This window comes from Ptychodera flava, chromosome 14 (genome assembly GCF_041260155.1).
Source record: "Ptychodera flava strain L36383 chromosome 14, AS_Pfla_20210202, whole genome shotgun sequence".
Classification (NCBI taxonomy): domain Eukaryota; kingdom Metazoa; phylum Hemichordata; class Enteropneusta; family Ptychoderidae; genus Ptychodera; species Ptychodera flava.
In genome coordinates, this window is record NC_091941.1 from 21,349,036 (window position 1) to 21,471,525 (window position 122,490).

The 122,490-nt window shown below is 37.1% G+C and overlaps 3 protein-coding genes across 17 annotated transcripts; 1 reads left to right on the top strand and 2 right to left on the bottom strand.

The window, feature by feature from the left end:
- Positions 1 to 2,209: 2,209 nt before the first annotated feature.
- On the bottom strand, positions 2,210 to 79,631 carry LOC139149727 (synaptosomal-associated protein 25-like). 14 transcript variants are annotated; one of them, XM_070721673.1, is made up of 9 exons: positions 79,580 to 79,616; positions 79,219 to 79,400; positions 55,208 to 55,385; positions 22,895 to 22,936; positions 19,391 to 19,439; positions 15,546 to 15,663; positions 13,126 to 13,263; positions 12,533 to 12,677; positions 2,210 to 5,783 (listed from the first exon to the last, which is right to left on the bottom strand). In XM_070721673.1, exons 3-9 carry the CDS (start codon positions 55,274 to 55,276, stop codon positions 5,715 to 5,717), a joined length of 630 nt encoding a protein of 209 aa, XP_070577774.1. In that variant the 5' UTR covers positions 55,277 to 55,385; positions 79,219 to 79,400; positions 79,580 to 79,616; the 3' UTR covers positions 2,210 to 5,714. The 14 variants fall into 14 exon arrangements, with proteins under 14 accessions (XP_070577774.1, XP_070577775.1, XP_070577777.1 ...); XM_070721680.1 differs by lacking the exons at positions 2,210 to 5,783; positions 19,391 to 19,439 and adding exons at positions 6,801 to 10,438; positions 19,060 to 19,108 and having other exon boundaries at positions 79,580 to 79,631; XM_070721674.1 differs by lacking the exon at positions 79,580 to 79,616 and having other exon boundaries at positions 79,219 to 79,551.
- A 20-nt stretch (positions 79,632 to 79,651) lies between these two features.
- On the top strand, positions 79,652 to 116,732 carry LOC139149722 (zinc finger protein 106-like). Of its 2 annotated transcripts, XM_070721657.1 has the most exons (17): positions 79,652 to 79,797; positions 81,275 to 81,469; positions 82,033 to 82,191; positions 83,248 to 85,435; positions 86,508 to 86,777; positions 87,167 to 87,218; positions 87,874 to 90,166; positions 91,149 to 91,614; positions 92,824 to 92,961; positions 93,632 to 93,742; positions 95,732 to 95,929; positions 97,535 to 97,597; positions 100,027 to 100,155; positions 101,993 to 102,076; positions 111,698 to 111,769; positions 112,585 to 112,746; positions 113,368 to 116,732. In XM_070721657.1, the coding sequence occupies exons 2-17, from the start codon at positions 81,297 to 81,299 to the stop codon at positions 113,407 to 113,409; spliced, it is 6,600 nt and encodes a 2,199-aa protein (XP_070577758.1). In that variant the 5' UTR covers positions 79,652 to 79,797; positions 81,275 to 81,296; the 3' UTR covers positions 113,410 to 116,732. The 2 variants fall into 2 exon arrangements, with proteins under 2 accessions (XP_070577758.1, XP_070577759.1); XM_070721658.1 differs by lacking the exon at positions 97,535 to 97,597.
- Positions 101,736 to 105,837, bottom strand: LOC139149730 (cellular retinoic acid-binding protein 1-like). Its single transcript, XM_070721682.1, has one exon. The coding sequence runs from the start codon at positions 103,006 to 103,008 to the stop codon at positions 102,589 to 102,591; it is 420 nt and encodes a 139-aa protein (XP_070577783.1). The 5' UTR covers positions 103,009 to 105,837; the 3' UTR covers positions 101,736 to 102,588.
- Positions 116,733 to 122,490: the final 5,758 nt, after the last annotated feature.

Consider the following 122,490-nt stretch of genomic DNA (forward strand, 5'->3'; position numbering starts at 1 on the left):
TTTTCGGCGCGCCCTTCGGGCGCGTAACTTTAATAATCAGTCATATTTTTCAGCACGCCCAACTTTAACATATCAAGCATACATACATCAGAGATATCTGTATGTTCAATATTTTTCAGCGTGCTCTTCAAGCTCATTACTTTAATATATCATACATCTTTCAGCATGCCCTTCAGGTGCATGACTTTAATATACAAGGCATATATATCAGAGATATCAGATGTTTCATATTTTTTGGCGCGCCCTTCGGGCGCCATACTTTCAGAGATATCTTGATGTTTGGTAAGTGAAAGTGTACCATTATGAAATCTGCATTTCATATGAAAAGGATGACAAATTCCTGATACTTTTCTGTTCTCTCTGTGAGAATTCAGTATGAGAAAGCAACATGCACAAATATTTCACAACATATATTTGATACAGTGACTTATTTTAGAGATAGAAAAATGACAAGATATCTTTCCTTCTCATTGATGCAATTATTTTCCTTTGTTTCATAGGTTTTCTGTAGAAAGATGCTTTTTTATGAACAAAATAACAGTTAAAAAAGGCAGTTTTTGTCATTATTAGCTGTGCTTTTATGGCTTCAATGTTACACAAGAAAAGGTCCTCTCAGACACTGTACACATCAGATTTGGCTAAAAAAGCTCTCTATGGCTCCTCAGTAGATTTAATTGGATGGTTGGCAAGTCTTAACACCCATCAAAGTTTTTGATTCACTGCTTTTTCCTCTTTGATATTAATGATTGACATCCATTTCTGTACAACAGTTCAGGACATCTGGTTAAGCAGAGAAAGTGTGAAATACATTCACAGCTCATTCAAAATACAGCTCATTCAAAATGTACTGTATTTAAACTTTAAGATTGACACTTTGAAATTCCTATCTTACAACTGACATGTCAACAATTTCACTAAAACATAGAATGACTATTTAAAATATAAATATATGTAAAATGTAAAATATTAATATATATATATATATATATATATATATATATATATATATAATTTATGTTCATCTTTTGTTTTACCTTTGTCGCGCCCGGGGGGGGGGGGGGGGGGGGTCACCCTGTTTAGAAATTTGGAATAGGGGGGGGTCACCCTGTTTTCAAAATTTGGAATAGGGGGGGTCAGCCACTTTTTGACGTCGGCAAAAAATAATCCACCGGCCCCCCCCAGGCTGAAGAAACTGACCAGTCCCTTACTAGATATTGAAGAAATTTGAAGATTTTTGAACTGACAGTCTGACAAAATTGAACTGGATTTTGAATATATATGCTTCTGAGACTGATCTTTTCACAAGAGAATATTTTGTTTTGAATTGAGCAAAAAAGCACATCAAGTGACGGTATACCACGAGATTTTGACCAGTTCAAGACATATATGCACGAGTGATAGCGAGTGCATATATGAAGTGAACTGGTCAAAATCGAGTGATATACCTTCGCTGGGTGTGGTTTATTGCTAGTATATTATAATAGTATATTGAAATTCTGGCGTGGAACGTCAAAAATGAATTTTTGCTCTTGCCAAGAGCGCGTGAGTGTGCCAACGGTGGTATATCGCGAATATACCACAGTTCTTTTCACGTGTCGACCAATCACAGATCGCTGTATTTGTGCCATCAATACACTGGTATATAATTCACATTATATCATACCAGTATATTGATGGTGCAAATGCAGTGATCTCATTGGTCGAGAGGCGAAAAGAACCATGGTATTTTCGTGATATACCATGGCTGGCACACACACGAGCTCTCAGCAAGAGTCAAAATCCTTTTTTTGACGTGCCATGCCAGAATTTCAATATACTTTTATGATATAATAGCAACAAATCACACCCAGCGAAGGTATATCACTCGATTTTGACTAGTTCACCTCATATATGAACTCGTTATCGCTCGTGTATAGATGTCATGAACTTGTCAAAATCTCGTGGTATACCGTCTCTGGGTGTGCTTTTTGCTTAATTATTCCATCTTTATTACATATTCCATTGAATTATTCTGGAACAATATATTTTGTGTCAGTTTTCTCCTTCCTGTTGTAATGCCTACACTTCAACTTTGTTTTTTCCACTTCATCAACGCAGAATTTTCCACTGGCTGAGTGACTGCCCAGCCATACGATTGAACACTCACCCAAGTACACTCACCACGCAGCAAGGACGGGTCAACACAGCAAGACAATAACACACACAAGTATTGCTTCCTGCACCAATTCTTTATTTTTTAAAGCAACTGAACGAGAAATTGACTCACATTTAATAATAGTTATAGTGTTATTGTAGAGAGCCGTGTAAAACTTTGAATTGTCAACAGCTAGAACACTACTGGAGGAGAGAAAGAGAGAGAAAAAAAGCAACCACTGAACGCTAAAATCTCAACGTCAACATCTTCATTATGATGCATTAAACAAACTATGTTACAATATCATCATTCTATTTACAATGCTTATTATGTAAAGTAAAGATTGTAAACTTCTAGGTCGCTGCCACATCCGCCAAGGTCATTGTCATCAAACTTTCTTCTTCTTCTGGCACTTAGGTTTGCAACTCACAAAGTTGGTGTAATGTAGATACAAACAAACAAACTTAAATCGCAGTTATTGCAAAATAGTACATTGCTGAACTCAAAAAATTAGCTTTTTGAAATGTTTGGAAGAGGTTTAGTTAGGACATTGGACAAGTAGTTTTTTTTTTGTCTTGGAGAGAGTCAATTCAAACGATCTGCTGCAGTATTTGCCCTGTAATTTTCTGTTTATAGAGGGATTTTTTACACAGTCCCTCCATCCATTGTGACTATGTGACTTTGACATAACATCTCAAATGGCTTATTGCACTGGTACAGCAAAACTCAACTGGTACATCTGATAGTAGCTGAACAAACACAACAAAATGCCACTTTTTCTGTTTTTTCATAGAAATCTTGACTTTTTTTGCCGCATGTAAAGAGGTAGCTTCTACTGCAATGTACCCTGACTGACAAAGGTTGAATAAAAAGACCAGCTGAACTTTGCCTTATAAATATTGATGGATATGCTTTATCAACTGAAGGAATGACTTTGATAAATCTTGTGACATTGTTACATATTTTGCTTCAAAACGGCTTAAAAAAAAATTAAGTACCTCTATTTGATCTCTCTATAGCTTTCTTAAGCAACTACAGAATCCACGGTATGCCAGTTATTTTTTATCATTTGTTGCTCAATAAACGTGTCTCGATATTACTTTAATTACAAACACAGATGACTATGGTAATATCTATTAATATTATAGGGCTAGTAATGTACCATTTAAGACTCTATGTTATCTGAATGCCCAATGGGCAACTATCATGAGTGTTATATCTAAGTTTCAAATGAGTTGTTTCACGAACAGAAAGAGTCGACACCAATGTGAAGAACACATCTCAGATGTGGAAATGGAAATAAAAGTAGCAAGATCTTTTTTTTATGTTCTTGAACTTAAAAAAAGAGTATGAATTTAACAAATTCATCCCACAGATAAGAAAGAAAAATGCCTGATTTCTACTCTACTTCTAGTCTGATCATCTGTGCATAGATCTGGTTATTCCAAAGTCGACAGAACGGTGACTCATAATCAAATAAACATAGAGACAGAATGAGATAGAGACCACGACAGAATCTGCACAGGCGGTTTTGGTAAAATAGTATATTGCACTTGGAAGGAGACGCGTGGCAGTTGCTGATTGACCTGCTCCGAATGCAGTCCTTTTTTTTGTTCAAGCTATTGATTAAAGGGCTCCGCTAGAAAAAAAGGACAAAAAAAACACAGAAGGAAAGAAGTTGGCCTCAACTATTGACTAGGAATTATTTCTTTAATAACAACTCCACATTATGACTGCATTATCATAACGTTTTAAATAACTCATGAAAATTTCACAACTTACTGGCAGCTACCAGATGATAATTTTGTTCTAATGCCAGCTACCTCTGTATCTCAAAACTTTTAAAATATGACAATTTGCAACTGACAGAGAACTTACTTGTACAGCAACATTAAATTCATTTCAGCGTTAGAAAAAAGCTACTATCCAAATTATTTGTGATGTAACTGTCATTACAAAATTAAATAACGAACCTTATACAATCTACCTTTATAATCAAGAATAGCATAAATACATGTTTTAATCCGTAACAAAAACACAAAGTACTATTGGCATTTCATACTGTCATCGATGAAATAAAAATACAAACTTAGGCACTGGAAGGCAAGGATGATTGGTACAGATGGAACGACTTCAGGTTTGGATTGCTTGGTCCGTCAAAGATGAGGCGGCCCATAGGTGCCTCGTACCGGTACATGGCTGGGGTCGTATCACTTCTTTGCTTAAAAAAACAGCATCTGCATCAATGTACATTGTAACTGCTAACTTTCCACTAACATGTAGGAGCTCAGCTCCTGGTACAACACAGAGAAATGCACAAAGAGAATTCCTTTCTTTTTTTTTTTAACTTTTCCTTTTCAATGTCTGACACCGTGAATACACGGACTCTAAATGCTTTGTGAAAGGGAAAGAGACAAAACACACAAATCATGATAGAACTTCTGAAATACTAGCAACTCAGAAAGTGAAAAAAGAACAACGTCATTGAAAACATTTTTATGAAATTGGCAAAAATTCTTAAGTACAAGATCAAACTACGCAAGTCTTTACTCCTACAATAGTTTATTGGTCGTTGTCCTATGATACTGTGTGATGTATCTAATTATATTAAACCTCCTGTAATATGACACACATTAAATTGATCTGTTGGTGACATGCATGCACAGTCTTTAAAGCTATCGAAGTAGAATGGAATGAACTTGACATTCAAGTTAAATATCTTACGTCAAAGGAAAAAAGCCAGACACAGACAATACAATATGCTCTGTCAATCTGCACACAAAGCGTTATCAAGTCAAACGTACATTTGTTTAAACTTGCTCCCTCTTCCCCCCATGTACATTGCTTTGGTGACTTCAAAACAAGATTTGAAAGTCAGAATACAGTCTGAAATATCAGGAAATCGCCTTCAACTTAGCTAGATCAACCTTTACACAGTATATATGTACATAAAAGAATCTTTACATAGTCCTCACTTTGGAAAGGATGTATGACAATCTTGGAGCGGGAAAAATACAAAACTCACCAGGAAAGAATTCAAGGAGTAAAAACTGCCCTGATGGGAGCTGCAACTCTCAGTTCCTTATCTCTAGTACATGCAAATTTGCAAAAAAAAAAAATTCTCTGCTGAAAGTTTTGGCTATACACAGGGTAAACTACAAAACACTGCTCTTGTAAATCTTAAATCGTTTTCTACATGTTTAAAAACCCTTCAGGCAAAAAAAATTTTTTTTGATCAGTCAGTCTAGATTTATGGGTGTCTATTACGAGATTAAAACGTAACTTTTTCTATTTCACCTGTTTGATCCCTATTCCCTGTGGTATGGCCAGTAGGGACCATACAGCAAATCATTCGGAAACATCGGATACATCAGAAAGGAATTCAAATCATTCCGAAACATCAGATATATCAGAAAGGAATTCTAAGGGTGGGATAGGACTAATAGGTCAAACGCTGCCTGCAAGTACCTGGGAAATTGGAGCTCGTCTGCTTCATGAATTATGTAAATATAAACAATACTGACAAATCTCATATTTTTTGGGGGGGATATTTAGTCTATGATCAAACGGTGCACTTCCTCTACTGTTTTCTGAGGATGTTCTTTGCTCGTTTGTCAGCCGCCTGGATACGGTTGTCAAGGGACTCAGCCTACAGCAAGGAGAGGAGGAGAGGAGGGGGAAAAAATAAATAAATTACCACCGAAGGATTGACAACAAAAATAAAATTGACATAGTACCTGGGGTGTGTGCATAAAATAGTGGGAGGTATTGCTTAAAAGAAATTATGTACCTTGTAACAATTGACACTGAGTTTTGTTTGAGTGGATCTGTCCCTTACAACTGATAGAGATTGATTCAAACCACCTGCGATGGATGGATGGTGGGAAGGTAATACAGAGTACTGATGACAGGAGAGACTTCATCGTGAAATAAAGCCTATTTTTCCAGTATGCCCTCAACAAATACACAGAAAAAACAGGTTTCATGGACTCAACAGTGTGAATGTTTCCGCAGTGAGCACTGTATATATAATGATGAACAAAGGATATAAGAATAAACAAAATTTTTGAGTTGAGACAAGTTCTTCTGCGGGCCAGAGTAGAGAGTGTTCTTTGATGTCAGTGGTAAGCTACAATGGCCTGGACAGTATAGCGCGACTTTCATTTTTTCTCTGGTGTACATGCATACAACGTCTTTTACTGCATGATGGCTGGTTTTTAATAGTATCTCATTTGCAAGGGACAAAATCACTCAGGTAACAAAAAGCAGACATGTTGCATATTAAAACCATATAACACAGGTCTTCACATCATGCATTGATCAGAAATACAAACACATGTACAGTATACCTGGTACGTGAAAATAAAAACAGAACAGACACAACAACAGTTGTGACAAATAATATGAAACACTGGGACCGACTGAAAGAAAAAAAGTATCAAAAGCAAATCTATACAATAAAATAAAACACAGGAGTGTGGCAGCTTTGCCTGGCAACCTAGAAAACTGACACAAAACATTACACACATAAAAAAAGATTAATTTAATTAAAAATAGGTAATTTAATCAATCACCCCTTCAAATGGAATGACCGGGGTGGGATGATTGGCTAGAGGAAAGGAAATGTGGATGACAAATGTGCTTATGGATAGGCTGAGAGACTTACCAACTCAGAAAGTTTTTTAGAGTTGTTGATAGAAAAATGTAGAGTTTTTGTGATGAGCTTGTTCCACTCACAGGTGAAATTTTGAGGCAATGTGATTTGTCAGAGGAGAAAGAGAGAAACATAAAGGTGCTTAGAATATCGGTGTATGATTTGAATGATGAAAGTTAACGTTACATGTCACTTCTAGAGATGAGTTTCATGTCAGTATTTCATAAAGACAGGGCCAAGTAAATTTTTTTTCAGGTTCAAGTTCCCAGGCTCATGCAGCAGCTTATTCCTTAAGCAGCTGTTGGGTCCGTTTGGTGGCTAAACCAATTCGGTCCACATTCAACCGGCTCTGAGTAACGGGTAAAAAAAACCGTATAAGCAGGTGCCGAGTTGGCGATTTTATCAAAACAGGTAGCCACGAAAGGAACAGACAAACACAAAGAAAGAAAAAAAAAAGAAGAGAAAATCTTATTACTACGGGTAGCTTATTGGTGTTTTTTTTGGATAGAATAGTTATATGTCATCGTAGGGAAGTATCACTAAGTTTGCAGATTTTGTTTGGATCTTGTATGTTTCTTTGTTTTTTCCGCGGGGGGATTTGAGATGTGATTCCTGATTATCTGTATGAGGTATGAGGGATGGTTTCCCCTTCTGTCCTGGTCTCTACATTTCCCCTCTTAGTGATACTTTCTTTGTTGATTTCAAAATGAATCAGGAACTTTAACATGTGATGGGTGTGAATACGGGAGATGAAAAGTATGTAAAAGATGGGGGGGGGGAATCAAACAAGGAAATGAACAAAAAAGGAAAACTATTAAAGAAGCTGAAAATGTATCTCTGGCAGAGCCTATTAAACGTGAGAATGACGGTTTAACATGGTCTGGGAATGCAAGGAAGGGGAAAACACAGATAGAGTGCTTGTTGAGAAATGTAACTGTGAATGGTTAAACCAGGAAAATCTGAAACGATACCACACCAATAACCAGTGGGTAAAACCTCTAGTGTTTGTTCTTGTATTATATGTATGGGTACATTAATTTGTATATGTATGTAATGCTATGTGATTTTTCGTTTAAAGTTATCTTACAGAGTGAAATAGTAAATAATACATTGACAGAGTGCTGATCCAGTTCAAAAGTAACCAAAGAACTGCCCATGAGGGGTTAGTGAGACAACATTCAACTACAGTGATGGCAAGGACTAATTCACTGGTGACTATTTGGAAAGCAGATTGGGGAAAGAGAGAAAAAAAAGTAAATCTGAAGGGAAAAAACACTAGCAATGTAGACTAGATGTCAGTAAGTAGATTTAAAATGTGCTGTGTCATCGGCTTCATGCATTGTGATAAATTTTTTTTTTATTCCCCAGCCTCATGCAGCAACTCGGATCCTTTTTAGCTTTGGGTCAGGATCTTGGTGGCCCGGGTGTTGGCCTGACCGATGCGGGCTGCATTCAACCGGCTCTGAGTAGATGTAACACAAACCGTACGGTAGGTGAAAAAATAAAATATCATACAGGAAACAACATGGACCAGCAATATATGCACACAGGCACACACAAGGGGGGGGGAATGAACGGAAAAAATGTTGTCAAAATAATAGGTACCACCAGACAGATACACAGACATGAAGGAGAAAGAAAAAAAACTGTATTACCATATGCAAACTAAGTATTAGTGAGAACTGGAAAAAACCTTGTGTGTACTACAATAGGCATACAATATCTAAAGCACACAGCTTTGCAAAAATTCAAGGAGAAAAGTAAAAAAAAAATAATATACACACAAATTATTTTTTCTGGTTTGTTAGCCGCAGATCAAAAACCAAAAAAAACCAAAATTCATGATCCGATAAACCATGGGGGTAGGGAAGCAGGAGCTGCTGTGCTTACATATTGCATACACTTTTTTTTCCACAAATTTTTAGTAAAGCTTCTAGAATCACACACGTGGTATTTGAAAAAAAAAAATCTCTAATGAAGGAAAGTTAACGAGAGGAGCGTAAAAAAACGAATGAAGAACAGAAAGGACTGCCTGAAAAGTGAAGTCATTGGTAGAGTGGTTTAATGCCCTATCTGAAGTGATTAATAAAATCTAGAAAACAGAAATTGGGGGGTAAAAAATGTTACACTTTGAGATCAAATGCTGAAGAAGGACAATGTAAATACACTCAAGTAAAAATCCTCAGCAGATACACAGGTTGTTATGTAACATGCATACTTAATAGTAATATCAAAAACTGAGATTTTATTAATTGCATAAATGTTAAATACTTGAAGAAAAGAGTGGTGACCATGACGATGATGATGACTATGATAATAATAATTATAATAATAATAACGATGATGGTGATGATGATGGTGATGCCTGTACAACTTCGCCCATCAACCCCCGTTTCTCCATACATCGGTCCCACTTCACCATTGGTCCGCAATGGGGAAGGGACCAAAAAAAAGTATGGTGGGGAAGAGGTGGGAAAAAAAAAAAACTAAAAATGAGATGTGCCAGCACATAATGTAGATATACTGTTAGTGAGCTGAAACCCTCTGGAGAAGAATGGACTTGACATGTGGCCATGCACACATTTTGTTCTACACCGCACTATGGCTTCGGCTTATCTTTATGAAGGATTTGACTTGCTCGTGTGTTAGCTTTCTCAATTCGTAAGACATTTGAAGAAGCCTGATAGAAGTAGAAAAGAAGAAGCACAGAAGGAAAGAGAGAGAGAGAAGTTGCAGATCATGCTCTGTTTTCAAAGTTAGTCCGGAAAAAAAAGACAAAAAAATACACTACAAAAATCACACGGACAACTAGACGACAAGTTTGAACGATCTGCATGTGTCTATTTGTTCGGAAACTATAGACCAGACAGGCTATACAATACGGGCAGTTCTTTGTGCATACAACATATCCACTTGAAAAAGATCACCACACAAGTTATCAACCACATGTATGTACACAGCATCAAAAAGTGCTTAGTGCAATCTGAATTTCATAGTCTTGGGGGGGGGGGGAGCGGAGGTATGGAGGCTGAGAGGGGAAGGAGGGGGCATGAATTAATAGTATTTTGGGGATTGATGACTGTTCTATGACGGTTCAGGGTTGGAATCAGGGAGAGAACAGGGATTGACTGTGATAAATGATGAAAAGCTGATAATTTTTATCAAAGAGAAAAGATTTGTCAAGCCACATCAAAAAAGATGAAATGAGAGATTTGAAAGCACTAAAAAGGAACACAAGGAGCAGTTTTGAACGTCTTAAAAAGAGGTTGCTCTCATTCTAAGTTACACTATGCCGGAGAAAAAGATTAAAAGCTACTTTCTACGCTGTTAGAGTGTGAGTTTTTGCTATATGGTTGTTCTTTCTTAAATTTGAAGAGAAAAAAAAAATCGGCCAAAAATCTTGTTGAAGATCGATGGCACATGTACGCCCTTTTTTTATTTTGAATACCACTCTTTCTGTCTCTCTGGCTTGCTTGTGTGGAAAAGTGTGAATGTACACAGTCTTGTCTTCATGCAGCTGCGAGTGAGCTTTCGATAAAAAATCCATGCTTGCCCGAGTGTGCACACACATAGAGCACATATGTCTAGTCTTTGAGTAGTTTTGCTGCACGAGTGTTTGCAACTGAGAGACGTTGGACATTGGACTCGGCCTGAACCATGGTTGGTGTACGTGAACAAAATTTCACGTAAAAAATAGATATAAAAATTCCAAAAATCATATGAAACAAAGAGTGCAAATCAAAGTTTGGTAAAAAAAGAGAAAGTGATAAAAAAGACAATTTGTAAGTAGAAATTCACTTGAACTACATATCATATTTTAATGTATAAAAATGTTTAAAAAATTAGCAAAGTACTGCTGCTATAGAATTGTTTAAATTATTGATTTGTAAAATCCTAGTTGACACTAGAAGAAAAATGTTTTAATTTTAAGATTTGAAGAGAAGTTAGGTAGCGGAGGAGATGAAAAAAAATGGAGAGGTGAGATGATCGAAAGAGAATGGAGATGGAACAAGTATATGGCCCCGTACAGGCATGGCAGGTGCATCAGTGTTGTTTACTAGACAAGACACACAGCGAGACACATCTTGAGTGAAAAAAATGCCAAGTTTTGCACATCGATAGGAGGGGATATGTTCTACCAGTCAAGAGTAACAGCACTGGGGTTCATATTACTAAGTATATGAGTGCCACTTCAGGAGGCTACTACACACTCACAGCTTGCTTGCAAGTCAACCACTGAAAAAAAACATGACCTATTTGCCATGGTCACTGGAGACAAAAAGAATTTCTTCTTTGATGGATCATACTTGTTATATTACCGTATAGGGAAAAAATTGACTAAGTTCTGGAACATCAAATTTGTTATATTTTCTGATCGAAAGGTTTGGCTTGAATAAATCCACCGCGTTGCGGTTTTTCCATGTGACCAGCACAGGTGAAGTTCATGTTCAACATCAGAGACTGACCATAGCACATGCTGTAACATTGTACCGGTAGGTGTTAGTCACAGTGGTACAGATTTTGGCTCAAGGTTACATACGCGCACTACTTGCTTCTGAAATCTATTAACACTGCGGGACAGGCTTGATTGTTAGGTTAGAAAAGGCTGTACAGAAGTAATGCAGGCTACACTGCTGCTATGCACCATATGAGGTACACAGGGGACAGACTGGTAACACACACAGGCACTGCTCTTAGAAAATGTAAACTGGATGATGACCATGTTTGCATAGAATCTAGAAGCAAGGTTCAATGATTATACAGAAAATTCAGGGGGAATGAGGAGAATATCAATGCTTTTACAAGATTACAGAGGGAGTTCAGCAAACACCAACTACTGGAAAGAGAAAGTGAGTGAGAAAAATCGAAGTGTTATAAATTGGTGAAATATTCTCTCACTTGAATGAAAGTCCCCGAGGTAAATTTATTGTTCTGAACTCTCAGTTCTTTCAGTGCAAATTTACGGCAAGAGTTTGGACTTGTCAAAGGTATGTGACAGACATATTTCACCAAAGTAGTTCTTTACTGCTGGCTGATCTGCTGGATGCCAAGTCCGACACAGTGTTAAATAGTCAAGGTTTCAGGGAAAGTATCTACAAAACAGGCAAAAACTCTCTCCTTCTACGGTACTGTAATAGAACACTATAACAAGCATATAAATTCTATGACAACACACCAATCCCTAGTAGAGAGAGAGAGTGGAGGGAAAGAGACAGTTAAACACTGAACTACGGTACATCCGTGCAGTCACTGATATCAACGGAGGGAATTCACTGTGCTGTTTCTCAATACCTAAGGGTCAGTCAAAAAATAGGTAGGATTACACAAAGAGAAGTAGGATATATATGCCTTCAGACATTCTTAATCTAAAGCTGCAGAGTATATATTTTCTTTTCCTTTGCATTTCTTTGTATTATAGCATTTCTTGTTAAAAATCAAGAGGGTATACAAGTGGGTTTACCAGAGCAATCTTTAAAGAAGAATGCCTGAATTCACAAACAGGAGGAGACCAATGTCACTATTTTCTCAATGTTTTATGAATTTCTATATTTATTTTTTACAAAAAATCAAGGTCAATTTTGTATATTCAGAATCCTGACAACCACGGTATCACCCTGGTACAGTTGAAGCCAGTTAGAAATCCACCAGCACACGATGAAAATAGCAACAATAGCCTCTCTCACATACAGAGGAAAAGAAGTATCTAAGGAGAGGCTGGCCGGGTGACAGAAGGCAACACCTACCTTGTCATTGATACGGTCAACCTGTCTGTTCTGTGCTTCGATTTCATTGCCCATGTCCAGAGCCATATGCCTCAGGTTGCCCACTATCCCACTGACTTGTCCCAGATTCTCGTCCATCTCATCTTCTCTGGCGTCATTGGTTATCCTGTGGTGATCACAAAACACATCAGATACTGGATGTTGTGGCTATACAATTGTTAGGTGCAATGTATTTTCAATTTTTTTTTTTCACCACACACACATCACCTGATACATGAGTGTTGACATGACATGCTACAACAATATGTGTTGCAATATAAAACTGCAACTTCATTTGTTCAAAAAATATCTCTGTCAGATACACTTTTCGCAGTTTCTTAATGTATTTGACATAACTGCATATTATGTAAGAAACATATTCTGTAAAAGGTTTTAATTCGGCAAACGACTGCATAATTAGTGTGAATAAGGTTTGCTTTGTTGACAAGCTACATCACGATATGAAATAGCTACTGATGATTTCAACACAGAGAAAATGTCTTCAATACCCATATATTGTATCACATGTGATGTAAATAATTATTCTATTGATGGTTCTGATTATTATCATGCACCTTGTAACATAAGATGTGGTTCCGCCCAACGCATTCCTATCATCAGAGACCCTGGCTGGTTGACTTGACACCACTTTGCCATCCTCCGATGATTTCCACGTCTTCTTGTAGTCGTCACCCTTTTCAAAGTTTCCAAAGCTGGAAAAAAAGGGGAGAGAACACAGACAACCAAAATTCATTGATGAAACTGACTTTCATTGGCCAATTTCAAAAAAATATGGTAATATGCAGAATTATTCACAATTTGGATTTTTGTACATCTGAAAGTGACAATGAAACAAAACGAGAGCGTCTTGAGAAAAGTTAGCTTGCTGCCAACCTACATGTTGACAACTTCTAGTTTAATAAAGTGCGAAGTGCTCTCGACTTAACAATCTTCTGATATTCATGTCTGACTCAATATTCTTTCCAATTGATTGTTCTGATCAGGACAATGATCGATGAAACTACGCTATATATAAAATAAAGCTGCATCTAGAAAACTATTGAATTGAAAAGTTATATGATTTATTAAGATCTTCAGATTGTGGTCAGTTTTGGCAAACTTATGACAATCTTTAATTAGCACAGTATCAAGCTACAATAGCCTAATATTTGCTTATCAAAAAATGGCAAAAACTACTGTCTCCGTTAGCTTTCACCCTGATACAAGAGGCTAACACATCTGTTTGTTTCTCGGCCAAATATCCTAACAATGTCCTTGGAAGTGTGTTTTTGCCGGATGAAATGCAACTTCGTCACCGCTGTTACTGGATAGCAATTAACACACTTTTTCCCTTGTACAGTGTAATATAATCATGAAGTTGAATGAACTTAATTGGAAATGATAGATTGATGAGAGCTGTTCATACATTTTATCACACTAGAGTATTTAATTAATCTGCCAACATGTATACAGCCAACATTTTAATTGGAAAATACAATTTAGTTGACCTGACGTTGCGTCTAGCCTTCTCTTTCAATTGACAGTACTGTCAGTTGAAGCATGCTGATTTTGTCTGCCTGTTCTAACATTTGACGAATTATCTCCATTTCTAAGGCAATGTACTCTCCCAACAGAAAATGGCAAACAACTTTAATGGTTGATGGTGAGTGCAGGAAGGAAAAACAAGTACAATATTACAGCCCCGTGTATCAGGGAAATGATCTACTAATCAGACAGCACAAGCTTTGAACCAAAAGGCACAAAAAAATCTAGTCACAAAACATTAGCTTAACTATGCAGCTGGAGCTCAGACCCAATTCTGAAATGACAGAGTAGCCATTTCCCGCAAAGTCCATTACGAACATCCTTGTCAAGCTGGGGTGACTCTAATAGCAGCATGTGCCCTGACCATTATGTTGTAGAGTCCAATAGACGACTCCTGGTCTATATATAGCTCAGTGTGCGATTCATCCATGGCAAAACGCAAGTAAAATACATTATTCCAGCTAGTAGGTATAATCTTTCCAATATTCAAGCATTCGCAATCCAAGTAAATTGGTTGTAATTTAACGTTGACTGTACCATATATGAATAGACTTTAAAAGTCAAATAATACCTTAAACTTAACCAACTAATTCCATAATTTATCTTTCTGCTACTGCGGGATAAAGAACACTGATTCTTAATTATGTGAGCTTGTCAGGAAACAATAAATTCAAGATTTTTTCCTGTACCTGCCTATACCTGTCAGTAGGGTTATGCAGTAAAGAAGTTGTCCGAGTACCAAAAGTGATGTTAAGAAAGAGGTACCTCTCATTGCATGGCAGGTTCACTATTAGCGAGGCACATCTTGACATATACATGAGGTAAAGTCTAACACATTGTTTGAGTATTTTCTGTGTCACATCACAAAATCATCTTTTTTTTCCTTTTTCTACACTATAACAACATGATAGTATACAGCAAATTGTGCCTAAATGTTCTACCATACTTTGTACAACAGCTGCTATTGTTGATACAGACATTAATTTTGCTACTGTCTTGGTAACTGTTGTATACTTGATTATGATAATATGATACATACATGTACATATATACAATGGACCCATGCTAAGCTAAAGTACAAAGTGCCACAGTCAATTTTTGTTGCCATTATAAATATAACCCAAAATAATTTTTTTCATTTTTTCAGATTTTTCCCAAACGTTTGATCAAAAACTGTACTCAATGAAAAGTGATGCCCATTTGCTCCAAAGCTATTTAACAATGACAGAAAAATTCCTAAAAATTGGTAAAATATTGCACTAAAAAATCTGGTGGGAAAAAATACAGCACTCAAAGGGTTAATACTATTCTAGAGGGTATGTGTATATTTATTCATAATGGATGGTACCCTTAGACAAGCACTGATTAATACCATGAGAAAGAGGGTCCCAGTGTGGTTCAGGTGTGCCCAGAAGCTGGATGTCCAAAAAAAGAAATACTGTTGACTTACTTCTTACACGGGCAAACACAGATACCACAGCATTTCTCCAGACCAGTCAGATTCTTCTCAGCCTCTCTCATATCAGTGTTGATTTGGTCCATGCCTTCCTCAATTCGATCCAGTTGCTCTGGATAATGCAAACAAGACCCCAAACACAACATCAAGTTCTCGTCTGTTAACAACTAGAATTTGCACCAACATCATTTCCAATAAAACACAGCTACTGAATACAAGGTGACCATTGAGGATTAAAACTTCACACACTTACTTTATTTGCTAGTCTATATTATTTTTGAGTTCACAGCAAACTATTATCCAACTTTATCATCTACAAGGGATTAGGTAGGGGGGCAAACAGTCCTACATTTACAGTCTATAGACAGTTCTCATAAACAGTGAATGTTTTTTAAATTAATACTATAGAACTACAGCTAATAAATGCACCAACATTTCTTTGTACATCCCAGCTGTTTTGCTACTTTCAAAAGGGAAAACAGTGTTCTAAAAAAGGCAAATTTTATGCTTTAAGGACTACTACGGGATTATTTAGCTTTCAGAACATGTACATCATCATGTTTCATACAGTTATCATACAGTTACAGTAACCACAGGCACAAACACACTGTCAGCTAGATTCACTGCTCTCTCTCAGATTGGTGGCAACTGGCCATAGAAGAGACACGTACATAGCACAATATGTGCATCATATCAACAAGCCTGATTTCAATACCAAAGATTTTTATTAAGTTTTGATCATCTAGGTCCTAATTTCTGATAGGCCTACCAAATTAATTACTGGAAGTTTCAAATTCAGAAAGATTTTCAAACTGCAAAAAAAAGGCAAAACCAACAATCTGTGATGATTGAGATGAATTGTCCCATAATGCAAAATGTTCCTACCATTGAATTTTTCAATAGATGGAGGAAAAATCTTTGACCATATTTTTCTGTTGTTCTTACTCTGTTGTTAACAGTGTGTATTCCAACATTTGCCATAATACATAGAGGATGAAACTGCCAACTCGTGTATGACTAAACATTTTTCGAATTTGGAATATTACAATAAACTGAACTTAGTACATGGTACCTCCATTTGTGCGATTTTAAAATTTGTCTGAAAAATTGGCAGATACGACTAAAAATAACTTTGTCAGTCTAAGTGTGTTGATACTGTGTGAGAGTTTGAGTTTTGTGGGGGCTGATGTTTTCACTAATAATTTATTTCCATTTCACCAAGCAATTTTTATTTCAAAAAATACAATTAAACAATCCTAGACATCAGAAAATAAGAAGACAGAGTTTGTCACTTTTCTAGATGGACCTTGCAGAGGCAAAAAACTGAACAGAGCCACAAGGTGAACGGAAACAGCATGCGACATGATGGCATTTTGGCATCCCTGGGGCACACAGCTCATATTGACAGAACGTTTCCTTTGATATTACAAAGCAAGGTTTCAGTTACATTTTGTTGAAGTTATAATACACCAGATTTTGGTAATCTCATCGGCGAGCTACTGCAATGGACAGGGTTACTAGAAACATCATGTGTAAAAAACAACAAAGGTTGTGTGATAAGGAAGGATTTCATACGGATGGATGATACTACAGATCCTGTTATTGTACACCGTGACGTGTAATACCAGTCTAGCTTTACATGAGCCATAGGTATTGTTGTGCCTTTTGAAGATGATTGAGTGGTGTACAGTTGCTGCCGGTGCAATGCGTCTTGATGCTGCATGACAAGGTGAGTTCAAAGTTTTGGCGAAGGCGGTACCATCTGTGAGTTTAACATGGAACAATGACACCCAGTTTTCCGGAAGAAACATTTGTTGGTCCCAAGTATGCAAGTCTATCACCTAAAGCCCCACACTATAAGAATTACAATTATACAGGTTGCGTCATTGAAATGAAACATTCATGAGGATGGCGTGATGGTTTCATGCACCCGGTGATCGATCAGCGGTCTGCTTTCGTCGAAGTCTCTGCAGACCGATACGCATGCATTTCAGTCAAAGATGGAATGGAATGATTCATGCTACTGTATATATACAGCTCACAAATGATACGTCACTGAACAACATGGTGAAAACTTCATGCTTCTCTATGCATGCAGCACTTAAAAACGAGTGTTTCAATGTTGCCACAAATGAATGCACTACAGAAAAGGTGTAATATGATTCGTCGTCCTATTCTTTGACTTTTTCTTCTTTTTCAGAATAAGTCATTGTAGTTATTGAACAGTAGCCGTTCCTCGAAGGAAGCAACCGAATTGAAATATTATGTGATGGATGTGAAAGGAAGATATGCAATGTGTGCGCAGTGCTCTGTGCTGAATTTTTCAAAAGATGTGGTCAAGGCTATATCCAATCTCATCACATTGTATCACACAAGACTGTAAAGCATGTATTGTCAAGATGGCATCTAATGTATATAGTACTTGAAAAGACTTTTAAACACAGTGTTTGTATTAGACTCTGAAACAAATTAGTTGAAATACATGTACTTTTGAAGGAATTGGGACATGGTCAACTGATAAAAATTGCCTGTTGGCGGCCTATTGGGACTATTAATTGCATTTCCATGATTGCATTAATTTATATATATACTCTTACCAACTTCAAAGCACATCTCTACTCAGACACGTGTGAGTTAAATACTATCACATGGATAATTTCACATAAAATGGGCGACAAACAGCCATACTGGCTCGTGTCATAAAACAAATTCGGTCAACACGTGTTCCATTGAATATTATGCTCATATTACCAGTAGATTTCACAAAACGAGTTACAGAATTTCTGAGATGCAAAGCTGAATTGAAAGTTCGATGGACTGAGACTTAAAGTTCATGATAAATCTGCCATCTGAGTAATAACAATACTTTTTGACCAGATAACAAGATGCCATTGTTTTCACCTTAAAGAGAGACCTAGCATACAGAGAATAAGAAACTCATACAAAGGTATATAAAGAGATGGTTGACATGATATTTTGCAAATACAGATATAAATACATGGAATAAGAGGCAGCATGCACATTGCTGAAAAGGCATTGGAGAGATATTTTCCATGCATTAAATATTAGTAAATCATTGGACAATTAGCACATCATAGGATATTTTATTATTGGGGATAATTTGCACTAGTTAATAAATATACTATTTTGTTCACCAGCAAATTTGCAAGTTTCTTTACTTTTAGTATCTTTTCGTTAACTATTTTATTTCTTTTTTTTGTATTAACATTTAAAACTAGTTCCAGCATTGTCTTAAATTAGACACTGACACGGCAACTGAAAAAGGCAGACACAAGACCTATACATATGAAGGGTTGAGCAAAGTCTACATCCATATCACTAAAAGAGGGGATGGTAGTGTCAAAATTATAAGGGAACATCATCATCTAAGTAACAAACACATTTTTCACCACCAGCCTACTTGCTAGGGGAGGAAAAAAATGCAAAAACAGAACACTTTGTAACATTACTAAAAAAACCAAAAAACAAAAAGACTTTGATCTGTCACCTCCTTGCTCATCCAACATTACAAGAGTGTTGATGCCAGCTTCTTTGCTCTGACGGAGAAAAGTAGAGCGGCAAAATGCAAGAGAGAAAGAAGATATCAGGAAAAAAAAGAGAGAGAGAGAGAGAAATGGAGATTTAGGATTATGATAAACAAAAGAGAGAATGACCGTTTTCTCAGAGTAGTTACTGCACCAACAATGCATTCAACCTTGCCTGGGGTGGACCTCTTTTTTAGCTCCAGGGTTGGTGTTTTTTGGCATATAACGTTAGTGCAATAACTACAGTCTGGCTGTCGACGCACGATGTACGTCACAAGATATCCAATGTCTTACCTCCTTGTTCATCCAACATAACAATTGTCTTGATACCAAGATCCTGACTCTATACATACAGAATTCATACAAAAATAAAAAAAATACATAACAAGGCAGCAAAGAACCAAGTACAAAACAAACATGAGCAAAAAGGGACACAACAGGAACAGTAGAAAAAAACACATAGACGAGAAAAAAACAAGGTTAGGAGTAGGGCATGGTAAAAGCATAAAAGCTTCAAGGATTTGTGGGTGGGAAGGAATGTTTTAAAAGGAGCTAAACATATTGGCAAGTATCAAATCATAGTAATTGCTTTTAACAGTTTTGGTGGTTCTTGAAAAATCAAGGTGTAATATTGAGGCAGGTAAGAACTGCTAAGTTCTGACATCCAATATGCACAAAAATGATTACATAAATGAGTAAGCTTGAATAATATATAAATTGCAGGAGGTTGACGTAACCGTGACAACTATAAAATCTTGATCCTTGTGCTTTTAATACATGTACTAAGCATAATTTTTTTCGGAATCACATCAAGGTTTGTGTTTTTCCAAGAATTTAATGGTTTTTGTCACTCAATAATGGACATATGTCATTGCTTTGAAAGCACGCATATGTTGGAAGAATCGTCTCTTCTATTTTATTAAAGCTGATCACAAGTTCTTTGGTTGCTTGTTTTGAAAGTTAAAAAATATATTCAGCCATATAACAATCTCCCCAAAGTTCTGGGAAATAACACACAAATACATACATGTACATACATATGGTGTCGAGATACTGTCACTGCATGCAAACATATGGCAAACAGAGTCATTAGGAAAATAATTCAGACAAACCCTAATTATATCTCTGAACATTCAAACAAGAAATAGAAAAGCAGCAATACTGACAGTTCTGACTGGGCCATATGGAATTTTATTTTTTGTAAGGATTAGCTAATGCATGTTTTGAGTTTTTCTGTTTTGGTATGCATTCTATTGATTGCCACTCCATAATATTGAAGCTTTCATGTACTTTTAAAATTCATGTCGTGTTCTCCCGAGTGGCTTCAGTGATGGGCTTCGGTGATGCTTTTTAATGTTTGTCTGCTGAGGAGTACACAACTCTAACTCAAATGTAGGGGTTTTTTTTTTTGGATTTGACATTTCTGGTTTGTGTATAACATGGGATTCGTGACAGTAAACAAGTACAGTTGTGCATTCAGTTTCAAACAGCAGCCGATATATTGATCCAAAAAACAATTGAACTGATGTCATGATAATATAATTTTAAGCGTTCTTGACTGAATTTTAAACAAGTCGTTGATTCAGTCTCTCTTTATCATTTAACAAATTTGGGACGGCAAAAGTTATATGTATTAAATACAACAAAAAAAACACAATTGAAAAAGGATGTATGGGGGATTTCAGCGTACTTCGTGGCATAGAAGTGCACAGACAGCTCTTTGTTTAATTCTTAGGTCTGTCAGTCCTCAGCAGTCAAAAATCAATACACTATTCTGGGCACAGCTTTCAGCTTGTATCAATGAGCTTAGCCAGGTAAATACAAATTGATACATCTTGTAAATCCATTTCACGTCAGCAATGTCAAGTCAGGTGATGGAGTTCCCCTACATTACCGATTTATTAATGGCAGCTATACTGTATTTGAGACGTCTGCACCATTTGGGAGAGGGGAATGTTTTCCTTTTCAAATATTGATGATGGTTGTTAATTTTTGCATCCGCAACGGAAGTGAACTTCCTTGATTAGAAACGCGCTAGAAATGCACAGTGCTGTGGTGTTGAGAGAATCGTGGATCGCTATACTGTATTTGAGAAGTCTGCATCATTGGGAGAGGGAATGTTTTCCTTTTTAAATATTGATGATGGTTGTTAATTTTTGCATTGGCAACGGAAGTGAACTTCCTTGATTAGAAACGCACTAAAAACGCACAGTGCTGTAGTGTTGAGACAATCGCGGATCGCTATACTGTATTTGAGACGTCTGCACCATTTGGGACAGGGGAATGTTTTCCTTTTTAAACATTGATGATGGTTGTTAATTTTTGCATTGGCAACGGAAGTTAACTTCCTTGATTAGAAACGTGCTAAAAACGCACAGTGCTGTGGTGTTGAGAGAATCGCGGATCGCTTTAAATGCTGATTGTGGCACCCGGTAAACATTTCATTCATTGATGGAAAGTGCAAAGGTAATTGAGATTTGACAAGGTCATTGAAGGTACAAGTGTCAACTTAGAAGTGGCAAACTGAAGTGAATTTGATTAACCAGATCATTTTTGTATGGACTACCGGTATATCATCTAGTTCTGTGAATTTCAGCCTTCACCAATTAGATTTCTAGACGCAGTGATGTAGCATGCAAATTTGATGTGTGGCACTCAATTTTTTCTCAGTCAGGAAGGCAATATTTCCATCTATCAACGTCTGTTCATGTAGATTCATACGTTTGAAATCCTCATGTCTTTCATGTCTCATTTTATTTTATTTTGGAATTTTGCAGTCTTATTTGCACTCTCTGATCTTCCACATGCAGTGTATAAAACAAACTTTTGCCCAACAAAGACAGAACTGATACTATACAATAAACCAGTACCTTGAATTTGCATGCCACTACTTTCGGCAATTTTAGCCCTTTGTGTAATTTGGTAATCTTAATTTTCAAATCTCAGGAACCCTGAGATATAGGTGAAAACTATATAATGTATTTTCACTTCACTACCGTTTGGCCTTGACTTCTGATTTCAAAATCTTAATTTTGGAAGTGTAAGATCTAAATCAAGGCAAAATTGCCCCTTTGAGAATATTTATCTCACTCGAATGCCACAGTGATTTTTACCTTATCAGATTTAGATACATCTATTATACAGTGGTTTATGACAATAATAAAACTATGAATAATTCATCAGCATGCACGTCTGACCACTTTAAATTCTGGTCTTGTTCTCAATACATATATTTTTGAATTTCGTTTCATCAAAAATACTTGTATTTTAAAACTGAAATTCAGCCATTTCCATTACTACATGAACATACATATGAACTCTAGTCTTCCATTTTGTGCCTATAGAACCATCACAGCAATTTTTTTACCAGTTTTCATCATATATTCAGCAAAGGAAACAACAGGTAACTAAAAATGATGGTCTCTCCAGGCTACTGTACTTCTGGAGTGGTTTGATGTTCTGTTTTCCAATCTTCAGCACCAGTTTGTTTGATGATGATGCTTGCATGCAACATCAATTTTTACGACGCCTGCATCAGTTCCATACAAGGCCACACCATTGGAAGAAACCCAGTGGAAGGACATTGATATCATCAGGAACAAAAGCGCATTTCTGAACCAAAACTCCAAATTAAAGTTAATTAAAAAAGGGAAAGCTGCACAAGAATAGAAACTGGAAGGTTAGCAAAACTGCACACAAAATGAAATGACAAAAGGTCAACATTCAAAGTACCCACAGATCACTTGATCCGAGATAAAAAGAAAATGAATATTTTTGTGTAAATTATGTTTAACCAACCTCTTCTGCCATCTGCAGCATACGTCGTGTACTCTCCAGGGACTACAGAAAAAAAGAAAGACAAAGAAATTTGTGAGTGGTCGAGTTTGTGATTTGTTCTGTCAAAGTTGACAGTTCATGATGAATACCGTTGTTCAGCGGCTAATTCACTGGCATTCTGGCATCTTAACAGGCAACCTTGCAGGCCTATGTGAGATCTTGTATCACTCTACTGTACCAGTATGTGTACGTTCAACTTATTGGCAGGAAAGTGTTGTTGAACAATGGAAGAGCATTAACTACTACATAATCTCCGACATAGATTTGCAAGTTGATCATTTTATAGATCCCATAGAAATTGAGAATGAAACTTTTGATAGTCACGGAATTACCAATACTGACTGATGATTTTCATATTTTCACTACACCATGCATGCTATAGGGTCCTGGGGTTCTCCAAGCTGACAGAACAGCAACCCTCAATGCCTTCTAGTCTTCATGTTGTATTGAAAATCATAAAATCATCAACCTTATGAACCATATCATCTGCAATCATATTTCTCACACAAGGGTGCCACTTCATAATAGTCATGCTCTGAATTTATTTGGAATTTGTCCGAAGGGAAATCAGTGACAATGAGAGAACTGGTAGATGCATATTGAGAACTGGTTTTGTTGCACGTGAGGTATGCCTTGCTGAATTCTCAGTCTGGTGATAATACCGTACGCTAGTCTTTGCTTTGCTTTCAGGACATTTGAGATAAATCTGTCATCATAACACTGAGATATCGTATGACTTGATATGAACCACCGACCCAAATGTCAAACATGCGATATTGCTGTTACCGAAATTAGATAGCCGTTTTGAACAAAATCATCACTATATCTACGGTATAAACATAACATGCAGCCCGTTGACAATACTTTGACAATACAATATTGGCGATTTCAAATTATAGAAAGATAATATAGATATCATGTCATAGATAAAATCAATTTCAAATATTTTACAAAAAGAAGACAATAGATAACACCTTTGACATGGATACAAAAACAGACGGGAGCTCATAGATAACACTTTGTGAAGGCAATTTCCAATGTATATACTTTAGGACAGTCTGGGCAGGAGCCTTTTAAAACCTTTTCCACGTTTGCTATCAATTTTGAAAGGTATATCAGTTTCAAACGGATCAAGTCTTTTCAAAATTGACAGGTTTTAATAGTTGCTTAGCCCTGGACAATATTTGTGGAGGTTTCAAATAGGTGAAGATGATAAAATGATTTGAAATGGAACTGTGAACAGTTGACAATCATTGGATATGCAATCTCCAGTCTGTGACAGAAAGTACTGCTATAGATAACGTAGGAGTTATGAAACATCTGATGAACAGGCAACCGTAGAGATAGCATTATTGAACAAAAATTGGTTTGAAATGATGGTAGCAGCCTACAAACAACACCTTTGGCAGTTTTATATTTGTGGAATAGTAACAAAGATTATTTCACATTGCAGATGACGGAGTTAGTTAACTTAGTTCCCAATATTGGACGGATGATAGTATCCTCTGGGTAACATTGTTAACAACTCCATTATAAGACAGGTTTGGGAAGTATTTCTGATAGCAGTAAATACGGTATACCACATCTAGATTGCATAGTCAACGATTTACACACATCTTTCTTAAATTTCACTGTGTTAATTTATTTAAGAATTAAGATCTGTTCCTTTGGTCTATAACAAAAATATTTTTGCCTGAAAGAAGTTATCATTAAAAGAATTTGACACCATGAAGAGAAACTTATGGACATCTTTGTAAAAAAAGTTCCAGTATGTAAATATACCACCTTTTTTGAAAAAGTTCTGTTAATTGCTTGAAACCGACAACAAAACCTCATCACACATTTCATTGGGTTAATTCAAAGCATTTGCTCAGGTTTTTCCCTGCATTCAACAGAGGAAGGTATGGAGATGTTGAATTACATGAAGATACTTGACTTGGGTAACTATTTAGATAATAGGACCCTCCTTCTTGATGTGTTGACGTTTTCACGCACTCATTTTTACCCCTCCTTCTCCCAAATGGTTTAAGATCACAACTGCCACGTACAATTTCCATTGCCGGTAAGCGCAATGCCTAGCAAAGCTATGGTCTACTGTCTTTCACAGAGTTCCATCTTTCTTGATGAATTATCTATTAAATGCCAATTATCTCCCACTCTGTACATTGATGGTAATCTTTGATATATTAAAAGCAATATAAAAATGATTTAGCTTTAAGTTACAATACTATGCTTAATTATTCAAAGCAGCATGACAGATATTCAACGAGTGAGTTTGGCTAAATTTCATATCATGTTTTTTTTTTTTTGCTGTCTATGATATACGTAACAGACAGGTGTGAAGTTCGGCTATGCCAGTATAAGCATGATACCGGTATATTGAAATTCTTTAATTGGGGAAAAAAAAGGATCTATAATGAAGAATTCAATGCTCTTTTTAACTTTACATCCGCGCAATAATCAGGCCATTTTATTCATACAATATTTCTGAATACATGTAGAACTACGATCAAGTCTAAATAATGTCTAAATTGACTCCATCTCATGGGGGAATATACCATTCACACTGATAGAAAGGGAGCGCCGACAGGACAAAGTAGTTTACTTTCTACCCTGGGGACTGTAACATTAGATTATCTCAGTTCATTGTGCATTCAGTATTGATACCTGGCTTCCGGTAATTAAATCATTTAAATCAAGGCTGAATATGATTCATGGCAGCCGGTTTGTTTGCTTACACTTTTTTCAAAGCGTGCGTCGACTAGTACCATAATCAGTGACTTTTCTCGGGAAACGATTTTGTGTTCAAAGGGTACGGCTTCTGGGAACAACTAGAGTATCAGACTGACATGCAACTGACTCGGATCTTGTTCTCCGAGCCGCCTGCTATCGTTTTTCTTTCCTCACAACTTTGATTTGTGAATGTGAAACCCTTGGAATTGTCTAATAGTTTGAGGAAGCAGCCGGCCTGTTTTATCACACTCCTCTATCTCCTGCACTCACTTGGCAGGCAGCAGATTTCAATGAGCTGCTCACAGAAGTGTGACAAAGGTGTGTCAGCTGGGTTTTTTTAATTGAGGGAAATGAAAATTGACACATACAAGGCCAGACGTTGCTCTGACAAATATCTCCCGTTTTCTTGCTTTTGTGTTTGTGTGGAAACGTGCCTCCTTAAAGTGAACCCTTCAAAATCCAACCTTTATCACTTTGCAAAGCGATAGTTAAAAGTGTGCGATAAGCTGAATGGGCAGCTACACTAATGCGAAAAAAGTACTGCTGTGGGCAAGAGTGTCTGGTTGGGAGTTGACACACTCTACGTGGGTCTTCTCACACGTACACTTTCTCAAAGGACTGTGAATTGCCGATGCATTAGCGCACAGATGATTGAATGTCCAACCTGCAGACGCTATTAATGATGAGAACAGTTCTACCATAGTCTCTGTGCCTGGAGATGCATTTTTTGAATTGGCAGTCTGCTGCAAATTAATGGTACTTTTTCACTTTAATTATCCAACGATCATCATTTCTTCACTTTTGTTGCAAATAAAGCTGGCAGAACATTCTTTGAAACTAATTGAAGACTTACAAAATACGTATCAGCACTGAAAACTGGCAATATATTTAGATGAAATTATAAAAATAATGCAATTTTTTTTCGCAATAATTCTGTTTAAAGGTATTTACCACAAAAATTAAGAATTAAAACTCAGTATTGCAATTTGTTTTTTCCTCTTGATTTTCTTCAGCAATTTGCAGCTGGAAACCAATATGGTGCAAAAAAGAGATTCATCATATTAAGCATCTCTTAAATTATTTGTACCGGTAGTCTTAATATTCATGAGAAACTAAAAAATTCATTCAAGCCAAATCGGCCTTTTTTTGTGAAATGCATAAAAGTTTTGGTAAATCATTAACTTGGATTATGATCATAATTGTGCCTTTTCTATCAAAATTACCATTTTCTAAATTTTTTTGATTAAAAGCTGGCAAGATGATTGTTGATTGAATATTGCCCATTTTCACATCATTCAATTTTATACCACTGTGAAATATCATTCCTTACCAAGACGGACCCAAATGTAGAAGGAAAAGGAACAAAATTCACCAGGCGGCTTTGTCAGGGATTTTATGACAAATAAAAAGTGCCGAGTTCAGAAGTCTGTCACAAGCTGAAAACCGACTTATATAGGCATGCATTTAAAACGGATATGTAATTTAAAATCTATGACTATCACATCAATATTAATATGTAATTACTACCGAAGTAAGTAGTGACACGCACGTGTGCGGACGTGTTTTGCAGTCGCTCTTGAGGAAACTTCGAACTATCTCCTCTAAACCCTAGACGTAGCAAAATTTTCCACCGAACGGAACTACCATACCTGTATTACACAATTGCCAAGTATGGCCAGCAGAAATATTGAGAAAAGACAGACTCGCGCTCGGTCAAACAGTCAAGACACCGCTGATGGAAGAAATGACACCCGCCATGACACCGTTCATGAGCAAGACATTACTCTGGCTGACCTGAGTGCCCAGATTCAACGTGTACAAACAAACCTGACACAAAAAATGAAATCTTCTGAAGCAAAGGTTACGAAGTCTATCGATACTGCTATAAGAGAGATCCGAGATGAAATTACGATGGAAGTATCAAAGCTGAGAGGTGACTTTGAACGACTTGTGAAACGAGTTGACAGCCTTGAAAATCCTACAGGCAGTGGTGAGAATACCAACAGGTGCGTGATTGTAGTCCGTGGCTTAGAACAACGTGTCGACGAAAATATCGCTGAGAAAGTGAAAGCCTTATTTCGAGACGGATTGAAACTACAGGAAACTGATACCAACTGCCTTAATGTTACTCGTAAGAAATCATACGGTAAGAATCCAGGGGTTGTGTTGGTAACTTTGGAGTCCATGGAACAGAAACGAGCTATTTTCCAAGCCAAGCGATCCTTACGTAAGTCCATTGACTACAAATCCGTGTATATTGAGAATGACGTTTCTCGAGATACCCGTCAAATCCATGCAAATTTCCGCAGTATATTACGAGCCATTGGTGACGACCATAAATTAAAATGGAAATACGGCAGAGTGGTACACGACGATAGAAAAGAGACAGAATAGCAGATAGATCAGTCGAGTATCAATATTGGTTGTTGGAATGTAAACGGGTGGTCGAAGTCTGACGTTTCTTCCGAATATCGAGAACGTGTGCTGAAGAAGATGAACTTAGATATTATTTGTGTTTGTGAGACATTTCTGCGGGACGATGAAACTCTCAAAATGAATGATTACACCTTTTTTCGTCAGAATAGGAAATTTATTTCAAGGCGAGCCATACGCGGCTCTGGTGGAGTGGGTATATTTATTCATAGTCGTCTTCTCAGAATGTACAAAGTGTCCATACTAGACAACAACATGGAAGGTATTCTTTGGTTAACGTTAAAAGATAAATATTCTGATCGTTCGTTCACAATATGTTGCTGTTATCTGCAACCTCAGCATTCTCCAAGAGGAGATGTTGGCAACGATTTTTTCGATTACCTATCCCAACAATTAATTATGCATGAAAATGAACGCTTTCATTACCATATTCTGTGTGGTGATTTCAACGCCAGGTGTGGTCAGCTGCAAGATTACATACCAGAGTTACATGATATTCCACCGAGGGTAGTAATCGACAATGTGAAAAATACCTTTGGAGAGCTGCTTATTGATTTTTGTAAAGACAATAATATGTGTATGTTAAATGGGCGTAATGCTGACCACAACAATGATGGGTTCACATCAGTTTCAATTAGAGGTTCAGCAGTAGTTGATTATTGTTTAGTACCCGCCGATGAACTGAACACCTTTAAAAACTTCCAGATTTGGTCAAATGCTCGTATCTGTAATGAACTTGGTATTTTTCCCACTGGAAGTATCCCTGATCATTGCTTACTGACTTGGAGTGTTCATAATGCATTTATTGATGACTTCCATGTACGTTCACGTGATCTCCAAACGACGAACTCGACTACTAAACGTCGGATGTATCAATTAAAATACATCCCACCTGGTTTATGTGCAGTTCAGATACTCGAAGTAAATTCAGACGTTTACTGAAAATCTAGAAAAAGCCAACTTACAACAAGAGACATCGATTCTACTTATGATGAAATATGTAAGCTTTTCAAAGACGAAATGGATGTTCATTTAGAGTTCAGGATGTTTCACTACGTACAACAAAAAAGCATAAAAGGAACAAGCCATTGTGGTCACCGTTACTCACTGATCTCTGGAAATTAACATGTCAAAAAGAAAAGCTGTGGAACAAGTGCAAAGGTCCATCCAGATTGAAATCGAGACTAAAAGATTCTTTTGTGGAAGCAAGGCGCACATTTGATTCTGAAATAAGGAAAGCTAAACGTTGGTATGGTAAAATGCAACAACAAAAACTATTAGACATAGACAACGGGGGACGTGATTTCTGGAAAGATTTCAATAATATTTTCTGCGCACATACGCCTAAGGAGCCAATACCTATTGAAATTATAGATGGCGATAAAGCGCATACAGAATTGGATATTGTATTAAACAGGTGGAGAAAAGACTTTGCAAGTCTTTTTAGTACTACTGACCCTGTATCTGCTGATAATGCCGAGGAATTTCGTTTTGACGAGAGCCATCTGCACACGATTATGAACAAATTGAAAGAATTCGATGCTGAAGTTGATCAGTTATCTCCTCCAGACATGCCTACACTAGACCAGACAGAGTTAAATCAACCAATCACGGTTACTGAGACTGAAAAAGCCATTATGAAAACTAAATCTGGCAAGGCGTGTGGGTTGGATAAAATACATTATGAAATTCTGAAGAACAAAGTTTCCATCGAATTGATGCATCGTCTACTTGTGACGTGTTTTGATACTGGTTTAGTACCGACAAGTTGGCGTCAAGGTCTTATCTGCCCAATACCGAAGAGTGGAAACAAAGATAGACGTGTTCCGTTGAATTACAGAGGTATTACTCTGATATCGTGTATATGTAAAGTTTTCACATCGATTCTCAATAACCGTCTGCTTAATTGGTTAGAGAAATACGGCAAGCTAGTTGACGAGCAGAATGGTTTCAGAAAACTTCGTTCTTGTTTAGACCATATATTTGTTCTGTATTCTATTATTGAAAACAGAATTAGTAAGAACCAGCCTACATTTGCTTGCTTTGTTGACATGCGAAAGGCATTTGATCGTGTTGAGAGGAATTGTCTATGGTACAAATTATATGAAAGTGGAGTAAATGGCAAATTTCTCAATGTGCTGCGTTCCTTGTACACTAACGTAATGTGCAAGGTCCAAGTAAATCAGTTTACCACTGAAAGTTTTCCTGTTGATATTGGTGTCAAACAAGGCGACAGCCTTTCTCCTACTCTATTTGCACTATATATTAATGACCTGGCAACAGAAATAAAACAGTCCGGTATAGGTGTTAAAGTTGCGGAAGATACCATTAGCATACTATTATACGCTGATGATATTGTTTTGCTGGCCGATTCCGAAGAAAATTTACAAAGCTTGCTTGATATAGTACACATGTACTGTAAAAAGTGGAGACTGAGATTGAGCCAAGACAAAACTTTGGTGGTACACTTCAAAAATCACTCTTTTCCACGTACACAAGCTCAATTTCACTGTGGGCCTATGTCAATTGATGTTACAGAAAAATACAAATATTTGGGAGTATATTTTAGTGAACATCTTGATGTGAATGTTATGACACAGAGCCTTGCTGAATCTGCCTCAAGAGCTACTGGAATTATTATTGCCAAATGTAAAATGTATGGTGGAATGTCTTATCAGATGTACACAAAGCTTTTTGATTCGCTAGTAGCTCCAATTCTTGATTACGCTTCGGCAGTGTGGCATAGAAATTCAATCACTTGTATTGACAAGATCCAACACCGTGCAATGCGATCATATCTCGGAGTAGGAGCTTCAAGTCCTACCGCTTCAGTATACGGTGATATGGGATGGATGTCTAGTGAATATAGGCGTAAAGTTGAGGTCATAAGGCTGTGGTCTAGACTACAGAGACTACCCATCACTAGACTGACCAAACGTGTATTTTTAAGCGACCAATTGTGGACGAAACGAGCGAAGGCTGTATTTAAAGAGGCTGGACTGTTACATATTTTTGAGTCTAGAAATGAACAAAATATTAGTACTAATGTTATTCTTGACAAAGCAAAACAGAAGTTAAAAGTAAATGAATCTGTAAACTGGAGAATTAACTGTTTAATGAAACCGAAATTGAGAACGTATTGTACATTCAAACACAATTACAATGTTGAACCTTATGTATTACTTAATATCCCGTATAAATACCGCTCAGTTATGGCAAGATTACGTAACGGGACATTACCTTTGAGGATTGAAACTGGTCGGTATTCTAACTTGCAAATTGATCAGAGAATAGTTTACTCTGTAACTGTAATATTGTTGAGGACGAATTTCATTTTATATTTGATTGCGAACAGTACGACGATATTCGCACCTCGATTACAGATGTTCTTCATGATTTGCCATCAAATGAAAAACTTGTTCAACTTTTCTCACACAGTTATGTCAGAAACTTTGCTAAGTGTATTCACCAAATGTATATCATAAGGAGAAATGTAATTTCAAATGCTTAATATACTTTCTTTATGAATTATGTTATACTGTAAAATATGTTATCTAGACGCACGCACAGTGTGGTTAGTCTAATTTATAGGAACCAGTGACTCATAAGCTGACAACTCGGCTGGGGTTTCAAACAAATTTCTGGTACTTTTTCAAAATAAGAATCTTGTGTTGAATATGAAACCGTGTCACTATAATAAAATATTATCTATCTAATTTCTACTAATGAGAATAAGATTCCTGCAGCAGTTGGCTTTCATATTATACAACAAGCTAATTTTGCTGGAAGCCTACTTGAAATGTGCAAACCCTATTACTGCGTCTGCATTCATCAAGGCAGACAATTTTAATACTGTAGAACTATTTTAATCACTTCATTGTGCTGCTCAAAGACGTTAATGCTCTACTGGATAATTCCATCAAATTTTTTTCACACAGAAAGTACTGTATTGAAGAATCTGCCCTATTCTCCTATCCAAGAGTTAGGGGGTCAAGCTCCATAAACAGGTTGGAGTGAGGCAGATGAGGAGGACATTTCGGGACAGCAATCCAACTTAGTATTTTATAATATATACATGTTTCCAGTATATGACTCAGGTGGCATACACATAGGATTTGGCATCATTGACATTTAGTGGTGCTGCATCTCAGCTCAAGTGTAACACTTATGATGACCACAAAACGCCGGTCGGCGTCGCCGTTCAAGTTTCCGGACTCAATTTACCAATGGCGCACGCATAATAAAAACCGACTGTAAGCTGCAATTAAGGTGAACTCGCATCATTATCTGGGCACATCACCACAAACAGTCACTCTACTATTAGTTCCTGTTTTATACTGTATCTCTCTCAGCCTACACCTACGCATCTTGTCTGAATATGTTGACTCTCACTGAGAAATTGCTCTGAGCCGCATGTCTTCTCCTGACGTGAAGTTGTTATAGATTTATCGCCTTTGCGTACTAAGCACTAGCTGACTCTCACGCAATCAGTCTAGTTCCCAAAGTATCCACCCTATTCACAGTACACAGGTCAGTGTTATTTAAAAATAAAATGGTATTTTCATGCATGTTTGATAGAAAAAGAAGAATTACCAAGGAAATATTTATATGTATATCCAGGTATGCATACACAAACATACGAACATTTTAATTTGATGATATTTAACTTATACCAACGCCACTCCCTTGTCATAAACAGAATTGATTTATTATAGGAGCAGGCATATCATTTTTCCACAATACACCGTGAAAGCTTTCTCTGTTGCAAACGAAAGTTCTACTTGGTTTCCACTTATGGCAAATTCCGATGCCAATTTAAATTAGAAGTCTTCAAACTTGGCAAATCTACGCCAGATTTCAGGCAAGGATCAGAAATGGTACTCAATCAGAGAGTGTATAACGCATGCAATGATCACGCAGATTGCTAAATTGGTTCTCATTCCTAGAATCTGGAAATCAATGTCAGTTCAATTACCTTTTCATTTTTTCCCATTAACTCCAGCGACAATTTTTGATGGCGTATGTACAGTGGCCAACCTTGAATAACTTTAATACAGCTTTGTCCTAGAAGAATTTCAATTACAGCTGAAGTGAATTTATGAAATTTATGAAATTTCAGTAACTATGTCATGATCCTATTAGTACATGTATAACACAACTTTTAATTTCCATAGAATACTGTCTATGCACTGGTCAAAAAATTTAAATCTGCAATTTGCATTTTATCATCATTAGTTTTAACAGCTTTATAATCTCTGTCATTCTGAGCAGTACATGAAGAAGGTCAAAACCATGTCCACTGCCTGTTGAAGAATATTCCAGGGAAAAATTTCCTATCCTGACTTTAACCATTTCAAAATCAAAACCTATTTAAATACAAAGGGCTCCATACATAGTAAGATCCATGTTATTTACAAATTGGAGCACTAGGATATCGTAAAGGTAAAATGTTATGTTTGCCTGCATTTCGAGGCTGCGTACTGTGTCTCTGCAATGTACACACGTTGCAGTATAACCTACCAGGTCTCCCAATTTTCTCGTAAAATTCTTATGTGATATGTACTAATGGTGGTGGAATATAAACACTCCGTTTGATTTATTTGGCATTCAAACATTTATATGACACACTACCACGGATATTACGATGAGAGCAAAAATAATAAAAAGACACTATTTATGTATTTATCAGAAAAGTAAAATAACTTCACCTTCCACCTGCTCATTGACTTCATTGCGAATCCACTCAGATTGAAAGTCGTGTGATTGTTTTTGAACACCTTTGAGTCGGTGCAGTTTATCACAGACTCTGTCTATATATAACATTGAAAAACACTTGTCATTTTCATAGACCTACAAGAATCTAGCAAATGCACTTCTTTTGACACTCAAAATTTAAATTCTGTCTCTCCTTTACTTTAACAATTTCTGCACAATACTCATGAATAAAAGAGAACTGTAGGGCATCGAAGGTGCTAACAATGGTTCTGAGGGTACGGTGCTGCAAACGCACTGTTGTCAAAATAGCTGTTGAATTATTTCTAATGCAAGTGTGATTATTAATTTAAAAACTTGTACATATTTGTATCTAAGCAATGACATACCGTATGTATGTACCAAAGTCCTTTATGGTAGTATTGCGCCTCTAAAGTGAAAGATTAACATTTTCACAAACTTTCCACAATGAAACTTGCAACTATTCTGTTACCAAATCAAGAATGAAAATCGGAGTCTGGTGCAAAGTTTGGCGCTAGAAAAACAAATTACCTAATATTGACCAATATTTGAAATTCAAAATGGCTGCCACACCTGTGTTAACCTATGAAGAAAAATACAATTTTCGGTTCTCGAAAATCTGAGCTGGTAAAAATTTTTTTTTACTCCAAGAGCTTTAAAATGAGCCCCCACAAGTGGTAGATCAGAAAAGAATTGTAAAAATTTGAGAGTCTGAATATCTGTCCAGGAAGCACATTCTACCTTAAAAACCTTTCACCCCCAGTTCCCTGTATACAGGTCCAACTTTACCATAGAAAACAATGGATTTGGGACAAACCATGGTGGTGAAAGGGTTAAAACAAACCTAGTTTGCAAGGGACTGCACGGCTTGATCCATTCATGTCAAAGTCCAGGTTGTGTTATGTTCTAAAATTACAGGTTAACGTATAACATTTAACATTTTGTATTTGGATGGACAAATATTAGCTTTTGATACGATGCAAGTGTGGTCAACTATTCATTTAAGGCAACAATATTGCATTCTGAAATGGTTCTGATCTATCTCAGTAAAGATTATCTTTGCAAAGTCAACATGTACGACAGCTAGTGCATCACACTTTTGGCAGATCGTCCATGTAGCCGACACGAACACGAAGTGTGTGTTACCGGCTACCAAAAAGTATGAAAAATAGTAAAGAATGAGCTACAAAATCACTATCAGTTTTAAGTTGCAGGTAGAATAAGTCTGTGCCTTTGTAAAAAATAATATAAAAATAGTAGAAAGTGAAGAACCAGCTGAAAGTTAGTTGAGGAGACCTTGACCGCATATCATTTGCATCTCATTGTCGGCTACATGGACTGTGTGCATCACACTTTTGATACACACTACTGGGAACACATTACCTCCATTCCTTTTTGTAATATGAATATTTCATCATTGAGCACTATGAAACCACCTACCTCTGTACACACTGAACATAAAATATGAAAGCTCCATTCCTTGAACTACCAACATTTTTACAACGTAATCGCATTTTAACAAATGCATTTACAATGTTCAACAGAGTGTAGCACTACAACTACTTGAGCACACAATGTGTGAATCTATTTGCGCCATAACCAAAGATGTTTTTGATATTGCAAGAAAATATAAAAAAAATATTTTTGAAATTTTGAGAATTGGCGAGCGGAGATATGATACATTGTGAAAGCATGTTTTTTGCCTTATTACCAGACAATTTATCTGACAAAGCAGTCAACAGAGGCATTGATTCTGCCAAATGCGATACAAGTGACCTTTTCGAAACAATCGAAGATTCCTTGCAGCCAAGGCCTGAGGCAATTGATTTTCAAAAACGTTTCTCCTCTCTCTCATGTGGTTGGCATGACATTCAGTAACTTAGTGCAATTTTTATCAAATTACCATGGTAACAGGGCCTGTTCTCATTCTCAATACATCTCATTTTTTGACCATTCTGCATTTGAGTAAAGACGTACAATCGTAATCGTACAAAAAGCACGTTTATGAACTAAAAAGTTTGCGAGAATAACGATAGCAGGAGCGAATAACAAGACTTGCACATTTTTCATCAGACACAGCTAAGAAGCAGACTTCATTTTAAAATTCTTTGTAGACTTCTATTTACATCGCAATATTTCAAATATAACCATCTTTGTACATATCATTATTTTCCTACGCAGGTAATAAGAGTATCTGAATTACAGGAACCGAACTTCAAGAGATCGTTTCTTCGACAAAACCCTAACTGACCTCCAACAATGAATCAATTGTCAAAATTGGTTAAAGTAAGTCCCACCGCAACATGCCCTTCTCAGTTTAATGAGATGTCCTTAGGCAGCCAAATATCCTCATCAATCAATAGACTCAATATCCTTCATTCTGATTAACTTTTCATGTAAATCTACCAAAATGTGTCATGTCGAACGTGTTCATGTACTTTCAGCGCGCAGAATTAAGCAACTTTCACTTGTGAGCATGCATCAGATCTCTATCATTTTTAATACCTTCCCAAATTATATTGTACGGCCTTTCATGATGTGCTGTGAGGATGCCAACACGAGGCTGTACATGGGGAACTTTGATGCTGTCTTTTCAATAACAGAACACTGGAGCTTAGAAATTGTATCATATTATTTGTATTTATATTGTCTGTCATGATATTATCAATGCTAAATGCTGGGTGTGGTGCAGTTTGATGGAATCCTTTAATCATGGGCATGAAAAAAGAGTGCTAGCAGCTATACAATCATTTGGATACTGAATAGCTTTGCTGAAACAGCTGGGGAGCTTTGAAGAACTCTGTGCCATGTGTTAGAGGAATTAAATAAATCAAACTTTGTAACTACTAGCTACCAGGGTGAAAATTCTAACTTGGCCAATCAAAGTGAGAATTACATGCGACAAATACAATTTAGAACTTTAACTATTTCAAAATATACAATGGTACAGACTTTGCGGGCATTGTGCATGACAAGGTAAATCAGATATGGAAAAAGTAATTGATGATAGTAATTGGGAATCTTGATTCCGAGGACGATGGGGTGATGTAGGATTCAGATAATTCACACAGGATCTAAGGATTGTCGATTTGGATGGCCTTGTTTAATTAATCAAGCATACGTTCTCTGACCAAATGGCACGATTTTGATAATGGACATGAATAATGCATGATGATGCAGCAGTAAACTACATGTACGCAACGGTGGCTGCACTCGACGACAGAGAGAGAAACACTGATGCTTGTCTACATGTCTGATATTTTTATAAACTGTTATATTACTGCTGGCCCCATTTCCTGTTCAAGACCAGTGGACGATATTAAATACGGAACACTTGTCGATATAGTCAAGCGCACTTCTCAGTGACGTCATTTTTTGCTGTCAATTTTTTGGAATGTGTATAAACACCCCCATCTATTAGTTTCCTTGTCAAACAGTCCCAATCTGAAAATTGGATCAGACACACTAGTTTGGTGTGAAGTACAAGTGCCCTACGGAGGTTAATTGACAAAGTGTCGGTGATAAGGCAAAGCTTCTTGTTGGTGGGGGGGGGGGGCAGATCTTTGCCAACATTATGAATCAGAACAAGTGAGGCAATTAGGTTGTATCCCACCCACTTTTCAATTCAGTGTGCACAAACTAGCGAAGACTGAATCAAATCTGGTCTCTGAGAATGCCTTCCACGTTGGCATATACAGAATCTTAGCATTTACAGCAGCAGAAGAATTATTATAGGATAAAAGTATTGTTTGTGCAGATGGTGGCATATTCTACTTTCAGTTTCTCTGTTCAGGATGATATTTAGACCTTTAGAATACTGTCATTATTATGGTTACCATATGTTTCGTGAAAATTTCTAGGCGAGGAACATCATTTATACTATGTAACAGAATTTCCCTACGAACACATTACAAAACATCAAATATTAACACATGCACACACATTGGCCAATGGACCACTACTTTGAGAAACATTTTGATATTTCCAGTAATGATGACTGAATTAATTTTATTTGGTATGTTATCAGATAAAGACAAGCCTCACAAATGTTACTTGGCATGTCTTCAAGGATAATACCTAAAATAAGGCCCCTGCCACAAACAAAATTTTTTTCATCAAGTTTCTTATTAATTCCTCCGGGAATGTCAAATGTAGATTAAAATGACTGCCCTGTAATTATAAGACTCCTTGTGGACACACAGGTGCATCTTCTGAGGAACAATTATATATAGATTCAGTCTCTTTATCTTGGGCATGGTGTTGCAATGCGCAAATTCATGGGGAAAAAAATCCTTCACCGCCGAGTCGTTATGAAATTCAGGATGACTGCATCATCTGTGGCCGTACTGTACGCTGTTTATTAGACTTGTATGAGGAGGATGTGCCTTTCCTATGAAAAATGCAAAATGCCACCTGTACCATTCCATGTTGGCACAATGCTTTCATCCAAAACTCATTCCATAGAAAGATTGCCTCCCATTGTGTGGCGGAAAACCAGTGCTTAGAAAGTACTTTTTTTTCAATATGTAACACACATTGCAAAAAAAAAAATTCAGATGTTCGTCTTTCAACGGTGTTACGCTATAATCCACAAACATGTTCATGTGAAATAGTATTGAGGATTTTCCACTCAAAGTGCCGCGCACCTTTTCTCTTTCATGTTGAAAACGCCATCACTTTTCCGGTAGATACGTGTGAATGAATCTTTTGTGATATTTAACAAATGCCTTATGACAATTAGCGCTGTGCCATTTGTGTGCTAACATTCAGGGCCTAAAGTAGCTCCCTCACTTCAAAACAAATTGCGATCAATAATCTATAACCCTATAACCGCTGACTCAGACCAGATGAACAGCACTGGCTGAAAGGTCAAAACAGTATCGGTGACATGTTTGAATTTACACACAGCAGCAAATGGCTGGGGGAAAACATGCATATCAATATAAAAAGCAAACCATTTCCAGGTGATATGTCACATGATATCCATGACAACAAAATCAAAACTTATTATTGAACTGATCATTATTATTTTGACCTGGTTGACACAATTATATATTCCTAGTCATTACACTACAGATATGTTTCTATTCCTGAATTTTAATTTTATCTATGGTGGTTTCAGAGAGTTTTCTGATTCATAATTGGTGTGATTGAGATGTTGAAAGAAACAAAGTTGAGGAAAGGGAGATGAGAACATGTTTACCATAGGCATGACTGGAGCCGGGAACAAAAACAATTGAAGCCGTTACCTCCAATATTTTGATATCCCCTGGTCCGAGAGGCACTTCTTGTTTCTGAGCTTGTTCAGAGTCTGGGGTATCATGGTTCTCAGATGCAGCAGGCATGACTTCGACAATAAAGTATTTTACCCTCAGCTATGTACAAAAATACTACCACACAAATAACGTGGTAGTAGCTTCTCCTTATACACAATATATAATATTATATTTCTATATATATACAGCTCACGAAATTCCCAGAAGGATGAGTCCCATGTCCTCCGGAAACTGAATGCAAAATTAAATACTCCTCAATCTGAGAACATCTTCATATTCAGACCATCGTAATGAAGTGTTCCAAGTTGTGTTTTTTGTAGGAGGGAGAAATATCAACAAATTATGCAATGATGATGCAGCCTATTATAATTCCACAGATTAATTGATCCGCCAGCAGGTACTTTTTTCCATGGATAAATCACCAGTCATTGAAATATTTCTCCTGATCGCCAGTCAGTTGCTGAAATATCTCTTTGAAACTATCAACAACCGAGGAATATAATGATGACTTTCAGCATAGAACTTCACATGCCGCATGGTTTGGGTTACTTTTTGTCTTTGGGGTTTTTAGCCTCCTAATTTTTCAGCTGATGCTGACAGTCAATCCACCTGCCACAGTATCTGCCGTGCTCCGTCTTCTCCTACCAGGCCCATGGACTGGGAATTCTCCAAATTTGCAGACGAGGCAAGCCGAGAGAAGTCCGAGACTGCACAACGGTGAAAACATGAGTGAACTTCTCCAGTGAAATGGTCAGGAGCACATCAGCAGCACTTGTGATGCATGTCCACACAATAATAGGACTCTTGATTAGTAGCAGTGCTCGCCACGGTGGATATGACATTAATGTGCGTGGTGTTTTTTTTACCTCATTAGAATACGGTGGGCATATCCAATAAGACGTGCCTATACAGACCTGGCATTTGATAGTTGCTGGAGTCGTGCGTCAATGGTAAAACGAACGTTTACAGCTGGCTACCCGGACAGCCCATAATGCCAATCAATCACACGTGACATGACAGCCAGGCTGATCAATAAAGGATCATCACAATGAGGAAGAGAGCCATGGTCTCCATGGGCGCTTGCAAGAAAAACACCAAGAGAACCAGACACAGAGCCGTCTTCAGCATCCAATGCATTGGCTTCTGAGGAATAAGTGCTGCCCTACACTTCCATCAGACTCTGCCCGCTTGTTAACACCCACAAGAGGCAGCAGCATGAATATTTAGTGAGCGACACAAAAGGAGCTCCCATGTAATAAGACAGTAGGATTACTGAGAGTGAAATGTACGCCTAGAACACAACTACTGCATTTTGTTGCCATGGAAACATCAATAAACCTTTTGTATTGGCTGCCATTTATTTTAGTCGGCCGGGGTCATCAACTAGACAGACTGCCTCCGTAACGTGCGACTGTAAAGCAATCCATCTTGATATTTGCATATGCTGATGTCTACTCAACAACCCTCATGAATATTCATGGTATCAAATAATAGCAATATTATCATTCATGCGAAGCACTTCACTTACAGGCGTATATCCATCACGGCTGAGCAAAAAATTGAATGTGGTGCTATTTCATTTTGCAGATGATGATGATGACGCAGAGGAAAACTGAAAGGAAACGGCCCAGATATGCTCTGCATATTGCACACCGTTTTCAGTGCTACAGGCAGCTACTTTACACTTCGATAATGGCAGGAGGGCATGAATAATTGATGACATGATCTTTCCTTGGGCAATAACTTGTTTTCAGTGTTTCTAATGAAGCCTTAATAAAATTTTCTATTTGGTTTAGCACACCGTACCGTTTAACAGGTCATGGGTTGGGCAGATTTGCACTTAACAGACCATTTTACGTGGAACCAGACATTCCATTAAAATAAGTAAAGCACGCAGAAATACGACGTCGTGACGGACTCAAAACAGCCTGGCTGCTTTGAGAAAAGACCCACCTGTATGTGTAATATGGGTTTATTGATACGTCTTCCTGGGACATTAATTTCAAGTTTCTAAATTTGCATTTTATTTATTTATGGGATATTCCTTTGTACCGCTCTCCACAAATTGCGATTAAATGCAGATTTCAACTATCACACACACAGCCAACCGTCACTGGTAAGCCTCTTCGAGAGGATGATGTCACCATCATCCTAATGGAGGATGGAGCGTGTTGTTACGAATGAAAAAAACAATTTCATTCACATTTTACAGGTATACAGTTTCTTCACCACTATTATACTGAATGACAAACAAGGAATTATTATTATAGCTGTTACTCGTGAAATATCTGTTAATTGGCAGTTAATTAAGGAGGGTAAACAGAAAGTCATTGATCTTCATGTAAACCGACAGGCACACATCTGTGCCGGTATCAGTGCAGTGACTTTTGTAAACAAGGTATTGCCCAAGGAAAGAGCTGAATTCTGATCACAAATATTTGTCCCAAATATTGTCATAATGGATGAGAAAAGTGGACAGTGTGTAAGTTCAATAATCTCACTAGGACAATGTTGGTAACAGCTTTGCCATATAGGAATTTTTTACTGTCGTGATCACATCTGTGATGCTTCTGACTCAGTATACCCAGACCTTGAAATCACAGGACAAGAGGGTCTACCCAACAAATCTGACAGAGTTGAACTTGTCCAAAAGCTATGTCTGAACACGTAGATCATTGCAATCCATATCAGCTTGTACAAGCAAGGCTGTTGCCATCATGGAGATTAGAGAAGTGAGCAATGCATAAGAAGGGGAATACCATTCCGCTATGTTTTTGATTCGGCAGATGTCAATAACAACCGAAAGGCAAAAAAAATGGACTTGCACTTTAATGGATGGTACACTTTTTGTCTGAAGAAAAGCCTGTTTGTTTGGATATTTCAACCATTTTTTTATGATGATAGAAGTCTATCAGTCATGCTGAAAATATGGGTTATGTTAACAGTCTAATTACGAGCTGATACATGTAAGTTATACGTTCCCAAAAGTCAATATATCTGCATTTCATAATTCAATACAAATTTAAATATAGACACATCTACTCTCGATTATTGTGGAGTCCCATTACTATTAGGCAGAGATATTGATTTTTCTGCTATAATTTCTGCTTTTACCACTGTAAACATGGAATGGACTTTTTGTTTGCCCGATAGTAGACTCGCCTAAATATTGGCTGAAAGTACAGGTACTCAAAGCCTGTAAAATCTGGCTCCGACATGTTTGGGACAAATGCCGCTTTACAACGCACTCAGTGATAAATGACAAAAGCATCAGAATTTATTAAATTTTGAATAACTGGTAACGAGTGCGGAAAGGGATGACACCAGCTATGTGTGAAGATGGTGACTGTACCAGATAATGGTTTGTAATCACAACATCTACAGATTTTCACAAAAACATCAAAATACTAGTCTTTTTTATAAATATGCATCAATAAAATGCCAGTTTTCATAATTCACATTTGGATATTGGCCAAAAAAAAAATACGAAGGAGAAAATTGACTTTTGCTTTACTCTTCAAATTTTCAGACTTCATTTGTGGTACTTAGCAACTACTCAAATACTATAGGCAAGGTATTAGAGACTGTAGATTTACAGGTAATATTTGATAACTACAACTGTACTTTTTTATATCACAAATTCCTGAATGAAAAGTAGGGACGCTTGACTGTTTTACCAACAGCATTTAGATTTGGACATTAGTATTCAAGGGGCAGGAAGGACACTTTAAAATCTTTTATCAAAATGACATTTGTGGTAAGAAAGTCCATTTTTAGCCGACCATTAATCAAATTTTTATTAGCAGATATGAAAAATCGTTCAGCAATTTTGGAAAGAAAGATTAGTTATTTCATCTCGAGATTCTCACGAGGTCGTAAACATCCCATCAAATGGATTATTGTTAAGTCCCAATTGAAGTACGTATAGAAGGAAAAGCCATTTGAAATGAGAAATGACCCTCCACGATATTAAAAACAGTGTGAGGACATTCAGACCTAGATGTGCGACAGTAAAGTTTACAATTTCTTTTCATAAACAAAACATGTGTGTCAAAGCGCCTTTTATCAAATTTAATTCGATTTTTTTTTTCCAGAGTCATACATTTGCGCATCAAATGTGTCAACTCAGTAGGACGAGAACTGCGTTAATCTCACAAATTAACACATGTAAAAAAAATGATGAGAATAATAGAGTCAATTAACTTAATTGATCAAGGGAGACTCCTTCTCCTACCAAGCTTTGACAGCGTCAATTAAGCCTTGTCAAATTTTATAATTTCATTCAACAATGCTAATTGGCTTTATCGACATCCCCCTTCAATTTTTGTTGTCTATCAACGCAATACAAAAAACAGCAGTTCCCCGTATGTGAAAAGGTTTATATCTATAGCTTCTCTCCCCGGCAGAATCAGTGAGAAAGCTTTGAATACTACAAAAAGCCTTAATTTTCATACGTCTGTACAGGCAAAACTCAATTGGATTCAGTTACTGTGCATGGCAATTGAAGAGCAAGATACTCTATATGGGGTAATTCACAGTTTGCATATAACAGTACTATGATCACTCTACATGAATAAAAACTGCCTTCGGGGGATATCACAATACACGTGTCGAACAGATTTGAGTTCACTGTATCAGTACGCTGTGATTTTGCTGAACGTCCGAATGTTTAAGGTAGGCTGTAAGTTCTCATTCAGCAGATTATATCACATCCTTTGTTTCGACTCGATACTTTCAGCTATACTTGGAGAAGCTCCGTCAGCTATTCAGACAAAATGGGTTGCTGACCGACTCCACCATTGATTGAGTAGTGGCCATTTAAATGGAAAGGTATGGTTTTGCATCTATTATTTAAATTAACTCATTCATTTCTGCCTCCTCTCATTTGGCAAGATTGGCATGTCGCTCCAAGGAAATTGCATCATACCGATACTTCATGACATTACACATACATTAGCAGTGTGTTCGTCAGAGTTCCCAGAGTGGCAATTTAGTTCAATTTCAACTGAAAATCAGACATAAAAACTGCACATGATATTAACGTTTATTTTTTTTTCTCAATTCAATGTTCAGAACAGACTCAGCACCAGATATTCATGATGAACATAAAATGCATTTTGCATTACATGCGGGAGAAAAAACCCTAGCAAATATATTATGCACTATTCATGAACTTTCCCACCTTGCCAAATACTCCGTACATGATTTATGCAGTAGTGTGGAAAATTTCATTAAACATCCATTAGTATGTTACTGTTATTTGTACATATTTGAAAATATTCAACCACAGTCCCGTAACAATACAGATACTAGCCTATTAGCTGTATAATCTTTGCTATTTGTTTACTTTTGTTGAGACATTTGCTGTCTTTCTCTGATTTTGCTCCTTACATTTTAGTTTTCGATTAAACTAAAAAAACCACATTTCAACATGTTTATCACGTAAAAACACTTCACATGTGACTGTTTTGCAATTAAAATATCACTGACAAAAGGAGTGTGGACTATTATAATTAGTTTAATGCTTAGCGGCATATTTGGAAAATATATTACTGACCATAGACCCAGAGAGTATAGGTGACGGATAACTGCACTATGGCACTCCTTGACATAACCAACGGAAGGACACAAATGAAAAATTACCAATAGACAAAAGAAAAATTAAACGACAACTTTAAAAAATAACAACAGGGGTTTATTAAAGTAAAACGGTACCCCTATATTATTGTTGACATTTTTTTATAAATTAACCTGGTATACTGACAACAATATTAAAACACTGAAAAATGCACTGATATTTGTTGCCATTTCACAAACAGTGTTTGACATTTAGGTTTCCATATCCTTCAAAATTAATGTCTTCTGCCGGACTGGCTTCAGCTGGCTTCTACAGATTTGGGGGGAAAAAAAAGATGAAATTGCAACTCACAGATGGCTGGAACTATCTGCAATAAATGTTAAGAGTCACACTTGAATGATATCTGAATCCCTGAGATTACTAAAAATAAAATATTAATGAGCATCCAGAAGGCAAAATTCATCGGACGCGTATATTCATCCAGATATGTTGCGTTTTCCAAATCTCGTCATAATGCACTGCTTCAGCTTCACAAAGTGTCTGTAGCCCTTGGGAATTGAAATTTTAACTTTCCATTCTGTGCATCATTCTCCCGGCTTTCAAAATGTCACGCACGCACACACTGGAGATAGGAAATCCCGAGTCTTCATGGTGCTGTCTGTCAGCTGAATCTTTCTCTCTGTTCAGCAGGAATTCCAGGGCAGAAACTGAAAAAACTTCCTGCAACTTGGGTTGGAACTTTGGGCTGACGATGGTGTATGCTCAACGCCCGTCCGCGTACGTCAGCAATTGACATTATGTAAAACATCATCGTTCAAATTGGTTTAAAGGCAATGAAAGCAGAAAATTTCAGTGTATCCAGACAACCACCATGAATACAACAAATGCACTCCATGAGAAGACTTTCAATTCCGTTAAACATGATAGTGACTTCAATTCTGCACTGCATTCATCTACCAACCATTTATGAAATGCATACAATTACACTGCTGAGCAAAGTTCTTCTGCAGTCAAAGTCAAGAGCAAGTTTTTTCCTCTTCTTTGAGAATTCAAGACTAGTTCAAGTTGGAGGAAATATTACCTAACATTTATCTTGCAAATCTTTCATTGAAATTCACTTTCCTGGAACCCACAGGTGCTCACAGAAAGTGCTCTGTAGTGGGCTGAAACAGGGTAACAACTGTTCAACTCTGTATGGGTCACACATATTCACTGAAAATATTGTGCTTGTGCGTACCCTCTTAAGGATCACAAAATAACTTTGCAAACATATCCAAGAATCAACACAAGCACTATTTCAGTCCACGGTAAAAACATCATCAACAGCTAAGTAAGTTCTACATTGTCGTTCACTCAAACATAATTTTTGTTTAAGAACAAGACCATTTCTGAGTCAATAAATGAACTGTGTACAGCTATTAGTTCATGCTAACATGTGTACGCATTTTCCGGCAACTTATTCCAAGCAAAACTTTAGATAACCTTAGAGTTTAAATTGTTAAAACAGTCACTGACATAAAGATTTTGTACAGAATGCCACCATCTTTTACTTCATAAACTTAAAATGCAATGTATTACAATACACTAATTTATGGTAAAAATCATGACTATGACCTTTACATCGACAAAACCTGTTGTAGCAGTTAATCCTTCAATTCTTTTCGAGATATGAATGTATCCAGACATGAATATATAACATAAATATCTAATGCAATGTGTGCCAATATTATTTATGCAACGTCGCATAATTTATTGAAAAGCCACCAATGATACAAACTTCAAACTACATTGGAACTGCGTTTTTCTCCTGCATCTTTCATATGATATGGAATGTACTGACTAAATTATTTAACAAATCATCACTGCAAATCTTTCAGCGATTCTTTTTCTCACACTAGTAAGTAGGGTTTATTCCCTGTCGTACACCTATATTCCCTGTCTTACATCTGAGGACCTGATAACATATCTCACAGGGTTGTTGAATGTCTACATAAGTGGATAGCGCCAGTTTTAATTCAGAGATAACCCAATTTTGGAATAGCTTTGTAATACTCAATTGAAGTGAACTGTAAAAAAGTTCACAGCATAAGGCAGTGATAGGTAAGACTCGACCTTGTTTTACGTAAACAGGTTATCAGGTCTATTGCAACTTTTGAATCAAATGCAGGCACACATCGGCAAAACTGCTTTATTGATCACATTTTACTGTTATCCACACTGCTATGACCTGTCTCCATCCACAGCCCTGTTGAGGGTGCAGATTTAGCTTTAAGATAGTACATACCTAGAAAGTGAAAAACTTCAACTTTTGCTCAAACTTTCCTCAATGAAACTTTCGACCATTCTCTTACCAAAAGATCAGGGGTACCATGCAAAATTTGGTACAAGAGAGATAAATTATCTATGATTTCCCAATATTTGAAATTCAAAATGGCCGCCATCCCTGTGTTAACTCTATGGAAAAAAAAAATCCATTTTCAAAAAAACTAAGACAGTGAAAACTTTTCTTACACTGAGAGCTTTAAAATAAGCCCCAACAAATAGTAGATCAGAAGACAATTCATAAAGTTTGAAAGCCCAAATATCTGTCCCTGAGGTGCATTCTACCTGAATAAATGATGTCATCATAAGATGGTCAGGAGATGAGAAGACGAATGTGGTAAAACTGATTCTTCTTTTGGGTGTCTAGCCCTATGTTCACAGAGACATGCCACGTTGACTTTTCCTCAGAGAAAAACACAAACTAGTTGATATGATACCTGATGTCAATGAATGCTTAATAAAGTGTGCATACATGTGTTTAATCTCTTGATGGCATACATATTTATCAGGATGAAGATTAATGTTCTTTTAGTATTTAATGATCATTTATTGATTGGTTTTTACCACATAAAGTTCATGTACATCTGGATCGCATCTGCTTTTATAATCAGACATGACCCAGATGTTTCATAAAAAAAATTAACCCTCCCCTGCTGTAAACCTCAACCGCCCTCTTTACTACCTCTCACCTTTTAGCCAGTAATCAGCACGTACAATAGAAAAATTTATTTTTATTTTAAATACATATGGTGTGATTTTCTGTACGCAATCTGAGAAACCTTTCTGAACTGTAAATGCACATACTTAATTTCCTTAGGGACTTGAACTGATCTATATGTAAAATATAGAAGAAAGATAAACTGCTTTCCAGCTGGGCAACGCGTGCCATTTCCATAAACTGAAGCGTCTTTAATTGCAACGGCTAGGAAAACTGTCTCGAGTCAAAATCGACAGAAATCACTAACAGCAATAGTTAACGGAAAAGATAAGTTTGTAGCAGTGACGTCAATTCCACATCTTCTGACACAAGTTCACAACCTCAGTGCAAGATTTGGACAAATGTAATGATTATAACTTGAGTTTGATTTGACAAGTATCTATTATGGATAATAATTTCTTTCAAAAACAAAAATCACTTAAGATTTCGCACTGAAATTTACATCTTAAGTGCCTTTTCACTTTGCAGTTACTAAATGAGGCTGGCCATGTAGATATGTTCAGTTGAGAGTGTAAAATATCCATAAATTGGAGAGTCCACATTTCATAAAGCTTCTACATTAATTTGCCTATTGATACAAATATATTTACTCATGTTTATAGATGTTCTGTATTGTCTTGTCGAGACTGATTTTTTTATGTGTGTTTATACTTTTTTATTGATCTTGTCATTGTTGGTTTTTTTAAATCGAGTTTTTACAAATCTATGTGCTGGTTCTCGAAATAAAGTAAAATAAAGTTAAATAAATATTACCAAGGACCTGTGAATAAGTACCTCTTCAAGCGAAACTGGATTTTCCCTCTTAATCACTATCAGCAAAGACAAAGCATCCAAAAACTGCTGTGTCTCAGGAATTAGACTGTGCCAGAAGTTTAGGATGACTACAAATAACCAGTACAGTATTAGACGCTGATAGAGGGCTTCCTTTACAAATACATCACCGCAGCACAGCTCTCTAGAGGGCTCCCTACACTTATCTTCAGAGACAGTAGCCAATAATTGCCAACTTGCATAAGATTACTATGCGAGGCAATATACACACTGGCGACCTCTTCATTGTAGCGACTGACACATTTACATATATTTATACTCTGAATAGATTGATGGAATTCAATTGTGTAACAGTGTAAATCAATGTTGCCTGGCTGGGGCCTAGCGTGGGGTTTGTAGACACGCTCTGATGATGTACAGGTATTTCTGATTGTATCTTTTTTTTTCAGTTTGCAACATGATGACACTGATTCAATGTCATCTCAGTTCTTTGCACTAAAAAATCTGTAACTTAATAAAAGGAGATTAAATGAAGAAACGAGAAAAACTTCCACATTGTCAAGGCCTTAATAATAAAAATAAAACAAACAAAGAAATCCGTTTATAAAAAAAGGCAGTATTGATTACTCCTAAAAACACACGTCTGAACAACAACATGATTACATCTACCACCAACATACTACCATTTAAAAAAAACAGCATTTTTGTTTTTCTCATTTTATTTATGTCAAATCAGATTTTACCGAATAACCAAATTTATTCATATTGATGTGCCTATTTAATTTAGTTATCAATCAGGCCAAGAAGATATATCTATATTTTTCGTTTTATCATTTCATTATTCTTTCATCAACACATCTGAGATGACAAATCAGATGTAAAAATATTTTACTCCGGATAAAGCAGCTTGCCATCAGCCTGGAAGGCATTATAGCTTTGAATAGTGTGATACTGGTAATATTCTATTGAAGATAACCATGAGCGACTGAGTAGTCAAACATGCATTCGACGATGATGGATTTCATGTTATCATATTTTCAATAATAGAAAAATCATCTACAGAATTAAACCATTAGAAGAATACGTCGGCTTGAATAAAAACAACACCTCAATTATCTTAAAATAGAATTGAATTTATTTGATATTCGGGATCAACAACCCTGGTCTTTTGTTCTGTATACTGCACACAACCCTCACAACTACCTGTTTTCAGAGAACCAACCTTTTCCTCAGGTACAATATCCCAATGCCTCAAAACACAACATTGTTTGCCGTGTTTCAAGAGTATTGCTATATAAATAATTAATGACGGGCAACAAAATTTATGAGTTACTGTCTCCTGACGATTAATGGTCGGTAGATCTTAGAGGAGATGTCTTCCTGAAACACTTAATGCAATGTTGCTGTGTGGAATGCCATAACTTAGAAAGTAGTGTGCAAATAAAAATGGAGAGTTTAATTGCACAGCACCGCACTGGTTGCAAAATACACGCATAGGACGTGACTAGATTCAAAGACACAACTCTAGTACAGTTTGTTTTTAATCTCCAGCCAACAAATTCTTTTGCTAAATTAGCAGGGAACAAATTACCGCAATACTATTCAACCTATGGACACATACTGAAAGTGCCTATGGTTTGAAAAGGAAATAAATAAATTTAGGTCAGAGAACATGTACTTGTTGTAATGTTACGATTCACCTTGTAGACATTTAATATCTGCTTTGTACAGTCCGGGTCAGCTCCAAAATTGGAGACGCTATACATGCTATACCATAATATTTCCCCCCTCTCATTAGCCAATCAGCGGCCAGCGCGCCATCAGTAAAAATTGTATTTCCTGGCAACCTCCACATGCGTCCTTCGTTACGTACGCCATACTGTGTCGAACTCCCGCGCCGTATTCTGTCATAATGTCGAACAGTTGTGTGGCCACTCTGTCAAAACACAATTTCAAAATCGCGTACCAGTTTTATTCTGGCTAAGACAACCAAACCCCATACATCGCTGTGATTCCTAGACTCTGGCTTGAAGTCCTGCGAAATATAAATCGTGTACCTACACAGATCGTTCAGAATACCCCATTTGTATCGGAGATGGCAGCGATACAAATTCTACCGTATGGGGAACAGTTGTGTGGCCACTCTGTCAACACATTTTCAAAATCGCGTACCATTTTTAGTCTGCGTTTGACAACTACAAAACAGGTATCGTTTTAAAGCTCTGACATTGCTCTTCTTTCTTGCAAAATGTTATACGCGTACCTACACAAATAACCTTTATAACAGTGTTTCTAATAGAGATGACGAACATCCACAAAATGATTCTCGGTACTTGAGCGAAATCGATAAACTGGGGGTAGAAATGAATCGTCAATATTTCGAATATTTGTTCACTAATCGGACTCCTTGTTGGACATGACCTTCTGCAGAACACGTGGATTATGTTGACTGTCGAAATTCGTCGAAATTCACAAGACAGGGGCTTAATAAGCGGCCCAAAACTGCCGATCACACTTGGTGGGTAATTTGTGACCCAGCGTGACCTGTACGTTATTAATGATGTAATCTGGTCGATGATTGGCTGAATGCCGGAATACATTATCATAATGAGTCTCCAATTTTGGAGCTGACCCGGACTGCTATGTACACACAAATCTAGATGAGTTGTGTAGGGACCACATGCAACTAACCAAACATAGTGAGTTTGTTACAGTATCTTCAAGATTGCAAAGGAAAATGTGTTGTAATAATATTTAACAGTTCTTGATACTTCTCATACTTGTCATTCATAAACTTGTATTTTTTTAGTTTTCTTATATGAAAATCACCATGGTACCAAAGTCACTATTGGATACATCCTCAAGAACTGTGTTCTCTGCAGCTCTTCTAACTTCTCTATATCACACCTCTGGGAAACAACCTGCAATGTGCATCATTAACACCTATCATCTGGTCATATGTACCAAAATTGAGCCAAATAAAGAGGTGTGAACTAAATCAAAATCACCTTTCAGGACAGCTGAGAAAGCAGGAAACATCTGGGCAAGTTCAATGTTAAAAGTCTTGGGAAACAGGTGGGGGAGGAGGGGGACGCAGAACAGAAAACTGAGCACTTCATTGGACAACTGATTGTCACTGGCAGTACTGCACTGACTTTTGGTAAAGAAAGTATTTATTCTGAGTCTTTTGTAATTTGGGAAATATAATCCTATACTTTTTCTGAAAATGTACATACTTAAGTGATACATCTCTCTACTTATGAAATATGACGTCAAACAAATATACACCCTACATTGTTGATACCCAGTTTTTGATTGTAGGTCTGCAAAACTATCTATATGCTTCTAATACATACTGACTGGCTTTTTTTTTCAAATGATACCATCTTGCAATAAATGTGGTGGTGTAAATAGTTTCAGTTGTGATCCATTGTCTATTTGAATCTTCTAGTCTCCAAACACCATGCATCAACCATTCTTTGTGTACCTGTTTAATAGGTACCCATAGTCAATAAAGCATTCATTTTTTAAAGGCCCTATCTCCCGAAATTGTATTGTAGTATACAGCATTCTCTTATGGTTTTGCTGTAAAGTATGAGCCTTCTTAAATTTACAAGTGTTCCAGATGCTGGCAGACAATTCCATACCAATGCTCATTTACAAATTAACTACATGAGAGACTACCTGTACAATGGTTCAAATTATACATAAAAAAGCAGGCAGTAATTTTAAATGGCAGGGCTACATATGTACAGATGCTATTGTATGGGCCCTGGTACCATGCAGTATGCTTTCCGCTAGCAAAACAAAAGTTATATTTATCATGTGTGGTATTATCTTGGCTAAGCAAATCCATTTTGTGATCAGGGCTTCACAAGATCTATATCCCAATAAAGCAATGGGCCTACTCCAGAATACAAAATAGAGGCGGCATTCTATGGATACAGGTACACATATGTGATGGCAGTACAAACAAAACCCAAGAGCACAACCCCGTATGGCAAATCACTTGTTTAAATATCAAAATATTAAAATTTAATATATCCATTCGTACAAGTGCTTTTCTTCGTAGTATGACCTGCCAAGTTTTGCTTATCGGTCTTGCAGCCTTAAACGGGTCTTCATGCAATCTTTTATTACACTTTTACATTTTTAATAGTTTCGTCTATTGGCAAATCTACCGGGCCAAGCAAACAATGGATGGACTTGCAAGAGCAGTGTACTAGACTAACAACAATGGAATTTGCCCACCTTTCCATCTGGTACTGTACTACCAGCATAAGTAATTTTACTGACAGCTGGATGGGCACGTTATTGTTATACAAACAACTCACTAAAAATATACGATTACATTTGCTTAGAAGCCACAGTCCAGACTCCTCTGACTCCACCTTCTGTTCAACTGTCTTTGGACCATTTTAATTACAGTCGGTGTGTTCAGACATTTCCAAGTGATTAAATCAAAGACAGATTATAAAAGCGTGATAAAAGGATAAAGATAACTCTTATTTATTATTAGTTAATATTATTATCCTGTATTACTTTATTTTTATTGGAGAAAAGTTTGAACTTATTTTTGTATTACACTTTTATTGCCACAAATGTGATGTAAATCCTATATTTACAAGCAAGCAATAAAATATTATATTATTGTTGTTGTTGTTGCTGTTGTTGTTGTATTTGAAAAATGGCAACATAATTGCCATCTTGGGCATGAAATAGACTGATATCCATATATGCACCACACTACGATGTCCTGACACAAAGTTCACATTTTAACAATTTCCAGCGACTCTGGTTATTTTATATTTATGCTCCCGATGCACAAACTGAGCCTTATGCACAAGATCCAGCCTCTGCCAAATCACTTTACAGAGACAGGGACAGTAATACATATTTTTGAATCCTTTAAAACATTGTATATGCCTTCTTACAACAAACATTATAATCACATCATTATTGAAAGTACCTCAGCTTATTAATTCATATAATTCACATGACCTTTGCTGACACACAATTACCCAGTAGTGTTGTGTATCCATGGCAACAGTCATGACAAGTTCTTTCAATTGTAATATTAAACCTTGCGGCGGTAATATGGGCTTAGCAGTTGATGCTTCCTAGACGGGGAAATGCACGAAGCAAAGGAATGCGACTGAATTTATATTTCAGTCACGCATGTGTGCTCCCAACACAGGTACTAAATAGACACATACATCTTATAGTTGTCATGATGGGAGCTGTCTTCAAGATTCGACAGGCGAACTAGTCAGAAGACATTTGTCTCGGTAAATGTGCACATGAATGCCAATGATTGTAAATACGACACTTCTGCTGAACACAGCACTATTCCCAGCAATTTATTCAAAGGACAGGTCAAAGTCAGTGAGGAATAACGATACATTCCACAAGTTAACTACAATAAAAATATTTTCTTACTCTTATTCTTAAATGAAATTTATGCTATGAACATTGCCAAGTACTGTGTGTTAATTAGCAATTATGAAAACTTTGTCACGATCATTGTGACTATGGTCTGTATATAAAATGAAATCTGGTGAAACAACCATAACTAAAATACATGTAATGTGCCAAATTGGTTAAAATGTTAAAGTAAGGCATGATTTGATAGGTGGAAATAGCGTTACAATTCCTACAGTACATGCACAACATTCACAGGAAGCATGATAAAATTTAATACAGTGGTGTACTGAAAACGTGATATGGTCCAATTATTATAAACACTCAGCTGAAGGACTAGTTCATAATTTAATCTAACACTGGAGCATATCTAACTTTACATTAATACTGTTCAATGCACCATTCTTCATCAGAGCGAGTAGCTATCTTTGCACGGCTGAGTTCTTATCACAGACAGCAATTAAGTCTATAACATATGGGCAGCCTGCCATGAGTGAAATGTAACATGCAAAGATGTTTCGGAGATATTTCTTTGGCTTAATTATCACTAACTGCAAGAGCTATAGCAGCAACATTGGCTTGAAAACTACAAATCGCACTGATTGCACGGGTAAAGTGCTGTGAGAGCAAAACAGGATAAAGGACTTGGAATGCGGCAGAAGTTTGCAATCTAAAGGGTTGCATGTAATCCAGTGCATGGCAATGTTCAGGGATCGTTCATTTCCTACCGATGGATATTATATTCCTCACCAATTAGGTGGCTAAATGGAACCCTGTATAATTTTAAAGCTCTCAGGAAATCTCCGGCCAACACACTTGTAGCCCCATTGGAACATGAAACTCTAAATAAGGGATAATCCATGAAGTCTAGAAATGCACCAGTTAGCTCGAGATTTCTTCTCTACATTGTTATATATATGCTACCTTAATTCATTTGCTTTCTTAGTCGTTAGCCATATGGTGAGAACTGGGTTTTGCATTTTGTGTGTCCAAATTTTCAATGAGTAAAAATGGGCAGGACAAGCAAAAATATTATAATAAGAATTGGTAATGATGACGATGAAATCCATGATGGTTTGTAATATTGATCTTGTAGATGATATTGAAAGTGATAAAACTGATGAGGGGGAGGACGGTGATGATGTCGATGATGATGATGGCAACAATGAAAAGAATTTAATTGTAATTGGAGGGGAAATATTCTCTGAGTTTCTGTCAAAGGTGTTAGCTATGCGCTTCACACTGACAAACACTTTTCACACAGTGAAAACCTTTCTGAAGTGGCTCACCTCATCTGTAGTTTGATCCGCCTTCTGCTGAAGAGTCTCCAGCTCTGTACGCATGTCATCCTCTTCCATGACTGTCGTCGCTAGCCGAGTGGCGGGGGCTGAAGCACGGAGAACTTGCTGAAAGTGTGTCCCTCAAGTACCAGGAAAGCTGCACCGACGGCACTTAGAAATGCCAGACCTGCATGAATCAACAAAATAAAGACTCTAAATTAATGAAATGACAAAATCTGTGATAACGCAAACGAGTCTAAATATCTTACTAGCATGCTTCAGGTACAGGAAGCACCTGAGACTTACCTGGAAAATGTTTGTTTATACATTCAGAATATTTATGGCAATATTTATGTAATATCTACGTGATTGGTAATCTATGATCAAGAGGAATAAGCAGAAGCTGACAAACGTGTTGGATGAAAGAGTTCTTTATTAGCTTGTCTATCTTTCAAGAACGTATACATCTCCTTCCCATGCGTCTGACGAACAATCTCGCCTCATATTGGAAAGTGTGAGTAACATCACCTACGCGTCTTGAACAGCCTTCTTGCACTGTTGAAAACTAACGGTGAAAATCTGTAAGTTGATTTACCTCAATCTAGGCATATAGGACTGAATTTTACTTGAAATATTCACACCTGCTTCTGTAATGGGTTCCTTCCTTGGATAGAATGCAACAATTAAGCTGCCCTAACACTCACCACTAAAAATTCAATTATGGTGTCAAATGTAGGTAGCAGGGGACTTTTACTAGTCATCACGTTTTGACCTCTATGTGAACAAATGAGTTTGTATAATCATGATTGCTTCACGATTCAGTTGTGGTCAAAATTTCAAAATTTCTCCAAAATTTTCATGACCAGAGAAACAAAACTTGCATATCAGGCTGCTTTTTATTCACAATACCAGAACACAGTTTATTGGAAAGGGAACAATTTAGTGACCTACAAAGATAATTCCTCGACTTTGATCATGGATCATTTAAATAAATAATCAATGCTTCCAAGTACATACAAAATTACACTACCCTGAATAGTATGGAGGCTATCGACAAAATGCTCTGCACGTGTTTACGTAGCCATGGCAACATCATAACATACTGGAGTGATCATTATGACAAGAATTCAGAATTCATTCAAACCATTATATACTGAAAAGTCTGGGTGAAATAAGTGATAGTCTATTACACACACTTATGCTACTACAATAGAGACAGAATGATAGCAAAAAGATGATCTTATCCTTGCGGGGAAAAAATTTTATGAAAAAATAAAATTGTCAGTAGCGCTAACCTGTCCTTAAGATTGCACTTTGAGTGAGAGTGAAGTTATTCAAATTGTGAGAGGAATCTGAGCTGTTCATGAATAATTAAAATGCTATTTTTGCAATGGCTTGTGTGTCTATAACAAATGGCTGTGGTACAATATGGGAAAATCTAAAACGAAAGGGTTGGGATAGGGGAGGTCTAGTTCAGGACCAAAAGCACAGTAATATTACAATATGATTACTTATCACTATTTCCCAAACATTGTAGAAGGCAGAAGGTTTGACCTTTGACCAATGATGGAAAATTATTTTAGATTGTCCCTACCATAAAGCATACATTGTACGAGACCAAAGGGGAACATTAACTTTCACTGATGCCTTGCAAGGATACAAGATATTCACACTATAATTAGATAAAATAATATTTGGGAAAAATATGAAAACTGAAATATCGTCTTCACACTTCAGGACTTAGGCAGAAAAGGGACCCTGTGTGCAATGCAGGACATACAAGTACAAGACTAAAGGGGGACACAATATTCAGTGTTATTAGTGAACATTTTTATAAAAATATGGAAAAATGAATCAATTATCTTGTTCACATTGGCAACCCAACTGAAATTTGGGCCGACGCAAAATAATTGTCCTTTTGGGATTAAATTTGGTCCGTGTCCACACTTACCGGTACCAGAATTAGGGCCGACGTAACTTTACCTTCCTTTGTGACCTCTGACCTGTCAAAGTTCAAAATGGCGCATTTGAATATGGCACGCTGTTTCTACTGTTCATGATTTTCCTGTGTTTTTACGCACAAGAAGGGCAAATATGACTACCACTCACCCTTTTAATCATCGGAGAGATCTTCACCATTTATTGGATGAGCATATGGTATATATAAGACCGCGGTGGAGAAATAACCAGTGCGCGGCATTTTTGACATGCCTCTCTAGTCTATTAGTTACGTGCACTGTGGAATCGAATGACATGGTCTCGTGTGCGGAACAAAGGTTGGTGGGAAGTTCAGCGTACATGGGATGATATTAAAATGTAAAGACTGGATTGAAAACTTTCGATAGGTGTAAACTTTAGTTTCAAACGTCGTTTGTTTTGTGCGAATAGTGTGACTAGTTCAACTTCGATCCATAGCGGAGGCCTGGTCAACTGGGACCAGGGCCGACGTAACGTGTCCACACTGGCGATTTGCGTCGGACCAAATTTTGCGTCGGCCCTGAGTCGGCCCTGAACCCCCCCTTCTAACCGGGACCAAACTGAGTCGGCCCAGGGCCGACTCAGCGTGTCCACATTGGTTTTTTACGTCGGCCCCGGCCCTGGTCGGGACCTGGGCCGACGCAAAGTCGTCAGTCTGAACGTACCAATTGTCCTCACCCTTCAAGAAATTACTTTATTGAAGGGGACATGATATTCACAGTATTATTAGATGACACTTCGATAAAAATATAGAAAAGTGAGATAATGTCATAACACTTCTAGAAATTATTTCATTGCTGGAAGGGGGACATTTCTGTACACTGTAGCCAAAAGGGGTCAATAACTTTCAAAGATGCCCTGAAGGGGGACACCATATTCACATACTATTTAATAGAGAACGTGTTGATAAAAATATGGAAAAATGAAATATTGTCCTCACACTTTTTATCAAAGTGTGCTCAAATAACGATGTGGATATCCTATCCCCATAAGGGCATCAGTGAAAGCTATTGGCCCCTTCAGAAAGGTACCGGTACTCTACCGTCCTTCTTTGTTTTAGTACCCCACCTTCCTCCTTCTCTCTTGGTTTTAGGGTCACCCCAAAATATACTGGGTGAGTTTGTTCCATGTATCTTCAATACTACAAACAAACCCACCCTAACTTAAAAACTTACAACTTCTTGTTCTCAAGATAAAAAAGTTTGATTTAGGGAATTGTTATCAATGTACAGTTTCTCTGTATTCGCTATTAAGCATATTCACTTGCACAGTTTTATTTTCATTTGAATATAACATGACTTTACCCTCTGAACCCAGCTCGGACAAAAATGTCCGCATGATGTCATAGGATACCAGGGGGTCAAGGTGCAAAGGGTTAAAATGGCCTGATATTGAACATCAGGTGTCAGTTGGTTCGGCGAGCGAGGTGACGTACATCACTGTATTATAACTGTATCTGTTCTCAGGGTAATTGTCTTCTGTATCTGGTATGTGTAGTCTAGTACACATTATGTGGATGCTAAGTTAATGGAGTGACCTTTAATGGTGCACAGACCGATTTAAATACAGATAATTTACTTGGAGACTGCGAAATAGTGCAAATAATTTACAAAAAAAAAAGCCATATTCTTGTCAAATTCATGTCACTGGACAATCTACGCCTGAAGGTACGAGTGATATATTGTCATTTTATTTTTGCAGAATTGCTTGAAATCCGAGTGCCTGCTAATCTTGGCTTGGAGACAATTTCTCATAAAATGGAATATGAAGAATGTTTACCAGCCTCAAACACACAACACCTAGACAATATATGCTGAATTCCAAACAGAATGAGGATGCTGTAAACCACTGCATCACCTGGTCAGATTGCATTATTATGGCTTTCACATATCATTCAATATTTGCAAATACAGCAACTCAGCAATGACTCATACATGTATTTAAATTCACGTCATTACACAAATCAATAAATATCTGTCCATTACCCTAATGTCACAATTGGTGTAACTTGGCAGGTTTTACCTATGTATACAAAAAAAACGACTTTAAAATTGATTTTTCCTACTGTCTTTCCCTTCAGCCGGCCAAAGTTGTTTTATTTGTGTTCATATTTCTCTGCACAAATTTGTACTACATCAGGTGTAAACTGAAAAGACATCCGAAATGCAAGAAATGAGATATTCATTTACTGCTTACAGTTTCATTGATCTTTCATGTGAAATTTAAAATGTAAAATTATTTATATAAATTTATAATATTACAGAAAATCCTAACAGAGCAACTGAAGGAAACTTATAAGTACATGTTCGTAGGCAATCGCTAGAGAAAGTAAAATATGTTTTTAAAAAAATCTATATTATTTATACACCAACAGTGAAGCCCTCTCTTTTCCACAATTAATCAATTCTGAGTTCAATAAGTTAAGTAGTTGGCATTACGAATCAGAAACCACTGAAGCGTATGAGACCATAGCCAGCTAGTCTCAGCTACTCAACACAAAGTAAACAGCTAAAATTAATTTGGCAACCGCCCTTTGCTGGCAACAGTAAAATGCATAATTTTTCAGCCAGGGCTGATTAATTTTCCAGCCCGGGCTGATTAAATTCCATCAAAAACAGCCCTGATTGAATTAGTGACAACATCATTTACATAGTAACTTCTGTTGATTATGACATTTACATTGTGTAATTAGAAACTTGCATATCAAAAGTGTTGGTGACAACATGCTCAGGCCATTTGATTAGTCTCGATGTATGGATGAAACTTTATACCGGTCACATGTACCGGCTTATGTTAATCAATATCATGATACTTGTTAATTAGCCCTACCAGGACGCTAGACGTTGGTTACATCAATAATTTCAATCACATTTTGAGCAAATGAAGAACTCTGCATCTCTTGAAATCCGTTGACCAAATTTCAAGGCAATCGGATGAGAAGTTTCTGAAAAAACTTTTAGCCGAAAAATATCCTAAATTCCGTTTCTAATTTCATCCCAATGTTAAGACAGTATGAAAATATCCCTGGGAACCTGCATAACAAATTCCAAAGTAACTGGATTACTGGGCTCTGCAATTTCACCAAAGATGACCAAAAAATGTCGTCTAAAAGAAACCATCGTTATCAATTTTTGTCCTGGTTTGAAAATACCTGAATGAGAGCATTTCTTGGTACATACATGAAAATTTAAATTACTGGATAAATGGATTTGAAATATTTTCATATAAAAAACAACCCAAAGCATTCTACACAAATAGAAAATCATTATTATCACAATAAAATAAAACCATGATCTACATAAAGTTGCCACCAATCAAATTAGGCAATCTGACCATCGAAAATTTCAGAGTTTTCAACTCTTGACCATTTTCATTTGTTTATATTTGCATAGTTTTTACGACTGACATACAATCATACATAAATAAACATAATTATATATATCTAAGTTACATGCACTACATACAGTATATGCATTAACAATCATACATGCATTAGACATGCAAACAATCCTGTTGGCTCCATTAATTGCCAGTGTACGTGATTTATGCGGTTGATAGGAAGTAGACTTTAGAAAACGACAGAATCAACCACTGATCGTTTCAATGACTCATATCACATTAACTCTGCTACTTGTTTGGGGCAATCAATTCAAGAGTCTGATGAATATTAGAGTTTACTTTTTTCTTTACTGAAATGGATGATGAACTGATCACTGGAATCACAGACCAACTCATCAAAACCAAATAGAGCCTTTTCGACACTGGTTGTGATTCTCATCACTGCCGTATTCCACAGTAGTGATTACAAATCCAATCTACTGAGATATATAGCAATGATGATGGAACACAGTGCAGTAGAAATTACAGCCTTGGAGACCAGTCCATGACGTCTAGCAACAAGACTTAACAAGCTTTTAGAAGTGAGGGGTCACAAATGACTGATGTGCTGATGCCCAATGTCTATGTTCAATTCCGAACCACCAGTATACACGTCAATGATAATATTTAAATACATCAGACTAGTTGTGCAAAATTGAAAAGGACTTGCACGCCCCAGCCCTGCTTCATTGTAATGTGAAATTATGTTCAGTCATTGGTTTTCAAGATTTACGAGACACATGATCAATTGCGGTAAATTTGGGAAATCATCAATAATGATGTTATGAAGGCTCATGTGAATATCTGCATATACAGGGGCTGTTGAAATATGTTGGAAATGGGTTATTAGTATGGAAATTAAGTGAATTAATATGCATGGCAGCCCTTGAGAGAGCAGATAAGACACAGGATGTCTACAATGTACAATGTTGGACAGATACACCAACGACAGTCAGACAGACAGACAGATCCTTGAACACACTATACAACATCAATACACGTCATTCCCCTTTGACTTATGCAAAAATAGCAACTCAAAATTAAAATAAACATTAACTCATCACTCCTGCATGTGTGATGACTATAATAATAATAATAATAATATTTTTATTGCTTGCTTGTAAATCAGTGTTTGATATAGAATTTACATCACATTTGTGGCAATAAAAGTGTGATACAAAAATAAGTTAAAATTTTCTTCAATAAAGATAAAGTATTACAGTATATTATATTATAGCTTTGTCAATACCAGTGAATTTTGTGACGTCATATCCATACATTATTACTGATAATGTATTCCATTATTCAGCACTGCGGCCCCACAGTGAGCAAGTTTTTTTTTTTAAAACGAAAATAGGACTGCGCATTTAAAAGGAGGGGAAATATCGGATAAACCATGTAATACACAAAACTATAAATCTTGACAATGGTTCACAATATTGATAATAATGTCTTACTGTACGATTTATTACATTTTTTGAGTCCTCAAGCACGCACTTGGGCACACAGTCCATGTAGCCGACAATGAGATGCAAATGATATGCGGTCAAGGTCTCCTCAACTAACTTTCAGCTGGTTCTTCACTTTCTACTATTTTTTTAGTATTTTTTACAAAGGCACAGACTTATTCTACCTGCAACTTAAAACTGATAGTGATTTTGTAGCTCATTCTTTACTATTTTTCATAGTTTTTGGTAGCCGGTAACACACACTTCGTGTTCGTGTCGGCTACATGGACGATCTGCCCGCACTTGCCGTCTGTCTGGCTGGCGCTCAGCATGCAGTCCCCGTCCGATACGCTGGTTGTACTACTACGTTAAAACTTTGTTTACAACATGGTTCGCTTCGTTGCCGTATAGGTGAAACAGAACTCAGTACGTTTGCAAACTCCTAGACGATACTGGGTTTGACACATGGCATATTATGTATGTCAGTGGCCATGTAAACGATGCAAGCGTGAAAGGCTACCCGAACCAGCCGTAAACGGGCCAACAACGGCAGCTTGCTGTCATCAACCTTGACCGGAAGTGTCTACGGAAATTACTACGGAGCCATTCAAAGTCTCGGTCCAAGGTCAGCTACTACCAACAATCATGACGACCATGGACTCTCCGTTGATCTAACATCTCGGCCACCTAATTCTGATGCACTGACTGTAATCGGAGACAACTTTCATTCATCGTTTTTTTCTCCATGTCTGTGATTTTACCTTGCCTTGTTCTCGATATCGCGACGGTACCGAAACCCTCTAGTATGGGGTCCGCCTAAACAATGTTTGTCCACTGTACCTTTCAAGCACCCGTTTACGTCAAGTTCTGTCGTTCGCCGAAATAAAATAGCTCTTCTCAAGGAGCCATCGAAAATTAAATTTATAGACAGAGTTATTATTGAAATATAAACATTTGAATAACAATGTTGAACTCTGTTGATATCGTTTGCAATGAATGCTGTACTACTAGCGACATAATAATGATCGTATTGATCAGCTGATACCATGCATGCAGCTCGCTGATCTGCCATATTACATGCACTCCACACTACACAGTACACTGCACTGAACACGCACGTTCAGCACAAAAAATGACCAGCACTTTCACGGTTCATTTTGAATTGAAAAACGATGTATTTTCGAGGGAAATGAAAAGTAACTGCATCCCTACCGTCTACATCAAACTTGAAACATCACCTTTAAATATCATGCCATTCAAAAAATCGACACGGTGAAATGCCAGAGATGAAGAAAACGGAATGTTCATGCATCGACATCAGCATGATCAGCGGGCAGATCGTCCATGTAGCCGACACGAACACGAAGTGTCTGTTACCGGCTACCAAAAAGTATGAAAAATAGTGTAATATGTACAGAGTCAGGGCCGATCATGCTGGACGACGCTCACTGGCTTCAAACTCAGTTAAAATTTCCTTTTTTATTCGTTTTCTACAACTACAAATTCACTGGCATTGCCAAAACTATAAAATAATAGCAATAATGCACCCCCTCCCGGCCCATAATGGACTCAAGCAAACTTTGCACTCCATAATGTACTCGGCTTCGCCTCGTACATTATGTCGTGCAAAGTTTGTTTTCGTCCATTATGAGCCGGGAGGGGGTGCATTATTGCTTAAATAATAGTAGCTAATAATAAATATAACTAGGTATTTCTTTGTTTATATAAAGTAAAAATATAATCAGCAAGTTGTTCATTAAAAGATAATTCTTGTTTTGTTAGTAGAGAAATAAGCTGATTTTCAGTATCGTCATTTGGGAAATTGATTTTACTGAAAAAGTACTTTCTTTGGACTTTGTATTTCTGACAGACTAATAAAAAGTTAGACTTGGTTCAAGTCTGTGATTTGTGAATGTTGAGTGGAGTGAACGCAATGATTTGTATTTGCTTTCATGTGAAACGCGCGCGTGAGTGGACGCGATGAGTAGGGTGAACGCGATGAGTGGAGTGAACGCTATACAGCGGAGTTTCACCCGGAATCACAGACTTGGCTTTCTGCAGGGTTTGCGTTGCTATAAATTATTCATGAGATGACGTTTTCTTTACTCATATATTATTCATAAGATGACATCACTAAATTTTACACATTGGGAGGAGTTACCAATTGACCCAAACGAGACGTGCATAAAACTCACATGGCGTTGTTGACAAAATGTCGAGTGCGATCACTCCCACAAAAGTCAGCATGACCTCTGTTCTATCACCGAAAACGCGTGAAAATATCTGTGTTGTTTGTTGGGCCCATGTTACAAAATGCGAAAATCGTGGCCGGTTATTCAAGGATGGAAAAAGACACCGTCCTTACAGTTGTAGCCTGTTCTCTTACGTGCCAAAGCGATGGAAATCAAAACAATGTGGAGCGACTTCGTATGTCAGTGATTTTCCGCTGCCGGTTGGTGCGCAGACGAACACATCTTTTCCTCAATGTAACTCTCAACAAGCTTTCTTTGTAATCTCGCATGATTAGCGGTGGTCGACCGATCAGTTGTAAAACGCGGTTGATGTACGAACTTGATGCCATTATTCGCCCAGATATAAAACGTACTCGATGTCTAGCTTTGCACGGAGATGACAACAAACTTTTTAATACATGCAGAGGTTTATTAGCAAGCGTTCTTCTTATTGGCCAGAATAACGGCGGGGGCTGTCAATCATTTTGTATTTGCTCTACGTCACTGTGTACACAGTCCGTCTCACCGCCTGTACTTTGCAAGAAGTCCAAGTCGGTGAATCCGGCAGAAACTAACTCACTACTGCGCAGACTCAAACGTGACGCATTCAATCGCTGGGAAAACCTGGCGCGAGCTGCCAAATTCCGGATAGGTTTGTACGAAATAGGAGAGACACAAGAGAAACTATTATAAATGATTTTATTTTTTTTAAATTCACCGACTTGAACCAAGTCTAATAAAAGTGTGTTTCATCTTCAATACTGTTGGTGTTACACTGATTGCAGTATCTTTCAGTAATTGGGGTTTTTGGACAGTGTGTCTCCCTTTTCAATTGCTAGATCATGATTGCTAATGCGAAGTTTGGTGAGCAATTTTCTTTTCTCACCTTGCAACTGTGTTAAGTAGGGTTCTAATCTAAAATTACGTTTTATTTTGGCATACATTCTTAGTTTACTATTTTCATCAGTGATCAACTTTTTCCAAAAGACTTCATAATTGTTTGTTAAATTTGTTTTCATTAAACCAGGTATAACTTTGTGGTGTTTAAGTGATGGAGCTTTATCAAGGAGAAAGTCCATTCCATTGTCTTTAATTATGCACTCAAACAGTTAAACCAGGATCTATTGTTAGTGTTGTTTACCATTTGCTCCAGAAAAGCTTCTTTAGCAAGATTACAATGTGGCAGTTGTACGATATGAAGCCAGTGTTTAACAATATTAAGTTTGATCTCAAGTAGAAGTGGGAATTGTCCTAGTTCACCCCTCACAGCGGCTTTAACTTTCTCATACAGTGTATGACCATGACCCCGATTTGAATTCATCAGTTGTGCAAATATGACAGGAGTTCAATTACACCCTCCACGTTCGTTGTTTATTGACTAGTATTAGCATTTATCAAGCTGAAGATTAAGACAGAAAAGAAGATATCTGTAGAAAGCATCAGATCTCAGAATAAACTTTTCACTGAGTAATAAGTTAATTCTCTCCTTATTTATTTTGTAATATTTATTCTCATGTACATGTAAACTGAATACAATTTATGGGGAAAAGTGTATGAGAAAAGACTGATACAAGAACTGTAGTTATGTGATGACTTAAAATAAAGGACAAGAGTGTTCCTTTTTGTAATATTTCCATCACTTTTGTTGTAGAAAGCAAATACATTTTCTTCCTCTTCACTCGAAAATATATTGAAATACAAAAGAAATGAACTTGCATACATGACATACTGTATACAACAGATATGCAATGTTTGATAAAAATGAACTCAAGGCGTAACTAAAATTCAGCTGTCAACAGTACATTGGGCATAAGGGACTGGTCAGTTTCTTCAGCCTGGGGGGGGCCGGTGGATTAATGGGGGGGGGTCACCCTGTTTTTGACTTTGGTGATAGGGGGGGTCACCATGTTTTTGAAATGCCCAATAGGGGGGGGTCAGTGTGTTTTTGAATTTTGACACAGGCTCATCATTGCCTAAAATGCTGGTGTCAGCCACAAATTTCATCATTCAGTTGTATTTTTCGGCGCGCCCTCCGGGCGCGTAACTTTAATAATAGTCATATTTTTCAGCACGCCAAACTTTAACATATGAAGCATACATACATCAGAGATATCTGTATGTTCAATATTTTTCAGCATGCTCTTCAAGCTCATTACTTTAATATATCAGACATTTTTCAGCATGCCCTTCAGGTGCATGACTTTAATATACAAGGCATATATATATATCAGAGACATCAGGATGTTTCATATTTTTCGGCGCGCCCTTCGGGTGCCATACTTTAATAAATCAGAGATATCTTGATGTTTGCTAAGTGAAAGTGTACCATTATGAAATCTGCATTTCATATGAAAAGGATGACAAATTCCTGATACTTTTCTATCCTCTCTCTAAGCGAATTCAGTATGAGAAAGCAACATGCACAAATATTTCACAATATATATTTGATACAGTGACTTATTTTAGAGATAGAAAAATGACAAGATATCTTTCTTTCTCATTGATGCAATTATTTTCCTTTGTTTCACAGGTTTTCTGTAGAAAGATGCTTTTTTATGAACAAAATAACAGTTAATTAAAAAAGCCAGTTTTTGTCATCATTAGCTGTGCTTTTATGGTTTCAATGTTACAAGAAAAGGTCCTCTCAGACACTGTACACATCAGATTTGGCTAAAAAGCTCTCTATGGCTCCCCAGGAGATTTAATTGGATGGTTGGCAAGTCTTAACACCCATCAAAGTTTTTGATTCACTGCTTTTTCCTCTTTGATATTAATAGTTGGCATTCATTTCTGTACAACAGTTCAGGACATCTGGTTAAGCAGAGAAAGTGTGAAATACATTCACAGCTCATTCAAAATACAGCTCATTCAAAATGTACTGTATTCAAACTTTAAGATTGACACTTTGAAATTCCTATCTTACAACTGACATGTCAACAATTTCATTAAAACAAAAAATGACTATTTAAAATATAAATATATGTAAACATATATATATATATATATATATATATATATATATATATATATATATATATATTTATATATATATAATTTATGTCCACCTTTTGTTTTACCTATGTCGTGCCCCAGGGGGGGGGGGTCACCCTGTTTTCGAAATTTGGAATAGGGGGGGTCACCCTGTTTTCAAAATTTGGAATAGGGGGGGTCAGCCACTTTTTGACGTGGGCAAAAAATAATCCACCGGCCCCCCCCCAGGCTGAAGAAACTGACCAGTCCCTAACAAACACATACAGGCTGGTTTGACAATTTGAATGCTTGATAGTCTGACATGATTTGGGGAAAAGAAAGAGATTACAATTTTTACAGACGGGACAAAAACTTTACAGCAAATGCATCAGAAATTATGGCTGGAGCTTTAAAGAAACATGCAATTTATGTAACTGGTATTAGTGAATGCATTCCTTTGCCTTGATGGTTGAAACTAACTGGTTCATTTTGGTTGTCTATCAGGGGCAAAGAGAACAAAATTTTAATCACAAAACACCATAGTAATTAACACGCAATAATTAATCAAAAATTATCTAGAAAATTGAAAACCAGTGTCATATGATTTTCAATTACTTATACAGCATCAAACATGTAGTGCACTGAAAGTGGATAACTTTGTCAAGTACACTTCACTGTTTTTCCTTTCATGAACTGACATATTTTCCATCAGTCACGTCTTTATTTTCCAATTACCCTAAATGCTATTTTTTTTCTGTACATGGTCATTTTGATGCATGTGCACACTCTTCCAACACACCTGGCCAGTGTCAAAACAACAGTTAGTCAGTGCAACTGAAACTGCCTTCCGTTGTGTGTAGAGTAAAGAGATCAAAACTGCTGTTGCCTTGCATAAATTACTAAATTTGCCCTTCCTTCAATTGATTTCCTGAACCGCAATCGTCTCTATACTCTTCTCGTCAATAAGATTCATGCAGGTGTAAAAATCTCGCTTAAAGAATGGTTAGAATCTTATATCGATTGACACAAATTACCCTTAGCTTCTAAAATACAAAAAGAAATACAGTGTTATTGATGCAAGTGAACCTGACTTTTCCTGGTAAGTTGTACAACCAATGGTAATATTTATTAGCTAACATGAGCTAATGTTGCAGTGATATCTGACTGTCTGTCTGTCTGTCTGTTGGCATGATATTTCAAACAGGGCTGATAGGATTGGAATGAAATCATGATGTACATGCACTCTGTTTGGGAATGGTAAGAACTGATTGCTTCAGGGGGTGTGTGGTTTGCAGACTTTATGCTTATTAGCACAATTAATGAAAAAGCAGATATACACTGAGAACAGCTGAAAAAAATTGATGAGATTTGCTGAAAATAATTATCACACTAAGATATATCAGCCATGTCAGATATTAAAGGATGACATGACCGTAATTGCTGATTTGCATATTTGATGAACTTTCATAATTAGGGATATATCTCTGTATTTACTTGACCAAAGTTGATGAACCTTGCTATGTACATTGAATATACTATGATACAACATTATTGAAAGTCATTCAGCATTTTAGAGAGCTTTTAGATAAGAAGATAACTAATTTGCATATTTAACTAACTTTGCTAATTAGGGATACATAGTATATCTGAATCGACTTGATTAAAGTTGATGAAACTTGATATGTACATTGAAGATATTTTGATATAACATTATTGAAAGTCAATAGCATTTTTACTTCAGCTAGCTACTAATTTACAAATGTAATGAACCTTCTTAATTGGGGATAAAATCTGGATTGACCTCATCAAAGTCGACGAAACTTGCTATTTATATTGAAGATACTGTGATATAACATCATTGGAAATCGTTTTACATTTTAAAATAAGCTAATTACTAACTTGCATGTTTAACGAACTTTCATAATTAGGGATATATATGTGGATTGTCATAATCAAAGTTGATAAAAGTTGCTATATACATTGAAGATACTATATAACATTATTGAAAGTCATTTAGCATTTTGTCTTCAGCTCATTACTAATTTTCAATTTAACAAACTTTCTGAATGTGCGACACAAGACTGGAAGGAAGGACTTCAACAAAGTTATGAAACTAATTAATGATATTGATGAGATAATGATATTGTATTAGTGAAAGAGATTTTGCATTTCCATGTCAGCTGCATTTTTATGAACATTCCAAATTAACCACATTAACCTAAAAGGACTTGATCAAAGTTGACAAAACTTCTATATATATTGATGATAAAGTTATATAATAGTACTGAAAGGCACTTTGGATTTTCGCGTCAGCTAATTTATAATTCGCATATTTGATGAACTTTCAAAGTTTGGCATATAAAGTTTGAAGGACTTGACCAAAGGCAAAAGTAGAGTGCCGATACAATGACAGCAGTCCAAAAGTTTCAATTAACTGACAGCTGCAATATACTGAAACACGGGAGCATTTCCAGTTCATATCTGGTATTTTGTGTGTTGAAAATCTGTGTTTGGTTACGTTTAGCATCCACTTTTCTTAAATCACACCATAGACAGTCTCTACTGTCTATGATCAGACAGATGTTCTTTTTAATTAATCTTGTTGAACCCACAAAGTCAGATAAGGTAACATCCTGTACATGACACCTGTTCACTATCACAGTGTGGTTAACTGATCTAATGCAAAGACGAATTTTTCAAAACAATTTTTTCATTGAAAAATGATATTAACTGAGATGTATGTGTTTCTCACTCAGCAGCAAGAAATGTTCCAGTTCAAAATGAGTAAAAGTGTTTGTATTTCTCGATCTGCATGGATTATTGTCCTGTATTTCAGTGCATATACACCATAGCTTGCAATATCAAAATATTCCAATATTTGATACTCAAGCAGATGGTAACAATTGGCAAACAAAATGATTCATGCAAGGCAACAGATGATACAACAACTGCACACAAAGTTAAACCAGATATGAACTGAAAATGCTCACGTGTTTCATACAGTTATGTGTAAATTTGAACCTTTGCCACATGTTTGCAACTTCATTGAAAGAATTATGATCAACATAATGAACAATAATCACCGCCGATTAATTCTCAAAGGTCATGAAGTATACAAATATGTAATTAGCTGAAATAAAAATATTTAAGTTCTTTGACTGCTGTCATTGTATCACCATTTTATATAGCAAGTGTAATTACCGTTGGCCAAGTCCTTCAAGCCATATATGCCGAGCTGTGAAAGCTCGACCTTGCATATCTAGCAAATTGTAAATTAGCTGACATGAAAATGTAAAATGACTTTCGATATTGTTTTAACCAGGTATAATCATCAATGTTGTCATGTTTTGCCAACTTTGATCAAGTAAATCCCAGTATATATCCCTAATAAGCAAAGTTCATTAAATATGTAAATTAGGAATTGACTTAAGTAAAAATGCTTAATGATTGTCAATAATGTTGTATCATGGTATCTGCAATATATGTAGCAAGTTTTGTCAACTTTGGTCAAGTCAATTCAGATATATATCTCTAATTAGGAAAGTTCATTAAACATGCAAATTAGGAATTGGCTGAAGAGAAAATGCTTAATGACTTTCAATAATATTGTATTACAGTGTCTGAAATGTACATAGCAAGTTACATCAATTTTGATCAAGTCAATTCAGATGAATATCCCTAAGTATGAAAATTCATTTAATATGCAAATTAGGAATTGGCTGAAGTAAAAATGTCTTTTGACTTTCAATAATGTTATATCACAGTATCTTTGATGTATATAGCAAGTTTCAATGACTAAAATCAAGTTAAAGTTAAGTTAAGTTATCCCTATATACCAAAAATCAGACCTCTAGCTCTATTGGCTGGCTCAGAATTAGATATGCACATAATTAATGAGGTACAGGATGTGATGTCATAAGGTCTCCCATCATACCAAATATGAAGGGTGTAGCACTTGTGGTTACTTAGTTATGGCCATATATGTATATTTGAGGTCAAAGGTCATCAAGGTCACATGACATTTTGTCAAAAAAATTGTATTGCTAAGTTATCCCTATATACCGAAAATCAGACCTCTAGCTCTATTGGCTGGCTCAGAATTAGATATGCGCATAATAAATGAGGTACAGGATGTGGTGTCATAAGGTCTCCCATCATACCAAATATGAAGGGTGTAGCACTTGGGGTTACTTAGTTATGGCCATATATGTATATTTGAGGTCAAAGGTCATCATGGTCACATGACATTTTGTCAAAAAAATTGTATTACTAAGTTATCCCTATATACCAAAAATCAGACCTCTAGCTCTATTGGCTGGCTCAGAATTAGATATGCGCATAATTAATGAGGTACAGGATGTGGTGTCATAAGGTCTCCCATCATACCAAATATGAAGGGTGTAGCACTTGGGGTTACTTAGTTATGGCCATATATGTATATTTGAGGTCAAAGGTCATCAAGGTCACATGACATTTTGTCAACAAAATTGTATTGCTAAGTTATACCTATATACCAAAAATCAGACCTCTAGCTCTATTGGCTGGCTCAGAATTAGATATGCGCATAATTAATGAGGTACAGGATGTGATGTCATAAGGTCTCCCATCATACCAAATATGAAGGGTGTAGCACTTGTGGTTACTTAGTTATGGTCATATATGTATATTTGAGGTCAAAGGTCATCAAGGTCACATGACATTTTGTCAAAAAAATTGTATTGCTAAGTTATCCCTATATACCAAAAATCAGACCTCTAGCTCTATTGGCTAGCTCAGAATTAGAAATGCACATAATAAATGAGTTGCAGGAAGATGCCAAGGTCAAAGGTCAAGTGGAATCCCCAAAATTGTGGAGAGCAATTTGGTCCCCTACTGGCCATTGTCCAATAGACGCTGGCTGTCTTGGACTTTAACATAGGCCAGAATAAGCCATTGCCATAGCTTAGCTGCATAGGTATAGGGGAGGTCAAAGGTCATAGAAAAATCAGAAAAATAATACTTTAAAAATCTTCTTCTCAAAATTGGCAAGACCTGTGACTTTGATATTTGGCATGAAGGAGCAAGGCTATAAGGTCTAACCAGGGTTAGGTTGGTAGCGGGTCGAGTTGACTGGGGTCGAGTTGGTTAGGGGTCGAGATGTCCAGAAACCATGGTCATCATGCTTGCCATAGACTACCATGTATCACAAAAATTAAAACTGTGATAACTTCATTAATATGCAAGCCGCGCCGACCAAAACCTTTTCAGTTCTAGCCATTTGAATTCTGAAGATGTCTACCAAATTTGACTGAAATACGTTCAGCCGTTTTTGAGATAATGGGGATACAGACACACACACAGACAGACATGGCTAAACCATATGCTCACGTGTGTGAACACGTGAGCAAAAAATGCAGAATACCTAGAGAACTTTAAATATTGCAAACTGGCTTCCCTGTCCAAAGTCTCTAAAGCATTGGCAAACTTTCCAGAACTGCAAAACTTTTTCTGGTGGATTACTGTGAATAGACCACCTGAATAATATAGGGTCGGGTTCAGACAAAATGTTAAGGTAGTAAAAGTTTGCACCATGATGTTCTCAAGGACGTTGTTAATAGACAGGTGATACAGCTACAATACTTCACATTTTAACATACTTGAACAGACTTTATAAATCATGGAAATCTGATTTGAGAAAAGTTTCACAATTTGTTAGCTTGCTATGTTTGAAAGAACTGCAGTCAACACTAGCCAAAACTGTCTCAATCTCTGGAAAAAATATCATTTGAACAAAAATCCTATTGGAAAGTTAACAAAACTGCGTATAATACGGCTAACGTAAAGAGGCAAACCAAAATGCCTGTATCATCTCATCATTTGATCAGCGGCTTTCATTTATCAGTAAAATAAGTGATAACATTTCTCTGTATACCATTTTGCAGCCCTCAAATTGCTTTGAAACTGGTTGATTCATAATTACCAAACCCTCTAATTGAAATTCTGTACTTTGGTTCTATGACTGAAAGTATAGCCACATACACACATACCAAAACGACAAAAACTGTGGACATAAATTTACTATTGACCTCTTTACCACTAGTACATGAGAACTCTTTTGAAATATCATAACTCTGTAGTAATTTTACCCTCTTCCTCCTTATGTTTGGATGGGAAGGAACTAACCTTTTTATTGATTTCTCTCTACAGCAACCAGGCCTTGAAGTGCAATAAAATCATTATACCTTTGCCCTTACACCACTGCACTTCAACTGTTGATGTTAATATAATTACACCTCAAAAGTGTTTCCTTTCTTAGGAACTTCTATGAAGTATCATAAAATCACTCTACTTCTCCCCATACCACTTAAAGTTCACAAGGGTTATATATCTTCTCCCAGAGAACTACCCGTACTTCGAAATCACAGTAATCATTGTACATTTGCCATCATAGTATTATTAATGTTATTGATTTTCAAACCTGTCTGAACAGTAAGAAAAGACTGCAGGTTTAACACTAGAGACAAACTGTACTAATGGCATCCAGTTTACGTTATCATAAGTGTTACACGCAATAGCAAATAAAGTTAATGAACACATTCATGAGCAATTTTTCAGCCAGCATGTGGTTTTTAAAGTGAACAGTAGAAAAAGGAAGAGTTTGCACTTCCACTTCCAGTATGCTATAAAATGTGAGCCAATATGAGTAAAAACTATTAGAGCCACTTAAACTTTCGGGAAGGTTTTTGATCAGTTTAGCAGTTGTATGTGAAACTTTCGGGAAGGTTTTTGATCAGTTTAGCAGTTATATGTGGTGCACCTCACACCATTGAAAGTATTCCTACAAGGTTTCTATCAAATTGAAAAGTTACGCAGAGTAATGGACCCTCACCCCATTGCAAGGAAAGCGTAAATGGTCTGAACCATCATACTGTTTAATATACATCTTTTTTTTGCACTGGGGACACCACATCTGGGAGAAGCAATTGTTGTGTGATAAAGAGATGAAAACTGGAAATTTTCCACTTGTAAGTTGTGGTGAGATGCGCATAACGGATGGTTGTCCTGTGTCATGGACAGGCAGAGGGAGGCACTCAGTCAGACATCAATGTTAGATTTGCATCACTACCAAGGTAATGATTTCTTGACTTAGAAATTGTTATTATTGACAATATAGTCACACTGAAAAGCTTTAAAGTTTAAATTTACAGTGGTTGATTCCTCAGATAGCCAGCCAATTCATCTCCATGGCAACTGGTGTGTATGTGAACTTGTGCATTTTATGTGGTATTGCAGTATATATATATATATATATATATATATATATATATATATATATATATATATATATAATGTTTCTACACATTTTGAATGGTTGTATAGCTTACAGTAATTCTTTACAAAATGGAATACATTTGCCTACAAGTCAAGGACTCAGTTGTTTAATCTTTCTATCTTTCTTTTGGTATTGCACCAACACAACTGACATCAAACACAGTAAACCGTTGAATATCTTCTGCAGCTGGTGGTAAATCCCATCAATACAGTATTATACTGTGACTTATTGCACTTTTTTTATTAGTTTATGTTATGATGATTATAATCATTACAATTGATTTACCAAGGGAAGTGATCATAATGAAATAAAAATCAGAATGGCAACTATGCTTTGATTGGCCTATTTTTTCAGATCTTGCTACACTTTGATGATTGGATGTTATGTCAAATGACATTATCTACAAAAAATAATGCATGTTTGCATTATTTAATCAAGGATCAATTAAAAGGTATATTTACGACAAAGCATGTATGCATCCCATATGTTAATATTAATTCTCACAAAAAGTGCACAGTGTTGCAGGTTTAAAGATGGAAATAAGCCGGTGAATAACACACACACAAACCATCAGCACAAATACAATATCATTCACAAGTAGGCAAACAGAATTATTCTCAATGTATTAATATATGTCAGAAAAGATGACAGACGGAGTAATATCCTGTTTTATACACAAAATATCCAAAGGAATACAGCAAATTACCTACTTCCCTCTTTGTAAATGTCTGATTAAATGAGTGTGCAGATTTGCCAAGATGCCACGAAAAATTTGATCAAGTACAGTGAAAATTTAAATCAATGCCTTTAGGTATGCATATCAGTATGATAATAGTATTTTTAGAAATGTTGTACATCATCTTATTGCCACAGAGTACTACATTTGATTCATGAAAACAATAATTTTTAAGGAATGAATCTCTGAGAAAAAACACATGGAATGATATTTTTGTCTACGTGCATCTGGAATAGGGGAATAAAAGGGTTCCCATTTTAAAATGAGTGAGCAATTGATTTGAAAGAAATTACCCATACGGTTACTTCTACAGTTCTATGCATGATACAATAACAAGGAAAGATGTGTGCAGAAAAGGCCTTTAACGGAGTGTTTGGCTGCATTTTACCTGCCTGTAAAGAGCCACTGCATATAAGTTATTAGTTCAAGGGCCATCAATTCTGAAACTGTCTCTGTACAGGCTACTGTGCATGGAATCACTCAAACAGTGTACTCTTTGCGCAAGTCAGACAGTAGATGTGATCAGTTTACCTGATTTCAAGACTGACATTTGGATCAAGACTAGCTATTATTTATATCATGTTGTGTTTATAAATTTGCTATGTTTTGAAACCAGTCAGCCTACTTTTGTAATAACACTGCCCTGTATTTATAAAACATTTGAGTAAATATCTGTGACAGATACATTTAAAGCACAGTTCATTTATGTTGCCAGTATTAGTATTTTCAAGTATCACAGAAATCACTTTCACTTCTTCTTTTTCATTTCAAAAGCAGTAATTTAGGAAGGGCAAATGAATCCATTTTACTTAGAACGCGTCAGCTGTCACTGCTGGAGGCTGCTCTACATGCCTGAGGGGACTCATCAATCACAAAACTCAAGATTGCAAAATTTTCACGAAATCAGAATAACATTCGAACAAGTATTCAGAATTATCAAGTGTTAGCTACCTGTACACTCTTGCTAAATCATGTCTGTTTCGCAGTCTTTTGCTTCAATAAGAACCCAGATAACTCACTAAAATGGTTATGGACCTTAATGAACTTTTACTATGTGGCAAACCATACGACCCTGGAGTGAGATGTCCAAAATTATGGTAACCAATGCACATGACATTACAACTACAGTGATACATGTACTCATAAGTATACATATAATCTGTGGCTACTAGAACTGAGCTCAATGATACATCGGCAAAGAACTTTAAAATCCTGAAAGAGGTGTTTTATCAACAGCATTTTTTGTACTCTCACTGACATCTGGTTATTTTGTCATTCAACTCAAAGGCATACAATAGCTTCAGGGTTTTCTTTATAAATTGCACATGAACTATTTGAAGTACCCAAATTATTACACTTACAAAAGGCGCATTGAAGTGATATTTGAATGTACCAAAAGCCTACTGATACCATTGTGTGTGAAACATAGAAACATTTACTATTTTACTTGGCCAGTCTACTTCAACAGAATACATTCCGATGGAGTGAAATGCAATCTTTGTGACAGATCGAACACTATTAAAAACAATCAGTGGTCAATTTGGAAAACACATGAAAACACAACAAAATAACTACAGGTGACCACTGACAGAACCTGTGGGGCTGAATCATTAGCCTACCAAAACAGTTTTCCGATCTGATTTGAGGAACTTTATTTGTGGCTAGAATAACTATTGATATATTTATACACACAGTGACATAGTATTGGTGGGTCATGACTTTGAAAAAAGACTAAAGTAACTCTTTTATTTAATTATTTCTTTCATTATACTATGTTATCAAGACAAATAAATGTTTTTCTCTTTATCAAAATATAAGCATCATTTTGTCAGACATCGTTGTGTGTGCAGAAATCTTTCAGTGAATTTTGCAAATTATCTTTCTGAAGTCTGAGATTTTCAATAATTGTATTGACCGTTTCCTTCACTCTTCTACTTTTCAATTGACAGGTTAACAAATGTCAAACGAAGGGATAACAGCTTTTGTATAAAGTGGGTATACTTAGAATTACCATATCGGTACTTTACAAGCCCTCCATGGACTCAACCATTTCTCAATATGTAAATATCACAAGTCTTCAATATTTATTCAGTTTTATTGAGGAAAGTGTACTTTATTTATTTCCACTGATGATGCAATTTCATACTCAAGTGAACAAATAACTATATGGAAACACTGAAACGGTCATGACCTGATCATTAATGTTAATAATGAGAGTGCCATTATGTAAATTGTCCAAAAATCAATGTTCAGTCTTTGGTCAGAGCAAGGAAAAATTTTGGTAATTTCAAAATCAATATTGTAGAACATACTATATATACTATTTATAACTTTTAAATTACTGATCTGGAAAATATAATAGCCTTTACTTATTTAAGTATGATTTTTGTATAGTAAGTGTTCCAAAAACTCAAATTTATTTATTTATTCACGACTAAATAAATGTTCAATGAATAACTTCATCACAGAAACATTGTATGTTCACCACTTCCTCTACACAATCCTACAATTGTCTTTTATGAATCAGATTACAGAACAGCTGTATTCACTATAAGTATAAATTGTCTTGCTAGCACAGAAAATAACAGACCATATCTCAACACCTGGATAGTTTATCTTACTTGCAAGAAATTTCTGTTGCATATCATTTATGAAAATTCAAGCAAGCACAAGCTAAGTCAATATGCCTTTGCTATTTCCATATTACCAGGTTTACAACTGATGACTATTAAAGGTATACAGTCACATTTAATCTGAATATGCCCATATATGGTCAAAGGGGTGTTCCTTGGTATTCAAAACGCGCATGTGAGGGCACTGTTTTTAAAAAGTGGCCACCCGCTTAAAATCTGTGATTGGTTAGATTTTCTCTTTCCATGGTAACTGTGGCAAAATTTGAACAGGTGACAGTATACCTTTAATACACACAGATGAATATTTCAATGAAACTCGAAAAAAAAAAATTCTAAACAAATCACTGAAAAAAATGCAAGGGCATTACTGACTTCATGTTTATGTCTGCAAGTAAGAACTCAACTATATTACGGCCTTGTGACTGTCGATGTAAACAACTGCATCTCCTTTAATACTGTGCAATACAAATCACATATTAAAATTGAGAACATTAATTCTCTCTGCATCTTCGAGAATATTCAGCTGGGGTCTCTGGGGAACTGAGGAAATTGAGTAACAAGGTTGACCGTCGTCATTCATATGTCATAACTTATAAGCTGATTTGCTCTTTTTTGTATCAATACAGGGTCTTGCTGAAAACATCTGAACACAGCACTTAAAACGGACACCAAAATACTGATGACATTATTATTAAACAATTGTGGTAACAGATAACAATTTCACAATATTACTTATCCAAATTAATATTTAAATGTTTTAAGGCCCCCTTGTGTCATTGCCCTACATGTCTAATAATATGATGTCAGTATTTCCATTCTTTTTTATATACTGATTTAGAAATAAAACTTCATCTATTCAAAATACCGAATGTTTTTTGTGCTGTCAATTGGAATACTAATCTCTAAAATTCATCAGAGTTCACGTCAAAATAAAGTTTCCTTCCATTTGACTGTGCAGCACACTCGCTCTAATTTCCTAAAGTAATTCATTTGTGGACTGAAATACAAAACACGGACTTGCGAGAACTTTTGTAGATGTACTTCAATGACAGTTGGTGCTATTAAAAATGAAACAATGACCACAACTTATGAGTGAGTGTGTATGTGTATCGGAAAGTCGTGTAACATACAGCTAAGTGTGACAACACATGCATTGAATGTATACGGCAAACTGAAATTCACGTTTCATATTAAATCAGGCCGGCTGCACTGAGAAAAAAAATCAAAACCCCATCAATACAACTGAGCGACAACATCTAAGGTTACGCAAGACGGAAATGAATCAACGAAGATTTACAGGGGAAAGTGAAATTCGTTACACAGTTGATTAAATACCTTGTGGGGTGCTTCAAACGGTAAAAATATCGGAATGTTCACCAAATTTACAGATCCCGGAACAGCTCCACCGAGAGAAAATCCAAAATGGCTTCACAGTGACGTCACAGGGAACTCCTACCTCTGAGCAAGCCAGCTACGTGTTACATGATTGGGGTCTGGAATGGGTATTCTCGGGCTTCCTGACATGTTAGCCAATAAGAGAAAGTTTTTTAAGGGATGTGTCTTCTTCGGATTTGTTGGTTTAAAGCTAATATTCGAGGGGAAAAGTAAAGAGATGTAAAGTATTTGGAGAAAATGAGATGTACTTTATGAATATATGCCAAAACAATCACGAAAATATGCCGATAACACTGTTTACCTCAGTTTCATGAGAGCATAGCACAGCTCACAGCTGACGAGTGGCATCGCCCAGAATGCCTAGCGCGAATGTAGTTTCCGAATATGGCGCACCTCATTCAAGTTTACCAGCTCAGGTGAGCTGAGATTGTTGCAGCTCACACTGGTAGAGGTGTGCCTGTTGGAATAGTCAAGAGGTAATGCGCGCAACCAAATTTCGACGACAGCATCTCATGCAAGGTCAGTGGCCCTTCTCATGCTGTTTGCAATAACTTTACAATGTATCTTTTGAGCTAGGCCCGGCTACTGTGCGACGCGTCGCCAGTGCATGTGTGTGTACCTGTAGGCTGCCTGGCCTGGATTTGCGTCCAAAAGTTCGTATTTTTGTCGCTACATTTTGGCCTCGCACCTTTAAACATTGAACTCATAAAAATAGAGGGTGATCTCTTTTGTGTCTCACAATATTAATAACGCGATACTGAGTTCGTTAGACTCCACCGCGTAATTCCGCAAGGAGTGTGATACCATGTAAAACGTTACAGTCGTGTACATTATGAATGTGTACATGTACATTACGCACGCTAACATGTGTAGTCGTGATTGTACTAGTACAGTGAGTAGTTCAGAGGGAGTGACTGTGAGCAAGTTTCACAATTTTGATCCTTAAGTTCTTCTATTACCGGCTGTAGCAATGACCTTAGTTAACGATTTCTGAGGACACGTATTCTTTCACCTAATTTCAAATAGCCATTAAATTGGCAGTTAAATTTTTGCAAATATGTAGGTAATTGAACATGCTCCGACAAGTTGGTTCATTCATGAACAAACCTCCACCGTAGTGAAATCTCTGCAGGAATTTCTGTCTTTTTTATGCATGTGAAATTTAATGAAATATATGATTAAAGGGCTTGTTCAAGTTTGACTGCTGGTACGTGTCCAAAAAGGAAAATTTACGTGTATTTTTTTTTTAACTTGAATGTTTCCACTGAAGAGGTTGGGAGGGATTTTTGCAAAATTTGTTTTCATAAGTTGGTAATAATGATAACACAACTATCTTGATGTATTCCTTTGAAGCCATTAAATCGCTAATAACTTTCAAACAAGGTGAAAAAGTTTTGATACCTCATATACTATAAGGATCTTTTTTCACTTGAAGTGTTCATACTTGTGATATTTGAATTCTCATACTGGCAGTGGGCCAAAGTTGCAATCTTTTGTGATTGTTTACACTCCATTGATGTGTTCGGTTCATTCAAAATACTCAACACGGCAGTTGGTTACCTTAACAGATGAAATAGTTCAGGTTACTGATAAGAACTCAAAAATTGTCAGTTGACAAAAGCACTTGTAAAGGTTCTTTTACTTAGATCAGTAGCTTTCTCCAGAAACTTTGAAATGGATTAACTTACTTCCAGGGACATGACACAAAATTTTGTTCATTATGAAAGTCTTACACATATAGCACTTTTTAGAATTGAGCTCTGTTTTGTTGTTGTGTTTTTTTTATTTTAAATCTTGCTCTGGCATATATGGCAGTTATATTGGATTTAGCATCACACACTATCAAGGGAACAAAGTTTGCTGAAGTTTATTCCCACAAACTTTAGGCAAGTCTACTCCACCTTGTGTATTCACTGTCACATATTCTTTCAAGTGATCAAATCATTCAAACTTAGCCTTCAGTCAGTCGTATTATTTAAATGTCTCAAACCATCAGGTCCGCTGAATCTGGTGAAATCATGAGTCGACAAGAACCTAGCAACAAAAATGAGGAGCAGAACACGGCGAATGAAACAAAGCACGGTGAATTTTTCTGCGAGCAGTGTAACCTTGACTACTTCACAAGATCTCAGTATGAAGAGCATGACTGGTCTTTGCTCCATCATCAAAAACTTGAAAAGCAACAAGGCAGGTAAGGTTGCCGTCTGAAGGTTCATTAGAGTTTCTCTTACAACATTCTTTCTCTCAAGACTGCTGCCAGTGGAAATCAACATTAACATTCACATCTTTCATTAATCCTTTTGAGTGCCAAAGTCTATTTTTGTCCCCTTTATAAAATAAACCCCAGTCAATTTTTCTTAGAGTTTTGCCAAAATTTTGTAAAAAAACTGTAGCTAATGAAATGTGGTGTCCATTTAGTCCAAAATTATCAAAAAATCACAGAAAAATTCATAAAAATTGGTAAAATTTTGCACTAAATTTTGGCAGGAGATAATTACAGTGCTCAAAGGGTTAATATGAAAACTGAAAGTATGTAACCAATTGTGCTTTGTATGGATTCATGATTTTTCAATTCATAAATGTTTTCAATTTTCTACGGTCTGCATTGTACGTGTAGTTGACATACATTTAAGTTCCATAGGAGATACTTGTGTCAGTAAATAATGTACTGCAGTATAACTGAAGTATCAAACATCATCAAACCAAAAGACTACTGAACATACCCTTCCATAATTACCGTCATTTTATTTTCAGGGACTTTGTACACATCTGTAGTTTATGTCACTTCAGTTGCAAAGGTTTGTCGGCCTACAGCAAACACCTCATATCTGACCAACATAGGCAGATGCTTGATCAAAGAAGGGAACAAAACCGACCGGATCGGCCTTCAACAGACTTCCCTGTTTTCAATAAGTAAGTTAATTAAATTAACTAATTATCTGAAAGTAAGCTGGGTAATTTTTTCTCATTTTGAATTTAAAGAAACCATTTTGGAGAGATGTTTGGTAACTGTATCTTTTTGCATAATTCCCAGCATTTCAATTTCCAATATGTTTGAAAGGGTTTATGCTTTATGCATCCCCTTCATGACATGATGTACAATTTACAAGAGACGTAACAGTCACCCGATCCTGGGATTTTGACAATATAATACAAAAGAAGTACAGCCATATCTATGGATATTAAAATTGTATTACTTTCACATCAATGACCCTTATTGAGCCAGATTTTCCCACTCTGCAGCTCAAGTGTCTTCTGTGTAATTTGCATATCAGAGCAGTTTACCGGTAAAATGTTACAACTCAGTGTATAGACTTACGTACATGGTTCAGTTTTTGGTTAAAAGGATGCTAGTCACCATGGAAGAGTACGTCATTTGACTAACTTAGAAGCAGCTATGGCAACTCACTTTCAAACTAAGTTGCTGTGGATAGCTGTGTACAGTATGTATAAATGTTCATTGGTCCCAAAGAAATTACTTCTGTTTTTATGAATGCTTCTTACCACTGCAAACATTATATACACCAAATCAAGCGCTTACATGTACATCGTATGCCACACAAAAACAAACACTGTACACAAGTGGCACTTTATTTAATACAGGTAGTTGTATTTTAAAGATTGAAAATTTTAAATTGTATTTAAAGATACATGTAAGACACAAGTGGAAATTAAAATTAAGAGGTACAATGTAACTTTGCAGTTATTTGTCAATCAGGCCTACAGGCTATGTTATTTACATAACTGTTGATTTGCACATATATAGCAGTTTCAGAAAAAATGTTTATGTTTTGACCAGGGGAAAAGGCATGTATCATAAGTGCATTCATTAGTAATGTGTAGGTCAACCAAAAACATTTGTAATATGCATATTGCATTTCTGTAAGGCAAACTGAAAGCAAATAAATTTTGTCTTGCTATCACAGCGAACTGAAAGCAAATACAATTTTGTCTTATCATCATCCACAGAGAGGCTCCTATGCTAGGCCGAGGTCCGAATGTCTCAAGATACAGCCATAACTTCCCAGCGCCAAAACAGACAGGGTGGGACTATGATATGCACGGGAATAGAAGTTTTACAGACTCTGATATGTCAAATGTACCTTTCTATCAGTCATTCTCCAACTTCAATACACCAGCTAATGTGTATGAACAAAATAGACCTTACCAGGACAGATACCGCGATGGTAATTATAACCACTTTAGACCTCAGTCTGCCCCAGGGTTTTATCGCGACTCTTACCGGCAAGACAGAGTTAACGCACATCAAAGCTCCTTTAGGAGTAGCTCTGACTACAAGAAAGACCACAACAGCCCATACAAGAAACCACTGTTGGATGAAAGAAGTAATTCTAGGAATGCCGAGCATCCGAGAAGAGAAGAAGGCTGGAGAACGAGCTCCTCTTGGGACCACAGGAGGAAGTACCAGCTGGATGAAAGAGCTGGATCTACCCACTGGCGTCATAGTCGATCTGCATCACAGGGTGCGCAAAAGAGCAGTGCAGAAGATAGGCAACAGTCGACGAGTGACAGGCATTTTCAAAGACCCCCGAAACAAATATTTTCAATGAGTAAAAGTAGTCACCACAGACAAAGCTGTTCATTAGATGCAGTGCCTGTCACAGGACTTGCTTCATCAAATTATAGAGAAAAAGAATCAACTAGTCATAACCATGATAGCAGGAAAGAGGTCAGAAGTCACATTTCATCTGGCAACAACAATATTTCAGGGAGAAAAAATGTTCAAAGTAAAGACGATTCAGCGGTAGAGACCAGATTAGGAAATAAAAGTGTCGTGGAGACATCAAAAGAACAGAACAGCGACCTCAACAAATCCAAATCTGAAAGCAGCAGTGCTCTACAAAGACTACGTGAAGCCAAGGCCAAAAAAGAAGAATTGAGAAAGAATCAGACAAATATATCTGAGTTAAAGAACAGGATAGCTAGGGGTAATGCCGCACGAAGTCAAAAACATCTTGAGGACATGGATCGAAGTTTGAAAACGGTGTACAGCCAAGAGTTGGGAAAGATTCAGAGACCGGAACGACAAGCTTCAGCTGAGCATTATCGACCTCCTCAGTCTCCCAGCAAGGTGAACCCTACAGATTCTATTTCAACACTTGCTTTTGACACTGAATCACCGAACAGGCACCATTCAAGACGTGCCGAATTTGAAATGAAGTACGGTGACTTTGACATTGGTGCAAGCACAGCAGGTAGCAGTGCCGTCAGACAAGATAGCAGGTCTGACCAATCAGCTCAGCGTGGTCATGCTGAACCAGTCCTTGAGAAGGATCCAGATAGAATTAGTCACAGCAGAGATTTGCATTTTCGTGAATTTGAAAACGCGTACATAATGGAAGTAGAAACCTCTGTTTCTGACAGACTACAGGAAGGAGCACATCATGAAATGACTAAAAACAATTCACATGCAGGAGTGGCAGTGCCATCACAAAAGCCACAGAGACCTTCAACTGTTAAATCAAAGAGCACAAAATATTGTAGATCAGATTCATTTCCACCATACCCTCAAGGCTCAATCACAGAAGACAGACATCAGGCAGATACTACTGTTGGAAGTCACGACAACGGGAGTGCAACAAATGACACAGTTCTGCAGTATCAAAGATCCAAGAGCAATGAACACCCATCCAGCGACAGCAGCAAAGAAGATCAGCATGCCGAGGGCGTCGATCTCAATAAACTCAACTTGCCAGCCAGTCTACAAAGAGAGCTATCAAAACACATCGCATCGAAGAACATCGCTAGAAGTGAGGGAATCGCTCAGCCAAATCTAGGACAGGCCAGAAGTCGTTTGCATGTCGGACAAAGACCACAGAGTGGAGACTCACAGGACATTGGGCCGACACAAAGGCTCATGCAGCTGATGAGCTCCCAGCAGTCTAAGCACAGACAGGAGAAACAGTTTGAGAAACTGAAGCAGTACCTGCAAGCTAAGAAACAACCCTCCAGACTTCCTAGGTTTGGCTTACAGTTGCTGCCATCGCACATGACACTGCCGCAGTTGATGAGTGGAACGGACAGCCAAGATGATGCGGACAGCCAAAATGAGAGCACACTTCAAATGTCAGATCTGGATTGCAGATCGCCAAGTCCAAGTAGCAGCCTTGCTACAAAGAGGTCACACTCAGAAATGGTAAGTCATCCCAAACCATATTATAACTCTTATATTATGATGAATCACTTCTCAATATTTTCTGCAGATGTCTTCATAAATTAACAGGATTTTATAGTCAGCATCTTACAAGACAAAAGGCATATACTGTAGCAGCATGTCCCAGTGCACATACAGATATCCATTCCAGTATTTTATTTGTTGGACAGACATTGTCTTGTTAGCCCCCACAGACACTTCCGTGGGGACTTATAGGTTTGGTCATGTCTGTGATTCCGTTGGTGTGTCCTTGCATCCGTCCGTTCATGCAGATATCTCACAGATGCCTGGAGCGATTTCATTCAAACCTGGTACAAGGATTATTCTTTATGTCATGCATGTGCATGTCAATTTGTTTTGCGATCTGATCCAATATGGTCATGTGTCTTTGCACATTATTACATCTGTACCAAGTTTCATCAAATTTGATGCAGTATTTCTTGACGTAGCCGACTAATTAGGAAAGTTCATTAGATATGCAAATTAGCAATTAATTTGAATGACACTGATAAATGTCTTCATTCAAATGTTAAAGCAATGTGAGCTCAACATCCATACCAAGTTTCATGAAATTTCATGAGTAATTTCTTGACATGTCAGCCTAATTACGAAAATTCATTAAATATGCAAATCAGCAGTTAATTGATATGATACTACTGCATATCAATACATGCCATTACACCACCAAAGATAAACATCTGTGCCACACACGTGGGCTAATGTCGCAGCGATGTCTGTCTGTCTGTCTGTATTTTCCCCCATGGACGTAAGACAGAGATGGCGGCCATTTTGAATTTTGAATCGGTAAATATTTGGTAATTTGTTTCTTTAAATTTAACACCAAAATTTACACAATGACCCCAGATTTCTGTTTTTGATTTTGAAAGAGAATGGTTGAAAGGTGCTTGAAAAAAGTTTGAGCAAAAAGGTTTTGTTTTCGAGGGGGCCAACTATCTTTATGATGATCATATTGTCTATGGCAAGATTAGATATCAACAGAGGCAAAACATGGGTGTGTAGGTTAATTGAAGTCATTTTTTTTTTACTTCTGTAGCAGGATGCTGTTAATACAGAAGTCACAGTCCTTGAAAAAGATGTCGAACCAAAACGTCGCAAAACAAAAACAGAAAGGATAAGTCCACCAACTGTTGCGGGAAATGAGAGCGGTCTCAACATAGATGTTGACACCCTCTACCAGATATCCCTGAAGGAAGAGGAGCTTCTGAACAACGTTGCAGCGCTGAATGCAAGCGTTGCTGAAATGAAAGACTTCATTCAAAAAAAGACGGAGGAACTGAAGAAGATTGAAGCGGAAAGAGACAAAGTGAGTGCTGAATTTCTTTCATGAGTGAAGAGCGGTATATGTTATCATGTCATTTATGGGTGCATTATACAATAATGCAAGTGACTGCAATATGACATGTTTCTCAGTGCTTGGTATACCCAACAACTTTTTATAAACAGATTTTTCTACAGAAAAAATATTATAGTATCATTCCTTGTCATCGTGTATTTATTTTTCCAATTTAATACACAAGCATTACTAGGTAGGGTCATCATCCTGTTGCCAAGGAGATTCGTACGAATTAAAACAAGTGAAGTCATCAGAGAAAATTATTAAAATATGCAAAACTCTTCCCAATATTGAAAAAAAAATATTCTGAAAGTAATAAGAGGATCTTTGTTGTTTTTTTTTCCACAAAAAAAAAACAGGCAACTGAACAAATGGATTCACTGAGGAGAGAAAGAATGAACATATTGAAAGGTAAAAATCTGTCTCTGGTGCAAAGAGTTTGCAGGAAAAGTAGAATGTTGTCCATGTAAATTTTACTGCCATAGCAAAACTATATGACATCACATTGTGCAAAATCACCAAACAGGTGTGATCAACCTGTTTGAATGTTTACTTAGATGGATTCATTAACATCAAGCTTGCCAATGAGCCTTATTTACCAGCCTTGAAACAGCAAAGTGCGGTTTGCAATTTTTTTAAAAGACAACAGCTTAAAGTTCACATTGAAATAAATTTCAAACGGAGGGTTTGTATTAGCTACCAGTATGTAGTACAAGATGATGCTAAAAATATTAACAGTTGAATTACAACTTTTCAAATACTTAGGTTCTCAGAACAAAAAGATGCTGACTTATACAACCATGCTATACAAGATCAGGATTTCACATGATCCCATTTCATTGCCTTCTATGTTGATTGAACTTGAATGTATTGCCTTGAACAGTGTCTCTGTCTTCTAATGTTTATTGCCCTTGAGTGTTAGATTTTATGTGTGTTTTCTCCTTCATTTACAATCCAATATGTCTCACGTAGTAAAGTCCATAGTTTCAATACTATGTACTATGCTATGAAGTGACATAGAGTTTTTAATGATGAGTGGCTCGGTCATACATCCTTGCTTCAACAGGTGCCGTTTCTGAGAGACGAGGATTGGCAAGCGCCACTGTCTCAGCAGTGTCTGAGAGGCAGAACCAAGACAACTCCAATGATACACCACCTGACACAAGGACAGCAGGAGCAAATCACGGTCAGCTGCAGCAGCCAGTGACAATCAAGACAGAAGCAGAAGATGCCAGGCAACCACTGCAACCGGTGGCAATCAAGACCGAACCAGTGGACACCGAGTATGAAGCGGCGATCCGGACACCAGAGGCCTCCTCACAGTGCCCAACTCCTCCCCTCCTAACTGAAAACCCATCCTCTATCATAGAGCAGTTGGTCAGAAATCCCAATCAGTTCAGTGTGGAGGAAGTTGAAAGCCCCCGTATGGCCGCAGTACCACAAACTAGAGAATCGTCTGTCAGTCGCACATTTCCAAATGAACAAATGGATGCTGAAAGCCTTGTCAGCTCAGAAGGCAAAACTGGCACTGAGAAAGAAGAATGCAGCACAGTGCAGAAAATTGATTCACCCGACAGACCTACAAATGCACAAAAGACCAGGCCTAGGGAGACCAGTGAAACAGAAATGACCCCTCAAATGAGTGAAGATGAAGTACCTCCACACCTCAGGAGCCTTGAAGCCTTACAGAGCTCTGCCTCGTTTAATGTCAATTCCATCAATGCAAGCTCCAGCACGTTGAGACAGTTGGCCCATAATTTCCTGGAGCTCAAAAATGCCTCCATGTTATTCCTGAAAGAAGAGTCAAAGTCCGCAGCTCTGGAGAGTCAAGGGGAACAGCCAATAGCGGAGCAAATGGCTGAGAATTCTACAGCACCTGACAGGTATAGCATACAAGACATGGAAATATGTACTACGGACAGTGATGCCAATGCCCAAGTGAACGCACAAGCACCTTGCAGGCAGACGGATGAAACTCGTCAACATGCAAGGATGGCCCATGACGTCGGAAAAACAACAGCAAAGCCCACCCAATCGGCAAATGAACCAAACAGAGAGCAACACATATATGATTCCCCTTTCAAAGCAGTAGTGGAGAAAATCATGGAAGAGAGTAATGGTATGGAATTTCCATGGCAGCACAGGGAAAGCTCCTCTCCTCATACAAGTGCTGCTGCACCACAGGACGACCAGTCACCTGTTTGGGCGGCCCCGCTTTCAAAGAACTTGAAAGTGACCATCAGGGATATATACAAGAACCCATTCAGGTGGAAGACTGGCAGTGAATGTAGAAAGGAAGAACAGCAGCAAGAGACCAGCGAGAAAACTGATTCTGTTCACATGAACGTCAGAGACTACCGCAGCTGTGGTGTGTCTCAGCTCACGACAGTATCCACAAGCCAGAACGAGCCAAGAGGTTCTGAACTCAACACCAGCCAAGTAAGTCAGGAGTCAGAGGTCAACAGTACTGCCCAGTCACTCACCAAGCACAAGAAGAGCACCCCCAAGTCGTGCAGAAAATCCAAGAAGAGTATTGATGGCAAGAAATTAAAGAAGAAAAAGAAGTCAAAACAGGCGAAGGAAGACTGTGATTCAGAAAGTGATACATCTCCAACACAGGCCGGCAAAAAGAAGGTGAAGCGGAAACACAAGGTCAAAGCAAAGTCAAAGAAGCTAGTCGTCGTTGAAGACTCAAGTGCAATGCTAGCTCCTCCATTGCCAACCGGGAAGAGAGGTCGCAGACCCAAAACGGTCAACCCAGACGAGTTCATCTTGCCTTTGAACAGTGATGATGATCCCCAACTATCATCTGCATACAGCCTACTTGGGTCTCAGTTTCTGTCCAGTGAGGAGGCTGAGGATGACACACAGGGTGGGGATGTCCAGGTCCCACAGTCGTCAGACCAATTCAGCGACAGCCATGCTGAAATGCCATCCAGCATTCTAGGCGAAGGCAGTTCTTTTGAGTTTCATTCTGTCATGGTGAAGACAGAAGATATGCATGGTGAAGACCTGGCAGCCATCCCACCAATAGAATCGTCTGACGAGGTCAGTGATAGTCATACTGACATGCCATCCAGCATCTTACACGAAGGCAACTCTGTCGACTTTCTTTCGTCCACGGTGAAGACCGAAGATACCTCACAGGTTCTCGAGGTCCTCTCTTACGACGAAGAGCCAGCGATGGCGAAAGATGTTCCAGGTGACCTGAATGACTCCAAAGACTTACCCATCAGCAATGACGCAGTGTCATCTACTAATGATATAGGCCTCGATGACACGGCTCAGTCAGCTGGCTCTCCAACTGAAGAGGAGACTACTCCCAGGTCTACAAGTCTGCTGCTGGCCAAACTTTCACCGTGAGTTTTTGTGCCATTCTTGTCGTCATTGATATTAAGCAATCCAGATTGTGTTGGAATGCAATGCACAACTGCAATTTGTTTAGTCGTTATAGTTTTTGACAGTGACCAAGTTAGACATTAAAATATGATTCTAATGTTTTTAAGGTGATACCGAAGGATCTAAATTGCTAAGCAACGGTTGCTAAGGGTAATTTCCAAAATCAATCAAAATACAAAGTTTTCATGGTTTTCTTTGCTTAATAAAGATTTACAGAACCATACAATTCCAAAAGACGCACGTTTGTCGCGAGGTTGGTCAGTGACGTCACACATATGCAAATTTTCACTTTCTACTGTAAAATGTTTCAGCTCCTACAAATTTGCACGAAATTTTCAAAATTTCAGAATGTATAACATGAGATATCTGTTTTTAGCCCCTAGCATGGATTTTTAACAGGAAAATATCTACTGTGTCATTTTGTGAAATTTTGAAGGGTTTTACAGTGATATCTCATAAACGGTCCAGAATTTTTAGAAACCCATTCTTATCTATATTCTCATGTATGACTTCAATAATCCTACCAAAAGTCAGCTAAATTGGTTTACAATTGAGAACGTTGAAAGATTTTGAGCATTTTCAAAATACCGGGAGTCAAAAATCCATAGAAAACAACGGAATGGTAAGATTTTGCATGTGCAAAAGTGCACGTTTGAAACGTTGCCAGCGATAGCAACAAACGCACGCTTTGAATCCTTCAGTATGGCCTTAAATTATATAATGCATGTACCCAGTGTGTAACATAGGATGTCAAAAGTATGAAGTTGAAATGAGAATCAAGCAAAGTTTGGCTTTTTCTCTTATCTTAAAAGAAATTAGTTTAAACTGTACACACATAATAATTTCATAATCCAACTGAGTTCACCTTTTGACAATCTAGTCATCTATTTTTTTAATGCCCCTAATAATCTTGTGTTTTATTTTGCATCAAACTCTCAATAGAGAGAAGTTGCAAGTCTCACCCTCAATCAGGAACAAACTCCGGCTACAGGTGTTGAACCAGAGGGGCCTTGTTACAAAGGAAGACTCTAGCACAGCTGATAACAGCATCAGCCCTGAGTCAGCAGTTCACCAAGAGCCTGTCGACAGTGACCCAGTCCTGAGTGTTGAGACCGCAGCAACGGAAGCTGAGACCGAGTCGTCTCTTGATCAGTCCAAAAGGACGACTAGACTGCAGGCCAAGGAAGCTGCAAAGACAGCCAAAATGACAGTCGAAGAAACGCCATCGCAAAGCAAAAGTACTGACGTAACCCAGCCGCAGGGAGTGCAAACCGGCAAAAAGAAAAGAAAACCTCCGGTTGGCCTGTTCAAGGGTTTCCACCTGGATGAAATTACCAGCATGCAAGTAAATTATCCGTTTCTGTTTACATCATCAGCAGATGGAACCATAAGGAAGTGGTGTATGGAGGTAAGAGACCTCACACTGTCTATCAGACGTGAGATATCCAATCTGCTTAATTGTGTCAGTAATGTAATTACATGGGAAACTCAGAACTACATGTATGTACAATGTGAAGATTTTCTACTACCCCTCCTTCATGGTAGGGTTCTGCTCTATCTCATTTCTTAATGCAGCAGGCAATGCAAACAAACTTTCAGATTCAGATTCAGATTCAGATTCAGAAAACTTTATTATTCCCTATAGAGAAATTCACATTGTGCTTCTTACACCAAACACACAGTACAGCACAAAAATTATACAACATAACATAGCATTATACACGCACAGTAAGAATAACATGGCATTACCCTAGTTTGACTTGTTTAAAATTGAAATGGAATTCAGAATAAAACTCAGCTGAGTTTTCACGGCTCTACACTTTGGAACCCATTAACAACGGCCTGATGGCAGGTTCTCATGAAATATACTTACAAGATGTGATTTTTATCATTTATAATAGCATTTGCGTTCTTTTTGATGCATCACCAAGTTTTGACTGTCTTCCATCAGCAACCTTGCTACATACATTGTACATTCTCGATTTTACCTAGAATGCTTTTGCAGCACAAACTAAACCACCAAGCCAGCCTAAAATGTTAAAATGGAGTCTATAAAACTGCGATAAAACTTTTTTAAGATTGCTGAATTTACATTGGGTGATTTGAGCTTCTGAAGGCAATAAATCCTGGACTGACACTTTGAGTTAATGTAATCAGTGTATGCTTTAAAATTGAGTTTTGTTGTCTAAGATAGTAACTAAATATTTGTAAGTTGTGAATCTGTCTACTGTAACATCATCTATCAAAAGACTGGGAATAACTGTGGGTTTTGTCCTGAAATCAATAACGATTTCCTTTGTCTTTTTCACAATCAAATCAAGATAGTTTTCCTTACACCATTTTGAAAAATTCTCAACTTCATTATAACTTCCTTATAATCGCGCAACACCATGTTTTCCACCACACTTCTAATTTATACTAATTCATGCATGTCCATAACTCTAGACAGCCACACGTTTATCTTCAGAAAGTACAAAAATATGATGCAAACGTACTCACATAGCACTGGGTACATGAATACCCGGTAATGGTGCCATCTCCTGCGAACAATTTCCCCACTTCCTGCTCTAATGATTGGTGGAGTTTTTCTTAATTTCCCTTTTTTTTTGCCTTTTAGACCGGAGAGATCGTCCAAATGTATAATCACTACAACAAAAAGAGGGTTGACGGAGTCTGGTGCCCTATCCGCCAACACAGGATGATCAGTTTCACAAAATTTGATCACATCATATATTTCCAGAAACCAAAACAAAGCGTAAGTTCAAAGAGCGCAAGCTCTTCAAAAATAATTACCAACAGATCAGAAAATCCAGATAATTGTGTTCTTGTGTCATGATATCTTTTCTACATACATGTATAGTAGACAAACATGAACACACTGATTATTTAAGGTAGTCCACATCTTCAAAATAATACACTTGAATTTTTCTCAAGCAAACTTTGAACCATTCTGCATTCTCTTTAACAAACAAGAATGACAATCTGGGGACACAGTGCAAGGCTTGGTACAAAGCGCCCAATATGTACAGGTATTTGAAATTCAAAATGGCTGCCATCCCTATCTTATCTCTATGTAGAAAAATAGAATTCTTGATTTTCACAAAACCAAGCCAGTGAAAGCTTTAGGTTATGCTCCAGAAGTTTCAAAACAAGCCCCCAAAAAGTGGTAGGTCAAAAGTACAATGTACCTTACTTGCAATACAGCTGGGCTTGCCTACCAATTCAACTTGTATCGTACAATATAACACTCCAGAGTCACTCTTGATTGCTACTCATTGGTGATACTTTTGCTTCTTTGAGGTTTCAGTTAAAACAAAAGGGCTGTTCAAAACATTCATTTTCAACATTTTGAGGAAATATTTTTTTTCAGGAGCACCATCTACTACATGTAAAGCATCGACTTGTGATTTTTTTGTTTTCGATAGGCCAAGTTGAAAGAGCCCCGCAGGGTGAAATCAAAAGACAAGATCTCATGTATACATGTTGACCAGAGGCTGTTTGTGGGATTCACCAATGGATTACTCAGCTACTACGAGGTATTGTATGATTTATTAGTCCCCACGGACATCGTCCGAGGGGACTTATAGGTTTGGTCATGTCCGTGCGTGCGTGCGTCCGTCCGTGCGTCCGTCCGTTCACGCAGATATCTCAGAGACGCCTGCAGCGATTTCATTCAAACTTGGTTCAAGGATTACATCATATGTCATACAGATGCACATTGATTTGTTTCCTGATACGATCCAATATGGCTGCCAGGCGGCCATTTTATTACGATTTTTTCATGTACAGAGCAATAACTCAGGCATGTTTCAACTGATTTTATTCAAAGTTGATACAAGGACATTGACCAATGTCATAGATATGCACTTTAATTTTTTTTGTGATACGATCCAATATGGCTGCCGTGCGGCCATTTTGTTACGATTTTTTCATGTACAGAGCCATAACTCAGGCATATCTCAACTGATTTTATTCAAAGTTGGTACAAGGACATTGACCTATGTCATACATATACACGTAAATTTGTTTTGTGATACGATCCAATATGGCCGCCAGGCGGCCATTTTATTATGATTTTTCATGTACAGAGCCATTACTCAGGCATGTTTCAACAGATTTTATTCAAAGTTGGTACAAGGACATTGATCAATGTCATAGCCATGCACATCAATTTGTTTTGTGATACAATCCAATATGGCCGCTGTGCGGCCATTTGTTATGATTTTTTAATATACAGAGCCATAACTCAGGCATATCTCAACCGATTTTATTCAAAATTGGTACAAGGACATTGACCTATGTCATACACATGCAAATTGATTTGTTTTGTAATACGATCCAATATGGCCGCCGTGTGGCCATTTTATTACGTTTTTTCATGTCCAGGACCATAACTCAGACATGTAACAAGCGATTTTATTCAAAGTTGGTAAAAGGAGATTGACCAATGTCATACATATGCACGTTAATTTGTTTTGTGATACGATTCAATATGGCTGCTGTGCGGCCATTTTGTTATGATTTTTTCATGTACAAAGCCATAACTCAGGCATATCTCAACCGATTTTAATCAAAGTTGGTACAAGGACATTGACCTAAGTCATACATATGCACATTGATTTGTTTTGTGATACGATCCAATATGGCCACCATGTGGCCATTTTATACCATTTTTTCATGTCCTGAACTACAACTCAGACATGTATCAAGCGAATTTATTCAAAAGTATTTTTATCACAGACCTAATGAAGAGGACTCTATCCTCTCTGAGGACCTGTAATCAAAGTACCTATTAACAAGTGGGGACTGTGTCATCAACGATGACTTGTTCAAAGATTATTTTTTCACCTAACTCGGATCATTCTGTAATGATTTCAAATTATCCTATAAAAATTGCACAGATAGCATAATAATTCCCCTGCCTGGCAGAAAGGATGGTGAAAGGGAGTCACATGAAAGAGATTAAACAGTAACATAGAGTTTGTTTTCAATAATGATTTGCCACTGTTCACAAGCAAGGCAGCTATGTGCAGTTACTTCCTCTCTATAATATTGTAGATTTAAGTGAAGCCTGCTGATCGTATGTAAGGTGCACATGTACAGGTTTCATGATCGCCAACACCATTTCACTTGCAATCTAAAATGGACAGCTATACAGCACTCGATGACATCAAGGTTTTGCAAAACTTATTCATCATCTGGGTCACTCTTGATTGTACACTGACAGATAATCTTTTATTTTAAACACATAACTCTTTATTTTCTTTTCTTTTTGGCACCAATTCTCCACCCTGTATGTCTCTATACATCTTACGCTTGAAGTGTGACATGACAGCATTTGTTTGTGCAAAGTATTGAATATTCAATGGTGATGCATCATTATCAAAGATTTAATCCACACCTCTGTTGTCGAGGAACACATCCAGGCAGTGTATTGCCATCCCTCTTGAGTTTGAACTGCATGTAAGTTCTTATCCACCCTCAAAACTATTGAAAGATTCACATCTGTTTTTTTCTCTCAACAGTCCAAGAGATTCAGCCAGAGTTTCAACGTATGCCATCCGCGTGCAGTGACATGCATTGCAACGGCTCCTCCCCGTCGCACCAAGAACAACTATGTGCTGGTAGCGTCTTCTAACTGTGACATCACTGTCCACAATGCAGAAAACCTCGTCAAACTCATCACTTTATTGGGACACAACTCAGCTGTCACCTGCATGAAGGTGAAGCACATGTTTTTGCTCAACTTAAGTTTCAGTCATTTCGAATGGTATTAGTTTTCGTAACGATAAACATCAAACTAACGGCAAAATGTGCGATCTCAGTGCTCATTTTACTTCCGTGTTTGAGTTTTAGCGTACGTTGGTGTCGTAGTTGCTACCAACACACAATACGTGTACACATTCAGGGTACGTTGTGACTATGACTGGATTTACATAACTCGATAAATTAGCATATATAGAGAGGATGCAAGATGGCTGCCCATGTGCATGCTGTGGCCGTCGTGCCTTTCGGGTACCAAAGCTAATATATATTTATATATATGCACCAGGCAGAGTTAATATAGAAGGATAAAAAATCATGCAAACAACAGGAAAACAATGCAGTTTAGAGGTGCTTAGAGGTGATTTTTGTGTTTGTCATACTCAGCTTGGCCCCATACTGCAGACATAAAAGAGTATGTTATTGGACCAAGGTACATGAGCTCCAGTCAGTCAACAAATTTAAACATTGGGAAACAATTGATAATGACAAGAAATTACTCAAGATATGTCAATTTAATTCTGGAAAGTGACATTGAACAATGCTCCTCTGAAACTATGGTGTTCACATTTTTGATGTGACAGACACCAAAGATGGAATGCTAATTGCTCTTTCATATGCGCTAGAAATTTATACATGTTCATGATTCTTTTAAAAACTACCAGTTTTCAATACCATCATTAATTTCATCAAACTTTCAGCAGCGCCCTCTGTGGATGACTTGTGCAATTAGCAACTCTTGTATTTGTGTGTGCCACAGTTAGTAAGGTAGAGTAACCGTAGGCCTGCATACCATATTTGAATGTAAAGTACATCATGACAAAATTTATTCTATAGGAGCATAATACCAGTGTCCAGTCAAACCATGCTTATTGCAGTTACCTCGTGAACAGGTCACTTCACAGCAAAAATGGCAAATAGATGCCAAGATATATTATTAGTTACTGGACATGTCTACCTTTTAGTTTACGTTAAATTAACTGTATGATGAACAGTGTTCTAACTGCAATTCCACTATGCATTTGCAGCGAACCATACCACCACCTTGGCAATATTTATTTTGAAAAAGAGGAGAGGACAAAATGTTTAAATTGAAATATTTTAATCCTACATTTATAATAGAATTTCATACAAATCCGTATTCATCTGTTAACGCTCACTCAATGATCAGTAATGACATTACGTTTCATTCGAAAATCGAAAAATTTATTTTTCTCAATAGAGTTAACACAGGAATATGGCGGCCATATTTTGAATTTCAGGTATCAGTAAATCTTGGGTAATTTGTTTCTCTAGTACCCACATTTGCATCGTGAACCCCTGATTTTTATTCTTAATTTTGAAAGAGAATGGTTAATAATTCCTTGATGAAATTTGAGGAAAAGTTTTAAGTCTTTCACTTCTGAAGCGCATACTGCCTTAAATGAATCCAACCACAAACAGAAAAGCAACAGTGTTAGACCAATGTTTTGGGGATAGAAGGGTTGCATTGACATGTTAGGTCCTTGACTACTGCCCTCAACCCCCTTACTGATGGCTATGCTTTGCTTCTTTTATCACAACAGGTCATGAAATATGTGGTGTATAGTGGATCTGCCGATACCTTTGTATTGGCGCACAATGTCCGTGTAAGTTTTACTACAGACACAGTAGTGCCTCTCCTCACTTCACTAACCTGGAATTCTGGGGTCAAGAGTTCATAGGTCATCACTATAGCCAGGCCATTACTGTGCTTGCAGTAAAATTGCTACACTTTTTAATATTATAATCCTATGCGCATGTTGCAACGATAACCTGCTTTCTAGAGTCCTGTAATTACAATGTCTTTTCATAATTGTAACCATATCCTCATTTCGTGAATGTTGTACTTTGGTGATACTTATCCCGGAATGAAAGCTTTTCATTCATATTCTCCCTGTTATTACTGTCAACACTGTATAAATGTCTCACTGTAAGCTGTAATGTCACAACTTGAAGGTTTCGGTCTCTTGTTTTAAGATCAGAAATATTATTCGTACGGTCACCAACTAACCATGCAACTTCTTACACATCTATAGTCTTATTGTTCGTGTGTACAATAGATAAAAGACCACTTGAGGCAATCTTGTGACACTTTCCTCCAAGCAGAAGTGTGGCTTATGTCATTTCATGTATTTATTCGCAGTTGTCACAAAGGATATACCAGCAGATATTTCAAAAATTTCCACAATCTTTTTCTGTGTCGTGTTGCATACTATTCATGTTCAAATTTAAACCTGTTTTGCATATTATTCATGTTCAAATTTCAACCTATTTTCCATTTCTACTCACACCGGTATAAACTTGAAACACCCACAAAAAATTTGCATGTAGCCACTTATATGTGATAGGGTTATAAAATTAAATCTGCAAGAGATTTGACTGACACCAGTTTGTGACACTGCAACATTCTTGGGAGTAATGAAATCCGCAATGTTCCCTAATTGTGTAACCTAACAGTAAAGTCTATCACTTTATGAGTATCTCATCAACATACTTATTCTATGTATATTTGTCACTTAAGTGTGTACTGTGTATGTCTTATTGTCACGATAACAGGCAATATAGCATGTATATCAATTTTGTTGGTGGAGGATCAGAAAGGTTAGACACTGCTTTCATAGTGAAAGACATGGCCATAAGATTGTGGCATCAGTTTTTCCATAGTCGTGTAGTATCTTGTCCATGTGATGCATTCACTTGCAATTTGGCAGTCATTTTGAGTGCAAATAAGTCATCCTTCACGCTGTCGTTTCTCTTCTCCATCTGATCCTTATAAATTTAACATTTGCACCATATTGGAACCTGCCTCTGGATGAAAATGGTATTTTTATGCAATTTTACTCTTGTCTATCAACTTTGTGTCAAAGCCAACAACCAAAGCATAATGGAAATAAAGTCAAAAACAACAATTTTGTAAAGCCACAATTTTGCAAGCTACACCATGCCATGTATCACTTCTATGCACGTCAAGCCGTGATTAATCTTTCCCACCATCGCTTGTAATTCATCCAGCGATAAACCAAGGGAAAGAGAATGACTGATGAAAACTATTTAAGGGTATACAGTCACCTGTAATCTAAATATGCCCATATATGGTCAAAGGGGTGTTCCTTAGTATTCTAAATGCCCATGAGAGGGCGCTGTTTTTAAAAAGCTGCCACCTGCCTAAAATCTGTGGTTGGTTAGATTTTCTCTTTCCATGGTAACTGTAGCAAAATTGGAACAGGTGACAGTATACCTTTAAAGTTCTACATACAGGTTGGGAACATTCCCCCACTGCATTGCAGCCCACACCTGCTTGGTAATATCATTCTACAAAAAATTTGAATCATCAGTCATATGTTAAAGGTATACTGTTACCTGTTCAATTTTGCCACAGTTACCGTGGAAAGAGAAGATCTAACCAATCACAGATTTTAAGTAGGTGGCCCCTTTTTAAAAACAGCACCCTCGCATGGGCATTTTGAGTTCCAAGGAATGCCCGTTTGACCATATATGGGCATATTTGGATTACAGGTGACTGTATACCTTCAACTAGAAGTGTTCAAGTATTCCAACTCATGATAGGGAAGAAAGATGACATGTGATATAGATTGTTACATAATAACATATGTATGTCTCAATCTGGTGTTCTTCACAGCTGGGGAAAAATACAGGGGTGATAAATTTACATAACAATTTGCATATTCTTTTGTCATGAAAATATATTCTCATGTTTGGTTATTAACATATGCATAGATTGCTTTAAAAACTCCAGACGGGTAGCTAAGTTTTCAAAATTCCTTATTGGAGAACCCTACAATCCATACCAAGGGTATAATATGTGTTTGGTTTATCAAAACTTTCATCATTGACTTACCACAGATACCGGTATGTCCACCTCTTAACTCATGCTGGAACTTGCCCAACATTTTCCCAATAAGTTGTTTCGTATTCATAACTTGTTATTTGTGAGCCCCCTCCTGCACGGCATTACCATGCAACTTTTTCATTCCAGCATCAGTTTAGGAAGTTATTGGATATTGTTTTGTTTCAGAATGGACAACGGGTTGGCTGCTTTGAAGGTCACGAGAGTTCAGTGACTGACATCTGCTTCACCAAGAAAAAGAACGGGCAGCTAGTTACCTCATCGTTAGATAAATTCATCAGAGTGTTTCGGACACAGGTAAAGCGTTATTTCTTTTTTTATGCGTCTCTGTTCCTGTGTGGGAGAATTTTTAATCTGGTCTCTTTATTAAAGGAAATATCTGTAACTTTTATTATCAATACCATTATTTTTATTGTAAACACATATTTGAGATTTTTTCATTCTGCTCTCCAAAGTAGGTTGAAAGACACAGTATCATCCCTGCCAACAGGTAACTCTAGTCAGGAATAGAATTCTCATGCTAGGGGGTAGGGGTGGACACAAAGACATTCAGGTTGTATTCCAAAATTTGAACATTTGGCATTTCCCCATGGTCAGGATAGTAGAATAATAGAAAATGTTTTTTTACCGACAGACCCAAATGAATGGAAAATCACAGAAAAGATTACAGCCAATGGAGCTTTTCCTTGATGAAAGGGAAAATTCTCGGTACCTTACCTCAAATACAATTTTGCCACCTAAGTGAGTCATAAAAGTCTAAGGTGGTCAATAAATGTGGCAGATTTCCATTGATTGCATTTGTTGAGGTCAGGAGTTGAAATGAGTATGACATCACTACTCGTCATCAATTTTGATATTTGATATGTATCTATACTTTGATATCTGTAATAGCATTGGTCATCTGCTCATGTTCAGGTTCAATATACCCACAGTCACATAGCGTTATTTTCAGTCGTACTACAAAGTTGCAGAGTAGTGGAAGTGAAAGGTCAAAGTTGATTTCATCAATTTATCGGATAGGCATTGCCATTAAGATTTTGCCCATCCATTTGGATTCAAATTGAAGAGTGTTATCCATTAATGGACACTCGCGTCAGTGGCAAAATGCCAGGGGTCAATACTGTCTGGTTGTCACCGACAAGTTGACAAAGGACCTGGAACGTCCAAGTTTGCGTATTCTTGCCTAGCTATAATTCTAGTATACATTTATTCTTGGACAGTCTGTCTCTATGTGAACACAACTGTCTCTTCTTTACAACTTCACTTGTGGGGTGAACTTGTACCGTTGCTACAAGGTGGAGTTTAAATGGGACAATAGCAATGACCTTTGAAATGCTGTCTAGCATTTTGCGTCACTATTTGCATTTCTTGTTGAATCCTCATTATGAAGCGAAAACGCCAAATACCAAACTCTTCAACAAGTCTGTACATTAGGAATGTATATGCTTTATTATTGTTTTTGTTGTTGTTTAGAAATGTAATGATACCTCAACGTAGCTCTTTCAGCATTGACATGTACGTGTATAAACTGACTACACCCATGTCACTGCCTCTTTGCTGATGTACTCAATTCACTGTCAACTCTGATCACGTCCCCAAACTTTTGCAGTAGAAATGTGGTTAGATTATACCAAGTTATGAAATACGGCACAAGTGAATATTCATAGACACATACCTTTAATACATACTTAAGGAGTTTTCCTTTAGGGACTCCAGCTTTCGTACTCTATCCCTAACCCTAACAGCTCCTTAGATTACCAGTAATTAATGCAGAACACTGTCTGTGTTTACACTTCAATCATCCCAGTCACCATCTTTTTACATATCGACTCTTCAGGTGAAAAAAAATCATGATAGACAAATGATTCAAAGCGAGATTCAGAGAGCCATTGTAGCTTTTATTTGGATGTTTTCATCAGTTGCTTTAATGATATTGAAATAGTACAGAAAAACAGAATCAGGGGACCAGCCCTCAAGACAGTTTCAAATTTCTAAATTAAAAAAATCATCAGAGATGCTGTTAGTACAAATCTGAAAGGCATACAAAATCTCAGGTGAAAGGTCAAAGAAAAGAATTTTATAAAATACTTGTTCAGTAATTTTTTTTCTCTTTTTCTCTCTGTTTTCCCACCAGGACCAGACATGTATACGAAAGTTTGGCGGATTTCCCTCGATAGTAAAATGCATCGGCACTCAAAAAATTATGAGTCAAAACATGGTAAGTCAGCATTTACTTTGTCTAATTAATGGCAGATTTGATAGTTCTACAGTGTTGTGAAGCTTGTATGACAATAGTTTTGGGAAAATTACACCTTGCTTTGTGAACAACTGCCTGTAAGACGTCACTAATGGTCTTAAGTATCAATTGCAAGGATAGTGAAATTCATTTTTTTTTTCATGCATTTACATCTTGATAAATTTCTGTATCCATGGCCCAGAGTCCAAGACCTTGCAATGGTGGTATAAGATGGTATTATAGCTGTACACTTAAATTTTGAAATTTTTCTATGTACATGTACCTCATTTCCAAATCCTTTAACTTATGTCAAGACAGTGTTTGGAAATCTCAGTTTTAACGTAACAAAATTTACAAACTTACTCTACTTCAGGAAAACGCCTACAAAGGCAAAATCTTTTTTATATTTGATTTTTTTTAGTTCTCAAGTTTCAGTATCAAAATAATACAATCTATATGTATAAAAAGTCTCTATTAATAGTATATGTGTATGGTTAACTGTCGGGTACTTTGACAAAAGTCCTTCTTGCGGACACACCGAGTGCATACAATGTCACTATCATCTTGTCTCCATCCAGCTCATACACACTAGCAGGGTCTTCTTTCTTCCCGCCGATTGGCCTTATCTGCAGTTTCTTTCCTCCGCCGACCCAGTCGGTCTTGTTCCTCACTTTCTTGCCCGAAATCGTGGGCAGCTCGTAGATCTCTCCCACCTTGAAGGAAGCTTCTATGATTCCGGTGACTTTGGTGACGTTTTTGATATAGAAGTAGTCGCCATGTTGCCGTATTTCAATGGTAGGGTGGTCTTCCAGGACTCGGTCGATGACGGCGTCGTCAAGACCCATGGCCTCGTAGAGCAGCTCCAGATCCTCTGCAGATTCAACTCTCCATATTCCGGCAAATCTCGGTGCCATTGTACCACACTGTTTCTTCTTCAATCTAAGCAACACAGAGACACAGACAGTCAGTCAGATCGCGTCACAAACACAAAAGCCAGACTACAGATACGTTGTATAAGCTGCCTGACTTCTCACAGTAGAGCCCGTCAAGGCACAATGTCATCCTTGAGAACATCAACTCTCTAATATCAATTTCTGAAGATGGCAGGAAATTAAATCTCCATAGGAAAGTGTGCAAAATGACCTTATAAATAGATATCTGACATTTTCTTACTTGAAAAGCCATTATCTTCATGATATGGTTGAGGTCACACTAGACAATGCAGAACGTGATTTGTAATACACAATGTGTTGAGTGGATATCTTTTCTCCAACAAATGTTTGCTTATAAGGTCATCACAGAACACACAGGCAGATCAGTACATGTTGCTTTGCATTGTGCATGTACGGACCCATTGTCTGATAGGAGGATTTTAACCTTGAGCATGGGAACTGAGTATTGTGATTTTCCTTTATTTTGACTTCTGTTAACAAACAATTTACCGCTCATCACCAAGTAACACAATAACAGTCATGTGTCGATTTGATTATCAATTCTATTCATGACAAACAATCTGTCACCCATGATAGCTGTCCATGAGTAAGCCGAATTGTTTGAAGGTTACATGATCTGAGTAAAACAATATATACAGTTTAAAATGTTTGTTTGTTGTTTATGAAATCGGACAGTGCATTTTTTCACTTCCTTACAAATGAATACGACATGCAACTTTTCTACTCAACAATGCTATGCAAGACATGTACAATAACAAGAATGACTGTGATACAGCTGTATTGCCAACTCTTTGCACATGCATCAAATAGTTGCTTTTCTATCAGATCATAAAAAAGCGTATTTGAGTTTTCTCAGCACTGATAATGAAAACGAGCCAAACAGTTGTTATTGTGATGAGCTCTCTGGTCATTTAAAGTCACCTGAAAAAAGTACATTGAACTGATCTCAAGGTCACATTGTAGGTCAACCATTTTCTAATACACAAGACAAATGATGACACCTGTCTTGTTATGTCACAATGAATGAAATCTTGCAGTTGGCTGTGCAGTTTTGAGAATGCCGGTAATAAATTGTAATCACAACACTGAAAAGACCTGGACAGTAAAATGTTATATTTTCTTCTAATTTTCTTTCTTGTGCTGTTCATGAGCAACAAAACAATGGAAGATGTAAAAAGTGGGCATCACCAATCATTAAGTCCATTAATCACATATCATACCAGTAAAATAGAATTCAAATTATCATGTGTGAAGGGGGAATGGATTTGACATCAACCAGACAAAGACATTAAGTGATATGACCTTAAATTAGTAGACGCAGACCTGCAAAAATCTTGCATCACCCAATGATTGCACCACTCTGTGCCATACTTGCAACTGCAGCTAACACACATACTGCATGTTAAAGTTACTTCATTCAAAATACTGCCTAACGGTCACAGAACAGGTCGTCGGCATAGCCTAAGCGCGGTAGCAGTGGGTAAAAGTTCAGTGTGCCTTTTCCACAGCATGTTGAAAAAGAGCCACATCATAGCTCTAATCTGTTATTCAGGCAAATGTTAGCGAATGATAAGATAGCGACAATGCCACCATACCACAAGAATTTGATTGTAGAGATTGTCTGATTTAGTCAATGGTGGATCTGCTGATATGGTTTCCGTAGTATTAAATGAGCTGTGTGCTTGGTGTGTGTAAAGTCTACATGCAATAGCCTCTGTGTCATTTTCTTAGCATGTATGCTATAAAAAAATTTTCATACATTTGTACAAAAAAGGCTTTTGGATTGCAGTGCAATTAGTCGGACATTTGAGGAAACAGAGAAAAGTTTTGTGAAAGTGTAATTTGTGCATATTCGACAATACATTTTGATTTACTCATGCCAACACACATCCAATAAAGACGGCAAAATATGATGAGACCCCATATCAGGGCACATGGCAAGACAGCACCATGAAGCATTTTCTAGTATAATTTCACAAATCTCTTACCTGAATTAAAGTTTATGTCTTCACCCGTGGCAGTGTCGGCCAGCAGGTATATATGGCCTTCACAGGCCTCTGAAATGTGTGGAACGGACTGGAATAGGATGTGACGTGATAATGCCCCAAGCTCAGTTCTGTGAATTATTGACAGGTACAAATCTGACCACACGTGAATGCCAGCAATGCTGTCTACTCGGTCATGCTATTCTTGTGTTATCGGTTAATGTGTAACTACCAGTAGTCTCAAGTATGCTTCTGTGGTCTGTTTAATATGTGTCATTACAGTTTTGTCCTACACAGGATAAAAGACATGCCTAGAAATTGTATATTGCGGTGAGGTCTCCCCACATCAAGCATGTTATAGTTGGTTGTTTGTTCACGTTATTTGTTTTTTATAGAAGGTGATATTTTCAAGCCACATACAGTGTCTGTCGAAACTTAAAATTTTCATGTCAGTTAGGAATGCAGAAGTGTATACAGTGTAATTGTATCAGAATACAAATTACTGAGAATCAGCCTAGCCTAAGGGGGAAAGGGCAAAGTAGACTAAACTTGAACAATCATCAAATGGTATACTTGTAGCTGTCACAATTGTATAAATGTGTAGAATTTGAAAGTTCCGCAACATAGCATACTATAATAGTTATAATTTCCCTGTTTTCCTTTCTTTAACCCTTTGAGTGCCAATTAACGTCAATTTTTGTCACCTTTGTAAAAAATGAAAATCAAACCATTTCTTTCACATTGTCTCAGAAATTATGATAAAAAACTGAAGCCAATAGGATATCATGTCAATTCAATCCAAATCTATTACAAAAATTACAGAAAAATTATACAAAAATTTACAAAGTTTGGAGGGAAAAATATGGCACTCAGAGGGCTAATATACACACTCAACCAACCTCAGTGTGATAAATTAGTTTTATCCTCAGTTGCATCTGGTCACTACTTGTTATTATGCAGGGTCTCTTTCTTTAATAATGTTACTGTGCTCTCGATTTGTGTCGCTGTCTGAAAAAAAGTTTTTTTTTATTTCTGAAGTTCTCCAATACAAGGAATTGATCAATTAGCAACTAGATCTAGGTCCAGCAGTCAAAGGTTTGTGTTTCTGTGTAATACTGACAGCTCAGAGACATTGAAATTCACATCGGACTACTCAGATCTGTTTGCAAAATTTACATACACAGTACAAGTAATTGTTGGAGAGAGACAAAGTGAATTGTAGAGAACAGACTGAGTCACTAATATAAAGAGACGGACATTATCAGTGCAACTTGTCTTATTCCCCGATGCAGTGATGTTGTACTGAAAAGATAACAAAGTTTGAGATAAAGGCATTTTGTCTTGATAATGTGTATCAGCATATTGTTCATTTTGTGTGGACTGTGTGTTAACATTGGCAATTTTCCAAATGTTGAAACTTCTGCATGGAGAGAAATATTAAATGGTCCATCTGATGATACTGGAAGCAGACATAACAGTATTAATTTATGCAAAGTGTATGAATTAATTTTGTTTTTAGATACGTAAATGTAATAATAATTCGTTATCAAATGATACATTTTCATGTCCCTCAGGTCACACCCTGTACCTGGGGGCTTGTGACTAAAGCCAACAATCTTAAAAGCCCTATAAGCCGGAACTTTTGATATGAGCACAGTTATTTTGGGTCTGTTTGTAAAATGCTATCATGATGTTTTTCATGCACTAGTCTCAAGTCATGTTGAAATGCCAGGTGGTTATAGCTTGTCAACATTGCTTGTATGTCCTATTTTACTGTTGTGAGATTAATTCTAGTCTGGATTAAAGTTCATTTGAACACAACAGTATTGCACTAACACAATATGTTTGCCAGGTTAATGCTTCACAATACTTTCACAGGAAGATTATGAAAATGCATCTGTTTTGTAGAACAAAATATCAAAAGTCTAGTGTCCCTTAAATGGCTATTATATTGATATACATGTACAGTATATCTTTCAACAATAGTTATTGGCTGAAGATCTCCGCTGTTTGTTCTCTTGGTAAATATTTTGTGAAACGTATTTCACTTACGGTAATTTCCCACACATAGGGGCGTTTTAAAAATACCAGTAACCGCTATGGGGATTGTTCACCATTGCTTGCCATTGCTGCTCTGAGACACCATTGTGAAGTGGTTTTCAGTATTTCTCCCCAAATCAGGTCAAAGCTATTCATCAGAACTGTTGTCAGCAACACGATCAGAAATTGGATCTGAGTGGAATGTCTTTCAAATCGGTACATTAGTGCCGCAAAAAGCCTAATTGAAAATGTCTGTGAATTCTCTACACAATACAGAAATACCGATACTAATATTGATAACAACAATAACTACACTCTACTGAAATTCTAGAAACTACTGTATGTTTTGTGAAGTTGCATTGCCCCTCAGTTTTGGGAGTTGTTTTTTGGCAGACTGTACTTGAGTCCAATGCATGTATATATTTTGAGTTCAAAAAGGGAAAAAAAGATTATGTCTGTATCAACTCTGCAAACATTATAGTTAGGAGTTGAATCTTGCTTATTGATATGGCTTAAAAATGTATACTCAGAACATAATTTTTAACACATTAAGCAAAAAGCTAAGTTACTTGAAATTTTAGTCAGTATTACCATGTATTAACAAACAAAGTGCTGATATTGCACCATGTAAATTCTTGTCTATACTCAATAGAATGATGAAAAATGTCACAGCAATGATAAACATCTGGACTGCTGTAAATCTCTCATAACACATGTCCGTTCTTGATACTGAAGTAGCGAGGTCATGGGTCATGACAAATGATCAGGCAACCGGCTGAAATCTCATGAATGATTTTGCCATGCCGGTAGCAGCAAATCACCAATTTTGTCACTTGTCACAGAGAATCATGACATTATTTGCGATGTGCTCTCCGACGCCCGCATGAAGTATTTCTTAGCTGCAGTCTTGCCAACAGTGACAGACACAATGAGCTTGTCATTGACTACCTGATACGAACGCATCTGACTTCGTGGATGGCACTCCGCGGGCTTCAAGTGGAGGGTGTCCCCTTCTATCGTGGCCACAAATGTGTCCAGCCCTCCTGATATGTTTGGGGCTTCGAATTCCTCTTGGAGTTGGAACTTCACAAAGTGATTCCCGATGAAATCAGAGCGCATGGATATTGTCATCATTTCACAGTCATAGTCAATGTCAATCTCACGATAGTCAATTTGCAAAAAGGGGAATATGTCGTTTGGTTTCCCTTGAGTTCGTGACGTACCATCCACATTCGCCACAGTGGTGTCCGGTTTCCACTTCCCGCATATCTTCAACATCGTCTCAGAGATCAGAAAAATTTTCCAAAGTGTCTCAAAGATATGGAAGTGTCTCACAGATCAAAGAAACATGGATAAAAAATCAACTTTGAGTTCATATCAAGTTTCATTGTATTCTTACCGGTGTCACAGTCTATAGATGTGTTGATAGTCAACTCACGCAAGCATCGCTTCCTAATGTCTTAAATCATGGCAATTTATTTCCTGAGTGCCTGTCAGAGAGAATCGGAAGAGAAGAAAAAAAATATTGTCATAGCCACCAAATCCTGTCTAAATTGCCCCCTCCCCATAATGTTTTAACGCTATATTTGCAGCTTAAATTTTACAAAGAAAGAGATTATTCAAATGTAGCTGAGTTGACGCAGACAATGGTTGCCCATTAGCGACACAGTTATTTTCATTTTGGTTTTCCAAATGTGGTACCGGTGTGCTGTGTCTCTGTTGTTGCTAAGTTCTTATAAATGTCTGAAGATATTGTCAGATTTACGAAAAATTTTCATTTAAAAGAAAGCGTTCTTCTTTGATATAAAGTGCATATTTTCCTCGTCAAGGTTCCTTTGAAAATTTTGGTGGCCAGTACAGACTTGAACTTGAAGTTCTAATTACTAGCAAGAAATCAGACTGTGATTGCCACAACAAAAAAGGCACTGTTTTTGCCACAGTAGTTCAGCCCTAGTCATACTTTCCAAGTGCGATGTTTTGCCTAAACTTGCATCAGGTCAAGTGTATGCTGTATAGCGTTACAGGGAAGATCATTCGTCATGAAAATCAGCCCACTGTATCCAATCGTTACTTGACAAAAAATGACAGCCTATGTGAAATTCTTTGTATGGATGGCAAAAATAAAATAGCTACTGGTTGCTTCCATCTATGTTTTTTCATCACGAATAAAATAACAACAGACACAAAACCCTGTGAGAGAGGCGGCTAAAAATGTAAAAATATCAGGAATGATGAAATGATATTTTAAACAAAAAATTTTAAAGTATGACAAATAAAAAAAAATTATTTGAAGAAAGAAAATCAGAATTTACATTAGTCACAAGCATTAAACCTTTCAAGGCAAATTGATGATGTCAAAAACAGCAGGGGGTGAAAATTGTGCTGTGTCTGTATGCTCTTTTTACAGCCATGGAAATGAAATGTTACTTTCTAGATTAAGCACCATAAATTATCATAAATTACCGTCAAGTCATTCTGCAAATCTTTCTGTAAGTGTCTTTTATACCTTTGACAAACAGTCGTCGTAGCAAAACAGTGGCAGGCAACACTTGAAGGGCACCCCAAGGTATCGATTTCCTAATGTAGAGCTCTAATAAGATCAAACACTCAAAACGTGCCAAATTACATCTAGGGATATGATTGTGATGTCAAGAATTAAGATAATTTTCGCCACTGACAAATGTTTAAAGCCATCATGCTAACATTTTCCGTGATGATTTATTCAGTAATTGCAACCCATGATGGATGATAAACGAAATATGTACCCAAATTTACGTCACTGAACTTTTCTTTATTAGATTTGCCACTGACAACAATGTCACGAGTTTGATTATTGTAAGAATTATTACCCACTTTCTTCCACAAATAGCAAATGTTACCGGCCTACATTCAACCCTCACACAAATTAGAACGCAGATGAACAGAAATTTGAAGTGTTTGCCGTGAAGTGAAAAAACCAAACATTGCTATTTGAATGCGGTGGGGGGAAAAAACCATGACACAATAGCTCTCAGTGTATTATTGGATGTCAAGTGTTCCTACTCAGTGATTGCTGTAAAATGTCATCTAAAGTTCACGCTGTAAAGGGTCTCATTCATCAAATGTGCATGACAGTTTGTTGAATTTGTCACCATGCCGTAATAGCTGTGAATATTATATTATACAGCAAGATTGCTGCGTGTTATAGTTATGATAGCCAGATATACATCATCAAAAGTATGAAGGAAAAAAATGAGAAGTCTAAATCGGTCATTCATGTGTATTAAATCAATATCACACCGGGGTTAAAAAAAATGAACAAAACTACGCTCAAATGGCAAAATACTAACAAACTGATATGATCTATTCAAAGGTAAAGTTATCTCAATTTCATGCTCTATAAAATGTGGCTTTACTTATAGCAATGACAGGGTTTCGTACACTATTTCTCGGTGTTTGAGTACCGACTTTAAGTTGCACACAAAATTGATGAAAAGAGCAATTTCGAGATAGAAAGCTGGCAACACTTACCACTCTGCATACTGGGTGTGCACTTTGTGCCACAGTGTGACATGGGTAGTTCTCAGCTAGATCCCAAGCTGTGATAAAAATGATAAAAAACGTGAGACCCAAACCCTGATGATGTATTTGTTTTTTTTATGATAGCAAAGCCAGTTCAGTTGCCTCGCAGTGTTTGGCATGATAGTTGTCAAATTCTTCAGGCAGGCCGGGCTGTGTCAAATGTCCAGTTTGGTATCTTATAGCCGTGCCATTGTGAAACAGATACTTGTAAATGTAATGCCAAACTTTGCATTGTGAACTCAGGTCATACAGCCTGCAAAATATTAAAAGAGATGAATGCTTATTTTTATTTTTATTAACTTGTTTGTTTGTTTGTTGAGGGTTTTGACCAGCCATTATTTTGTCTTTTCATATTTTGTTTGGAACAGTTCAATAAGTTTGCAGATCTTTGACCAGCAAGCCATTCCCCCTGTTATGTTGATCCCTTTGCAAATCTCGCAGTTCTGTTTTTACCTCCGTGTTTCTGAGCTTGTCCCCTGTGTATAGTTGACGCGTCAAGTCACCGACAGTTGGCGGCAGCAAATCTCCGGCTTATGGTGAGCCATGCTGCATCCAAAAATAGGAATGGTTCATACCAAGGGATCGGTTTTGCTTGCCTAGGGGTTTTTCCATTCTCTAGCTTGTCAATTTTATTCAAGCCATTGAGAAAAGAATTTTAAAAAAATTGGTTTGGTACCTGTCTTCATGATTCACTTTGACATGAAAGCACTGTGTGAAATCTTTTTGTCACTGTGATTGATCTCAACACATACCAATGCTATTCCTGTGAATGCAGTGACCGTTCATCAATCTTTATTATGTATTTACATAGAGACAAGAATAAAAGAGGTGATATTCTCTGTGCCGTATGTTACAATTTTTCTTGGTTCAGAAATTTTCTCCCCACCCACTGAAAATAATGAAAATTCTTCCCCTCCCACAGTAATTGTACATTTTTCTCCCCGCCTGCTGATTAATTTTGAAATTTGCCCGCCCGCTGAAAAACTGCGCACAAACACCTCTTTGCACGAACAGCTTAGTTGGCGGCACCTGCATAATTTTTGTATTTCCACTTTGCTTTCCAGTTATATGCTGCTTGTCAGGATGGTTCTCTCTATGGTTTACCCTTCGATGACAGACACGTGTTCACATGCCAGGTAAGTAACTCAATGATCCTGCTACAGATGATGTGACGCAAACAGAGGCTCTGTGCCTCAGATCACTGGACACTCACAGTAACACTATACGAACACACACTGCTCATTTTAGTACTGTGAGGCACCAAAGAGTGAACAGTCACTGCACACATCCTAATTTCAAACAGTTGAGATTATTTTAACAATTTGCTGTCCACTCCTTTTGTTAGTGCACCTTTCATTCATATAGTTGATTCATTGTTTTCAGATTTGTCTTTCAAGTTCATTGCAATGTAAATTCGGTCAGTAAATTCCATGCAGTGCTTTTCTTTTTTGGATCCCAAACTTGATGATAACAATCTATGAAATTCCCCTGTAAATGAAGAGATTTTTGTTAAGAATTATGTGAAATAATTAACCCTTTGAGCGCTGTAATTTTTTCCCACCAAAATTTTAGTGCAAAATTTTACCAATTTTTATGAATTTTTCTGTAATTTTTTGATAATTTTGGACCAAATGGACATCACATTTCATTGCTACAGTTGTTTATCAAAATTTTGGCAAAAATATGAAAAAATTGACTGGGGTATATTTTGTAACGGTGACATAAATTGACTTTGGCACTCAAAGGGTTAACATTTACGACTGGTTTTGCTCCCACAATTCACCAGCATTCCAAGTTTAATACTTCCTGAAAAGGCAACTTTGAAATTGTGCTACAACTGCTGCAAATACACATACAGTCAAACACACCGTCACACATAGTATTCGCAATCAACGGAAATTCTTCTCATACTCATCTCTCTTTCCTCTCTGGATTACCTTTTGTCTCTCAGTGGTTGGATTGTGGAATATCTTTCATGATCCATGAGCACCTGGTGGACCATTTACAGATCGATCACATCGAGAGTGACAATGACACAAACGTCTTCCAGTGTTTCTGGAACAACTGCAAGAAACTCTTCGCGTGGAAGAAACAGGATACTGAAATTCTCAAGGTAAGCAGAGAAATAGAAAATAGAAAATGAAAGTTTTAGTCCAGTGGTGGCAGGGACACACATGGATGCTTCCAATAATTTGTTCGTCAGTCATTGACACTCGTTGAGTATTAATCAACGTTGCCTGTCCCTCCATCTAGTCCACCCATCAGTCCACATAAACTCACCCATCCACCTATTCAATCCAATGCAACTGGGTCTCTCCACTTGTTGATTCAGGGTGTATTTCAAAGAGTGGTCCATCCTCTCTGTTTCAACCAGCCTCTGCAATTCTTTACACCCACAATCCACTTCTACTTGTGCCCTCACCTGATACAAAGGCCAACAGACCATCAAACACTGCTTCAGCATACAGTACTCTATCAGTTTCTTCATGTTCAAGCATCAACAGCACATATATGACCACTTCAAGTTCATGTGTCAATTTCAATTAGCAAGAGCTACTTTAAAAACCTGACGGCATCAGAGACAGGTACCTAAATTTGATCATCACTGTCGTACAAGCTCCCTTGAATACTATATCATCCTTTATTCAAGTTGTCATATTTGCCTGTACCAGTCAGTCTCATTTCATTCATGCACATTCAGAAATTAACGACTGCATTTCATTTCCCTTTTCAGGAAGTACACAGACACCTGGAAAGTCATGTTGGAAAATCGTAGAGGAGCACTGTGTTGGGGAAAAGAAAGCCTGCTGGTCGCTTTTTTTCCAGTGTAATAAGTTTCGTGTACCTTGGAATCTGTTTGAAAATGTTTGCATTGTGAGAGATATGCACTTTACAGTAAATTGTTTACAAACTTGACCAATTCAAAGTTTTCACAAACTGCAATTTCATACCGGGCATTCATTGTGAGAAGGACAATCAGTTTTTATTAATGTCAAAAAATTCATGTAGTAATGAAGTATGTGTACTCGTGGAAAAACAGATTTTCATGAACATAATGCAAAAACAAATCCTCCGTTTTTGAAGGAAAGAAAATTGTCTTTTGATGTAATTGTATGCATGTACAATCAGCATTTGAAATATTGCATCATTTGCTTGATTTTTTGTTGACTTTACCAGTAAACTCCACAACACTTTTTGGCGGATGTAAGATGGCACTCAATTTTTTCAGACAGATTGTGTGTGTAACCTTATCAGAGAGCGCCCTCAACGTTGATGACATATTTTGACACATCATATGTAGATTTCTTTTGTTTTCATGTAATGTACATACTAGGAAAATTCCTAGATGTCGTCATAGAATTCATATTGAAAGTGCAGACAGTGCATGACAAATAGATAGATCTGAAAGGTTTGCAAGATCATTGCAAAATGTAAATATTTTTAAATACTTGTTATTTGTTGTGATACAAATCAGAATTTTTTCTAAAGCTTCTCAATATTTTGTGTTCTAGGTTACAAGAGTACACAGTACAATAAATTACCCACAATTCCCTTTGATTTGTATCCTTGAAGGTTACTTTTCTAAAAACTTTTTCAGTTCTGCATGTAAGCACTAGTGTGCAGCATCAGAATAATTTTTAAATAATATCTAGTAAAAGTACGTTTAGATATTTCAGTGAAAGTTTCAAAATAACCACTAAACAACCATAAAAGTCACATTCTTTAGGTACTACAAATGCCATGCTTTTTGGGCAGCAAGTTATGACGAACTGAAGGGGTCATTCTCTGAGAAAACTTAGCATGCAAATTTCTTTTGTCACTTCCATTGCAAAAAATCAATATCCTTTTGTTTCATAAAACAGGTGCAACTAGTCTCCCTACTTTCCATCACATTATTCTGTATGGCTGAGGACACAATCTCTGGCAAATTTCACAAAAATGCTATCTCCTCTCTCAATTATGCATAATTTTCCAAATTATTTAAAATGAGAATTGAGAAGAATGGTGTGCATAAAAGTACGTTTTCTAAATTTTGATAAATAGTCTGTGAATTTGTCTACACATGGGAGACATGGTAGACTTCACTCAAGTATATCCAAGGATACAATTGCAATGAATTATGGGAAATCTACAGTACTGTGGAGTAACTCTACTTATAATCCTATTTTATTGCCTTGTTCATCTTTTTTCTCATCAAAAAAATCATTTATATGAATTTGTATAATAATTCCTATATTTTCATAATATTTCCCACTGAATGTTATGTTTATTTTTCGGAGCCAGTGAGTTATTTTCAGTCAGAAAAGAGGTATGAAAGTCTATTTTACAAATTGAAAGAAACCTTGATTGATAACAAAATAATTCAAGCAAACAGAAATGAAGTTTTTTTTTCAAATGGGCAACTTGCATACAAAATGTCATGTTTAATTCATATTTGATTCAGATGGTTAGTATGAGTACAAGTGACTAACTGGAAATATAGAACTTTTAGAAGGGGAAATTTAGTTGAATGAAGAAGAGATCTTGACATGACATGGTAATTTGCATTTAAGGCAGTATGCACCTCAGAAGTGAAAGACTTAAACTTTTGCTCAAAATTTCTGTAAGGAATCTTTCAACCACTCTCTCTCAAAATCAAGAATAAAAATAGGGGGTCACCGTGCAAATTTTGGTACTAAAGAAATAAATAGCCCAAGATTTATCGACATTAGAAATTCAAAATGGCCGCCATCCCTGTGTTAACTCTATAGAGAAAAATAAAAATTTTCGAATTTCGAAAAACTAAGCCGGTGAAAAGTTTTCTTTCACCAAGAGCTTTAAAATGAACCCCCACAAGTGGTATATCAGAAAAGAATTGTAAAAGTTTGAGAGTCCGAATATCTGTCCCTGAGGTGCGTTCTACCTTAAATACAATCACAATGAGATTCACCAAAATACACAGAGACATCTCTGATGAAAGCAACAGCTGTTTTTGTCCCCTTGTGTGCGCACAACAACATGCAGGTGTAAATGAAAAAGGAAGGGGGTTATAAGTTATGTGTTGATCACAGGTGCTTTACTCATCCGTTCACAGAGCCTTCTTTTGCCAATGAGTTTGAGCACTAAATGTCCAAGTCAGATGGTCCCTGATGTCGCAAGAGTGTCCTTCAATTCTCCTTTTTTTGTGTAGTATTGTTGTGTAAACCAGGGTTTGTGGGGAGGGACAGTGTAAACTGGCAAATGAAGAGCACCATTGTGTCAGTGAAGTTCAAATCTTATAATGAGCAGTCTAGCTCTTCTACAACCAAATTTTGGAACATCCAGATGTCAAACCATGCCAGTTCTTAACTTACACCAGTTACTACATATTCAAAAACTTACCTTGTGAACTTTCAACTCAACTAAAGAGGGGCATTAATGTGTAACTTTTGTGTGCCAATTTCAAGTTTTTTTTCATCAAGTTTCGATAAACTGAATTCTATCAATGCGTGAGAAGTGAAACATTTTTCGAAACACTGAAGATAGTTTACATTTTCAGCTCAAGTTAAAAATAATTGTATTCTGAAAAAATCTGCACTCATTTCCAATGCATTAGACTTTGAACTTTTCCCAACACTTTCAGTCGTGACATTAATTGACATGTTTCATTTGGATATTCTTAGAAAATATACACACACTGTTCTCACAGAGTTGCCAGTTAAACAGTCTAAACCCCTTTCACAGCCATGGTTTGAACCAATCCCATTGTTTTCTATAGCAAAGCTGGACCTCTAGAGAGGGAAATGGGGGTTTAAGGGTTGAGAAAGAGGAGTCCAGTCACACACATGCATGGTACCCTCTCTGACATCAAACAAATGAAACGCAAAAGGCTTGAAATTCTGTTCTTTTGTTAATTTGAGATATTTTTACTAAAGTGATTTAGAGTTTTAATTGTGTTTCCTACATGGAAAGTAAAAAGTACTGTATCATAATAATGAAAGGTACTGTTACATAGCAGACACTGTCAGGAAAATTGAAAAATCTTGACCAAAGTCCATAGTGTTTTTGTATATACTTTATTTTTCTATGTTCAAACAAAATCAGATGCACAGTATTAAAAATAAAATAAATCACAAATTACGAGGATGTTTTGTCTGAATTTGATGCCAGCTGTGAATTTGTTTCATCGCAAGTATCGATATCCGTCAAGCATTACGTTTTGAAAATAAATAGTTATTATGAATATTTATGATTGCAAAATTCAGGGCAATCAGGTGTAGGTTTTAAGTAAGAAAGATGATGATGACGTTACATCTTATACACTGTCACCTGTTCCAATTTTGCCACAGTTACCATGGAAAGAGAAAATCCAACCAATCACAGATTTTAAGCTGGTGGCTGCTTTTTAAAACTGCGCCCTCACATGAGCATTTTTGATATCAGAAATGCGCCCCTTGACCATATATGGGCATATTTAGATTACAGGTGACTGTATACCTTTAGGATGGTCAGCTTTTAGGACTATTTTCCTGTCGACAAAAATGTCACCAGAGTATGTTTGTTTCACATGCCGTAAAGATAGATTGATTACATCAGCAATTTGCAGCATAAAAGGGCCAGTAGCTGCAACTTTTGATTTTTTTCAATTTTTTTAAGTCAACCATGTTTTCTTATTCTACTCCCCAGAGCATGTTGAACTATGCGGTATACAGCTTGTCAACTCAGCCTGTACATTTGTACACTGTATTGGTGACAAGTGATTCTAGTCCGGACTAGAATTCAAATTATACAGCAACTGTGCATTTTACACCTATAGAGGCTGTCACAGTGTTGGCAAGCTAATTAGTTGGTGAAATAGTTGTGTGTCAACATGTCTTGGGAGTAGAGCAATATCCTACAATAAAACAGAGAGAAAAAACACACAAAGTTACAGCTTCTATTCTCGGTCGCGGAGTGACGTCAGTAGGTGAAACGCATACGAGCGAGGTGAATGAGAGATCAGACGATACAGAAGAGCGAATGATACAGAAATTGTGTGGAAAAAAAGCAGAACTAAAAGTTATGTCATTTAAGTATATTGAAACTTTGAATATTGTTCTGGTGGTTGAAAAATCCGAACCCCTTCAAGGTGCCGTGACGCAAAAATGACGTAAAAAACCGCAAGTACCCGGATGACCCGCGGTCGAGAATTTGCCTTTGAGGTAGAATGTACCTCGGGGACAGTTTTTTAGACTCTCAAACTTTTATAATTCTCTTCTGATCTACGACGTGTTGGGGTTCATTTTGAAGCTCTTTGTGTAATAAAAACTTTAACTGTCTTAGTTTTCTGAAAATCGAAAATTTTATTTTTCGCCATAGAGTTAACACAGGGATGGCGGCCATTTTGAATTTCAAATATTGGTAAATCTTAATCTTGGGTAATTTGTTTCTCTAGTAACAAAATTTGCACGGTGACCCCCGATTTTTTATTCTTGAATTTGAAAGTGAATGGTTGAAAGATTCCTTGAGGAAAATTTGAGCGAAAATGTAAGTCTTTCACTTTCGAGGCGCATACTACCTTAAGCAGACAACACATGATTGATAGTGACAACACATGATTGATAGTGACAGTTTGTTACTTAATAGGTGTGTGACATAGAATTTGAAATTCACAGATGCGCATCTTTTCAAACTTGGTATGTTCCTGACAAGTCCTTTTTCAAAATGTGTGCCACTACATGTAAATTTGTTCATCCTGGGGCCTATTATTCCACATTGTTGATCAGACAAAATTTATGTATGCCATGTAAATTGATATGAAGCAAGATTCATGTTAGTAGTTATCAAATACGTATTACAGCGAAGTAAATAGAAATTTTACGAGAGACACCAACCTGGTTTTCACAACAAAACCAGACAATTGTGATCAAAGCAGGATTGAAAAACGATAGAATGGGAGTAATAAAAACACACGTTTCAGATGCAACCCTTTGTCAGCGAATGGACGAACAGTTTTACGGTAGCATCTGTGTTTTTATCGCGCCTTTTCCGGTGTTTTAATCCTGTTTTTATGTAATTGTGGAAAATTAGGTTGGTTTTCTCTTTTACTTTGCACCAGTGCAGAGTTAAACTCATGTTTTGGTGGGGTTTTTTTTAATTGGTATTATGATAACGCTCAGAATTTGCTATACAGTGTATACATGACTCTTACTCTAGAAATTCCGCAAGGGTATCGGTGACCAGACTGAATCACAGCTTTGCTGGAAATAACTGCCTACCCTAGGCAATTTATTTATTTGCCAGTTAATGTGAAATTTTATGATAAATCTGCCAAATGTATGGGAGGAAATAATATCAGATTTGTTTGATTTGCTTAGATCAGGGTTACGACCCATGTTTATAGGGTGTACAGTATACATGACGCCTGGTCACCTTACCTGCCTTTTTTATAGGTCGGAGTCCGACCTATTTTCCACTAAGTCCTACACTGATACTGTAGAAAAGCGTGATGTCAGGTACCATGATGAAGGAGAGACGGTTCCTGCCCATACAATTAGCACAAATGCCGTTTAATTTGGGTTAACAAATTATTTGCTGCATCGTCATACACTGCAAGTGTTGATATTTATTATAATATTACACACAACAATTGCCTGTCTCTAATTTTTACGACAGGTGATCGATATTCCAGGAATTTCTAACAGGAACAGAAACATGTACAGGGAAGATATAGCAATAATATGTCAAAATATCAACTTTATTGCCTTTCCATATGGCAAACCCATTTTCTATAAGTTTTTTTACTGTAAATATTAAAACATTCGCTATACTCAGTGCATTGTTATTGTAAACAGATGCATTTTAGTAGATGCCCAAAGTAGACATCCAAAATAAAATCCAATCAACAGCAATAAAATTTTTGACACATCGGACATACCATACAGGCTGTATGCATAGATTGAACTGTGTTATTATCGAAGTGGTACAAGGAGCTGAATTGACAGACAAAAGAAAAATGCCAGCACAGACTGGATATGCACCGAAAGATGGATACCTTGAAATTGATTAGTACACCAGCAAAATGTAATCAACATATCGAAAGGAATGCATCACTGCTGATTAAAACGGGAGCAGAGCTATTTTGTTTGTACATGAGAAGAGACGAAATGCCCGGCTAATCAATTGACATTCGATAGTCGCAAAGTGGTCACTACAGTAACATTCTTGTTTCATTTATTTGCAATGAACGCTGGCAGAATAACCTCAGACTTAGAAATAATAGTTAAACGAAAAATATTGAAGAAAAAGTGTTGTAGATGAGGAGAGTATACTCATGCCTACACTGACAAAAGTAAGCGGAAACGAAATGGGTATGGGTGCCATATGATTTCCTGGAAAATTCTTGGAAATTTCATTTTGTGTAATCACTGTGTTTGCTCAGCGTACTCGGTTCAAGCACGATGGAAAAGAATTTTTAGCTCGCAGATGCTTCATATAACACGTCTAAAACCAACCTTTTCGGTCTCTGTATCAATGTGCCATGCAAGCCAAATTCACACGGCTCTGACTCACAGAGGGTTCTCTCTGACTAAAGAAAATTTGATGTGCATGCAATCGTGTTGGGCTTGCTTGAAGGAAATTTCAAAATTTAGACGATACGGAAATGTTTAAGGTTAGTGCCGCAGCGAGTGTGTTCGCATATGATATTTGTCATTTCAGCGGAGAGTACATACGCATACGGCCCCATTCAAAAAAGTACCAAATGTCTGTTTGTCCACGTATATTTGTCGGCCATTGTATTTTGTTTGTAATTTTGGTCCAAACATGATCTAAAACCACGTTCTTGTATGTGACAGCTCTAAATTTGTTTTGAATGTTCCGATAAATTATCTCATCCCAATTCATTACACTTATGACATTACTTAAACTTTTAAATTTTTGAGGGTACTAAGCTTACTTGATTGAAATATCAGTTTTGGTCTGTCGTGTGTTTTGGAACGAGTGTGTGCTTTTCTAAGTGTATTTATATGTCACTGGACAGCTTTTTGCTTGATCATGAGAACTTCATCACGGGGGTGGGGGGCTAATGGAAACCCGTTTTTGATTTATCGATATGAATGGTTGCTGCTTTAACAGATAGAAAATTATTCTAGGTAAATTAGTCTGAAAAACTATGGACTAAAATTCTTACAGCATATATCAGTGTATGCGGTTTGCGATCTTGTCTTTCACTTGAAAAGAAGTGACATGTTTCACACTTGGAATCTTGGAATCCTACAGGAAAGAGGATATTAGGGGGATATCAACGAGGTACACTGTGTCATATTCATTCCTTTGCTTTTGCCAAATATTGATAGACGTGGGTATTTTTGTCAAAGATATAAAGCCGTTATACCTAAATTTTTCTTATCTTTTTGCATGTTACGTTGGAAACGCTTTTAGTTGTGTTTGAATGAGTAAATGACTAAAGTATTTGTTTCTTCAGCATCAAACTGTCACTCTATAGCTTACAGCTTTTGCTGCTGTTCACGGCAACGATTAAAGGGACAAAGTCGGCCGTTTTTCATGAATTTTGTTTGATGCGAGATACTATTTATATTGTTTGACATGTCGAAAGATATTGAATGAATGGGTGATCATGCATATATTCGACCCTGGATTTAGACACGATACACGAAACCATCGCGAAAATGAATTGGCCATGACCAATAATTCATTTTCGCAATGGCTTCATTGATCGTGTCTAAAACCGGGGTCGAATATATGCATGGTCACCCATTCATTCGGTGTCTTTCAACATGTCAAACAATATAAGTAGTATCTCGCATCGAACAAAATTAATGAAAAATGGCCGACTTTGTCCGATTAAGAACACGTTTATTAATTGCTAATGCTAAACCGATCACCAATCACTTCATTTTGTGTCGCACCACGACGACCTGTGCAGAGTCGAACATTACAACTGTAATTTTGTTTCATAGCTTTTGTACATTGCTGGCGCTGCAAGGAAGCTTTTCTAAGCCAGTCTTCTGTCATTTTACAGATTTAATATATTTTTTTTAGAATTTCAAAACAAATATGCAGATATAAGTATAAGGGTGTACGATGTTTATATATAGCCGTGCTGAGCAGAGCTCAGCTTCGCTGAAGCCGCAAAGCAGACGCCAGGTACTACGATATACTCATTTTTCCTGACGGCTATAATAACATCAAATGCACCCTTAAGCCATATAGCTGATATCTGTATGTTTTAATTGATTATAATCCAACTGACTGTTCCAGTAAAATTACTAATGACGGACTTTAATGTCTCGACCACCTGTTTTGTTAAACTGCCGTGGCTACTCAAAGAAAAATAGCATGTTATGTAGTGCGAATGGTTTCGAGAAACGAATTTTTGATCGAGAGAGATGGCGTGAATTTACAGCACTCTTATTTTTGTAGCCCGCGGAGAACGAGCAGCGTGTGATACTCTTTGCGTACTGCAAAGGGCGGCGCCTCCAACGGCATAACCGTGCCAGTGGATGAAGAAATACTATTATTGGGACCTTGGACAAGATTCGGAAGCTTGTTGCCCACGAATACCTCCGGAATGCTTGATAATTATTGTGTTCCCTCGGTGTTACCCTGTTGTTCAGTCGCTTAGATGAAAATGATTGCAACAGCCCATGAATAAATCGAAAAGCGGAAAGCGATCTTCGTCAACAAAGACTTTCCTCGGCAGTCGATAGCGAGTCGTTGAAAACCAATCTCCGGTTCAGAATGCAAGGATGACTGCTATTAAATGCAAAAGTCAAATTTGAACCAGCGTCCTCTCTACATTAATGTTCAAAAGCATTCCAGATTCCATGGACACAAAACATCGAATCGTGGCAGATGAGTTAATAAACGGTGATAAACGATGAGTTGATGGGCACAT

Coding starts and splice junctions, on each gene's coding strand:
- LOC139149730 (XM_070721682.1), bottom strand. CDS start 103,008: ATGGCACCGAGATTTGCCGGAATATGGAGAGTTGAATCTGCAGAGGAT.
- LOC139149722 (XM_070721657.1), top strand. CDS start 81,297: ATGAGTCGACAAGAACCTAGCAACAAAAATGAGGAGCAGAACACGGCG. Junction 87,219..87,873: donor AAGAATGAACATATTGAAAG/GTAAAAATCTGT, acceptor TTGCTTCAACAG/GTGCCGTTTCTGAGAGACGA. Junction 100,156..101,992: donor TCAGAGTGTTTCGGACACAG/GTAAAGCGTTAT, acceptor TTTTCCCACCAG/GACCAGACATGTATACGAAA.
- LOC139149727 (XM_070721668.1), bottom strand. CDS start 39,177: ATGCCTGCTGCATCTGAGAACCATGATACCCCAGACTCTGAACAAGCT. Junction 19,109..22,894: donor TGCTGCAGATGGCAGAAGAG/GTTGGTTAAACA, acceptor TTTCTCCGTCAG/AGCAAAGAAGCTGGCATCAA. Junction 12,678..13,125: donor ACCACATCTTATGTTACAAG/GTGCATGATAAT, acceptor TGATCACCACAG/GATAACCAATGACGCCAGAG.